Source organism: Artemia franciscana, chromosome 7 (assembly GCF_032884065.1).
Source record: "Artemia franciscana chromosome 7, ASM3288406v1, whole genome shotgun sequence".
NCBI lineage: Eukaryota > Metazoa > Arthropoda > Branchiopoda > Anostraca > Artemiidae > Artemia > Artemia franciscana.
The window spans coordinates 59,287,205-59,409,100 of record NC_088869.1 but is presented as its reverse complement, the minus strand read 5'-3'; the positions used below and the strand labels follow the sequence as shown (position 1 = coordinate 59,409,100).

General features: G+C 35.4%; 2 protein-coding genes across 4 annotated transcripts in view; one reads left to right on the top strand and one right to left on the bottom strand.

Annotated features, from left to right (window-relative positions):
• Positions 1 to 1,673: 1,673 nt before the first annotated feature.
• On the bottom strand, positions 1,674 to 79,438 carry LOC136029543 (neutral alpha-glucosidase AB-like). Of its 3 annotated transcripts, XM_065708013.1 has the most exons (17): positions 79,296 to 79,438; positions 61,389 to 61,625; positions 56,702 to 56,878; positions 53,231 to 53,326; positions 47,616 to 47,900; positions 45,673 to 45,774; positions 40,587 to 40,842; positions 32,707 to 32,846; positions 28,585 to 28,772; positions 27,029 to 27,124; positions 22,307 to 22,561; positions 20,246 to 20,391; positions 16,980 to 17,229; positions 15,356 to 15,516; positions 10,219 to 10,442; positions 5,790 to 5,890; positions 1,674 to 1,928 (listed from the first exon to the last, which is right to left on the bottom strand). In XM_065708013.1, the coding sequence occupies exons 1-17, from the start codon at positions 79,397 to 79,399 to the stop codon at positions 1,816 to 1,818; spliced, it is 2,931 nt and encodes a 976-aa protein (XP_065564085.1). In that variant the 5' UTR covers positions 79,400 to 79,438; the 3' UTR covers positions 1,674 to 1,815. The 3 variants fall into 3 exon arrangements, with proteins under 3 accessions (XP_065564085.1, XP_065564086.1, XP_065564087.1); XM_065708014.1 differs by lacking the exon at positions 53,231 to 53,326; XM_065708015.1 differs by lacking the exons at positions 1,674 to 1,928; positions 5,790 to 5,890 and adding an exon at positions 6,117 to 6,177.
• A 22,032-nt stretch (positions 79,439 to 101,470) lies between these two features.
• The window catches only part of LOC136029741 (protein O-mannosyl-transferase 2-like), a 98,596-nt gene continuing 78,170 nt past the window's right edge, over positions 101,471 to 121,896 (top strand). Inside the window, exons 1-4 of the mRNA XM_065708247.1 lie at positions 101,471 to 101,737; positions 108,380 to 108,478; positions 113,802 to 113,886; positions 119,866 to 119,970. Of these exons, the coding sequence (XP_065564319.1) occupies positions 101,598 to 101,737; positions 108,380 to 108,478; positions 113,802 to 113,886; positions 119,866 to 119,970 (429 nt within the window). The 5' untranslated portion in view covers positions 101,471 to 101,597. The remainder of the gene's footprint in view (positions 101,738 to 108,379; positions 108,479 to 113,801; positions 113,887 to 119,865; positions 119,971 to 121,896) is intronic.

The following is a 121,896-nucleotide window of genomic DNA, read 5'->3' as shown; positions in this document are numbered from 1 at the left end:
TTTATTTTTATGGCTATAGCTTTCTAACTATCGGAACTTTTATTTAGGTTTAAACTGTTTATGGGGACTTCTACTACGATAGAAAAAATTACATAGATAAAAATAGTTTGATAGAAATAGAGGCTTGATTTCTTATGGCTCCAACTTTCTAACTAATAGAACTTTCATTTCAGTTTTAAATTATTTGCAAGAATTTCTATTATGATAGGATAGATTACCTATAAAGAGAGTCGTTCATTTATCCTGTTATGAAATATTAGTGATTGTTATAGTTATGTTTTCATATAACTTAGTAATATAAGGTTAACCATGGTTGCACCGACAGCTGCATCCTAGTAAAGAACGAACCATGGCCCAAAGTAAAAAAAAATATTTGAAAACGTGTTTAAAAACTTCTGGTAAGGAAAATTACCATTTGTAGCTAGTTCTAGAATGGCGACTATTATTTCGATAAGTATTATTAATGAAATGTTGTTTTGAAAATAAATTTATGGGAATTTAAAAAAATAGCCTGAAACCCTAGACAGGTGTCAGATCGAAGCAGAAAGTACGCCATGGGGATTGCCATTGCCTAAAATCCTACACAGACAACTTACAGCCTCACCCCCCTTGAAAAACAAGGGAGGTCACGTTTTTTGCATGGGCAGCCCTGACGTGTCTTTTTCTTTCTGCTGTTTTTTTTTTCATACAGAGCTGTTTAAGGGCTTATTGAAAAAGAAATTGCTATATCTAGTGCCTTTCTATTAAAAACACACACATACAAACTGCATCTTCCCAAATAAGATGGTGTAACACACGTATCTTTTGACAAGATTTTCTTCTCACTATACAGTTTCTTGTTAAACACGTTTTTAAATTTTCCGTTATTATGGTCTGAAATCTATTCTTTACTAGGTAGCAGTTATCGCTGCAATCATGAAAATATAACGCATGTATCGTCTAAAGAGTAGTTTCTCTTGGATATGATGATAGTTGACTGAATCTGCTGCCTACATAGCCTACAGAATCTTTGTGTGATATGTATTTACTGACAGAATTTATTATTAGAAAAGGGACGACAAGGATGTTTTTCATGGTTGTCTCCGAAAAGGCAAAGGGTATTAAGGTGAAACTTCAAGAGATACTGAGAGGGCTGTCGAACTAAATCAAGATACTATTTGGATCCAAAATTATCAATATGATGTATATGCAATTCTTGAAAACTGCCAAGCGTATTGATTTATTCTAGAGGGGGTTTGAACTGAAACATCATTTACTAGGTTACATCTAGCATGGCTTCTTTTCTTAAAGTTCGTTTTTTCGCATACTGACCAATGGTCTGCGTTGCGCAGGTACCGATCTCGTGTTTCACTGCCTTTGGCCGGGAACGCAATGCGTGGTTGGGGGAACATTATCCAACGCTTCCTGTGTTTTCCCCCAGATTTCTCCAGGTAACCATTTAGAGCTAGATCGACTCTGGCTGAGGTTACCAGGTCGCACCATTGACCCCAGTTCCAAACCAAATAACCAGCAACACCAGGACTCGGACCCCTGACCTCAGGATTTCAAGTCCAGAGCGCTAACCACCCGGCCATGATTAATAACAAGAATACGCTTACTCTTTTCTAATTGGGTTCCAGGGATCATTTCGAATATACTACATAGGCCAAGTGTCTTTCTCTGAAATAACTGTACAAGTCTATCAAGAAATTTACTAACAGAAAAATTACATATCATTCTTGTATAAAACAGTTACGGGGATTATTTATCGCTAGCAAAAGAGCATATGTAATGTTTATAAATAAAAAAAATCACCCTTCACTTCACTTCACCCTTCTAATAAAACTGAAGATGCCATTCGTAGTTCATTGGTAATTTTGGCTTTCTTATAGTGAGGATATGCATTTTTGCTTCATATTTGAAGTCCAATTCAACGTGATCTTTTGTCCCTGAAAAAATATTTCAAATTATGAGAATACTATACATTATAAATAAATACACATCAACTAAATACTTTATATATTATAAAAAAATATATTTATATATTTAAGCCTAAGTTTATCACAGGCATAGATCCTGTCGGACAACAGACACAAAAAAATAAAATAGAAATATAACATACTAGCTTTTTACTGGGAAACAATATTATGTCCCTTCTCCAAACATAAAATTGCAAATATAATCTATGAAATGAAAATACAATTAATAAAATTAATTGTATCAATATGTATAGCGAGAGATGTGAAATAAAAGTAAAAGTAAGTAAGCAAGACGGAAGAAGACCCTTAAGATCCAAACCGGCGGTGCTGATCTCCGTTTCATGGCCCTTCAGCCAGGAAGTGCAATGGGGGGTTGGAGGCCAACCATCCTGTGCTTTCGCACACCCTTCCTGCTTACCTTCCCCAGATTTCTCCAGGTACCCATTTAGAGCTGGGTCGACTCTGGCTGAGCTTACAGAGTCACGCCACTGACCCCAGTCCCAAACTAAATAACTGGTCACAACTGGGATTGAACCCGTGCCCCTTGGACACATAATTCCCACGCCAGCGCGCCAATCACTCAGCCAGGACGGCTGTCCTGGCTGATAATAAAAGTAGTACATGAAAATAGTCTCTTGCAACATTCGGAAACCAGCTGACCCTGATTGCTGAAATACTCCAGAGAAAGACTGGCTTTTGACTATCCACTGCACAGCCTCACGTTGTTAGATTAGGCGTTAAGAAAACTTACTAATCAAATAAAGCACAAGGAAAGAAAATTACCTGATTGGATGAGTTTGGAGGTCCTCCCCCAGCGCTATAGTAAAATGTGGAATATTTCAAGTTTATATGATCGAGTGTTTGAAATGAAACTTTGACTCTATACACTCAATTACATAACCCATGGCTTTTCCTTGATGAAGAGCTCAAAACTGAAAATTTAAAGCCCCCATCCTATCTTTTGCGGCCATGAAAAAAAGTTATTCATAAATTTGAATATTACTGATAATGAAAGGTGATATGGGGCTGTTTTCGTTAAAGTCACGTAGGCCTATTTTGATGGTTAGATTTTGGTTGAAGCTAATTAGGAGTAATGATGATAGACTAGTAAACGCAGCATACTATCAGATGCTGAATTAAGGTTTGAAAACGTCGTAGCCCTCCCAAATTAAGTCATTACCAGAAAGAGTGGGGATACCTTAGTTATTGAATGATGGCCTTGGTTCCTGTGATTTACCAATAGATTTAAAAAGCCAGGTAAGATTTATCTTAGAGTTTGGTTTTAAATTCTACAACGTTGAAACATTATAATCAGGCTAAACCTAGTTTTGGAGAGGAAGTTTTTTTGAATTTAATTTACCGGCTATGATTTTATGTCGATGGATTCAGATCAGGGCGAATTGCCTTCCAATCCAGAGCAGACAAGAGGTGTTCGACAAAAAGATAGTTGATCCTGAAGGGCAGTATGTGTGTCCTCTTTGTAAAGATGAGGACGAAGATTTGGACCATTTTCTCCGTAAGTGCCCGGTGATCTCTGATCTAAGGGAGAAATACTTATATGGGATTGTTTCTGCTGCTTCCTGGTATTCCACAAAGTAGTGATCCAACCGCAATATTTCGTGTTGGTGTGTACATAGATAAAAGCTTAGAAAGAAGGAAAAGTTTGTACACTTTATCATATAGAATAACAATTATTTTCTCGCTGCGTTAGGTATTTTTCCGCTATTTGTTATATTTCTGTGTGCTTTGTAATTTGTTCTGTTGGTGACTTTAGTTTTTATAAATTTTTGTGCCCATGAAATACACACAATACCCTTGAAATACCCTTGGGCTTAGAAATACGCAATCTATCTATCTATCTATCGGTCTATTGCTCTTTTAATTTTGAAAAAAAAGGATTTGGTTCTCATAAACAAATTCTATGTTTTCCCTTTAACGGTTTGGTCCTTATAATGCTTGTTTGGATGGTTCTCATGTTTGTTTCTCATAATGATTTGGTTCTCATTAGCAAATTCTATGTTTTCCCCTTTAATGATTTGGTTTGGTTCCCACATTGATGGCTTGTTTGGTTCTCATATACAAATTCTATGTTTCCCTTTTGAAGGAGAAAGTAAAACAGTTCAAAATAGGAATGATACCTTTTTAATGACAGTGAATAGATATAAAATTATTTAACTGGATATTTCGAACACATATACAGTGTTCATCATCAGCAGTAAAACTCTGATGATGTTTTACTGCTGATGATGAACACTGTATATGTGTTTGAAATATCCAGTTAAATAATTTTATATCTAATCACTGTCATTAAAAAGGTATCATCCCTATTTTGAACTGTTTTACTTTCGTCATGGAAAGGCAGTGTGGTCTTCGAAGTTATCTTTTAAAGGAGCAAATGAGGATTTACGTGTTAGATTTTGGATATGTTTTTCTGTTCATTTTACCGACACATAAAAACAAAACGTGAAACCCTCAACTGATGCCGGAGCAGTTAGCCACGGTAATTGAGTCGCCAACCTTAAAAAAAAAGAAATAAATGTTCAACCGCCCCAAAAAGCAGCATACACAAAGGTACATGCTAATACTAAGCTTTCAAAATAATTTATTAATAAATTTCCATTAATAAAATTATATTAAATATAAATTTTGGATTATTGCCCTCTGAACATTTATATTGTTTTTTGTTACAAGGGAAGTCAGTGTTTTATCAATTACAAACTAAAAGGAAATCAAAATATTTTTTTTTGATGAGACAGTGAAAAAAAAAGCTATACAAAGGGAAAATAAACAAGAGAAACTCAAATCTAAATAAAGTTGAATATGGACGAAAGGATTCACTCAATTTTTAAAACGTAATAGTATTAAAAGTTTCTTGACCTGTATTTGATCTCAATTATTTCACCTAGAGCATAAGCAAGATTTTTAAATGTAACCAAACTGTTACATTTTCTTGGATTCAACTATCAGAAGATAGCTGAGGCCACAGACATCATTCCTTACCCTACCTTGTGCATTGGGAGATGTTAATCGACAAAGCATATGCTTATTAATACAAAAGTTATTAAATTCTTTACTGCCTTTCTAAAAATTGTTACCCATTTCGCAACATTTTCATTTCGTTTTAATTGTAAATGGAAAGCCAGTGATGTCTAACAAATTATTTAGCTTATATTTTTGATTGCCCATGTCAAAATGAGGTAGAGTGGTACAGTTGATACGTGTTTATTCGACCCAAAATTTTATACGACTTCAGACACTGTATATAAATTTAAAAATTTATAAAATTATAAATTTATATACAGTGACTTACCGAATAGATTCGCTTAACTAACGAGGAATAGGAATATCTACCAGCGTTAATGAACCCACAACAAAAAAATAGATACAGAGAGGAAAGAAAAATCGAAAGCAGAAATTTCAAAAAAAAGTTGTGCCTTGTAACTTACCAACAAAAATTGCTTTCGTTGGTTACCTTTCAAGCCTTAGAAGTATGAGTTTTCGACTGATTCTATCAATGTAGATTACAAGACGGGTAAAGAAATACATCCAAAATTGATCAAAAAATGGATTTCCTCGTCATGACTGACGACAAGATCCCGCTGACTTCTCCTATGATCAGCAGCGGAACTGCTGATCATCGGAACTATGATCAGCAGCGGATCAGCTGCTTACCAGGATGGTAAGCAGCGGAACTTGGCCATTTGCATTCTCCTAAGACCAGGAAAGAGTGCAAATCAGGTTGTGTTCTGAACTTAGTGCAACGAAGGCCGAAAAGACCTCTCTCATCAGAGAAAAATTAAGCACATATTTGTCGGTTTACAAAACATTTACCTTGAATTTGAGCAAAAATTTTATGTGGCTTCAAACGAAGACCTGCTACTATGATTCGTTCAACCCAAGAGGCATCGGAGTATCTCCCAGCGTCTAAAAATCTGAAAGAGAACATATATATACTTTTCTGAGGTTTATCTGACTTTTTTTTAGGGCCTGATTTTTAAAAAATTCTGTTTGTTAATCAATTTTATTATTCTTTTTTTTTTTACCAGGAATAAATGTTTGGCACTTGTGACAGTAACATTTCAGAAAAAAGTTTTCATTTTATATGAAGTTATGCCAGGGGGGGGGGGCTATATGAAGATATGGATGGGTGTCATATAACCCCTCCCAGAAAGATTAAAAACTAAAATTGTACGTTTTCCATTTGACAGCGTCTAAAAATCTGAAACAGTATATAATATATAATAAAATATATATATATATATATATATATATATATATATATATAAAGTACAAAACTTCTTCAGGTGGTAGGAAAAAAATTCTTTTTCTTCCAACGAATTATCTAGTCCAGGTTTTTGATTTTCAAAGGTATTGTAGGTACTGATGACCTTAGGCCTTATCCATGTCAAAATCCGAAATCCAATCATCATCGCTATCATTTTCAATTTCTTTAGTTCGTTTTACCTCGACTTGTCTTTCGTCATTATGAAATATATATCGCCAAACCTTTGTTTTTTAACAAAGGTATGGTAGGGATATTTGACCTTATCCAAGTCATAATCCCAAACTCAATCATTATCGCTATCATTTTCACTTTTGACACGTTTCGATTCTCCCTCTCCAGGTCGATTTTCATTGACTCGCTCACATGCTCGGTGTCGCATGTCTTCTAAACGCATGCGTCTTTGCTCTTCATTTTCATTTTTGACATGCCGCCGCTGTTCTTCTAGCAGCGTTGAGAAGGAGTGCACTTTTTAATTGGGCTTAACAAAGACCTCTCCCTAACCCGTCTAAGCAATTGGATCGGTTCCGACAGCCTTTGCTTGTACATCCCACACTCCGCACCTATACTAAGCACCAAATAAATGACCTTGTACGAATACCAATCTTGGAGGACCAGCACCATCCTCGGATCAACCCCTGTCTCTAATAATGCTGGCAAGGTTATGAAATGGATCACCAAGTCGAACGCGGCCAAGATTTCAACACTACCCTTTATATAAGCACTACTACGGTAAAAATTACTTTTAAAAATCCACTTCAGCAACCTCTGAGCAAAGCCACAGCCTAAGGTTCGTCAAAAACCAAGCTATTATAGCTCTAATAGCACTGTACGGCTTGCAACGTAAAGGACCCAAATCTTCTATCAAACACTTCGCTAAAACCAAGAAGACAGACAAGGAGACAAGGAGACATCCTGAAAGATTCTTGCCTTTTCACTAAATTAACTGTACGACCGTTATAAACGTTACCTGGGACTAATACTTGGGAAATGGACATTTCCAGGACCAGGGACAAATAATGAAACAACTTTGCACTCCATTTAATCAGGTGAGAGCCACTGATTCGATCAATACCCAGGCTTTATTGGACTTGAGACTCTCTACAGCTTTAAATACAATTTAGGACGACATGATTATAGGGTCATGATTATAGTCATTTCTCTCACTTTTATTTTCTACAAGAATCTCCAAAGCTTATTCAAGTTAGGTTGACAGTCGGTAAAACACTTTTCTAGACTTCGATATTGAGCGGAATCTGAAGCATTATAATATTATTTCTCCAAGTTGCGATAACACTTAAGAACTTCGCCTGTTCGTGACCTATCGCTGTCTTGCCGTATTTAATACCAATATTTAACTTTCTGCTTCAATGTTTTGACGAACTGCTCCAGGGAGGTTTTAGGGTGCCGTTTTTAATACTGGGCATAGGTAAACCGTTTGCTTCAGCATATTTAAGACAGTGTACAAATTCTTCTGTGAAGGTGTTCAGAGTAACAGGATTTTGATCTGGACTGTTGACTAGTAAGTAAAACAATACTGCGATTTTCATCAGTCTGCCATCAAACCCTTCATGGAATACATACTTGTTTAACTTTATCCAGTCTGCTTAATATACTGATTACGCAGAGTAGAGGTTCTTAGGTCCAAGTAAGGAATCAGAAGGCTTATTCCTAAATGATCACTACATGCCGATTCACAATCAACCATAACGAATAGGGAAATGGTAAAAGGAATGTTTGCAAGGAACCGATACAGACTTGAGGTTGGGCGTGTTGCACTGTGGATAAATATAAAGCTTTCTGACTAAGGCACAATTTGGGAAGAATCTGCGAAGCAGGTTGACAAGATGGCAAAGAAACCTACTCGTTACAATTCAAATCACCACAAACAGGCTTCGACCCTTCATTTGGTACCTATTAAGCAGCCTCCAAAATCTCGAGCACACAACAATAAGTGTCTTCTCATACACCTCATTCCTGTAGCTATTCGGCGGATAGACAGAGATTAAAAGGAGGCCACTCGGTCCGGGAATGTTAATGGCTAGATAACAATCGCACATTTCAACAAATTCCATTCGAAGTCTTTCATCTGCAACTTATCGTTATTCCCCCTCGGTCTCGCCAGCTAACCGTTCCATTTCGCATTTCTGACAAAATAATCATGACCACTTACACGAGGGAGCAACAGCACATTCGCTTCAGTGATCAAATGTTTTTGTAAACAAACCACGTCACACATGCCTAAGCATTCATTCACAAAGTCCAACTATGCTGTACTTTGGCACACGAGTCAACTTTGCCAACTGACAGGATCCTAATTATAACAGGGACTTTCTTTTTGGGCAGGGGTGAAGGAAGGGGGATAAATACTCGTGACAGGAGTCTAGGAATGACATTTTGGCGAAAGAACAAATTGGGCGCTGTATTTACAACAATATCACGCTTGGTATCTCTATTCTTCCAAGAAAGTTAAACATTAGGCAAAAAACATATTACAGGCGATTTTCACTCATTGGCAAACAGGAACTGACTGAAAAAAAAAATATATATGAAAGTTTGACAAAACTAACCTGTTGAAACGCAGCTAATAATAGGCAATAATAATTAGACAACACTGAATAGCGAAAGCACACCTCGCTATACGTGCTATGTTTTGGTGCCTGTTTGAGTTTCCAAGAATTGATATCATTCAAATACATCAAATATTCCATTTATTTTCATTAGTTCTTTCCTGTCTTCTTTGAATTTATTTTTTGTCGATGTTTTGAAAAACAAAAGTAGAGTGTTCAAGATACATATAGTTTATAATAGTCTTCTAGTTATTTTGAATTCAAAATTCTCTTTGAGCTTATTCAAAATATTCTTCTGGTCATTGAGAGATGGAACTAGGATCTTTTGAACGAAGTGTTAACTTTTGTCTCAAATCTTCTAGTAGAAATTACCACACCCGAGCACACATGACATCAACCGAGAAATCATGACTGAACAGTCGATATAAAAGGCAGAAGCAAGGACGTATCCAGGAAGGAGGGGTTAGGGTGTTACCCCCGAAGTATTTGTAAAAACGTAATAAAAACGAATATAAAACAATTTGCGATACTTTTTTTACAGTTTTTTTTTTAAGTTAATAATAGGCAATAATAATTGGGCAACACGGCTTTCCACATTGTTAACAACGATCACTACAGAATAATACGGAACGAAATGGTCAAGAATTTTAACCTCCTGGTTTTGTTTGAGGTATAAATCTCTATCAAAAATATTTGTTATAGTTGTAAAACTTACGAAAAATAAACTTGGTGAGCCTAGATTTGCGCTAGTTATTTTAATATTACAAAAATGATATGACAAAATCCATAAATTAAAGCCTTACTTGATGGTGAATCTAGTTGCATTTACTTGTATAAACGCAATTTACGAAGCCACGCCTAGAAGCTATGAGGATTCTGATTCAAACAAGTCTACCACTAAGCATTCCGTATCATGGATCGACGTTACTTGAGAGAAATTCAGCCAAGACACTGAAACAGCTTTTCGCTACAACAATTTATTTTCTCTTTTGTTTGGTTTTATAAATGTGTTTATTTATCAATAAAATCTAAAACAACTCCCCCCCCCCTAAAAAAAACTCCAGACAAAAATTTAGTTTTAAGCTTAGTTGGATATTTAAGAAGTTCAGACCCTAATTTTCCCCGGGATTATTTGATGAAGTCAAAGAGAAGGTATTACTTTATTCAACATATCAAAAATCAAGTATACGGGCATTCGTTCTCTGCATAGTTTTTTTTTTTTATATAACTATGAACAATGTATTTCTAAAACTTTTATGGTACAAACTGACCTTTGGGTTAATTGAATGCTTCAGTTTCATGTTTCTTACACACTTCTTTGGGCGATCAAATACTTCAAACATTTTTTTTTTTTTTTTTTACAAAAGCTGCTTTTGCAAACAAGAAAAACAAAAATTATAATACATACCTGAAACTCAGTTTTCCTCTTTGATAATCTAAGTGACCATAAACGTACTTCCCCTCTCGATAATCAAACGATTCGCCATCATCAATGTAAAGTGTACCACTAGCTTTACCCTCCTCATCCAAAGCTACTACTAAGGTGTACGGATCATGCTGCATCAAAACTGAGGAGCGGCGGGGACGTAGCTTTTTGGGTATGATTGAACCACCACGTTGAAACACTGGTATCTAGCGGGATGATAAAACATTTTATTTAACTGATGGTGATACAACATTTCTATATCTCATATGTTTCTGGTAGGTAATCTCATTATCATAATTCTTTCATTTAAGCTCTAATTCGAAACAACAAATATTATTATCTTCTATTTCTTATTTGTACTTATGGAGCACTAATCTGCAACGTAGGCCTCGAACAATTACCAAGTAAAAAAAAAGAAAAAAAAAAAAAGAAAAAAAAGCCAAGCACAAAAATAAGGAGCGACGGGGATTTTTACCACCATGTTGAAAAACTGATGTCTAACACAACCCAAAATATTATCAAATCGATTACGATAAGGCATTTCTATATATCATACGTTTTAGTGTATATAATCGCATTCGTCTCATAATATCATAACAAATCTCATGATTAATCTCATGTGGTACATAAATCTTTCATTCTTACTATAATTACAGGTTTTTGGGAATTCCTTTCGTATTTATTTGTAAAGCATTAATCTTAGATGTAGCTTCAGCACCCTTCGCCTCATATATATATATATATATATATATATATATATATATATATATATATATATATATATATATATATATATATATATATATATATATATATATATATATATATATATATATATATATATATATATATATATATATATATAAACAGTTCTCCACTATACCTCTTTAGATAACGAATGGTCCGTGGTCTCATCTATATCCTCAGAAAAGGATCTGATAATCCTCACGAGGGTATGGGGCTGGTATCTTGCGACAAATTACCACTTGCCAACCCCTGTCTAGCTGACTCAAGCCAATAACAGCATTATCTTAAATTTTTATTGAAATGCTGAATCCTGATGAAACCTTGATCCAAAGCCTATCTCATTAGTAAGCTTTGGGACTCGATTTTGTCTTTTCTAACATCAAAAGGATTCACGTAAGTAAAATTTACAAATAGTAGCTAAGAAGGAATTACCAAAATGCTTTAGTGTTATTAAATATGGAATTGAGCGCAATACATCCTAAATACTTGAACTTCTAGATTGTTTCTTAATCCTGGATATAAACAACCGGGTCAGTCAAACCAGCGGGTAGTTGACAGCAAAAATTTTTTTTATAAGAAAACATGCTTTTTTTATGATAACCTGTTTTTTTTTCGTTTTTTATTCAAATATAGTTTGCTGGGCCACAAAGTATACATTTATTGGTGTGTTTACATTAAATAAATAAAAAGAAAAGAAAACATGAACGATACTGAATATGTTTCTGCTGAGATGGTAACTGATTTAAAAAATTCAAATATAGTTTAACGGACCACAAAGCACAAACCTAAAATAGAGAAGCCGGGATAGGTATAAGCGGACACACAAGATGGTAAACAAAAAGATCCGAGCAGCCCTACATACGAGCAGAGACTACATACGGGAGAGATGCAAGTCCAGCGACAACGACTTTAAATCAGGAAATAGCCACAGGATGCACAAAACATTCAACGAACTTTCCACAAAAAAATCCACCGCTATGGCTAACTTCCTGGACAAGGACGGTGGTCTCCTGAATGACAGTGAGGCTATAAAAGACAGATGGAAAAGCCACTTTGAACAGAAATTGAATCCGCTACTTACCTGCAACTCTCCTGTGATATCAGGATTTCCCAAACTGGAAAGCGACCCTAGTCCTCCACCTTTACTAAGCAATATAAAGGGGCCATTCACAATCTCATGAACAAAAGAGTTCCAGACCCTGATGACAACCCCGCCGAGCTACTCCAAGTTGGATCCCTCTCCTAGAGGATATGCAACATAAAGTAGCCATTGCCTTGTTGTCGACAACCCATTTCCAAAAAATATGGGTGAAGACGATTATTGTACCGCTTCACAAGAAAGACCCTAAAAATAACGGCAAAAACTATGGGCCCATTAGCCTTACAAGTCACTCAGCTCAAATCATGACAAGGATTCTTCTAAACCGAATCAGAGCAATAGTATGCCTTCGATCTAGTACGGTGAGATGGATTGTGGCATATACTGGCCCACTACAGCGTTCCCTAAAATATTTAAAAAATGATCAAAAACATGTACAAAAATTATTGTAGTTGCGTTCAGACCTCTAAATACAAAACAGAAGAGTTTGTAACAACTTCAGGCGTGCTGCAAGGCTGCATTAATTCTCCACAACTTTTCAACCTTTTTTGCACGCCATAGCCTACTGACCATGCTTGAAAACCAAAAACCACGTTGGAGTAACCATTAAGAGAGTTCACATCGAGACACTAGCTTATGCCGACCAACTGGACAAGCTGCATCCATTCTGCGACCCAAGCCTCCGAACTTGAGTCTACATCAAATAATTTTGGCATGCGAATAAACCACAAGGAGACAGAAGTTATGCACAAACCCATCCACCGTTTATATCGAGTAAGTAGGGAAGAAATCAAATCAGTGGCTAAGTTGGTGCACCTATGGAGTCTACAAAGATCAGACAATAACTGTTCCGATGACATAACGAAGACTCGCCCTGGGTGCGAGCTTCAAGGGGATACTTCCTCTCTTCAAAATAAACATCTATCAAGGCAATTGAAGATCCTACTCGTTCATCCCTGTTGCTAGTACACCTGCGAAACGTGGACATTAAAAGTCAAGAACGAACGCAAAATTTTGGCCTTCGAGACTAAATGTCTAAGAGGTATAGCTTATGTAACATATCTAGACATATTCTCCAACGACCTTCGAAGGCAACTGAAGCAAAACTCTCTACAATCCTTCAGAAATTGTGATTAAAGCAACACAGGGGACTGGGTCACATACACAAAATGGAAAAATTACACCTGCCAAAGATCATTAGTTGAAAGTATATTTTGGAAAATTATAAATTTTAGATGTACGATTTTTGCGGTGATTAAATAAAAAAACAAGTTTTTTTAACTGCAAGTATGGAGCGACATTAAAACTTATAACGTAACGGAAATTTTTCCGCATACGAAGGGGGTTGTCCCCTCCTCAACGCCTCGCTCTTTACGCTAAAGTTTGACTCTTTCCCACAACTCTACTTTTTAAAACAATAAAAACTTTAGCGAGCGGAAGAAAATAATACGAGGACATTTTTCTCCCACGTACATATGTACGCAAAGATGTTTATTTTTTTTATTAAGATGAAGAAAACGTACGGAAATTCCATAAAAAAAGTAGGCAAGTTAAAAGCGGATAAAAATTAAGGGATGCACACTTACCATATACTGACAGAGGACTGCTTCCACCATCCAACCCCCCGTTAGGTTTACTAGGATATACCTTATGCTTTGCTTAAAATCAAAGACTAAAAAAAGATGAGCATAGGAGAGATTCAAAATATAAATTAAATGTGCACAAGTTTATTACGTGTTTATTCTAATAATGTAATTTATTGTAACATTTTTTCTTAATTTAATTACATATTGCATAAGTTTATTATAAGTTTATTGTTCAATTCTTTTCTATTTTGATTGAAGAGCGAATTATGTCTTAGTAAGGCGGATTTTATATCATTGTTATTATTGTTTGCTTTAAGTTAATTGTTCATTATTTGCAAAGGGAAAACTCTCTTCTCACTACGAGTGAAGGTGATTGCTGATTGCTTCCAAAAAAAAAAGAAAAAAAAGGAAAAGAAAAAAAAGAAAGCCAAACCAAAACTTTCCTTGGAAGGTTCAATAGTAATAAATTGAAAAAAATTGAGTTTTTAGGAAACAAATTGTTCAATTTTTCCAACATAAACAGTATTAAAACTTTAGATCAAAATATGATTCTGAATAATTTAAAAATATGATTAAATAAAGGTAAGATTTTAAAAATAAAAATAATCATGTGGCTGGAATCTCATCTCAGAAGACAACGCAGATATACACAACAGTATAATAGTCACCCTGCCTTATGGTTTGTTGCACGAATTGTCATGTTTGACCAATTGAAAAACAACAAGTATAGTCTATGAAACGTGAGTGTCTTTAGTTTTTCATTTTGCTTTATGTACAGCGTTTGTTTTTCTTATCTTTTTATACACGTGGTAATTTGTTTAAGCAATTTTTTCCCTTTTTCTTTCCTGTTGACAAAGGCTCCTGGATGTGAAGCCAAAATATACAGGCTTTTATTATCATTCGTACAAAGAAGGTTTTTTTTCTTGCTAAATTCAATGTCTTTGAAGTTTGAGCCATTTTTTAATATATCCATTTCGTCTTGATTAGAGACAGAAAGGCAGTGTTGTCCAACCAATCATCTACTAATACGAGAGTTTATGTTTAATTGTAAAAGTTTCAGTTTAAATTAAGTTTGATCGAAATTAAGCTGTTCAGATTAGGCGGTTTACCAGGGTACACATTATCATAACAAGCGAGTTTCTCATGCCCCTAGATTTTCGGGGGGTGACACAACTTCAAATAAAAATTCACGATGCACGGTTCCCAAGGGTCCAAAACTTTGGGCCTATGATGCCCATTACACTAATTCGTCAAGTAATCTGACGTGACAGCTGACTTCAAGTTAGTGATAACTGACTTCATGTAAGCTGAAACAGTGAGTTGATTTCAAGGAAACGCACTTAAAGTGGCGAGGACAGCGACCTTGAAACCCGGTTGTTTACAATGGTTAAGTGGAAAAATACCCCACCAGATATACCTTAAAAAATCAGGCAATATTGGAATTTTAATTTTTATTGAAAAAGACCTTCTTATGCATTCAGGTATGAACAGACTTAAGATGGCCCAGGAGTAAAAAAATGCTTCTTTTTTGGTACTGTAGGTGCTTTAAGGGATTCGCCAAAGGAATGTTTTTCACTGTCAATTGATGGTATTATGGACTAATATATTGAGCACCACTAATGAATTCTTAGAATGAATCGTATCATACTCGTCATAATCACTATGATATGTGAAAAAAAACATGTACCTTATACATGTCAACTTCTATTGACTTATAGCCTCTTCCAGTGAAAGTCTCGTAAGTCTCAACATCATACCATATGGTCATTGCACTTTCATCACTTGGAAAGTATACCTTGACCGATGTAGCTTTGCTTTCTGTAACTGGACGCACAAGTAGAGAATCACCTGAAGACAAAACAAAGTGGCTTATCCAAATTATTAGGAAAGAGTAGCCAATTACCCAAAGAGAGTAAAGTAGTAAAAACTACTAGTACCACAGCCAGTCCACAACTGCCACTTACCCCAACGGAATAGAAAATAAATAGGAGATACATCTTAGGCACTCTGACATGGGCTTAATAGGAATGAAAAAAAAAAAAAAACTGGTACTGCCACCGAGAGTACACACCTACAGATCTGCCACTAAAGACAGAGAATTCTGTTTTCCTAGAACTACATTAGCAGCAACTAATAAAAAGATTGACAAACTAAAAAATTATCAAAAGTTTGTCAAAATTACCTCCTCAGGTAAGATAAGATAAGACAATATTCATTTTCAAAAAACTATCACAAGCTCCATAGAGCCGAATTCGCTTTATATGTCAGTAAAAGCTAAGAAAAAAAATTCAAAACAGTACAAAGTCAAGCACTTAAAATTAAAAGGAATTAAAAAAGCAAAATCATCAAAGATAAAGGGCATATCAGTAAACTTAACAATTAAATTACAAAAACATTGCAGTAAATCAAAAAAGAATAAAAACGGCAATAGAGGAAAAGGGGAATTTGGCAAGTACATAATCACGAATTATTATTAAGGTGTTCCAGAATAAAGGGTATAAAACTTTTACGAAACCTTTCTGTAACAGCATGGATCGGAGAGTAAGTTGGGATTGCTAAGGAGGCTGACCGGGGGAGTCGGAGTCTAATGGGATTGTGAAAATCAGGGAGTAAGTCCTCAGTACGGGGATTGGAAATGACTAATTTAGCGAAAAGCAGGCAAATTGTTTCCCTTTTTTCTTTTAAGGTGGTAATGCGTGCAGCTTTAAGGAGGAAGGAGTATGGAATTTTGCCTTCTTTGTAAATGATCCTGAGCGAACGCTTTTGGACCGACTCGATTCTTTCACTAAGTTCATTTGAAAGTTGCGAATGCCAGACCGGACATGCATATTCCAATAACGACCTGATAAAGGATAAGTAAACACGGAGGGAATGTATCTTAGGACAATTAAATTTGTTTAGCAGCTTAAAAATGGATAGTGAAACATTTCCTTGTTTAACAATGTTGAAAACATGTGTGTCCCACTTAAGATCATTAGAAATTGTGACACCAAAGAAGCTTAACATGTTTCACTAGCATTTCGCTTGGGATTGGGTCGCAAAAAGCAGGAATAGATTTCAAGAAGTTGATCGTCATTATCTGTGATTTAATGGGATTTACTGTCATATTTAGATTCATCTAAGAATCTAAATATGATTCTTAGATGAATCTTATCCTATCTTACAGTGCAAATTTTTAGACGAAATTTAAATGAAAAGCTATATTTGGAAGAAAAATGCAAACACAATGTCACTGTCTCTACTTATACAGGTAAGAATGAAAAAAAAAACTTGATAATGGTTAAGGTGAAAATTAGAAGATGGGAAATTACCTAACAGATATACATCGTCCAGAGCAAACGTATCTGAGTCTTTGGGGTACTCCAGCCACAAAGGTCTCATGGGTGGGATACCGGTCTTTTCATTTTCATAAAATAGGGTATACCAGTACGGCAACAAGGCATATCGTTGCCTAATTGCTTGTCTAATAATATCCTTGGTTGTTTCATCATATAGGTATGGTTCTCGGCGCCTTGTTTGCTCGTGCGCATGGGCTCTGAAAAATGGTTGATATGCGCCAGCCTGAAAAAAGATATTCTATACCTTGGAATTATTACAACACAACCACTTTATAATTATGTCAACAACGAAACCAAAACAACAACAACAATACCCTACAAGTCTCCAGTTAAAGAGATTTTGAATGCATTTAACAAAACAAATAAAACATTAGGGATAAAAATCTCAACAATATTTTTGAACTCTTTTGGTTGTCTGTAATTTCGTTATGCACAAAATTTATGAAAACAATCTTCAAACATCTACCAGAAGCTTTCTTTTTTTCAATAATAAATTAACATTTCAAATAATTTAGATAGTTTAAAAAAAAGTGTTACTCAATTTTTTTTTTTACAAAATAAATTTTGCTCATAAAGCTGCCAAGAACCCGAGTTCTTTGGAAAACGTCAAGGAAAAGATTTTTCCAATTTTGCACCAATATTGACCAAATACCACTGTCCCGACTAACTAGTTTGAAAAGTAGACACGTTCAATATAAGACACCTATATCTGGCAATACTGTACCTCATTCAAAACTCAAGCGTCAAGTAGGCTCTTTTTTTTAAAAGAATGTTTCTGGATTACAGCTTGTTTCTGACGGCGCAATCGATATCGATATCAAGTAAAAGTACCTAACAGTTTGATTAGAAGCCAGACTAACAATTGTTTAGAAGTCAAGATTGGTTGTCCATAAATCTACAGCTGAGGAAATAGAAGAAGAAGAAATAAAATACGAATAAGCTTATTTTTCAAACAACATTTGATATTGATATTTTCTGCTCAAAGAAAGGTTTGTTTAGGTAAATATTGTTTAGCTGTTTAAACATTGTTATTTGAGAAAGGTGCGTTATATATTTTGACTGGTCAGTAATCAGGCCGTCGAAGGAATTTGATCGACTGGAAAATAAACAAGAATAATAGCCGGCGATTGATGGGTGATTGTTTCATTCAGAAAGGTATTGCTTCAACAAGGATTGAAGACAAGTGGCGTCAGTTTAGAATAAAGGAGGTCAGAGGCCTCTGCTCATGACCTTGTTAGATTTTGAAACCCCCCTCCGCCAGATTTTGAAAATGTCTTCTTTGGGGGATACTTTCATTGGAAAAAACACTTTTGGTGTTTTTATAATTAATTTGAAAAAAATGACAAATTTACCCCCTCCCTTAGATTAGGGAAAAATAAATTTGACGTCACTCTAAACAAGTAGCCAATTTACTTTGGGACTTAAAACCCCCAGAACTTGACAACATATCTTCGGTGTTCACAGTAAACAATAGAGAACAGTTTAGCAAGGTTCTTTCATCACAGGAATAAAATCCATTGCTTTCCAAGAGCTAGCTTGATCTCAATCTACCAGAGCCTTATCCATTGCTTTCCAAGAGCTAGCTTGATCTCAATCTACCAGAGCCTTATCTATAGGATCAAGTCCTAGCCATAGCTACAGGCATGTAGGCTAAAAAGTTACACTGCTTCTAACTACCAACAAAATCCTAAATCTGTAACGTACAACTAATATCAAGTCATGTCTTGCGTCCCATAAGGTTATTCAAATTGATTTTTTGTAATTTTGGGCGTTTAACAGGTAATTATGATTTTTGAATTGGGTTCAAGATCATTTATTGAAACACTGCGATTAATTATTTGTTTACAGCTTCACAAGCTGCATTTCATTCTTTTAAAGATAGAAGTCTTGTTATATTTATCTATTAGAACAATTTTTGGTTAGTTTCAAAGGCACTCTGGGCTTGAAACATTTTTTTTTCCTCAAGAAATTCATTTTGACGTTCAAACCCGTTCAAAAGTGTGCACAATTATGACGCTTATTCAACAAGTTATTGTAACTAATTGCAATAAGCACTATTTAATGCATGTATAGTAACTTACAGTAGCACTGCGTGTTTGATATGATTTTGTCTGTTAGGACCTCCGAGTTCTTTAGGGGCCAGATTGATCTTCCATAAAAAAGTAACTGAGAAAGTTTTTATTTTCATACCCGAAAGCTTCAGGGAAAGAAAGTTTTAGGCTTTCGATTAAAAGTATAAAGTTTATAAGAATTTAAATTAATTTTATTGAAATTGGCTTTAAATGAATTATCTCATATTTAATGACAAAACTGTGTTGTTTCCTTCATTTGTTTGGTTTTAACGTTATTTTATTATAACTGTTATAGTGTATTATTATAATTATAAAAGGGTAAGTTATACAGGGTATTATTTTACTACTATATTATTATAGGGTACTTAACATTATTCTTTAATGAATGTTATTTTGACTGTTTAAGGTTGAATCATAGAATTCTTTCAAACCTAAAAAAAATACGAAATGAACTTTCTCGGAATGATCCCTCGGCGACTAAGTTTTGGACTGTCTAAAAACAGTGCTTATACTATTTTTCAAGATACTGCATTTCGATATTCAAATAGTATTAGTAAATAAATAATGAGCAAAATACTCAAATAAAGCTTAAATAATTTTCAGTCTAAATAAACAGGCAACTATATATACTTATTGGAACAATTTTGCAACACTGGAAGAGAGATTGAGGCACAGCAACTTTTTCCTTTGTGGGGAGGGGAGAGTCAAGCAACCTAGATTCATACGTTTAAAGGAAGAATCTAAATGTTTTGTGGTACAAGTACTATGGTATAGGGGCCCTCTCTTCCCATGGGTAACATTTCCCAACCAAGTATATATTATATACCCTCTTGCTTATGCCTTAAGATATAACTTATTAAATATATAACTCACAGAAGTTATACTAGATAAACTTAAAACATAAGAAATAGCAGGTTCTTACTATTTATTACAAAAATAAGCCTACAATCTACTTACCTAATAGCCTAATACAACATATAGGCTGGCAACGTTAAAAAGAGGAGTCATGATTCACCATTAACGAGAGGATATTCTAACTATCTTGGCATTACATAAAGGGAAAATTATTACATAGAGGATCTTATTGTTTTATAGGGTAGAGTAACTAAAAGAGCAAAAAAAAACTTGAATTGGAAGACCTTGAATTTTAGTTCCAATAATCCTTACCTGATACCACCTAATAAGCAGATCTGTCTCAGGATTTTTGAAAAACCCACCTACATCACCGCCAGTGAACGCCATACCAGCAATACTCAGACTTAAAACCATTGGTATAGAAACTTGTAGATGACCCCATTCAGCTCCGTTATCACCTAAACAAAAAAAGAGTAAAGACAGAAAAAAACATTCTGAGACTAGTGCAAAGGCCGTATTATATTTGCATTTGCGGATAAAGTCAACGTTAAGCACAACTACAAAAGTGAATTGTGCATCCTGTAATAAACTTTCGAGTTGAATATTGTTCAACTTTCAAGCGCAAGACTGATTGACGAACCAGAATAAAGATTAAACGCATAATCCTTTTATATTACAAATAGGAGATTGGAATAGGAGTTTTCTTATATGTATGATAAATCATGCAAAAGATCCAAGGCACAGTATTCGTAGACAATAATTGGGAACAAGGTATTGTTGGTACAAGCTTTTTAATCCAATTTCTTGACACATATTGTATGATAGATAATATGCCATAGAGTTTAATAATTCTTATCTTAGAATAATTTAATGTTTTATTAAATGATAAAAATACAAGCTTTTTACAGGATAATAAAACTTAAAAAAAAATCAAACGAATTACGTTTTGAAATTCTCTTTTCTATGAACAACAACAGAAGCTACTATCACGGTAGGAGTTAAGGTTTATACTTCCTGTAAAACCAGCAAGTGTGCGACAAGCCTAAAGCTTTAACTTGTACTGAAAGGACAAGATATTTACATTACCGGATTCATTAGTTTCACATCTCCGAGCTAGATTTTCGATAGATTTTTTCTTTGAAAATGATCTAGACTTGCTTTAGAATTAGGAAATGTATACATAATATATATTATTTGTTTATATTTATATTATTATACTTGTGATAGTCATATTTCAGAAAAAAAGTTTTCATTTTATATGAAGTTATGTAAGGGGGGGGGGGGGATGAAGCTATGGATGGAGGTCATATAACCCCTCCCAGAAAGGTTAAAAACTAAAATTGCACGTTTTCCATTTGACAGTGTCTAAAAATCTGAGACAGAATATATATATATATATATATATATATATATATATATATATATATATATATATATATATATATATATATATATATCTACGAGCAATAATTGTATGTTTATTTATTTATGTGTGTATGGATAAATTTTTTCTTGAAAACAGTTTCATTTTTTTTTTTGGGGGGGGGGGGGGGTTGGAATCATGAGTTTTTCTGGCCTGACAAAAAACAGCTCAAAAAGGTCAAGAGATTGAGAAAAGTCGTTAAAAGCTTTATTTAAAAAAAAAAAAAATCATTTTTGACGTAATGCCTTAAATTAGGTATTTTATTTCCAAGACCACACTGTCTTTCTATGACACAAATAACGTTCAAATGGGAATAAGTCCATTTATTAGAACTGAAAATAGATAAAAAGTCTGGATGTTTCGATCAAATGTACAGCGGTCGTTGTAAACAGAAATACTAAAGCATTAAAATTAAAACTAACATATTTGTACAGAACACAATAATAGCTGCCGATCAACAAATAGTTTACGGTTCATTCACTAGATCTGTCTGAGAGAGCTCATTAAAAGGGTTCATCCAAAGTCTTGAGTTGTAAATTTTCTTCTTTAAAATTCCCTAATGTAAGTTGAATTTTTAATGAAGGTGGCAAAATCTGTCACTGTCTAATAAATGGACATATCCCCACTGTAGCGTTTATTTGTTCGTCATAGAAAGGCAGTATGGTCTCGAAAAAAAAAAGAAAAAGAAGAAAAAAAAAACAGATTGAAGGTATTACGTCGGAAATAAGTCGAATATACGGGGAAATGTGATTAATCAAGTACATAACTATAAATTCAACAGCATTTCTTTTGCAATTAGAAGAAGAGGAAGATTTTATCCCCTTCATTAGTAATTCAACTTAAATTTAGGCAATGATAAAGAAGACAATTTATAACTCAAGACTTTGGATACACTATCAAAAATATCCAGAAGAAAACGCGTGATTTTAAAGGAAACATCTAGATCTAACCTGTCCATATAGCTCCATATCTTTGAGATCCAGCAAAAAATGATCTTGAGAGAATAAACGGCCTCAGCTTGTTTTCTCCTCTGGCCATGAGTCCTTGGAAAGTACTATCAACTACGAGCATACCGTAAATATTGTGGACATCTCTATGCTCCCAACCTCCGTGATGCAGTTTATCCTTGTGCATTGTGACTTCAGGTCCATTAAACACGGAAGGTTCGTTCATATCGTTCCATATGTAAACATCCTTAGTTGTACCTGAAATAACCAGAAAACGTCGTTAAATTGGATTTGTGACTTTCAAATATGTAGAAAGACACCGAAAATTACGTTTTATATAAGAATTTCAATAAAACCCTTATGTCCAAATTAAAAAAAAAGAAAACTAGACGATAACTAACTACGAGATTTTCTTTTTCTCTAACCCGTATAGACAAAGTTGAATAAAAATTGTTAATTACGACCAGGGACTTGATTACGACGATGAGACTATGCGAGAGCGTTTCCATAACATTCCAAACAAGAAGAGTAAGTAATAAAAAAGAAAATAAAAAGGGCATAAGCTTTTAACGCCAATTTCGGGATCCTTGCCAATCACTAAGATAGATGCTATTGTGTAGAAGGGACTCGGGTACAAACGTACTTAAATAATATTGGTTTTGTGAGTTTAACAAGCAGAAAAGAACAATTTAATCTAGAATAACAGTTTTTTTTATTAGAAATGTACGCCAAATAGTAGGATTTGAACTCCTCAATTATAAAAAAGAAAATCTGAACTCAGATTGTTCTAAGGAAAATAATCTTCACTCCTGTTACAGTACCATCGATGCTTATATGATATAGACCCTATCTAATATTCTTCTAATATGTTCCTCTGACTATAATATGTTTCTATGTTTTTTCTAATGAAATATACCTGAGTATGATAAAAACATAACACTTTAGAAACAAATTTGGGCAACATGTTTGCAAATTAGGTGGAGAGGGAGGGTAAAGTATATCGGGTCTGTATGCCTAATGTGTTAGGTACAATTATTCTGTATATTATGAAGTAAGAATGATTTTCTAACTTCACACTGTCCAAGTACATTACCCCCTTACAAATATATGGCCCAAATTCTATATTTTTACGTCTCTTGTCTCATGCTAAGCTGAAAGAAACTAACGAAAAAAACTGCTTCTATAATGCGTCGATGAATGACCAACTTGAGCGGTAGGGGCTATATCATGCTTCACTTTCCCTTATCCGCCTGTGAATCCAAGCAAATTCAGTCCCAGATTTTGTATACAAGTACAGTGGACATTGCCCGTCACGCATCAACCCAAAATCAATCCAGTCTTTCATCCTTTAGTTCTATAGCTGTCTACCTTAGTTGTGCCCTAGGAATGACGCATGAAGTAACAAATAAACTTATCTATCCAAAAATGAATTGACATCATTTTAATACAATCCTAACTAGAGATTATGTCGGATTTGCCTATCACTCAATGGGACTATCTGTCTCGGACTCGGTCGATCAACGGACTCGGTCGATGATAGATTGACTTACCTATCAACAAATTAACTGACATCATTTTTATAGAATCCTAATAAGGGCTTATGTCAGATATGTCTATAACTCACTCGGACTATATGTCTTGGCTAATTGTAGAAAAAGCCAAGACAGAAAGTCCGAGTCAGTTAGAGACAAGTCCGGCATAAGCCCTTATTAGGATTGTATAAAAATGATGCCAGTTAATTTGTCGATAGATAAGTCTATCTATCATCCGTCCATGCGTCATTCCTAGGGCAGAACTAACGTAGATAGTCATAGAACTAAGGGATGAAAGAATTGGATTGATTTTGTGTTGATGCGAAGTACCATGCCGTCTTCTGTTTTGTATCGCCTACTGGCCAAGTCTCCAGCGTATTTTGCCAAACAATGGTCCGATCCATACTAAGTATTTAGTGTAAGTGCCCTTAAATGTCATAGCCTTAATTGTAAAAGTAACAAAAGCACAATAGTAGCAAGAGTTATATTTTCGTAGAATTAACAATCACTTTTTGGGCAATGTTTTGTTTATTAGTCAATCAAACTGCTACAGCAAGCCAAAAGAAAAGAACAGGAATGTGACTTGCACGTCCGTCAGTGTCTTTGCCTTTAATATCTACTGAAACAAGAAAAATTTTACCTCTAGCCACCTTTAACAAATGAAACAACTATTTAATTTAACATTAATTGACACAAATTGTAGTACTCACACAAAACTACAGCGCAAAAATGACGATTTTGATAATTCTGCAAAATGTTTACAGATAAATTTTAGCACGCGCACGATGTCAATATAATTTCTCCACTACGAACGAACTGTAAAACAATAAAATTCTTCGCTTTCAAAATTCATTGCAACAAAATGTTTTTGCATTATAATTCATGCCTTTTTGGCAAATACATAACGACATTCAAGAGGATTCTTTTTTGTTTTGTACTACATACTTGTATCTTTGTCTGAAACTCATTTTTACTATTGTCTGAGATGTGATTACGCCGTTTTGGCTGCCATAAAACCTATGTTACCTGTTCGAAGCGGTTGCAGTTGTGGTAGGATCCAGTCACACCCACAAAGCAACTGTTTTTCCTCAATATTTTAAGCATATATCTTGCACACTACCATGACCGTACCTATCTTGGAATCAATAAAATTGTTTAAAAACAAATCGAATCTATCTGATTTATGAAGCTTGGATTCAAATAAACGAATATATTTAAGTAAAGTCTAGATTTTAACCAATACAAATTAAGCTTTTTCCCAGATTTTTTTTTTCTTCTGGGGAGTGCTTAACTTTCAGTGGCACAATCAGTTCTAATTTCAACCAAAATCCATGTTGAAGTGAAAGAATTTTCCGTCGTATCAGTTTCTCATACTTTTTTAAACGGTCTCTGACATTTATTCCAAAAAAAAACCCTCGACTGCCTCTGCAGCACTCAAACATAGAAGCTATGTCGATTATAAAGTAATATTTATTTAGGCCTCTTTTTGAGGAGATCCTCAGCATGCTCTGAGCCTATCCAAACTTATTACCTTCACCAGGACACACGTAGGCAGAACCAAAGAATAGGGAGCAATGATAAGAGAGGAAGAACCAAAGAATAGGGAGAACTGATAAGAGAGGAGTCTTAGTCGCGCTAGCAGACACCTACTCTAGCACGTATTGGACAGAACACCGAGGGGTTGTAACAAGAGTTAAAAACAATGACAATCCCAGGAAAAATAGATCCATCCCCCTCCTAGCCATGCAGTTAAATAGGAATATTTTACTTTATTTGTATTATTATTCGTAATGCATCGGGTTAACCTTGAATACAACTTCCCATAAGTCCATTGAAATATTCATCAACTATTGATTATGAGGTGAAACATAGAATCCTAGAATGCGATTTTAACGGTGAGATTTTCTAATTTCTGCTCAAAATTTTTAATGAGGAAGAGCTGAAAGTGGGAGAAATTGAAGAAAAGATGAGAGCTTTAACATAGAATTCCATACAATTGAGGTGAGTGTTGGCAATCGGAAATTGCCTGACTGATTTTAATTTCACTTGAATATGTTTAACAAACGAGGAAAAAGAACATGAGAACTTGGCTGCCCCATTTGAAGGGCACATTGCTGATAAGTTGAAATGTCTGGAGAAGAGTTGGAAATTTAAAGGTAGCGGAAATTTTGATTGGAGAGAGGTAGCGGAAATTTTGATTGGAGAGACGAAAAATAGAACGCTCCCAAAAACAGCTGGGCTGGGAATATTTATAAAACATAAAAACGGCTAGGTAAAAGGTAAAGGATACGGCATTAGACTTTACAGTCCGTACCGGCGGTGCTGATCTCCGTTTCTTGGCCCTTCAGCCAGGAAGTGCAATGGGGGGTTGGGGGCCAGCCATCCTGTGCTTTCGCACACCCTTCCTGTTTACCTTCCCCAGATTTCTCTAGGTAGCCATTTAGAGCTGGGTCGACTCTGGCTAAGCTTACAGAGTCACATCACTGACCCCGTCCCAAACTGAAGAATTGGATACACTGGGACTCGAACCCGCGTCCTCTAAGACGAAGGATCCCGAATCCAGCGCACCAACCCACACGGCTAGGCTATTTTCTATTTACGAAATTGGACGAAGAATGAGACAAAATTAAATACGTCAAGTCCAAACTGCTCAAATTTAAAGATTTGCTTCTATTGTAAAGTTTTCTTCTTCTTTTTCTTTTTAATTGTAAGAGCTATACAAACATATTCATTAGTTTTGGAAAGCATATAAGTTAGGACCAATGTCCTAACGTTGCGAAACCATTTTGCGGGTTAAAGGGATGTGCTATTTAAACGAGGATTTGAATCATTCAAAGCCGCAAAAATTAGATAAACTGAACTAATATGACTGACTAACTGATAAACTTAATATGACTGACTAACTGATAAACTGACTAATATGAAGGTGGGGGGAGGGTGGTGCTCCACCAGCGTAGAAGCCTCTTGGACTATTTCAGTAGCCTTCTTTTAAAGAACCTGAGAGGAAAATGAATTAAGAAATAAAAAACAAAAAACAATGAATCATACTTTCATAATTACTTGCAACACAAAAAGTGACCGAGCCTCAACAAAAACTAGCAAACCAAGGTACCGGTGAGAACACCTAGATGAAGAAGAATCTAATAGACAACATGCAACAGAAGTAACTATTTTAAATAAACAAAAAAAGTACCATGATACTTATCGAAAGCGTATTGCTCCTTCCAATATTCTCGTACTGCAGGGTTGAAAAAGTCTGGATAACTAGAAGACCCTGGCCAACACCAACCTGAAAAACAACACCAAAATTCGCATTAAAATCCATTCTATATTATTTCAAGGGATCTTTCTGGTAAATAAGGATTAGGCCAAAACTAAGCATGATCTTAGTGCTGAAAGGATTATATTTTTGAATTTTGGGTCTGAGGACTTGGCTGTATTTCTTGTCTAACCGTTCAAACCATTCCAAGTCAGGTGCTTTTTTACTCAAACAGAAAGCATGTGGTTTCTCATAAATAATACTCACTGTCCTATGGATTTTTTCCTCCCCAAAGACACAACAGTGAGGCCTGTTCAACAGTACAGGCTTCAATGTCCATACACAAAAACACCTGGTGGAAAAGAATTGAATTAGGATCTAAATTTGGAATATAGGACGTTTAGAGTGCGCATTTGCTTAATTGTTGTAAATTTTATGACTGACATGTCTGTCGATGGCAATGGAGATGGGGATGGCATCCCCCCCGAGGTTCAAAACTGATCTCACCCCGTTTGGAGATTTTTAGGCTACCAACTAAGGATTTCTAACAATACTTATTAAGGTTTTTACTTGCTAATGTAAACACTATTATCCACAGAACGCATATGAAATTTCCACTACACCTAAATGATGAGAGCAAAAGAAGTCAAACGGAAAAACACAAGATCTTGTTTAAGATTAAAAGAAAATAACTACAGCCTCACCACTATATTGATGAGTTACTTGGCATACCTTTGAAAAAAAAAGAAAAGAAAATTCCTTACATATCATGGGAGATTTAAGGAAATAAAATTTGAAGAGAATCGACACAACTGACCATTCAGGTCATTCTAACTAGTTTCACAGACTTATTAGAAATTTTGATTTTGGAATAAAAACAATGATATTACTTTGTTTCCTTTTCAAAAAACAAAGTAATATCTTTTTTAAATGAAAAAAAGCCAAAGCAGAAAAATTAAAATAAATTAAAAAACACAAAAAAATAATGAATTAAATATAAAAAGATGATCCAAAAGTTCTCTTTTCTGCAAAATACTTCGAACAATCATTTATGTAGCAACAGAGCGATTATTTCACGAGGAGAACTAATTTTCCAGAAAAAAAGAATTTATGACTAAAAGCTAATAATCAAAAGAAAGGAAGGGGAAATCTCACCCTCAAAGTCCTATACTCTAATATCTTGTATTCATCCTGCCAGTGTTTGGTTTACTATAGCATGATCAATAAGGTTTGCTTAACCAGAACAATCTCAGAACAATTTTTTTAAATGGAAAAAGCCAAAGCAGAAAAATTAAAATAATTTAAAAAACACAAAAAATAATGAATTAAATATAAAAAAAGATGATCCAAAAGTTCTCTTTTCTGCAAAATAATTCGAACAATCATTTATGTAGCAACAGAGCGATTATTTCACGAGGAGAACTAATTTCCAAGAAAAAAAAATTATGAGTAAAAGCTAATAATCAAAAGAAATGGAGGGGAAATCTCACCCTCAAAGTCCTTTCCATTGGTATCTTTAATGTAAAAACCATTTGCCTCACAATCCTTATGAATGAAATAGTTCGAATCTCTTTTAATATGGGGATCCACTATTGTAACCAGTTTTCGCCCTTTATCACTTAGATTCTTCATCATTCCGAGAGAGTCAGAAAACTTGATTGGATCCCATGTGAAATACCTGGAAGATAATCGAACGATTTTGGTTTCAAATACACCAGTGATTCCTTTTTTTAATGCTAAACTGCTATTTTAAAGTAAGAAGTTAGCACATGAATCACTTAGATTCTTCATCATTCCGAGAGAGTCAGAAAACTTGATTGGATCCCATGTGAAATACCTGGAAGATAATCGAACGATTTTGGTTTCAAATACACCAGTGATTCCTTTTTTAAATGCTAAACTGCTATTTTAAAGTAAGAAGTTAGCACATGAATCACTTAGATTCTTCATCATTCTGAGAGAGTCAGAAAACTTGATTGGATCCCATGTGAAATACCTGGAAGATAATCGAACGATTTTAGTTTCAAATACACCAGTGATTCCTTTTTTAAATGCTAAACTGCTATTTTAAAGTAAGAAGTTAGCACATGAATCACTTAGATTCTTCATCATTCTGAGAGAGTCAGAAAACTTGATTGGATCCCATGTGAAATACCTGGAAGATAATCGAACGATTTTGGTTTCAAATACACCAGTGATTCCTTTTTTAAATGCTAAACTGCTATTTTAAAGTAAGAAGTTAGCATATGAATCACTTAGATTCTTCATCATTCTGAGAGAGTCAGAAAACTTGATTGGATCCCATGTGAAATACCTGGAAGATAATCGAACGATTTTGGTTTCAAATACACCAGTGATTCCTTTTTTAAATGCTAAACTGCTATTTTAAAGTAAGAAGTTAGCACATGAATCACTTAGATTCTTCATCATTCCGAGAGTCAGAAAACTTGATTGGATCCCATGTGAAATACCTGGAAGATAATCGAACGATTTTGGTTTCAAATACACCAGTGATTCCTTTTTTAAATGCTAAACTGCTATTTTAAAGTAAGAAGTTAGCACATGAATCACTTAGATTCTTCATCATTCCGAGAGAGTCAGAAAACTTGATTGGATCCCATGTGAAATACCTGGAAGATAATCGAACGATTTTGGTTTCAAATACACCAGTGATTCCTTTTTTTAATGCTAAACTGCTATTTTAAAGTAAGAAGTTAGCACATGAATCACTTAGATTCTTCATCATTCCGAGAGAGTCAGAAAACTTGATTGGATCCCATGTGAAATACCTGGAAGACAATCGAACGATTTTGGTTTCAAATACACAAGTGATGCCTTTTTTTAATGCTAAACTGCTATTTTAAAGTAAGAAGTTAGCACATGAATTAGGTCAGGAAAGCATTTACAAAAATAGTAGAGCTGGAAACTCATGATGCATGCTCATCGGACACTTTGAGAGGGATGACATATCATCCCTCCCGGAGCCAAGTGACATATCAGGCCAATTTTTTTATTTTTCCTACGAGACATCCACACAGATATTTAACATCAGTGCAAGATATACCTATATACATCCATAGCGAGGGATAACCGAGCATTGGCTATTTTATCCCCTTGAACACAAAAATATACAATTTGTCAAAAATTCTGACGGTCGATCGTGTAAAATGACGATTTCCGTAAGTTAAAATTAACGTCTTGATGTAAATTTCCTTCTTTGACCATTTAGGCAAGTTAAAAGAAGAAAATTTACATCAAGACTTTGAATGAACTTTGTCATTGAACTCTGTGAAAATAATCTAGTGAATAACCCGTAAGTTCATTATTTTGTGAATGACCCAAAAGTTAATTATTTTGTTTTGTATAAATATGTTAGGTCTAATGTTAATACTTGAGTACTTTTACTGATGACGGTCACTGAATATGTGATCGAAATGTCTAGACTTAGTACTTGTTTTCACTGTCGAAATAAATGGATTTATTTCCATTTAACCGTTTATTTGTTCGTCATAGCATGGCGGTGTCGCCTGAGAAAAGGATATTAAAACTCAGAGACTTGAAAGGCCCAACGTCTAGCTTACGGAAAGTCAAGCAAGAGAGAGAGAGAGAGAGAAAGAGGGTGTAATTATTAAGCCCAGTTTCCTAAAATCGCATCAACTATTTCTATTTCATGCCCCAATGGTTGAAAGAAATAAGGCAAGGTAAAGGATGCGGCATCGATTTCTAGTTCAACTTGGTATGTTTACTATTCGGGAATTTTTTCCAAAATTAATTTTTTTGTGCAGTCACATTATTCTCGGTTACTTTCTAAAATTCTACCACCTTCGCTTCATCAGGGCCATATTATTCCAGTATCAATAACTGCTGTTGAAAATGCAATTAAGCAACTGAAATCTTCATCCATTGATATTGATGGTATTAGTATAAATCCAAAGTGTGTTGTGCTTTTATTTCATTTGCAGTTGTTGTTCCAAATGTGTTTAACATCTTCTCTGGTTCCGGATAGCTTTCTTTGTGGAAATGTCACCTCAATTCTAAAGCGGGGAAAACTCCCTTCTCAATGTTCATCTTATCGCCCTATAACCACTACGTGTAACTTGAGTAAAATCCTTGAATATATTTTAATTCCTCATTTAAATGAAAATATAAATTTCGGATCGAATCAATTCGGGTTTCAAGCTGGTATTGGTTGTCAACATGCACACCGTGTTCTTTCTTCAGCCCTTAAGAATAGCATGGCTGATGGGTCGCCACTTTATATGTGTACTTTGGACCTTTCTAAAGCTTTTGACAATGTAGTTCACAGTCAAGCTTTTTTTCCCCTTTTTAATAATGGTGTAAATCTTTCAGTCATTTTTCTTCTTCGTTTTTGGTATGAGAATTCTTTTCTCCGAATTAATAAATCTGGATCTCCGTTTGTCCGTTTATGTCGAGGTGTCAAGCAGGGAGGGGTTTTATCACCTAGTATATTCAAAATGTGCATTTCTGGTATTTTAGATGAAATTAGATGAAATTATTTTATTGGACTCTCAGATGTTTCTTATCTTGCTTATGCAGATGACCTTTTACTTTTGTGTAAAAATAAGCAAGGTCTCTCGTTTATGGTCTCAAAGTTTCACGTCTATTTTCTAATATTGGTCTTTCTCTTAATGTTGAGAAATGTGAATTTCTAGTTTTTAATGGTCCGACTTCCTCTAATGCTCCCTTAGCTTGTCGCGGTTTTTCAATACCCTTTGTTTCCACCATTCGGTGGTTGGGTATTACTGTTACGAATTCAATTTCTTGCCTAAGGCAGTGCACTGTTCGTGATGTTCAAAAGGAAATTCAAACGGGCTATTCTAAGATAGTTGCTAATCGAGGGAAGTATAATAGACATGCACTCGGTAGACTATATGCTACATTTTGTGATCATTCTGTCCTTTATCTTTCTGGTCTTTATCCCCTTCTAAAGAAAAAAGATGTTAATCAGATTCGGATTTTTTATTTCAGATATTATAAATTTTTACTTTATCTCCCCCTTGGTATAGCAATAGGAAAATAATTCGTAAGTTTGATGTCCCTGATATAAGTGCAAAATTGGCCCTCATGTATGGAAGGTTGTCGGAATCAGCTTTTTATCGTTTATCGCCTCGTCATCCTTTGGTCCGTCTGTTCGGTTAATCTCATTGTAGCGTAATGTTTTTTCTATTTGTAGTGTATTTTACTTGTAGTGTATTTCATTTTTTTTTCTTTTTGTTACTCCACAAGTGCCATAACTTGTTATGATGTGGGTTAAAAATAAATCATTATTATTATTATTATTAGACTTTACAGTCCCTACCGGCGGTGCTGATCTCCGTTTCTTGGCCCTTCAGCCAGAAAGTGCAATGGGGGGTTGGGGGCCAGGCATCCTGTGCTTTCCCACACCCTTCCTGTTTATCTTCCCCAGATTTCTCCAGGTACCCATTTAGAGCTGGGTCGACTCTGGCTAACCTTACAGAGTCACGCCACTGACCCCCGTCCCAAACTGAAGAATTGGGTACACTGGGACTCGAACCCGCGTCCTCTCAGACAAAGGAAAGAGTTGAAAGAAATAAAAAAAAAAGTAACAAAAGGAGTAAAGAAACTCGTACTTTTTGTTATCAGTATGTTCGATATCCAGCCAGATAACATCTAGTGGCATATCTTCTTTGTCAAAATTTTCATGCACAAACTGAACATCCTCTTGGTCGTTGTAGTTCCAACGGCATTGATGATAAGCAATTGCAAACATCTGAAAATTAAGTAGCTGTTCTATTTTCGGGTTTAAGATTACGAAACATTATAAAACAAAACAGTGGGTTTTGTAATGAATTTAGACTACCACTAAATGCATTTTTAAATATATTTAGTACATACATATACTCAAATGCAGTACATATACTCAAACGTTCCCCAGTACATATACTCACATACATACTCAGTACATATCTATTAAACATACTTAAACATTCTCTAGCGCATATACTCATGCATATATACTCAGTACACACATAGACTCAAATACAATACATAACTAGTACCTAGACACAAACCTTCTCTAGTGCATATACTCATGGATATATGCTTAGTATATACTTATACTCAAATACAGTGCATATCTAGTACATATACTCCAACGTTCTCTAATGAGTATACTCATATGCATATGCTCAAACATTCTGTAGTGCATATACTCCTGTATATATACTTAGTACATACATACAGTATCTAGTACATATACACAAACGTTCTCTACTGCATACACTCGTATCCTTCTTATAATCTGTCAATTTTTTTGAATATTCAGCAATTCTTTCAGTCTATTGGAAGGCTTGTGCTAATTATTAATCTCAGTTTTGTTGATCAATCTTTCAACAAAGAAATATCAGCCTCTTCTCCTCCTCCTACCAACAAAATTACGACATACCATCTACCTAGTCACAAAATATGCGAGAGCATCGATTTCACGGAAAATAACTCCTTACTGACTCTACAAAGTTTCGGTCAAAACCCTGGGGAAAATTAGAAGCTTCCGATGTGGATGTGCTAAAATAAAAACATCAGATTTTAGTCTCTCTTTTAGCTGCTAGCCAAGTTCATCGTCTCTTACGACTGATAAATACGGAAAAGGAAAAGGTGAAAATTCTATTCTAGAAATTTTTCCGTGTTATATACACTTTATATAGTATATCAAATAACATGAAGACATTTTCCTTTAACAGCTTAATACTGTAACTGCGCATTACCACCTTGTTTAAAGTGAGATACAAGATGGCACTGACATTTCTTGACATAGAATTTCCTCCAGCTTCATTCCATGCTAGAATCATTTTTTGTGTGACTTACGGTATGCATAACCATGATTAGAAGAACGAAAGATAGCAAAGGTCCTTATCCCTGGGAATAGTGGTGGTCCTAGGCCTGGGGAGGGGAGCTCTCCCTCCCCAGTATTTCTGAAATCTGACATTAAATTCTTTCTATTTTATACTTTTACATTCTTGTGGTATAGCTTGTCCCCCCCGCCAATGATGAGGCTTAAAACCACTACTTCTGGGAACTCTCGACGCAAACCTTCTATGTTTTCCTTATTCTTTATAATACAATTTGCTGTAGCAGGCCTATTAACTATGTCCGATGTACCATAAACCACTTTCTTAATTCCCACTCACATATGTTTTACGAGTATGTTGAGTCTTCGTTAAAAAGAATTAATAAATGCTTTGAAGTGATGACCCCCTATGGAATTGTTCTAAAGACATATGCAGCCAAAGACAAGGGGGCAATCCCCCCTAGATATTCGGAAATTCCTTTTTCGGTACTTCGCTGAAAAAAATTGAAAACTGCCCCCCCCCTTCTTGGACTTCCACTGGTATCATTTTTTTATCTTTATTTTAAAAAGCGGGGCATAATCCTTGCACCCCCCCCCCCCATCTATCTATGAATTGATTCACCTATATGCACCTTCAAGTAATGGAGGAATCAATCTAGAGCCTAGACAAAAATTTTGGGAAGTTTTCCTAGGCACTATAGAAAAATATTATCTCAGGAAGTTAAACCTAGAAGAATAATGCACCAAAATAAAGAATTTTCATATTTTGACATCCCCCCCCCCCCTCTTAACACAATTTTCATTCTATTAGAGGCACTCAAATTATTTAACGCAAATATCCAAGCAGCATAGAAATATTATTGATTTGTAAGCACTTTCATAAAAAGTAAATGGTAAACTGATAAAAGAGAAAGCTTTGGTGCTTTAAAACGAGTTCAAGGACAATTTAATGCTGCCAGGGCCAGTGATAGAGCCCCGAGCCACTGACGTTACCTGACAGAGCCATTGATGTTAACCAGCACGGTTGGGAAAATTAAAACAAGTGTAATTTTAATTATTTAGAATCTGGATTTCAATTAAAGTCTAAGCTGATTTGGATCCACGCGATTTGTTGATTTGGTTTTTAGAGGCTGCATTTTCTGATCTACAGTTTAAAATATATTATAGAGTTTAGACGCAATGTTTATGTTGCGCGAATTATATTTGAGTCCTTTTCTGGCAAATCCTGCAAATCTCTGACTTTTTGTAAGTTTAATTAATTGGTTTACCATTTTTTGTAAAATAAAGAAATTTACGGGTCATTGTCAGACACAACCTTCAACAAAATTTCAATGGAATAGTCACCAAGTGAGACCTAGAGGATTGGTATTTTTTGTATCAATTTTTTTCTTTTCTTTGATTCGTTTTTGGCTGGCTGGGTTTTCTGATCAACAACTTGAAATAAAATAAACAGTTTGGACGTAAATTTTATCCTGTACTATAGACTTGATTGTATTTAAAAATTATAACTATCATGTTTTTGAATTCCTATATTATATTAAATTTGAATCCGTAATTTATATTTGGATAACTTTCCCGTGTTGCATGTCATTGACTTTTTGCCAATTCAATTTATCTGTTTATCATTTTTATGATATAAATACGTGTCTGTATCATTGTCAGACAAGGCATTCAATCAAATCTCAAATGAACAAGAGAAACTTTGAGAGTTTGAAGTGGAACAACTTCGCATTTTCATATTTCATTTGTATCATTGCAGCTGAGTCCGTACTTTCGTTGTGACAATAAACACAAAAATTTACGTTTAAAAACTGTGTGCAGTAAACACAAAACTCTAGACACTAATTTTGTTTTACGGCAACAGTGAGTCATATTGACTTGACAATTTCTTTATCCATTGTTCTCATTTTGCCTGATAATTACCAGCCAATTGCTACACAATTTAACGTTTATAGTCATGACAAAAAGTCTTGTTTTATTTAATCTTTGACTTGGAAACACACCGTGATCTTCTTCTGGGTTTTGTGACACACCAAACTCAACATTCCACTAGGCTCAGAGAGAGAACATAAAACGATGGAAAGCTGGAACAACCGCCGATCCACTCACCCGAGCGGTACCTGAAGTCATTTGGTCCGTACTTCGTAAAACATTATAATGCTGACTTGGAAAATAATTGTTAATAAACCATGTGTGAATAATTCAATTTTGTAGGTGTTTTAAATTGTTTGTGACCTCCACTGCTATTTTTGTAATTTGAAATTGCAAGAAACAAGTTTTATTCTATTCAAACAATTTAAAGTTTGCTTTTGGTTCATAACACCAGTGAGCCACAAAGAACCAAACCGGTAAAAAGTCAAAACCCTAACATAAAGATTGGGAGTAGAGGAGGAGTGTCATCACACTCATATAAGAAAGTTTCTACATCGTTTTTTGACCTCACTATATAAAAACTGGTTTCTTATGAGGTTTTAGTTTTTTTTTTAGTATACTTAGAGCCGTCCCAAACAAGAAGAAATTCAAATTCCCACCCTCCTCACTTTTACACTCCTATAGCTTCGATTTTTTACACGTTGTTTTCCTCTAAAACTACCCTTTAAAAAAAGACATGTCACAGCAAGCTTAAGTTTTGAGTTTTTAAGATTGATTTTTGTTTTAAGTTTGTCACAGTAAGCCACGTTTGTTCATAAATTTACAATTTATTCATATGTTCACAGTAAAAAGTCAGTGGTTCAATTTTTGCTCATTTAACTTTGGAAGCTAAAGTTAACAGCGTTGTCAAAGCATATTCTTCAAGCACTTCAATTAGAGGCTGAATAATGACTAAATACATTCCACTAAAGAAGGATGTTTAGAATTTGTGCACCATATTTGGCCACGATAATCCAAAAAGCGGTATTTGCCCTTTTTGTAAAAATTGGGGTGAGGTCTAAAATTTAGGATCCACATACGGCTTTTTAAATCTCCACCACCCGCCACGTAGTCCAGTACTGTGTGATTATTCTAATACTACTACTACTACTAACAACTCACCGCAGCGCAAAACCACCTGAGGTCAACAGAGCTACGCATGTTCCTCCTCCATCCTAATCTATTCAAAGCCTCCCTGTTTACACCCTCCCGAGAAGTTCCCCTTTCCTTTAAATTTTTCTTTATAACATCCTCCTATCCTAGACGAGGGCAACCTGCTTTCCGTCAAGCCCAAGACGGTTGGCCGAAAAAGACAATCTTTGGCCACCTGAAATCCTTAATCCGCGGAATGTGCCCTAGGCATCTCAACATTTTTGTAATTATAGCCCTAGAAAGCGGGATTTAACCACATTTTTCGTACACTCTACTGTTTAAATACGGTCAGTCAGCCGGGTACCCAGAACAATTCATAGACATTTTCTCTGGAGAATATTAAGTAAATCTTCATCCAATTTTCGGAGCACCCATAATTCAGAGCAAAATTTGACTATTGTCATTTTCCAATATTCTAATCTTGGTGTGCAGACTTATCTCCTATTCTTCCAAACTTTTTTTTAACTCTGAAAAAAACACCCTAAGCCTTGGCTATTCTACTTTTAACATATTTACTACTCCCACCGTCTTTACAAATAATGCTATCAAGGTAAGTGAAGCTACCAACCTGATCCATCTTTTCGTTACCCAAAGTCAGGTTTTCATTTTCGCTTATTCCTAGCCTTAGTGACTTAGTCTTCTTAACATTAATTTTCAAACCTATTCTAGGACCCTGAACTCGCAAAACCTCTAAAAGTTCATTCATTTCGCAACAACTTTCATCTAGGATGCTTGAGAGTTCTTCTTCCCCATTTGATTCCTTGGTTTCCAATTGCCTTTCCTGAGCTCCTTAAACAAAGTCCATCGAGATGATCCATATAGAGGAGGATAGAACAAAGCCCTGCTTAACACCTGATTTAATACAAAACCAGCTACAGCTACTAACCTTATTTTCTAACTTAAACGCAACAGTGTTATTCTCGTACATAGAACAAATCACTATAATGTATTTGTCAGGTATACCATACAAAGATAAAACCTTTGCTAAAGCTCTTCTATCAGCAGAATCGAACGCTTGCTCATAATCTATAAAACTGAGGACAAAAGGTGTTTTACAACTACGACACTTCTCAATTAGTAACCTAAGAGTGAAAACTTTGTCGACACATCCTCTACCTTTTCTATAACTGCAACTGTTCTTCACTTAAAACTTTGTCTACAGCATCTCTCAGTCTAAAAAGCATCATATTACTAACAAATTTCCTACCTACAGAGACCAGACTAATGCCTCGATAATACGACACTCACTCTTATCAACTTTTCTTATACAGTGGTTTAATTAAGGTTTGCCTCAAATCGTAAGGTACTTCTTCTTTCTCAAAAGCCATATTCATAATCTTCAGTAGCTTATTTCTGACCTCGAAGCAACCATATTTAAGAAACTCACCAACCACACTATCAGCACCCACAGCCTTATTATTTTTCAATCCTTTTAGTACTGTCACTAATTCTTCCTCACAAAACAAATCTTCCTTCACATACAAGGTATCAAAAACTTTGCAGTTTCCTCTATATCTTTTCCTGCAACTGTGTTTCGGTTTAGCACATTTTCAAAATTTTCCACCTATCTCTCTTTAACTCTATCCTTATCATTTGCTGTTGCCCCGTTCCTATCTTTAACCGGGACAAGTCCAGATTGACTACTCCCTCTTAATTTATTAACATGTCAGCACAATATTTTACTATTATGCCGCCTATCTGCATCTTCCAGATCCTCGGCAATTTTATCCATGACAAATTTTATACAACTTTTAATGCTTTCTCCACTTTCTTTACATTCCTTTTGTTTTCATATGATCTATCACTAAGATGATTCTTGAACAAACCCCGTCTCGTCTCTATTAAACATAAAGCTTTTTCACTAATATTCCTAGTTGCGGTCTTAACTTTCTTCCCTAAGACCCCATCAGCAACTTCACAAATTGTTTTTCTAAAAATATTTCCAACCATCTTCCATATTGTCCAATGTTAAACTCTCAATGCTATACTCTAGTATCTTGTATTCATCCTGCCAGTGTTTGGTTTACTATAGCATGATCAATAAGGTTTGCTGTCTTACCATCACGTGAATACCATGTCAACTTATGGGCCATTTTATGACCCAACAACGCAGGGTTATAACTAGATTTTTACATCTACAAAAATGCAAAAGTCTTTAGCCATTACTGTTTTCTTTTCCTACACCAAACTTACCTAGGCTAGGAAACCATCTATCCCCATTTCTACCGACCTGAAATCTTAAAAACACCATATTTCTATGTAGGACCCTGTCTATTTGCTCTTGTAACTGTAAGTAAAATTCATCTGAGTCACTAGCATCTCCGTCAGTTGGTCCAACAGGGGCATATACTACTATAACTGATACCTTGAACTTTTTAGTCGTAAAATGAGCAATTAGTATTCTATCATTAACACCTTCCCAGCCTAAACAAGACTTAGCAGCTTCCTTAATCATCATGAGCCCCACTCCCTGTCTATGTACACAATCCTTCCTGCCTGAGTAAACAAATTCTATGTTTACAATTTGTCCGACCAAGGACAGATTGTTCGTTGATAATATGTCTGGTCTTACATGTAATTATCTTATTTGTATTTTTTTCTTTTTTTCGGCTTTGCCTGTCAGTTCTTCTTTGTTTTGGTTTTGTTCGTATTTGTTAAAATGTATTTGTTTATTTCAATTTTCTTTCTTTATGCTCCATCAGTGCTGCATTTTAAATTTATGATGGGCAATAAATTTATAAATATATACATATCATCTAAGTTCATGCTTCCTACCCCTGGGATACGAGTTTCTGAAATTCCTAAAAAGTCCAGTTCGAACTGTCTGAATTCATCAGTCGAAATGTCAATACGATAGTCATTTTTTTAACGTCGTAACATTCCAAGTTCCAATTTTCATCTTCTTTAAATAACTGAAATTATTAAGGACTCAGGAAAAACAATGATCCCGGATACCAGTGCAGGACGGGGTCCAGCATATCTTCTCAAGTCTACACCGAGGCGCTTAAGCCGGCTTAGAACTGGAGAGCAAGGAGTCCCTCGGACCTCCAGTATGAATGGGAGCTTTGTGCGATCCTGGGCCCATCTTGGTCACAACATGGTTTTCAGCACTCGGCGATGCTCTTCTATCAACAAGAGTCGAAATTCTGCACAGACAGTCCCAAGCCTATTACCTCTGACTCATTATATATTCATGCCTATGTATATTATGCTACTACGAGGAGTTAACCTGTAGTAGATAAATTAGATAGGAAGAAGTTTTTCAGCCCGAAAATGCCCATCAAAACAGACCGAGCCCAGAACAATAATTCATTAATCAGAATCCCGTGCGAATGTTGTGGCGTTTACTAGGCTATAATTTCCTCGAGAGGAGCCACACCTCAAGTGGGAATATAGTTGACGACAAGATCCCCAGTCTTGCAGGTAACCCAAAAGGGTCGAGGCAGCCCTTTGCAGAGGCCGTTGTCCATAGATCTGGATCTTACGCCCTACCACAGTTGTCCTCCTATAGAGGATCCTCCCACGGTGGTGTTCTGCGTCACCATGCAATTTAACCCATTACTGGGAAATTTGTTATTCTAATAAATTTCAAGCATTCACCTGAGGTAAAGGAGTAACACCCGTAAGTCCTGTGTATTGTTGTAGTACATCTTTAGGACCTGGGCCAAGTAAAAAGAAAACATCCATTAAACCGCTCTCTGATATGAAATGCACTTCTTTGTGAGGTCCGGGTTCTGAGGCACCACCTGATACAAGTTTCATCAGTGAAGAGACGACACCCCCACCAGGAACATCACGCACATCAACCCAAGTTTCTGCCGCATTTTGCCAGTATACACCAACAGCACCTTCTTTTCTAGAAAAAAACAACAAAATAATCAATTTTTTTAGATAAAAGTAAAGAGCGAAATTAAAACTAAAAGAAAAAACATAAATTGTTCTATATATAGGCTAACGACTAGCTTTCATATCCCAAAGCCCCATTCTTTAAAATAAAGTTTAACTGCAAACAACAAACCCAACAAGTTCAAAATTACAATAATTTTTTTTACCGATTATTAATGAAAATGTTTGAGCTTAAAGTTTTACTGCTTAACGCAAACACGCCTATACGAGCCCTTTTAGTCTCTAACCATTTTTTCACATACATCTAACATTTTATCATGAGCATTCACACTTAGGACATAGAGATGAGGTTTGAAGCATTTGAGAATGAAAGGCTTCGTTTATATATATTTGCTTCGAGCAGCAAAAACTTATCCGAATAAAAAATGTGAAAACGTGGAAAATACTCTCAAAATGTCAAGCGATCTTTCTGAAAATCATTAAGTCTGATTCAGCACACCAGTGAACCATTTTGTAGAGGTTTCAAGCTTCTATATACAAAAGTGTGGAAATTTGAACTTTTTGTCACAAAAAAGATCAAGGAAAGATGTTTGTTTTTTCCAGGGGTGATCGTATCGAAAGGGCGATCCTAGAAGATCGGAAGAGGGCTCATTTCATCTGAAATCAAAAGCATATCCCATATCCCTTTTATCCCCAAAGTCATCCGATCAAAATTTTTACATAGCCACTTGATTCAATATAGTTGAAAGGTCCAATAACTATGCCTTTGGAACGACACGACCTCCCATAGTCCCAGGGGAAAGGGCTGTAAGTTACACAACTCACATATGATATTTATAATGGGGGATATACGGATTTTTTTGTGTGGGGAGAGGGGTATTTTCTGCGGAGAGGGGTATTTTTCAATTTTCCACGGAAAAAATTTTCTGTGAAGAGGAAAGTTTCCGGGGAAATTTTCAACAGTAAATTTTAAACGGGGGGAGGGGATTTCCTGGCATGATTAAAATAACGGTCAGAAATCACATAAAAGCAAGTTATTTTTTCACTGAAAGTAAAGAACAGCATTTAAACTTAAAACGAGCGGAGATTATACTGAATTTGATGGGGACTGCCCCTTCCTCAACTCGCTCTTTACGCTAAAGCTTGGCTTCTTACCGCATTTTTTTAACAGCTTTTTCAAGACTCTCAAACACAAGAGTCGTTGAATTTGATGCATTTTAATGAACTTTCAGACTTCAGCAAAAAATGAGGCTTGAGGAAGGAGGCAGCCCCCCTCATATTGGAATAATTTCTGTTCGTTTTGAGTTTTAATGTTGCTCCTTACTTTTAATTGAAAAAACTTGTTTTTTTTTATCTAATTGCCAACGAGAACCATTTTGATCGAACTCTGCTTACACAGCTATACAACGCTTATGCTACAAGCTGTAATAATTCTTCATCTACGAGCTGCAGCTCCTTTCTGGAGGATTTTGGCGGCAACTGAGAAAAACTGACATGTAAAGGCTGTTTTATAGACATGCTCAGTTTCCTTTTCGTCTTCGATTGTGGTGAAGCAGTAGATGAAGTGCAAGATTGCAAAGTTTTGCTCAGCTGTTGAAAAGAGAACTTTCTCAGCTGTTGAAAGGAGACAAGAAGAACTGTCAGAGAGGGGTGAAGTCGAAGATAGATCCTTAGTTCAGCTCAATGTGTGAAGATAGGGAGGATGACTTAATTCATTTTGGGGTTTCTGTAAGGAATTAAATCGTCTAAGAGAGGAAATTATTCCAAGGGGAGACATATAAGGGAGGAATTGGTGGATATTATATTAAGTGACAGAGGTCTTACAGGGATAAAGAAGCTGGGAGAGTTTGTGGGTACAGGTATGTTAAGGGAGCATCTCTTTTATAGTCTTTATGTTGTTATATTTTGTATTAACCATGGCCATAGTTTTTTTAAATTTACAGGCAATAATTCAAAAATAATAGTAACTACTTATTACCAGGTCAAGTGGCTCTGTTAAAGAAATAAAGTTAAACTGATAAAGCTGAAATAATAAAATTAATAAATTAACAAATTCAAGTAAAATTAATAAAGTTAGACTAATAATTAACTTTATTAAACAAACAAAAAAAAAAAAAAAATACAAATTTTTTTTAAAAAAGTCGCATCGATTTGTAAGGTTTCCAATCATACAAGGCGGAAATTTTAATAATACAGAGATTTAGCTAGCACTAATTTGAGCCAATCAGATTTTTCATAAAATTTTCTTATTGGATGAAAAATTATATCGAAATTCTGATTGCCTTAAATTAGTGCTAGATAAATCTCGGTATTAATTGAATCTCATTGTAAAGGGACTTTGAACAAAATAAAAAAGTTGCATCAATCTGCGAGGTTTTCATTCATACAAGACAAAAAATTATACAAGCTTGATAAAGCTATACACGATTATCAAAAGGCAGGCACAAATCCTATTAATGCAGCTGTCATTATAGTTTAGCCAAGTTTTCATTTGACAGCTTACCGAAAAAACACCAAATGAATCAGCTAATTGAGAGCCTTGCTGTCCTATTTCATAGGAAGAAAAAAAATATTGCAATTTCAAATTTTGCATTTTGCAATTCAGCTTTAGATACTATTCAAAAAACCTCTCCTTTATAAAATTAATTGTGGTCTTTTTGTTATTATTTGGAGTAAAAATTTTAAATAAGAGAACACGGGAAACTAAGGTTTACGGAGTTGTTAGGTGATCGTAGGTTCAGAAACTGGTAAAACAGTCTTTGAGCCTATAGAAGCGGTTATAGAAAAACGGTGGAGTATTTAGACAATAGTTATATATCAGATAGTTAGTTAGAATCAGAAAAGAAACTATGATAGAAGCAGGCTGACTACTTTTTAATATAAATTACATTTTTTATGGTCGTAAATAAAAGAAAAATAATGTAATTTTCGAGTATTTCTATTATGAAATAAAAAATACACAAAATTTTACTAAAATTTAGTTAAAAAATTTAAAAGTTTTTCTTTTTTAATCTAAAACTTATCATCGTTAATTACAATAAAAAGCTTAATGTACATAAATTAAAATACAGAGAAATAGATCAGGAACTACAAGTGCCAAAGTAGTATCACCAACATAATGCTAGAAATAATTGAACAAAAAGCTTATATTAAGGGAAACTTATTAAAGCATTATTACAAAGCTCTAGGTCTTTTAAAAGTGTAATCATTTCAAATCAAAACAACTCCTTAGCTCAGGCCGTCTAGCTGTTGTTGCGGCTAGAAAGTATGATATATCACTCCTTTATCAAAAGAAACTGGGATATTTTTTGGGAATATGACGGCTATTTTCGAAGACTATTTTGACTACACTAGTGAGATCTGAGAACATAGAAGGTCTTGTTAACTGTAAAAATATTTTTTTTTTCTTGTTTAGGATGAGTGGCAGTGTGTTTGTGAGAAGACTTTTTTTCTTGCACTATTTGGTGTCTGAAGCCGGGCAAGTCTTTTTGCGTTCTTCTTCTTTCGGGCTCTTTTTGCCTTCTTCTTCTTTCGGGCTCTTTTCGCCTTCTTCTTCTATCTCTTTCTTTTCATTGTCTTCCTCTTCTTCTTCTTTCGGGCTCTTTTTGCCTTCTTCTTCTTTCGGGCTCTTTTTACCTTCTTCTTCTTTCGGGCTCTTTTTGCCTTCTTCTTCTTTTTCTATCTCTTTCTATTCATTGTCTTCCCCTTCTTCTTCTTTCAGGCTCTTTTTGCCTTCTTTTTTTTTCTCTTGCTTTTCATTTTGCCTTTATTTCAACTGAACTGTTTTAGCTACTCCTTTTAAAATGTTTAGTCCTTTAAAAGCTAAACCTCTGGATACTGTCATGGGTGTATGTTTTTGTTTATATATATAAAATCCACATTATAATAGTAAAGAATGCCTTACCATTACTGATACCGCAATTAATTAAGTAGAATTCATTTTTAGTATTAGCGTTTATTCCAAAATAGAACGCATCTCAAAGCAGGTTATACAGCATCTATTGGCTCCTGACAGTGTAGGATATATTTTTGAATTGGCATTCCTTCCAAAATTGGATTAATTTACTTCAAAGGATTTAGCTATTATGTCAATTAATAATATGGAATATATATTAAGCATATCCATTCTTTCGACAGTAGAGCTAAGTCATTTAAAGAATTTAAACTTTGATTTTATGGACTATTCAACGATATAATTTAGTACAACAAGGATTCCTGTCAGGGTTGAGGCGAAAGGGATAACTCATTGTCACCATAATGTATATTATAATGTTATTTGTATGTTCAAATGTATATTATATAATGTTATAAAAATAACATTATTGTCACTATAATGTCAGCATAATGGGTAACATCTGATGTACGTTTTATTCTTTCAAATATGCTTCTATTCGATGAATTATGTTTTTGATCAGCACTGAACATTTGTTCAAGTTAACCAGACAGGGGTCTTTGGGTCTGATTTCTTGAAGGTTTTACATGTTTATATTACTATAAAAAATTAGCGCCTATGTTTTAGATCCCCTTTTTGGATAATTTAAGACGCGAACTTAAAATAAAGAGAGTTTAGTTGGGAAGATGCGAAAGAATTAATAACATTTTATAACATTATAATGCCATAATGTTATTTTTCAAGGGTTACTCATTGATATATCAGGACTGACGACAATAGATGGTATATCTACTTTCGTTTTTGGATATCAGTATTATCAACAATACCTATTTTCTGGCCTTAGCGAATAACATTGTTGTTGTATGATATCAAAGAACAATACTGATGTTAAACGAGCAAGAAATTTTTTTTTTAGAAACTTTAGTGGCGGAAGCAAGAATACCTTACCCTTTAGCCATAACAAATGGGATCGCTCCGTATAGTGCCATAGGACTCCAAAGTTCATACTCGAAAACATCAAGATTGTACAGCCGGTATGGGTCTCCATTCCTAAAAAATGAATTATGAAAAAAAAAAAAAAAAAAAACTAAGATGCATGATTAAATCATACAGTATTGTTTTATACACGAAACTAGCCAAAGGGCCTTTCAGGTGACACGCATTAAAAAAAGAAAAGGCCATAATGCACTCTTTCGTGCGGATCAGGAAAATATTTAACCTCCCTTCTCCTAAATATAAAGTTGTAAGTTTCCTTACGCATCCCCCCCCCCATGAAAATTTTTCCTAAGCGGAAAAAAGTTTTAAGCGGATCCCTCGGCTGTGACACAACACAGGCTAGACACAACTCTCGTGACTCAGAAATCGACTGGACTCTGATTGGACTGGCTGGACAGACTCTGACTGGCAGTCTGACTGGACTCTGATTGGAAAGGTATTCCGGAGAATTATTGGCCTCGACTGTCCATCGTATAACCTGAAGTGATAAACTAAATGTTACGGAAATTTACCCATTATATAGAGCAAGATTAAATGATAATGCTTAAAAATACATGCATAGCATAAAATGGAAAAAAAGGAAATCAATAGAGATAGCAAGTTTTAACGGTAAAAAGGAAAGAATAGATTAATATATAATTCTCTTGCACAGTTTTGGAGTGTCTATAAATAAAGCAAAGGAAAGCAAAAAAAAAAAAAAAAAAAAAAAAAAAAAAAAAAAAAAAAAAAAAAAAAAAAAAAAAAACATGATAAGTGAGTCTTACGGTGTAGATTGTAAGAGCTATGTAGGGCACACAAGGGCAGAAATTTAGATTTTAGATTTCTTGGAATTTACAAGAGGGTTTGTTTTATCCCAACGAAGGATCATTTTTTCACAGGGAATTTGTCTATATTTGTTATTCTTTTCTTTTATTAAGACCTTTTTTTATTCGCTGGGGTTTTAAATTAGTTGTTGCAGGGGCATGGGTAGTGGAGCGGAAAAGTAGAATGTTTGCTGCTAGGTAGTTGCTTTCAAGAGCTAAGTAACATTTTATGTTTTTTTATTTCGTTTGCGGGTATTTGTATTTATCATTCAATACTTTATAAAAACATTTATTAAATGTTACTGTTGAAAAGAACCATTGTAAAACAAAGAAGCTTTTGGAGAACAATTTGATTACTTCCATATAAATGCAGCCATTACGTGCCAAATTCCAAGACAAGCTATGATCTTTTTTGGCAATTGGTGTAAATAATTAACAAAATAAGTACAAAATTTATTTTACCAAAATACATGCTGTAATTCGTAGTTTAAATTTATTTTCTTATCCTAGTCTTAAACAACCAAACTCGCCTTTTTTTTTTAGTATAATAGAGTGTATTTTTTTTAATCGTGCAACTTTTCCTGTATTTTTTCCTTTCACTTTGCCTGACGTTTATCGTTATACCCTTAAAAAGAGGAGCGTTAAAACGATGTATATAATTATAGTCTATTTTCAGTAAAGGATAAATTGCTTTAAACCATAAGGGGGTTCGAGAAGACGGTTTTCTGTGAAAATTTCAGTTGTTTTTAATTGGCCCATTATTCATGATACAATTTCTGTTCGTTTTATTTAGATTTTTAATCCATATTAATTTTAGTTGGTTTCAATATACGTGTTAACTTCTTGTTGTCTAAGTTTTATTGCTAAACTTACGCTTATCTTTTTTTTATAATAAATCTTTTAGAATTTTAATAAATGGCGCTTTTATAATTTAATATAATTTAAATAATAATTTTAATAAATCTTTATCTTATAATTTTTATAATAGTTTTTTATATTCAATTTATTATTATAATAATTTATTATTATATTATTATATAAGTAAGAAAATTTAGAAGCAACGAAAAGTGATAAAACCCTTCCTGGACTTACAGCGTGTCTCTCAAAGCCAATGAATCAGCATGTTCAGGAATTCCATACACATGGTTAGAGCCAGGAAAGCTCAAATCGACGCCAAACGAAGACGGTCCATATGGCTTAGAGTCATGATGGCTTTTATAATCTTCTTCCCACATTCCTGGCTCTGTTTCTTCTGCATCGTTGTTGACAGGAACCTCTGCTGGAGGTTCTTCTGATGTCTGCTGTACTTCTTCAGCATCCAGAGGTTCAATTTGAGAGTCTGTTTCTGGGTTATGTTCCATGGGGATTTCCTCAGGACTGAAATAGATTCTTAAATTAGTGGAAATAATAAAAGTGTTAGATATGGTAAAAGGAAAACTCTGTACTTGTTATTTTGCAACCTATAAGTTACTTAATGTTTTCCTCTTAAGACTAACAAATGAACCACTTAGTTAAGCAAAGTAGTAGTTAACGTGTTGTCCTCGGCATAAGGCACGGTTTTGAACCTCTCTCTCTCTCTCTCTCTTTGAATCTCGTCTTCTCTATTCAGCAATAAATCAGATTAGTTTTTTTTTCATTCCAGGGCTAAAAACTAGTCCCAAAAAGTATACATTTCTAAAAATTCAGAGCTATTGTTGCAAGAAGGAGACGAAGATTTTCAAGAAGAAAAAAAGTAGCTATCTTAGTTTTGATACAAGCACACAAATAATTTGGTTAAGAGAATGTTATGTAAAACAGAATTTCAGGAATTATCTAAAAAAAGAAAAATAATCTCACTTTTTATTTAATTTCACAGCTATTCTTGATTTTGCGTCTAATATTATAATATTTTTGCCTCTTTTGATTAAACGTTGAATCTGTAGGGCAAAAATCAATACTAGACAAAAAAAAAAAAAAAAAAAAACATGAGGACGAACAGAGATATCAACCAGACCTACGTTGCCTGAGCAACGTGAAGTTTTGCCGCAACCTTTGTCCGGCTTCACCGAATACAGTGTTGCGAGAGCAACACTTTGGTTTAGTTTCTTTGCTATCGGTTAAACGCTGAAGTTGTCAGCCTATCGAAGCTTTTAAAACGTTATGTTCAAAGAAGAACGCGATCAGTAATCACATGATCAAAGGCTATTCCTCAGCGTTGAAAAACAACAATAACAAAAGAATATCGAAAGAAGGGACTAAATTGACTTTGCAGCCATGTGAACTTTATCTTTTTCAATCGTAGACATCATGACGGATCAACACTTGGAACAATATCTTATATAATCTAGTTGGTATTATAAAGCTATCCGTAACTTTTCAGGATCAAAATACCATAGATGACACTCTATTAATTATTACGAAACTGCCTCGTTGTTTTACGTTATCGTTTGTACCCGTTGCGTAAACACTTAATTCTAGGTTACAGTGAGTATGGGTAGGCTACACCAACTAGCAAAAGTTACAAACCCCTCTTCACTAAAGATGATTGTAGCCTAACAGACGATTATTACTTACAAGTTCCCTACATGTCTCACCACTGGAACCAACTCGGTCTTATCATCAAATACACTGAAAATAAATAATAGGTATACCAAATAGCAAAATTTGCAAACCCCTCACTGCCGAAAATGATTATGAGCTAACAGCCGACCTTTCCTTACAAGTTCCCTACATGTCTCACAATTGGTATCGGCTTATTTTTTGTTTCAGTGTGTACCCTACTACTGAAGTTGTCAATCCCTTGAAACTTTTAAACTAGTATATCTCATGAAGGAATTTTTGTATCAAAAAATGGATGACATATTCTTTAATCAGCTCATCAAGAGCTATCGACTGCCGTCGAAAATTTTTTTTATCTGTCTTAGTTCAAAATTTGATTTTTTTTTTGCCGTAGGCCAACATTCTAACGTCACCACTTATAAAGGAGCAAAGAATAAGCTCCAATTTCTTTAGCAATGACAGAACTTCTAAAGTTTAAGATGTACATCTGATAAAATTTCTCTACCTCAATCCCAAGTCCGAAAAAAACAAATGATAAACCCAGCCAAAAATCACGGCAGCACTTTCGGACCCGTGGGAAAATGCCGCTTTTTTGCTTCTGTAATTTTTTCTATTTATCATTCAAAGAAGATATATTGGCTGTGGGGCCGGGTAACTGCCGCATATATTTAACACTTATAGATTTTAGTCCATCTTCAATTTGAAACTGGTGCCTGCCTGCTTGCCTGCTAGAACGGAGCTTTCCACTCGAAAGCAGAAACATGGTTTGATGAAACGAAAGCTTGGCTGCACAACTTCAGATACTCCTCTCTGACATAGGCTACATAACTCCACTTCACTTCCAACACCATAGGCTCTGGCTCGTGGACAAGCAAAAACCATCCTTTTTGGCCCCAGGCAAGAGTTCTGCAGAGCTTTCCAAAATGTAATGCCATATTCATTAATCCGGCCTGAGGTCCACACTTTCCGTAAAAACCGCACAGGTTAGACCCTTACCAGTTTCCAGGAATAAGCCAACATCGGTGGCATAGAAAAAAAAAAAGACAAAAGACAAAACCAAAGTGTTGCTCTCGCAACACAACTAGATGCGAGGAAAAGAGGTGCTATCATTTCTCTTCGTAAATGTGTATTTCCAAAGTTACAGTTTTGGTATGTTCATTCTATTTTGTCTCATCTCCGGCGGATCGAGTTGTAACTTTCAAGTGTATGTTTTTTAGGGGGGGGGGGTCAGACAGCCCCAAACCGATCGTTACAAAATAGCACAAGCTATGGTTTTTTTTATCATTGCATGCCAGTCGTCCAACAGGCTTTGATTCTAATAAAAAATAAGATTTAGTCTAAGAATAATCCCCACAGCTAGTCACACACAGAAAATACAGAAGACCAGACATATTTATATACGTGACTAATAAATGACATTCAAAATCATAAAATTTACTGAAATTTCTGAAAAGCTGCATCGACATTACATCAAATGCCCAACTTACTTGCAACAATACAGATATATCCGGATACAACCAAATGAGCACCACGCTATCTCTTAGGGGAGGAGAGGTCCTCTTCCAACTTGCGGGCAGATAATTACAAAGTAATTGAACTTATTTGATTTTATCTAGAGAGACCTGCATTCAAAGTAAGATCATATTCAAATTTGAAATATTTTGAATTTCGTAATCTTAGGTAAACATATTTCTGACCTTTAAAGGGAGGAAGCTATCGGAAACTTCTTTCTATGGGAGGATAGAGAAACAGTACACTTTTCGGTCCCAATTTTCAATCAAATAGCTCGTGGTAACGAATTGTAAGTAAGGAGCGATGCAGCTCAATAATAAACAAAACAGTAAGAAACAGAGTCTTGATAGCAATGGATGCATCAAAATAATCAAATTTTGATGCTTATTCAAAGTACATTAAATTCATCAAGTTTATTGTTACCCATCAAGAGTGACGGGCCTGAGAATATTTGTTTGATTTTTGAGTAAAGGGGGAGACACCCCAAAAATATCAAGTTATTTTGATGTACATTACACCATCAGATTCAGCATATTAAAGGACCTTACACTAGCTCCTATACACAAAAAAGTGGAATTTAGCATTGTTTTACAGAAACAAGATCAGGATACGTGTTTATTTGTTTATTATTTTATCTTTGTTTGTTTTTCCCCGGGGTGATTGTATTAAACAAGTGAACGTTGAAAATCGGGAGAGTGCTCATTTGATGGGAAATCAAAGAGTCCTAGTGCCCTTTTTAAGTGACCAAAAATATTGGAGGGCAGCTAGCCCCCCTTCCACGCCATTTTTTTCCAAAGTCGTCTAATAAAAATTTTTAGATAGCCATTTTGTTCAGCATAGTCGAAAGATTTAATAGATATGTCTTTGAGGATGATTTGAACCCTCAAAGCCCTCAAGTGAGTGGCTGCAAGCTCTGAACTTTGCCCGTTGTTTAAATATAGTATTAGCTAGTGGAAAGGAAACAAATACATTTCAGAGGGGTTACGTGGAAGGATCTTTCCATGGAGGGGAAGCTGGATTTCACGGCACAATTCAAAAAACGATCAGATATTAAATTAAAACAGAAAACCTTTTTTTTTTACTGAAAGTAAGGAGCAACATTAAAACTTAAAAAGAACAGAGAATATTGCTTATATGATGTCAATACCTCGCTCTTTAAGCTAAAGTTTTTTTTAACTTTAAAACAAGATTATTATTCTAATGGAACGGCCCTTGTGTTTCAGGGGTCGTTCTTAAATAATTGGAACAAAAAGTCAAATTTTAGCGTAAAAAGCGATGTATCGAGGAGTGGGCAACTCCCCTCATATACCTAAAGATTTCTTATCGTTTAAAGTTATAATGTTGCTCCTTATTTTCAGTTCAAAAAACTTTTTTTTGTTTAATTTCATTTTCCAAAGAGTCCCTTTGCTCTATCCCACTGAGCGCAGTCATCATAATTATGATAATGCCAGTGATGTGGTGAGAAGATTTCAAACACATTACAATTTAATTATGAAGTAACCTACCAAGAAATAAAATCGTTTGGGGTATGCACATTTCCAAAACCTACCACAAGATAATAGCTTACAGAACAAAACTACTTTTGCCTATCTTTTTCTCAGTTCTGTTTTACCTTACTGGATGTAAACAGAAAACAAAATAAAACGCGTTTATTCTACTCCTGGCAGCAGAAACACTACACTGTTTCAGCAAAACGCTTCGTTCTAAGCACATCAATCATGTGCAAGAGAGAAAATTCACGTTTTGTGTGCGCTACATCTGAAAAACAGCCTGCACGAATATTTACATATACATTGAATAAATATTACATCAACAAATTCACGAACAAATAATGTTAAATAAAAAATATATTCAAAGAACGGAGGGACGGGGTTTTTAAATCTGATTTTCAGTAGTATTCTTCAGATCAGTTTTGGTACCCGCTATGTTTGCCATGAAAACCTGTGAACACAAGACAAGTCAATGGGGGATACACCCTTGAGGAATTTTTATAGCTTCAGGAATGTTCTTGCATAATAGCCAAGTCTTAATTCGTAGATACTCATTCCTTTGACTGATTAATTTATTTCGTTTTTAGTAAAAGTTGCCCTCCCAAAAAGAATTAACATTAAATTATAGCAATTTTTCATCGTTCTTTGAAGAAAAGCTTCCTCGACTCCATTCTAAATATAGTAGACAAATTACAATATATTTCAAAAACTTATCTTTTGTTATTTTCAAAATTTTTGAGTTTTTTAAAATTAAAATATTTAAGTTGCGAACCAGGCACGTATGTAGAGGGAGGAAGGTTTTAAACCCAAACCATCCGGTCTTAAAAATCCAAGGATGCTTACGATTTCACATACACTATCTTGGATTTTCAATATAATTTGCTCCTTGGCATTTTTTTTTACAGAAAATTTGACTCCCCCTCCCAAAGAAAATATTCTTCATATGTGCCTACTTTTAATGCTCAATATTGGTCTAAAAAAGGGTCGAAAAAGAGAACCAAATTTTTTCTCTGAAGAAGGAATATTTTTAGAATTTTATCTGGGTGTTATTCCACATAGACACACGGCAAACATTACATATACTACCATAACTATTTGAAAGCTTTAAAAGGGCAAAAAAAAGCACACAAGGACTCAAAGGGTTAATAAGTCATTAAGACATCGTACCTCGAAAGTAAGTTTCCTATCCATGAAGCCAAACGGTGAGTAAGGGAGCCCGAGCTGCCTACAACCTCCGCCACCTTGCTTATAGCTTTCCCTAACCTGTCAAAAATAAACCCCATCACATCCTCTTTAGTAGCGAGATAAAAAAAAAACAGGGCAAATGTAGACTATGCAAAAGTTCACATGATTAAAAAAAAACTGAAGAAGCTTTTTTCCCTCAGTCAACAGATCTTTTTCTTAGTGTTTATGAACATTTACATGTTGGAACTAGCTCTGAAAAATATAAACCTCTTTCTGGACCTTTATCCTAATTAATTAAATAAAAAAACAAGTTTTTTAACTGCTAGTAAGAAGCGACATTAAAACTTAAAACGACCAGAAATTGTTCCGTATATGAAAGGGGTTGTCCCCTCCTCAACGCCTCGCTCTTAACAATAAAGTTTGACTCTTTCTCACACCTTTACTTTTTAAAACAATAAAAAACTTTAGAGAAAAGAGCGAGGAGTTGAGGAGGGGACAATTTCTTTCATATATGGATTAATTTCTGTTCGTTTTAAGTTTTAATGTCGCTCCTTACTGGCAGTTAAAAAACTTGTTTTTTTTATTTAATTTCTGAACGTCTTTTAATTAATGCATGTTTTGATTTTGGCTCACCGCATATTAATAATTAAAATTTAAATAATTTCTAGACCAAACTGCTTTTCCATTTACGAAAAATTGAGCAAAGAAAAAACGGGTTTAATTGCGACAAAGCAGTGAACAAAAATAAAATCTAAAAACTACATTTTAACAAGAAAAGAAAATAAAAATACTCCGAATATTTCGGCCCTACGTCCGAGAGCCTTTCTCAACGAAAAAAAAAAATTACAACCAACAATTTAAGACTTTTTAAAGACATCACAAAAAAACGACGACAACTAAAACACATACACATAATATATACATATATATATATATATATATATATATATATATATATATATATATATATATATATATATATATATATATATATATATATATAAATATACGTATATATATAAATAATAAAATAAATAAGAAACTCAACATTATTTATTTTATACATAATATATATATATATATATATATATATATATATATATATATATATATATATATATAAATAATAAAATAAATAACAAACTCAGCATTATTTATTTTATTATTTATATATATATATATTTTTTTTGCTGTGTTTTAATTGTCGTGTTTTTTTTTGTGATGTCTTAAAAAAGTCTTAAATTGTCGGTTGTAAATTTTTTTTTCCGTTAAGAAAGGCTCCCGGACATGGGGCCGAAATATTCGGAGTATTTGTATTTTTTTTTTAGTTAAAGTTTAGTTTTTATATTTTATTTTTGTTCACTGCTTTGTCGAAATTAAACCCGTTTTTTCTTAGCTCAATTTTTCGTAAATAATTAAAACGAAATTTGCATATAAATTTTTTTTTTAGCTAAATGGCTTTCTCATAGTTTTGATCGGACGATTTTGACAAAAAAAGGAGTGGGGGAGGAGCCCTAGTCGCACTCTAATTTGTGGTTACTTAAAAAGGCAACTAGAACTTTTTATTTTTTTATGAACGTTTATATTAGTAATAAATATACGTAACTTACGAATCAACTTACGTAACGAACTTCTATATTTATATATTTTTATTACGTATATAAGGGGGTTCTCTCCCTCTTAAATACCTTGCTCTTTATACTAAAGCTTGAATTTAGTTCCAATTCTTTAAAAATTGAGACCCCTGAATCACAAAGGCCGTAGAATAAATAGTTAAAATTACTAAAAATACTTTAGCGTAAAGAGTGAGGCATTGTGGAGGAGACGAACCCCTTTTTATACGTAATAATTTTTGCTCGTTCTAGGTTCTAACGCTGCTCCTTACTTCCAGCTGTAAAAACTTTCTTCTTATTTATTTTCTCATTGTTTTTTTTTTTAAATAATGCTAGAAAATCCTGCGCCCATGATAAATTCCTCCATAGAAAGATCCTCCCACGTTACCGTCTCCCCCCGACCCCCTTTAACGTGAAAAATTCCCCCTGAAAACATCTGTATACGTCCCAATAACCATTACTATATGTAAACAATGGTCAAAGCTTGTAACTTACAGCCCCTCCCCAGGAGACCGTGGGGGATTAAGTCGTCTCGAAAGACATAATTATTAGGTTTTTCGACAATTCTGAACAAAATGGCCATCTCAAAATTTTGATCCAGTGACTTTGGGAAAAAAAGAGCGTGAGAGCGTCCAATTGTTTTGGTCACTTAAAAAGGGCACTACAACTTTTAATTTTCGTTAGAACGAGCCTTCTCGCAACATTTTGGGACCACTGGGTCGATACTATCACCCCTGGAAAAAAAAACACACAGAAAAAAACAAATAAACACGCATCTATGATCTAAATTCTGGGACAAAATACAAAATTCCACATTTTTGAAGATAGGAGCTTGAAACTTCAACAGCAGGGTTCTCCGATCCGCTGAATCTGATGGTGTGAATTTCGCTAAATTCTGCGACTTTTAGGGAGTGTTTCCCCCTGTTTTCTAAAATGAGGCGCATTTTCTCAGGCTCATAACTTTGATGGGTAAAACCACACTTGATGAAACTTACATATTTAGAATTAATATAAAATACGATTCTTTTGATGTAACTATTGGTGACAGAATTCCATTTTTTAGATTTTATGTTACTATTGAGCCGGGGTCGCTCCTTTCTACAGTTCGTTACCACGAACTGTTTGAAAGGTACTTCTCAATACCTAGGTACTTCTCAAGAGTTGATATGACTTGACTTGTGTTGTATTTTTTTTTCCAAGTTATAATTTACAGACCTTGTTTTTTCTGTATTTTGATTTTTTTTTCTTTTAGTTACAGAAGAATTTTCTTTGTCCACGAAAGCTCAGGCTTAAATTATTAATGCTCTAGTTGCATAATCAATCAACAATAAAAAAAAAAAAAAATAAAAAATGAAGATACAGTTTGGTTTGATTATAATGTATAATACATATGATCGAAAATTGTTGGAACTCATTTTAGTATGAAATTGACAAAATTAAATTCAAAAAATATTTCAGGTTTTTAAAATAGCTTTTAAACTGTTCTAAATAGTAACACTCAATTGCTGGTACTTTCTTTCATTTTGGGGTATAAAGTTTTAAAATTTCGTTAAAAACATCTAAAGCTATAACTTAATACACTGCTTATATAGTAAGAGCCTTTAGAATTTTACAAAAGTAGTATTTATTGGCTCATCAGTGGCCCGAACCTAAAAAAAAAAGAAAATTTTTTAAGCTGAATATCAATGGAAGTAGAGAAAAGTGCATCTTTATCTGCTACATAATAATTTTTCGAGGGGATAGGGCATATAGTAGTTTCAAGGAGCCCCCAGCTCAATATTCTACATTTCCTGTTTCCTATTAGTAAAATAAAATAAACAATGGAGAAAACGAAACTCACAGTGTTTTTCGTGTTCTGTAATGTTCAAATTTAAACATGCCTCTTCCGTTCATTGTGATAACATGGCCATTTTTGTTGAACAAATCGAGACGGAATGGGTTCCCTTGAATAACCATACGGTTTACAGCGTCTAGTCCAAGAACTATGTGGTCGTCTTTCTTTTCAAGCAATATGATACTGAAAAATTAGATATACAGAAATTCGTTATTGTCAAAGGTTGGTCCACAAACCTCCTATCCCCTCTTCTTGCACATATTACCCCAATAAATACCATATAATATAGAAAGACATCAGAGTACACGAATAGGTAAACAGCCACCATAGAATTAGCAAGTTTAGAGATAATAATTAGTAATCAAGCATTTTAAATAAAGAAGTTTAAACAACTGGTTTTTCTTAGCATCAAACATCTTACGAAACCTTCGCTAGTGACATGGGAGTAAAAGCACAAGGAACTTGCGAAAGAATATCAGGTTTGTAATCTATAACAGATTGCTTTTTATGGTTCCAATCCTCTCCCCCTGCATGCTTTAGCTTAAAATATGCATAAAAGGGGAAGTAAAAATTATGCATAAAAAGAAGCAAGTAAAAAATTATTTAACAGGAATAAATTTAGGGAAGCATGTTTTCATTTTTGCCTCAAGCAGATTTTCAAATGGCTGAAGTTTGTGCACATTAGAAGCAACTAGAGACATTTCTAGTCTTGTAGTCTATAATAATTATCCTGCCAAATACACAAAGAACTAGACTTACATTGCCTAGGCATCGTTAAGTATTGCAGCCATCCTTTGTTGGCAAGGAATAACCGCTAGGAGAGGGTAAATAAATGTATTTTAGTTATAATCGCTGCATAGCCACATGGAGACGAATTTTTCCCCCTAGATATATCGGAAACACATAATTATGTAGAAAAATTATTGTTCTGTCTTAGTGTTGAAAAATTACCGTACATTAAAAACTCGGTAAGTAGAATAGGTAAAATAAGGTAAAATACGGTGAAATTGGCAAATACGGCAATCCCTAGGAAGTATAGGATAAAATTGGTGCTTTAAAGTTGCCCTGTAGCTACAAGACCAGTTGAGCATTTCTTTTTAAGCGTTACTTTAAGTTTTTAATGATTCAGGTTTTTCTGCGCTTAAAAAAGGCAATACCCTTTCATCTAGAGTTTCATCAATTTAATTAACAGTCTAGTTTTGTCCATTTAGTAATCTTGTGCCTAGGGTAATACCTCAGCACTTGGATAGTGCCTTATTTCAGACATCCATTTTGTAAAAAAAAATTACCATTATTTGGGAGTAATATCACATTACCATTATTTTTTACTTTTAAACCTAAGAAGTGTTAAACTGACAGCCTTGCATATTTGCCACATTTTCAAATCATATCCATCTCATTTTTCATTTATTTATTAAAGCACCGAATAAAAGTAAAAAGGGATTTGTAACAGTTGGATCATAATAGCAGAACATTCAGTCACTTTCACAGTCATTAAGACCATTTTGAACAGGATCTGCTGGCAAATCTCTCTCTTCAGATACTGATTCAGGTGACTGTGCCTGTTCCGAACCACAGGTTTTTTGAAAGTTATGAAGAAAGTTATGTCAGAAGAAGTACATAGCCCATCATCTCTAAATGCGACCGTGGTCTAACAACCAATTTGTATTTACAACTCGCTTACTTTTCTCTGAATTATGTTTGTCCAATTCTTCTTAATTCTCAATTCAAGCTCCACCCCTTGTCTCTGAGTTGTGTTTCCTCAATTCTTTTGATCAAATGTTTAGCTAAACTAATAGTCCGAAGTTACCAGCCCCATAACAAAGAAGATGACCGTGCTCTAACAACCAATCTTTTACTTGCACGTCTTACTGTAGCGGGCACGATACAGAATTCATTTTACCCCCAAACACATTGGAAATACAACAGGTATGTCAACTAGCAACAGATGTCAACCTTTCACTGTAAAGATAATTAATAATTAGATAATTAAGGTATAACAATCTATTTTCACTTACAAGTCCCTCTCTTGTTTTAATTTTATTTTAATTGCAAGGCAACCATAGAGCTGTCAACCCCTCCATGTCTTTAAAATAGCGCGTCGCCTTAGGAGATTTCGTACAAAAAAAAAACTGATGTCAAATACTTTTATCAGCTCATCAAGGACTGATCAATGTTGAAGTAACCTTTTTGTTCTAGCTGAGTTCTCATAGTAGCTGGAACAACAGAAAAGTATCTTTGAATTTATTTTTTAGTAACTTTTTCTAAAGATAGTTAACGAGTATCTTTGCTGAAACAACTATGCATCATTATCATCATTGCTATTAACATCGGTCTAAAAAATACAGAAAATATCATTAGACTAAATTATACTGAAAGAGCAATGAATTGAAATCCATGAAGATTATACCCTTACACGCCTAATAAGGCAGTGGTCACTTCACAAACGTTCCCAAAGGAGGTCACTTTAAGTAATTTCTATAGCTTAGTTAAAGTAAAGGTACTACGGTTTACAACCTAGAATAGAGCCATAGCTTTTATAATCTAAATTCCATTAAGGGTCATAAACAATTCATAGGCGATTAACTTATTCTTTACTGAGGTGTTGGTGCTTTGCATTACTCCATTCTTGTGCAGCTATTTCTTAAATTGCCTATGAACCTTCTTGATCTTTTGGCACTTCATTAGAAGAAAACAAGACAGTTATTTCGTTTGCAATTAGATGATAAGAAGATTGTGCCACTTTCATTAAAAATTCAACTTAAATTTAAGAAATATTAAAGAACTCGTGACAGTTAATAAACCTAAGTCAATGGACCAAAAACTTACTGTGATCCGGAAATTATTATTTTGTTCTATATAAACATATTTCATTTTAATTTGAATACTTTAGTTTTTAAATTTATGGTAATAACGGACTATTTCATCGAAATATCTAGAGCTTTTGTATATATTGTTCACTGTCTAATTAAAGGACCTAACCCAATTGGAACTCTTATTGGTTTCTTGATCTTTTTATGCTTTTGGAAGTACCCAGCAAAAACTTCCTTCGAGACTTAACTGTCAAGAGTCAATTTTACAAAATTCTATTACAAGGGTTAAGTTACGAGGGACAGATTAATAAAAAAAAGCTGATGTGGTTTCACGAACCACTGATCTTATTGCTGCTACCAACTGCTTGGAATCAGACAGAATAACTTCTTATGATGCAGAAGGTGTTTAAAAGGTACACAGCCTCCGAACGTTCACTGAGAGAGACATTTGTGGTTCTTTTTTGACTTGGTGTATCTAAAAACCAATAATCTTCTCAAAAAGTAATATTTTCAAAGCAACATATACATTTTAGTAAAAAAAATAAATAAAAAGTGATAGAAATAAAACTCCCCTCATATACCTAAAAATTTCTTATCGTTATAAGTTTTAATGTTGCTCCTTATTTTCAGTTCAAAAAACTTGTTTTTTTTAAATTAAATTTTCCAAAGAGTCCCTTTGCTCTATCCCACTGAGCGCAGTCATCATAATCATGATAATGCCAGTGATAAGGTAAGACAGAATAGCTTCTTATGATGCAGAAGGTGTTTAAAAGGTACACAGCCTCTGAACGTTCACTGAGAGAGATACTTGTGGTTCTTTTTGAACTTGGTGTATCTAAAAAGCTTTAATCTTCTCAAAAAGTAATGTTTTCAAAGCAACATATACATTTTAGTAAAAAAATAAAAAAATAAAAAGTGATAAAAATAAAAATCCCCTCATATAAAAAAATAAAAATAAAAAGCGAAGTGGGTAATTAATCATACCTGTTGCCCTTTCCCGATTGTGAACGAAATAAAAATCTTAGGAGTAACTTTCACTAGTGACTTTCCCTTTCAGTGCCCATATTAATTTAACTGTCCACAAGGCTAATGCAAGCCTTCAGGCACTTACCAAAATGAGGCGTTTTGGGTGTGATACTGAAAGTCTTCTCCATGCCTACATGTGTTATGTTCGCCCGTTGCTTGAGTACGCGTGCCCGGTGTGGGGTCCATCTCCTATCAGCACAGCGTACCTATTAAGCGACATAGTCCGTCCAGAAAAGAGCTACAAGGATTATACTCCGAAACCATGACATACCCTATGATCAAGCCCTCACTAAATTAAATTTATCTCCACTTAAAGCCCGGCTTGAAGACCTTATTCAGCAATTTGGAAAATCCGTCCTCGCCAATAAGAGCCACCGATCAATACTACCCCGACCCAGCCCCTCCCAATAGCCGAACTCGGTTACAAAATAAACTTGTACCCCCTAAAGTACGAACTAATCGTTACTCCAACTCATTTGTGCCTTTCTTCACATCCATTTTTAATGCTGAGTCGTAGTGTGTGATTTTTGTTTAAATGTATGATTTTTGTGAAAAAACTGAATTTAGCTATGCTACGATAGTTTTTAAATATATATATATATATATATATATATATATATATATATATATATATATATATATATATATATATATATATATATATCTCTCTCTCTCTCTCTCTCTCTCTCTCTCTCTCTCTCTCTCTCTCTCTCTCTCTCTCTCTCTCTCCTCTCTCCTCTCTCTCTCTCTCTCTGTTAATTGAAAAAAAATTTAGAGGTGTGGGTTGTTACATTGGGTAGCTGAAAATTAAAAGTAGTTGAAAACAAGAAGAATACGTAATTGTTTCTACTTACGGTGCTGTCTCGGGCTCACGAACAAGGGCATTTTCAACTTGGTATCGCTTCCGAAGACCATTTTTTTCTTGAATCTTTATTCTGAATGCATAGTTGTGTAATGCAATTATCTCTAATGTGAGGGGTATATTTGCTTCAACATTAATTACATCTATAAAAGCTCGCTCTTTATGCAAGGATAGAGACTTTAAATCTGCTATATATGCTGATGGAGTTTCTCTTGTTGCTCTATGTCTCCTATAAGAACAAAATATAAATATATAAATTTCCATTAATCTTAAAAAATTAGTGCATAGGTTCGGCAAGTTTTTGGATCTGCTCTAAACTTATCAGGATAAAGCAAAAGAAGGGACAGATTTCCTTATCCATTTGCAACGTTTAACCCCAACGATTGTCTTGATGAAGATGCAGGAGAAGATCCAGAATATTCTTGAGGGAGGGAGGGGGGCGCATAACATGTTACTTCGACAAACTTGTGAACAAAGAAATACCTGCAATTTAAAGGGAGCATCGACAATCGTGTCGTAAGTAGGTAGTGGAAATGGTCGTAAATTTAATCTAAAATCTGGTGAGGTTTAAAGTTCTAATAAATCTTTTGAAATTAAAATGGTGTATATTGATACAAAAAATAGTAAGTTATAAAAACCACCGCCATACAAAATAAAATAAAAAGCTGTTCACCATCTATAAAGAAATGATATATTTTCTGCATATTTTTTTGCCATTGTATTTCTGACCGATATAGAGAGTGAGATTGCTTTTTATTGTCGGGAAAAGATTGGTCTTAAACCATCTTTTGGGGTCATGCACTCTTTGTGACAATATGTACAGGTTAACCATTTAGCATGTCGCTTAGCTTCATTGCATCGCTTAGTAACTATGATAGTAATGAAGAGTAGGAAATGAAGATAAAGATATGACTTGTATATTTGCAAAATATATATTATACATTAAGTACTAGTTCTTTTAGGGTTATAACAAGAAAGACAGAACGAAGAGATAGAAATGCATAGAAGAAATAAAAAAAAAGAGTCTCAAGTATAGGCAATAAAGCATCAACTAATAACTCTTTTATTTTAAAAATAGTGTTTTAATAAATAACGTCAACTTTGACAAAATCTCAAAAATTAACTAATCAAAATTTTACTTTTCATAACAAAGTAGCGTATATTTCCACTTTAAAGTTCTGTATGTTTCATTTAAGTTACAGAATTCGCAATTTTATAAAAAAACAGTCTATTTATGTACTTCCACAACCACCATGTCTATTTATTACATGGGCAATGTCAATCTCAATATTCTAACGTATATTTACAATGTCTAGTCCTGTCAGTTTAGAGCTCTTCGTTAGTATTTCCACTTCTATTCATTCTAAAATATTCGAATAAATACCAAAATCGTCAGAAATATATTAATTCTAATATAGATGCATGTAGGTATGTGCTTTAAACTAAGTATACGAGACGAATTAGTCCTTAAAAAAATAATTATGTGTTTGTTATTTTTGTATTTAATAGGTATAGATTGGTGATTTAAATTCTCAGGGTTTCAAGCTTTGCCAGATTTCTAATTATTTTTTTTTAATCTTGAGATTTTGATATATTCAATTCAAAGTTTAAATCTTGATATGTCTGTTGAGCACAAAAATGAAAATTTGAAATTTAGCTCAGATTTAGCATTAGGTAAGAGAATGTAAAAATTTTGATTTATAAGTAGCTAGTTGTGGAAATATGATTGAAGTATACAAATCCTCAGTGGTATATATAGCAATTTAGACAATTTTTATGGACAAATATATGCTATCTCTATACAAAAACATAACAATATTTGTGACTGGTTGGTGTTGAGAAGGTGAGAAATTCTGAAGTAATATTGTAGTTGCATTCCATTTCTGTGGTTAACTCAAGTTGTGTGAACTTCCACTTTTTACCAAAATTTTATAAGTAAATCCATCTAAGAAAGCTAGATATAAAATAAACAAATAATTATTTGCCTTCTTTTATAAACAATTTTTCGAAAACCTATCCTTCTCAAATGATTACTCCAGCCTTTGAAGGAGTTTATCGACTAATGTACTAGTTTTAAGTATATACTTATAAAAACCTTTATTAGAGTTCTAAAGAGTTTAGCCTTTATTTTAATGTTTTAGGATGAACAGAGGAGATGATATGTCATATAATAATGAGTTTTAATTAGATTAAAAAAGGCAGTAAAGTGGCCATCATTTGCTCACCAAAATACAAAACTTATAATAATTTTTGTACTTCTCGTACATTTACTTTCTATTATACGAATCTTAAAAACAACGATGTTGAAAAGCCATACTGCTTTGCAAAAAAGCAAGCCAAAAAAAAAAACAGAAACAAAAAAAACAAAACAGAAAGCCAAAAAAAAGGTAATGATATTAATTTATTCACCTCAGTGCCATAGCAAGACTCGAAAACAAGTTTTTGACAGTAAAAAGAAGTGAATATTTTGCTTTTCCATCCTGTTGTGACAGAACAATCTTGAAATATCATTTCGACAGCCTAAAGAGGTTAGGATTTTAAATTTCCCCTCCTTATTATTACAAAATGAAGATTTTTGCCTCCCAGTTGGCGTTTGTGGTAATGCAGACAGATTCCCTTGATAAACCTAAATTTAATTAAATACTTTTTGCCGATATACATCATTAGTAAAATATAACAGAGACCACATAAAGTAACTAAAACCTAGTTTCAAACTTATTTACAAAAAGAAACAGTCTTAACAATTAAACAATCAGCTATTAAAACTAATTACGAAAAATTAACCCAAACCAGAGCAAGCGGTCCCAACCATAATTCCACCACTACGTCAGGGGGGGGGGGTGCCCCCTGGATCCACCATTGGATCCATTCAAGTCTGAATTCAAGTCTGAATTATAAAATTTACAGAGAGACAGTATTCCAGAGTTAGTGACCAAAAATATTGGAAAGCACCCTGAAAGGACAGTCAAACTTTAGAATCAAATACAAGGTATTGAGGAGGGGCCAACCCAGTTATATATGTAATAATTTCTGTTTGTTTTAAGTTTTAATGTTGCTCTTGATTTTTAGTAGAAAAAAATTGTTTTCTATGTTTAGTAAAGAAAAAAATCCAACATCTTACTGAACCAAGTCATGTTGAAAACCTCAAATCAGCTTCCGCTCCCCATTACATTATTTTTCTTACTGGCTCCAATGGGAAGATTCTTGGAAAGCCTAATGTCTGGCTAAATTTACTTTCCATCAATCTTCAAAAGGCTTTATATGAATACACTGGAGCACATGAAATTAACCCTTGTTTCTGTCAAAAGATATTCCCTTAAAGCATACAATGTCAAATTTACTGTACAGTTCATTGATGGTCAGGTCCTTCTTTTTTATCCCAATAATATTATTTCTTTGTTGCAATTCCATCCACATTGCAACAAAGAAATAGTCTGCCAAGGAGCTTTAAAACCACAAAAAACAAACAAAAAAACAAACAGAATTTTCACTACAAAAAAATCAAAGAAAACTCTCATTTTCTTTGGTCAACACTCCATCCAAGGATCCCCAAAACCTCCTTTGCATTGCTGATGTTCCTCAAACTGAGTGGTGTTCTTTCAATGAGACTGAATTCTCTCCACCCGACCCCCAGCTTGAACACACAAGCTTTATGAACTACTGCTTATAAAAGAGCTTGAAGAAAAATGCTGCATGCCTCCACATCAATTTGGCTTTCAACACAGTATTGAATGTATAGGTGCCCTTGCCGTTGTTGCTAATGCTCTGATTGATGCTTCTTGTAAAGGTAATTCACTTGCCTTAGCGAGTCATGATGTTCGCCATGCCTTTGACTCCCTGATCCCTTATACTTTTAAGGGCTGTTAAAAGAGGAGTAAATCAAGCTATAATTAGATCTCAAAGGGATATGTCTGCTAAGCTACGAGCTCGTCTTAAAATCCCTCTTAAGCAAAATGAAATGGTAGGGCCACTGGACAGAACTATACCAGTTAGGAGAGGAGCAAGACAAGGTGCAATTGCCTCATCTTGTTATTTCAATAATTTTGTCCTTGAAGATGAAGACCAGTATGAGATGTCTTGCATTCTCTCTAGCCTTAATATCTCCTTAGTCACTTATGCTGATGACATTTTTAACATTAGCCAAACTTTGGACAAAAATTTCTGAAACTTTTCAAATCTGCAAGCAGAATATTTAAAATCTGGTCTTGAATTTAATGCTATTAAGTCTGATGTTGTGCTTTTTACTGGAAAGACCCTATTTCTTCATGAATCTGTGCTTGGGAATTCAAAGATCTCCCCATCTGACCAAATCGTTTATCTTGGTATTCCCATTGGAAATAACATTTCTCACACTCATCATCTCCTAATAAAAGTCATCAAACACTGCATATTGGCTGCCTATGCTTCCATAGTCTCTACTAGGCTTTGTTTCAATCACCATTATCTTGCAACACTGTACAACACTGCTGCTTTCCCCCACATCCTCTGCATTGTACCATTCCAGAAGATTCTTACAAATGTTGATAAATTGAAAATCTGCTCCACTTTTTCCGTTTTACAAAATACCTACAGAGATATCCAATTTGGACACCCAATTCAAAACTCATCAACAATCTTCACATAGCAGATTTTACAATAATTGTTGCTAAACTTACAGAAAAACACAACTACAAGATTTCAAAATATGCTTGGAGCCAACTTCTTGAACTATAGTTACGTTGTCATAGTTGCATAGTGATATTTTGCTTTTTTACTCTTTGCAGTGTCCATCATTTTCTTTTTTGCACAAAGATGGGTTTTCAATAAATAATAATAATAATTAAAAGACATGACTGATACTTTTACAAAAATTAATAAGTTTTTGGCAACTTGCGACTTATTATTACTTTCAATTTAGGGTATGTGAGGCTATATAAAACATGATTGCCCCCATAGTTTAGACACTTAGGTCACAAATTGCAAGGTAAGTCTGCAACATTAGGCACCAGCACCTTGCACACATTTGGTGTTACACTGGAACAATAATTGCCTTGAAATCATGAACACTTTGTTGTTTTTTTTATCCTACTTTGAGACCATATCTGAATGCTTTGGCTATTGATGTTGCTTCAGAAAATTTAAGGTTTACTTCACTTGATTTCTCTAGCCTATAGGTACCAGATACACTAGAGCAGGAATTCAGGTGAGATAATTCAAAAATCATTTGGAATTCTGTTCAAGAGTCTGTAAAGCTTCTTGTCTTGGACTTTTGCAGAGGAGCCGGTTATTGTACAGTGGCGCCATTTCAGAAAACCTTAGGAGGGCTGAACATCGATTTTGTGCCATCATCCAGCCTTAAAAATTTTAAGATTTTCAGAGATACCTTTAGGTACTGTAATACCTTTGGAGTTTGCATTTTGCAGCTTATTTAGGGACCAAAAACAGTACCAAAATGGAATATTAACTGTACAAATCAGAAACTTGCGTCCAGTTACTTCAGCAATGGATATCTCCTTTGCTTCATTTTTGCGAAGTCGTCGACAAGCTTCTCAAAATCGAGCTCCTTCACTGCAGCCTTCTCAAAGAATGTAAGCAGCAAATGCGAGAATTACTTGTTTTCCATCGTTGTCCAGAGTTAGTCCTTCGCAAACATCAACAAAGAGAAAAAACGTTCATTTGAGCACGTTGTGAGCAGGAGTGTGAGGACTACCCTGACGACCTTAAGAAGCTCAGAATAAGCTTCTTTCAATCTTTCGAGACTTTTGAAGACACCTAAAGCGTTTGCCGGTTTCTGTGGAAGCTGCAAAAAATGCATAAGCTATTAAAGCATGACACTTCAGCTGCATAGTATTGATTCCCACCTGATTGAAGTATGTCATGATCACAAGAAGTAAATCCAAGTCCATAAAATCTTCGGATTTGGGGTTAAGGCAACGTGTGGCTTCTAGCACTGGTAACTAGATAGAAAAACACTCTTCAAACTCATTCAACACTCTGTCCAAAACCTTGTAGAACTCTCTCCACATTTTGTCTTCTGTTGTTGTGCTTTCCAAATGTTGTTGTCATCAAGTAGTCTCTTAGTCTTCCGGATATCTTCTTAACTCCTTTTGATTTAACAGGTATGGCTGAAGAGAGCACTTTTTTCGACAGATCAGATCCAAAATTAATGGCCATCTCTTTAGACTAGCTGTATAGGACATGAAAATACTTGTCAACACGCATTTTTCTCTCTTCGTTCTTTTTTGCACTGATTAAAGTGAAAGCTTCTGATATGACCAGATCTGCTGCCTGTAGTTATTCAGAAAGAGGGTTTATCACTGCAAAAACTTCGTGAATAACATGCAAACTGAATATGAAGGGAAACAACTGTAGCTGGTTCTAGCCCATAGCCTCTGCTGCTGCCTCCCTGTCAGAAGATTCTTAAACTAATGACATAACTGCGAGTATGCAGTCATTTCTAACAAGGATCTTAGCTACTGATCTATACCAGTAAGACTAATGTGTCACTACTGTCCTTTCAAGCGTTAGCACATGCACATTGGCAGTTTTCTGGGCTTTGACAAACAACTGGTATCAAGTATTTCTGTTAGAGACGAAACTGTAAACTGTTTGCAAAACTGAAAATACTGATGAAATTCTTTGTATTTTCTGCATAAAATCACCAATGACAAGGTTAAGTCTATGGGAATGACAGTGTGTGTACACTACTTGTGGTGCTTTTTCCTGGAAACGGGCCTGTACTCCAGAAAAATATCCACTCATTACACTGGCCCTGTCATAGCACTGTCCAACACACTTTGACTAGTCAAGGCTGATACCCTTTAGTTTGGTGTAAATGAAGTCGACCAAACTCTCAGCCTCAACCTTGCACATGTGGTAGAAACCTATGGCCCTATCTTTGATTTTCAGGTCATGAACATAGCGCACTGAGATTGCAAGTTGCTCTTTTTTCGAGAGGTGTTTTGTCTTGTCAGCAAGAATGGCAAAATATTTTGCTTCTCAAACTTCTTTCACGATAGAACTTTTGATTTCATTTCCTATGACCTCAATGCAGTCGTTTTGGTACTTGTATGACATGTAACGGCCATAGGCCTTGCAAGAGTTTTTCATCATGTCCAGGTTGATTTCTGTTAAAAGATGTAATGTCTCTATGAAATTCCCTTGATTGGCGCTAGTACGTTTTAGTGGAGCTTTTATGTACTGTCTATTCTTTAGTATTTCCTTTTCGCGTTCTCTGGAGAGGCATGACACAACAGATTTGGCCACCTCCATCTCAATAGCTTTAAACTGGGTCAAAGAAATGGTATATGCCTTGTGTTGGTTGCTGTTTTTGTGCTGCCATATCAGTTCAGAAATGTCTTTTCACTTTATAATCGTACGTCAATGAATGCTCTAGCTCCATACCTTTCACCTGATCTTAATGAAGATCCACTGAAATGTCAGCAATTGAAACAGAACACCGATTCCTGTTCTATCAAATATTCAAGCCATGGGTATGCCAAGAAATAGGAGCTGCTAAATTTTCATTTGCAATTCCTGATGGTGGTGGATGGATAGTCAGTCAAAACTTGTTGGCAGGGTTATTATATGGGTTCATGCACAAATCGGTACTTATAGTTGGCACATAAATGTGCCAACTGACAGGGTTAATTAATTACTGGAGACATGTCAATGTCTTCAAGCCCAGAAAGGACTTTACAAACTGCTGCCAACAGGGTGACCATAAATTAATTAGGGAGAACAGCAAAAACAGGATACTTTCTTGAAATGTAATAATTGTCGAGTATCCTGAATTTGCTATTTAGTAATAATTCACAGTAGAAATACAATAAAATAGGAGAAAAAAGTAGAACAAGGACAAATAAACAAAGAATTACATGGTTGAAATTGAGCACCTCCAGAAATCAGGGGAGGGCCATGGCCCCCATCTACCCTCTCCAAATGGCGCCACTGTTATTGTAGCAGTTACCAAAAAATTTAAATCTTTAGCAACTGACTTATCTATATTGATAATCAGTTTGTAATATACAGGACAAACACTAGTGACTGATTCATGACCATTTACCTGATCTAACACAACTTTTTGTTTTATTGGGTCTAAGAGAGTAGAGGTTCAACACAACAATAGTAGCATGCAGGTTGGGAATTGTGGGTTTTGGCATTCATAAGCACTAGCTTAGTGGTAAAAACCATGAGTAGTTTCAACCACTTTAGGAAGCCTAGAATAAGCAAAAGCAAGCAGAATGGGAACCCTCGTAGGAGAGTTAATAACATAAATCAGATTTGATACCTTCTTTGAGTCCAATTTTTTAATACAATCAAGAATATCTTCCAGATTATTTGTAGAAGCTTTTGTGCTGATCAACAGGGGACAACTATCATCAGGTGCCAACTTTGCCCAAAATTAGTTTTTTGCATTAGCAGTAACACTGCATTCAAAAAAATATGTTGCATGTTGAATAATTTCCTCTTTAATTCCATCTTCCCGGTTATTTTTACACAGTGTTCATTACTGCACAGTGTGCATACTAGCAATTATGCATTAGCCTAACCTTGACATGTTTCTTAAAATCAAAATACTGATTTGTACTATTTAAAGATAGGAATTGGCCTTAATTAGTGATAAAGAGAAATGTGTAGAATCACTTTACAAAAGGTAAAAAGAGTGAGTAAAGTAATTACACAGGTGTTACACTTATTAGACTAAGAAATTCCATAGATGAAATTTAAGAGAATAAAAGTGAGATTTTAGGAACAGGAACATGGTTTTTTAAGTGATAGTCAGTTTGGATTCAGGAAAGGCCACTCTACTGTTCATGCTATGCAACATTTTCTTGATTTTCTGAATGCATCAATGGAAAGTGGTGAAATGGTTTTATCAGTTTTTATAGATTTAAAAAAAGCATTTGACATGGTTAATTCTGAAAGTTTAATTGATAAGCTAAGGTCACTTGGAGTCACAGGTAGTATTTTAAAGTGATTTGAATCTTATTTGATCAGGGAGGTTGATACGTGTATGTTTTGATGATGTTATATCTAATAAATTTTTTGTAAATTGTGGCGTTCTGTAAGGTTCTGTTTTGGGTCCTTTGTTATATCTTGTATATGTAGTTACTATACAGTTTTATGTTCCTGGTGTTGTTAATACTCTTTTGCTGATGACATGGTATTGTCAGCTGCTGCAAGAAATGCCGATGATCTTTTGGAGAAAATTAATCAAGCTTTAAGTTGTCTTTTAAATTTTTACAAGGATTAGCTGTTTATCAGTGAATGTTTTGAAACTCATTTTATGTTGTTTAGTCAGAACAACATTTGAGTCCTATTGAGTCTTTTCTTAGTAGGGGGCCTCCCCCAGGCCACTCAGCGCGTCCCCAGGTAGCGGATAGGGGAACACTTTACCAATATGTAGGATACCTTCACAGAAGGCCCGGACCAAGGGGGGACCTAGTTCCTGGGGGTCCATAATTGAAAGTGGGACACCCTCGCCTGGGGGTCAGAAATACAGGCGGAGGAGGAGGAAGGCCCCTCTGATGTACACCATGCAGGGCCTACTGGCGTGTGGACATGTCCTGGCGGTTACACACCTTCCCCCAGCAATGGGAAAAATTGCTCGGCGTCGCAGACCACCGAACGGGAGGATCCCTTCCTAGAGGGGCAACTGTGAAGGGCAGACGATCCAGCTTCATGGAAAATGGCCTCTGCTAAGGGTAGAGAGGAGGGGCTTACCGCTACCCCGACAAATTAGCCAAGAAACCCCTTCTCTTAAATACAAATTATGAAAATGGTGAATAAGAAAGTAAGAACTCGTGCTACCGCATCCGGGGTAACCGACGGTATGAGACCAAGAATTGCAAATTGCAACAATGAAAATGATGATAATGATGATAATGTTGATAATGCTGATAATGATGAAAATGAAAATTATTTTGTTACCGCGTCCGGGGCAACTGACGATCATTTATCCGATCTGACGACTCTCCAGTCGGAGAAGACTTCGTTTATCCGAACCCCAAAAACATATCTCTCACTAGGAACGCTAAACGTGCACACATTAGCCAAACCAGGAAAAAGGGAATTAGTCCTAAGTGAGATGAACACCGTCCATCCTGTCTCTGAACGTATTATCACTATTTGTCTGAAAGGAACCATTGCCAATATGACCATAATCCAAGTTTACACCCCAGGCTGTCCCAGAATGACCAAGAAGCTGAAGAATTCTACAGCCAACTCCAACACTGTTGACACGGCTCAGAAGAAAGATGTTCTGTTCGTGATTGGGGACTTCAACGCCATTATCGGACACTCAAATGATGGACTTGAAGACGTCATGGGCAAGTTCGGGCATGGGCGGCAAAAACCACAGGGGTGAAATGCTCATTGAATTTTGTCAGGATAACAAACTTTTCATAATGAACACCATGTTCCATCATAGAGAACAAAGGAAAGTTATTTGGAGATCCCCTGACGGCCGCACTGCAAACATGATTGACTACATACCTGTTGGCAAGCAATGGAAATCATCAGTACTGAATACAGTCTCCATAGCCGGTGGTGACTTCAACTCGGACCACGTTCTAGTCATGTCTGAGCTTGGTTTGTGTATTTGGAAGCCCCAACAGCTTAAGAAAAGCTTACCAAGATATTGTGTCGATCTGCTGAAAAACATAGAAACAAGGAACAGGTATAGAACAACACTCTCAAGTAAGTTGTCAAGAATCCAACCCATGGAAGCTCCAACAGCAGAAGAAATTGACCGATTGGTCGACGAAAGCGCATCCATTATCAGAGAAACTGCTAGTGAAATCCTGGGAATTCAGACCCATTCAGATAAACCCTGGATCACCCCCGAAATTATTGATCTATGTTGGCAGAAGCGCGTCCATGCTAACAAGGTAGATTGACAAAGCAAGGACGAGTACAAGAGGCTGAAGCGCCTAGTAGAAAAGAAAATCCGGCAAGCTCTACGACACTACGTCAATGATAAATGTCGTGAGTGTGAAGAAGCCTTTCAAAAAGGTAATAGCCACTTCATGTACAAGAAAGTCCATGAACTGTCAAAAAAGAAGTCATCAGCCGCTCCTACACTGTTAGAAAAACACGGGCTCCAAATCACAGACTCCAAGGCAAGACGAGAACGTTGGAAGGATCACTTCAGAGAAAAACTGAACCCCACAATAACGCTCGACCCGAACATCTTACTATCTTTCCCACTACCGCAGTACCCAGTAGACCCAAGCCCTCCCCCACTAAGAATTGAAGTACTCTCAGCAATAAAATCTCTAAAAATTAATAAAGCCCCAGGCCCGGATGGTATTCAGTCAGAACTATTAAAAGCAGGCCCAGAAGAACTGGTCGATATCTATCACAAAGTCATAACAAGTGTCTGGGAAACGGGCCACTTCCCCAGATCTTGGGCGAAAGCCACCATCATCCCCCTTTTTAAAAAGGGGGAAAAGGGCGACTGTAACAACTACAGACCAATAAGTTTAACTAGTCAACAGGCAAAGATTCTTACAAAAATACTCCTTGACTGTATGAAATCTCTGACAAACCATATCTTAGGGGAATACCAAGCAGGCTTTTGATAAGACCACTCCACCATAGACCCGATTTTCTCCATTTGGCAAATGATGGAGAAGTATATCGAGTTTGCAAAAGAGCTGCTACTACTCTTCATTGATTTCAAGCAGGCTTTTGACTTGATATGGCGAGATGGATTATGGCACACCCTGCTACACTATGGAGTCCCTGAAAACATAGTAATCCTGACAAGAGACATGTATTCACATTTCATCAGCCAAGTCCAAACGCCCGAGGGATTGACAGAAGGGTTTCTGACATTAGCAGGCGTTCTTCAAGGTTGTCTCTTGTCACCCCACCTCTTTACCTTTTCCTCAATGCAGCGCTGTCATTTGCCGAGACTGTTGATGGTGCAGAAATTGGAGGGAAGCTTATCAATAAATTGGCATATGCAGATGATATCCAAAAATTCAACAGTCAAGAGCATCTACTCCAAGCTGACACCAACAAACTAGTGTTGGCAACCGAGGCCTTTGGGATGGTTGCTAACATAGCCAAAACCAAGGTTAAGCGGGTGTCTGGAGACCCTACTCTAAGAAACATGCAGCTAACAATAAAAGGGGAGCCAGTAGAAAATGTTGACTCCTTTGTCTACCTAGAGAGCCTCCTAACTTCTGATAATGACTGCTCGAGATCGATCAAACAAAGACTTGGCCTGGCAGGCACCAGCTTCAAGAATCTCTTACCACTCTGGAAAAACAAGACTCTGTCAACTTCTCTGAAGGTGTGACTCTTCAACTCCCTCATAATCCCAATTGCTTTATACTCAAGCAAAACTTGGTCAATAAAGGCTGACGATGAGCAAAGAATCTCCGCATTTGAAACTAAATGCCTTAGACGTATTGCAGGGATCACCTACATTGACCGAGTCTCAAATGAAGACCTCCAAAAACTACTCCGTTGTCCCCGCACCATCATGGACTGGGTCAGAAACCAGCAACTCCGCTGGCTTGGCCATATCCAGTGAATGTCGACCAACCAGCTCCAAAAAATCACATTCAAAGGACGGGTTCATGGCACACGCCCCAGAGGCCGACCTCGTAGGAGATGGACCGACAACTTCCAGGCCAATAGCCTCCCCCAGCTACTTTGTATAGCACCAGATAGATCAAACTACCGTCACCACATCCATCATTTGTTAAGAAGAGAAGAAGCTCCAATACAGCCACAAAGGCCAGACAGTACTTAAGTCAAGTAAGTCAAGTCAGAAAGAAAGTCCAGTTGATTTAGGTCGAAAAATATTTCTTTGTAATATGCCATTGAAACAAGTAGCTGTGTTGAGATACCTTGGTTTTCAGCTTGATCAAAATCTGAGTTGGAAAGCATGTAGTGATCAAGTGGCAGCTAAGGTATCTAGAGGGCTTAGTCTGATTTGGCGTCTGAAGAATCAGTTACCTTGTTCTGCCCTTTTAACTCTTCATCATTATACTGTCATGCCTTATTTTTCTTATGGTTGTGTGATATGGACTAATGGATTTTATACAAATTTTAAATGTGTTCAGGTTTTACAAAATGAAGGTATAATGAAGTTGAAATAAAGTTACAAATAAAGTTAGACTACTAGGAAATTATGTCCATGGTGAAAATGATACAGTTAATTGTTATAAGAAACTCACGATTCTTAAGATTAGCCAACTTCATGATTATCAACTTGCTATTTTTGTATTTCATAGTATTTATGGTTTGTCCCCTGAAATTTTTTGTCAAATGTTTACAAGGAATTCTTTGTATCACAATTATAAGACTAGAAATACAAATGATTTGGTATACAAGTGTTGCAGCTCTCAGAGGGCAAGTTTTAGTCCCAGGTTTGCTGGACCAATAGCATGGATTTCTTTACCAATGAGTATAAGGGTATCAGAAAATGTTAGTACGTTTAAGAGTAGACTGAAGAACCACCTTCTGGGAAGAGACTAAGTAAATAGTTTAAATAGAATGGCTTATTGTCTTATTTTTTAAGTGGGATATTTTTTCTTTTCTCTATCTCTCTCTTCTTTATTTTCTTTTCCCACTTTTTTGTCTTATTTTTTTTTGTTAATGTTGTCAGTATTGTTGTTCATTTAATGTTCATCAGCCACTACTAACAAGTCTTTGACTTTATAAAGTGGCTGATGTGGTTCTTTTGTATATTCATGATATGTATAATAAAAGTGTCTCTCTCTCTGAAAAAAAAAAAAACTTTTCAGTTAGATTAATAATTGAGAAGTATCTGTGTCATCTGAACCCTTTATTCCTGAATTTTGTAGATTATAGGCAGGTATTTAATTCTGATGATAGAAAAGTTTTAGTGAAGGTCCTGTCTTTGCATGGTATACCAGATTAGTACATTACAGTAATCAGAGCTATGTGCAAGAATAATATTACGTGGATAGCTTCAATTACCTGGGCAAATTCAAGAAGAAAGACAGAAGATGCAGCAAGAGGAAAAAAGTAAAAGTAAAAGCAAGAGGACGCAGGGTCTTTTTACGTATAGTCAAGGAAATTTGGAAGAATAGGAAAATAATTGCTAGCTTCTTTGCTTATTTATACATATACATAAACATATATATATGTATATATATATATATATATATATATATATATATAAAATTCAATCAAAATAGACCTTGTATTTCAAATTATCTGCTTCTGGTATTAATTTACTGTAATGCACTGGTTAATAGTTTCCTCTCTAATGACAAAGCAGAATGTTTGGTTATTTAAGATAGTTGGCCAGCTAATCTACTCAGATGAAGCCACATTAATGACCAGAGTAGCACATGGAAGCGTACTAGGTCTAACCCCTTTCTGTATTTACATCAATGGCAATTTCAACCATGTGCATAATAATATATACTTTTTTGCTGATGATCATAAACTTTTCAGCTGTGAAAATTCACAGAATAGCCAATACCAACTCAATTTACAATCCAATCACAAAAAGGAGAACATCTAGTCAAAAGAGAAGAAGAAAAGGACATTGAGGTCATCATTGACAACAAGTTGTCAACAAAGAAGACTGGCAGAATAACTCCCAGTCTTGGTCAAAAAGACCAAGACTAAAATTAGCATAGACAACTACATGCTGAACATGGCATTGGAACTTCGACTTGTTGTCAATGATGACTTCAATGTCCTTTTCTTCTTTTCTTTTCACTAGATGCTCTCTTTTTTAGTGATGGGATTGGAAACTGAAAGTGATTATTATATACAGAAAGAGCATAATAAAAGGGCATCCAATATTAAATACCTGTTTTTATGCTTTTCACATATAATAATCACTTCCAGGGGACAAGTAATTGTTGTCACAAAAACTGATCATCACTAACACTGAGTTTAAAAAATGGGAAAAATGGCAGTCATTTATTAGTCAATTAGCCTATTCAAAAGTAATATATTCCAAAGGCACTCTTTTATAACAATGTAACTCCACAGCAACTTGAATATTTATCTAAAATGATAAACGTTTTACAGATGTCTCTAAAACAGATATATTTTCTGTGCAATAAATGTTGTAGTAACCTAACAATAGCAAACAGAAAAAGTAGACAAACATTCTAGATCATTTTCTTTATGCAAAATAACAGGTTATTGATTTTATAGGCCAATAGTTTTATTATTTTCTCAATTGAAGCATTGTATAATTTAGTTTCTTTCTCACCATTTTTGTAAAGGAAGGCAATCAACTATTTTTTCTCAATTTTCTCCTTTGCTACTGTTATGGCAGATTACTTCACAGAAAACATGCCCTTAAATATAGAAATCAGGAAAACATTTGGGCTTTTGCAAATTCAATTGCCTATTAAATTAGATTATATGCATTTAGAATGCATCAATGCCTTTGGGATATATTACTTTAAAGTAATGGATTTAATAGTTGAACAGAGTTTTTAGCTAATTTTTAAACTTTGCATTACAGTCTTAAAACTATAGAAAATGTAATAAGTTACATTTTAGGGCTTGATTAAGGGCTCTAAATTAAATTTCTGCTAGAATTTATTATCAGCTTAGATTCCAAAAGAACATAAAAAAGGCATCATATGATGTAATCACTTTCTTCCAAGCTAAATTATATGCAAAAGGACAAATTTACCACTGAAATTATATAGGCTGTAGGAATTTCTCTGCTGTTTGTTTATTGATTAATTAATTTGAAGAAAAGAGTCACATATAGAAATTCAGGGATCCTGTGTCTGGTAAATCTGTTTATGATAATAGGAGAAAGGCAGCTATTTTTAATGAAACTTTTTAATCCTTCTTTGAAAATCCTGCTGCTCATGTGCAAGCACCTTTACTTTTTTGGCATCTTTACTGCAAAATGAGTTGCAGTTTGATGATTCAGATTTTGTACCTGAACATGCTGAAAAGATTATTCAGAATATTTCTGGTGATAAAACCCCTGATATTGATGACATTTCAAATGTTGTTATGCATGAATTGGCTTCTTGCTTCTCTGTTTAATCTTTGTTTAAACCCTAGTAAATGCCCTGTTGCATGAAAAAAAAAAAAAAAAAAAAAAAAAAAAAAAAAAAAAAAGTGATAGAACCTCTTCATAATGGGGGATTAAGGTCAGATTTCAGTAATTATAGTCCTATTTTAAATGCTTCAATTTTTCTTGGATTATCCTTAAATTACCTTAAATTGCATTTGCCAGCAAGATAAGGTGGTAGATCCTCCTGTATGGAAAAGTAATTATGGAAAAGGTAGGTGTTGATTGGTTCCAAAATTATCTTGAAAAAAAAAATACCTTTTGGTATGTACCACAACATGGATTTAGGAAAAATAGGTCTTGTAATACTCAGTTAATGGAAGTAATCAATGATTTTCAAATGATGGCTGACTTAGCCCAAAGTTTTGATGTGTTTATGTTGATTTTTGTAAGGCATTTAACAAAGTTTCAATACCTCTACTGATACAAAAATGCCACAATTATGGGATTTGAATTGAGAACTATGGCTTGGATTACAGATTTCCTCATAGAATGTTAGGATTGGTGTGGTTTTATCTAACCAGTGCAGTGTTTTGAATAGAGCCCCTCAGGGTAATTGCATGGGACCATTCTAATGCAAATTCAAATTTAAGCACTTTTTGACCTAACCCAACCTAACTTAACTTAACTATAAATAATTTTGGTGCTGAGAAAATGTAGTATTATTTCATTGAAAATGATCAAAAATACATGCTTTAATTAAAAATTTGGCATCAAGGAAGAAGAAAATGGCAAAATAATTTTTTTTTTTATCCAACTTAGGCATGGAAAATAATTGCATGTGGATTATATATCATTAAAAGAAATGGACATGTAATAAAACAGTAAATTCAAGACCAATGTTTTAAAGTTTAAGACCAATGTTTTAAGCCTAGTTTACACCCCATATTTTGGTCATTTTTAAGAGCTCAAAAAGTGCTTAAAATTGAATTTGCAATAGAAGTGATTATTATATTTGTAACAAACATACAAAAAGGCATCAAGCAGTATGTTCACTTTATTGAAAAGACAATTATAAGAACTGTAAAAAATTTACCCATACTTTAGTCTGTATATCCATTCCTGAAAGTTTCATTTTCCTAGCCTAACCTCTTTCCAAGATAGCCCAAGAAAAGTAGTGGTAAAATTCTAGTTTAGTGACTTTTGGCTGTCTTGGAAAGGGGTTAGGTTAGGAAAAAGAAACTTTCAGGGATGGGTCTATAGGCTAAAGTATATCCTGGGAAGGTATTTCAAAGTACCTACCTCCACTCCTTCTCCCTCTAGAGGGCCCTGAAATTTGCCTATATACCTATTGAAATTTTGACAAAACAACATTTTACCTTAATTTTCAGTTAGGCTACCAGCAGCTTTTTCTCTGCCTTTATTTCTCAAAATGTAATTCCTGTTAGGCTATTTGAGTGGAATTCTGAGCCATATCAATTTTTTTTCAAAATTTAGGAAATGTATTTGCATAGGCCTATCTTTAAACCCTTATTAGCCTAATTGGGATTGAGCAAAGTTGTGAAACTGAAAACAATTTTGTTGTTCTTCATTCAAGCAGAAGATCTATTTTACAAGGTTTCACTTTTATAACACACATATTTTTAGAGGTCATCAAAGGTCAGGACCCTCTAGAGGGTGAGGAAGTGGAGGTAGGTACTTCAAATTACCTTCCTGTGACAAACTTTAGCCTTTAGACCCATCCCTGAAAGTTTCATTTTCCTAACCTAACCCCTTTCCGAGATAGCCAAAAGTCATTAAACTAGAATTTTACCCTAACAAAACCCAATAAACAGATGTGTAAACTCTTAAATTAGGCTAACGACATTCAAAGTAGACCTAAAACATGGCTAATGAAATTTATGAAGGATAAAAAGGGAAAAAATCAATTACTTGCAAAAACTGCTTTGTTCACAAGATTTGAAATTGCCTTTATCTACTCCTTTTACATAACAAAAAGACAAAATAAAGAACAGACAATTCCTATTTAAGCGCATCTTGAAGATATTTAAACGACTTCTTCACTTAGACGTCTAGTTACGTTATTAGTCTGCGTTCTCATTTGGTATTTTAGTCTCAGACCAGAAGCAAATTTTACCTAACGCTGACATCCCGTCTAGAGTTCCTTTTCGGTCCGAATGTTGTCGAAGGTCTTTTTTTCTCTCAAAAAGCCTGATTAAGTTTAGGTTGTGCATGAATAACAGACAAATTTTGAACTTGGTTGTCTATTTAAGATCCTGAAAAGGGCGAATAGGCAACTACTGGTCTCTAATAAAGTAAAAATGTATGATATTTCAAATAATTATGATACTGAACAGAGGCGCCATTTGGGCCAAATCTTGGGGTGGGCATGGGGCATTTGACGGAAATTGAGACTTTTATTATGAATCTAACCTACTTTCAAAGTTTACAATGATTAATAGCAAATAGTGTAATTACCCCAAGGGTCGTCAGGTAATTACGCTCTTTGGCTAATAGGCGTGCAGTTAGTTCAAATCATTTGAACAGAATGGATTATGTTGGACATAATGAATAATTATGGCCAGAAAAGGGCCCTTTGTGGTGGAAGCTTGGGCCCCCTGGAAAATCTGGGGCGGGCATTTGCCCACCCCTGACCCCCTCCCCCCCCCCAAATGGCGCCTCTGATACTGAAGTGATTCTTGATCGTTCGAATAAAGAAAGAAATGAATTTCGAAATGCTTCAAAAATTCTCTTTATCACTGATCATGACTTTTAGCCCACTCTTTGCAAAATATAATTGAAAGAGTTTTTTTTGTTGGGCTTTAACTCATTTTAGGTAAAAGATTGTTTTGAAGAGGCAGTCGCATTTTACAATTTTAGTAAATTCCTGTGGACAGGGAATAATTTGCATCAACCCCCATCAGGAATCGTATAAGAGACCATATATTTTTTTCTTTGTCTTCTGGCGACTTCATGACCCAAATGGAAGGCTTTGGAATCTCGAGATTCTCAACTACCCTTACTTCTGAGATGCCTTTCCCCTTCACTTCCTGAAAGGCTACCTCTGGTGCAACCAGGACCTGGTTGAACTTCGTTGAAATAAGGATGCTAGGGCTGTTTTTTAAAAAAGTTAAAAAAAACATTATTAGTTTTAATTCTCATATTTTAATGTAAGTTTATTTATATATACATATTTTCTCTCTCGTTCTCGTATTTTGCTGAAGACGGCCCTTGGACATAGGGCCGAAATATACACACAATTGATTTCCACTGTCTTGAAAAGACTTTCCTTATTGTTTTTACTTTATATTTGTTTGTTATGGAAAGGCAGCGTGGTCTTCGTCGCTATTTTCGTCTAAATTTTATGTCACCTAATTTCATGCTTCCTACCCCTGGGATATGAGTTTCTGAAACTCCTAATAAAACCAGTTGAAACCGTCTGAATTCGTCAGTCAAAATGTCGATGCGTTAGTCATTTGTTAACGTCGTAACATTCCAAGTTGCAATTTTCATGTTCTTCAAATCTTTGAAATTATTTTGGCCTCAGGAAAAGCAATGATCCCGGATACCAGTACAGGATGGGGACCAACATATCTTCTCAAGTCTACACCGAAGCGCTTAAGTCGGCTTGGAACCGGACAGCAAGAAGCCCCTGGGACCTCCAGTAAGTTGGAGGCTTTGTGCAATCCTGGGCCCGTCTTGGTCACAACATGGGTTTCAGCACTTGGCGATGCTCCTCTATCAACAAGAGTCGAAATCCTGCATAGACAGTCCCAAGCCTATTACCTCCTACTCATTATATATTCATGCCTACAAATATTATGCTACTACGGAGAGGCAACCTATAGTAGATAAATTAGCTAGGAAGAGGTTTTCAGCCCGAAAATGCCCATTAAAACAAACCAAGTCCAGAAAAATATCCAATAATCAAAATCCCGTGCGAGTGCTGTGTTGTTTGATAATGGCAAAATTCAGTATTCATGATCTATCCCTAGCAAATTCCTAGGATTTCCCGATTAGCCAGTTTGTATTATTTGGGTTTTGGATCCAAAGACTGCGAACTCAAAGTCAAGAGTATTTAAGTATTTGTTTTTTTTGCTACGAGTCACATGACACAGTTTCTTTTCGAGTCACAGCTTATGCAGTTTGAGGCAAATAAAGCTTAAGCTATGAAATTTACTAGCAAGGGTGTAATGGGAGCATTTGAGGAGTATATACATTAACCAAACATTTATATAGAGCTTTTCAAAGATAAGCTAAAAACGCAAATTGCAATTACTGAGCAACAAACTATAGCGGGATCGTTGGCGATTATTGCTCGCATTTCCACAACCGAACAGGAAATCCAAAGTGTGATGGAAAATCTTGCTACAAAAATAGACGAGAAGCTGGATAAAAAAAACTAATGGCTACTCCTGCTGGTAGGCAGTCTCTATCCAGTGACACTTTGAATGCCATAAAAGCTCAAAGTTCAACTGTGGTCAGTGAGGTTTACATAGCATTGATTGTTGACTTTGAAGCGACATTTTTAGCCCTCAGTAATGAGCTGAAATTTCTTAGAAATCAAATCAAATTTCTTGAGGAGAAAATTAAGACTGCAGAGTAAAAACTAAATATGTACGATCAGGGTAGAACAGGGTATAATCAGGGTATAAGGGTAGACAGTCTTCTTGTAAACGGTATCAAACAGCCTCCAAGTAGTAACCTAATGTCAGTAATCGGGGCTGTGATTCGCAATAAAACGGAAATATCTGTATTATCTGATGGTGATATTGTGGAAGTGAGAATATTTAAACTAAACAGTTCTACAACTCGTCAAGTTGCCATAGCTCCCGTCCTAGTCAAATTCAGGTCGAAAGGAATAGTCTAGAAAGTTTTTAATCTTAAGTCAAAGTTGGCGCACACTAGTATATTTGTGTCAGATAACATAACAAAGCAGAGACGGGACATTCTAAACCTAGCACATGAGAAATACGGAAATAAACAAGTGTGGTCTGATCAAGGTCACATTTATGTACCTCTTGCGAGTTATGCTTTCCCCCTTCACCTATGATCTTTGTAAGATGTCGCTTAGATTGTTTTTATTTATTTTATTTTTTTATTATTATTATTTTTTTTTTGCAAAAGGAATCAGTACAGTTTATGTTGTTTTTATTTCTTAGTAATTAGTTTTGCCGTTATACCAGAAGGATCGGTTGGATAAGTTAGAAAATAAAGCTTTAGATGTTAATGAAATTTTAGAGTGTAAAATTGCTCAAGATAGTGTTGAAAAATGCCCTGAGCCAGTAAAAAAAGTCAGTGTGCTACGTTTGATTTTCCAATACGGAAAGAAAATAAGAGTTTTTCTGTGTTTGAATGGAATTGCCATGTTACTTCATCGTCTGAGGATACTGAACATTTTTTGTCTGCCATGAATAGTAGTATTGATGTATTAGATATATGCGAAACGTTTTTGTCTACGGACAGCTGTCTCTCGTGTTATATTTTTCCAGGATACAAAATTATTCGAAGGTGAGAAATCGGGTGAGACAAGGAGGTTTTTTTTGCTGAAAAATAGAATAAAATTTGAATAAATTATTTTTAGTAAAGTTGTCGAATCCCTGTTGAATCCTAGTATTAGCAGCAGTAGTACCGGTAGCATTAGTCCCAGTAGCATGTACATTTGGCCTGTCAATATCAAAACGAAAACAAAAACACCAAAAAAAAGAGAAAAACAAGGATAATAACTTCAAAAGAATCTCTTGTAAATTTCAGCTTAACAGTAAAAAAAAAACACAAAAAAAAAGAGAAAAACAAGGATAATAACTTCAAAAGAATCTCTTGTAAATTTCAGCTTAACAGTTTAAATGGCTCCTAATGGGGTGGTACGTCCTTTTTACATCCTACTTATACATAGTGCGCTTTGATTTACTTCAAATTCTTTCTCAATGTTCCTTTAAGTTTTCACATAAATACCCTTAGCATTAGTAGTAGTAGCAGCAGTGGGAGCATCATTTGTAGGAGTAGTTATAGTAGTAGTAGCGGTAGTAGTAGTGGTAGAAGTAACAGCATGTGCACATTAACCTTTGGGAAAATAATCACCATCCTCATCATTCCGCGAAAGTTACAACTAAATACCCTGAGCCGTTCCTCAGATACACCCTTTTGACAACCAGCATGCAAGTAGTGTGTTTTCATTTTGTTCAAGACTTCCCTCCACACCCCATGAAAGCTTCATTTTAATATCATTTGCCTTTTTGGACACCAAGGGCTAATCACGCACCTTTTCCCAATAACAGAGGAAATGTGGTGTCTTCAAAACCCTGGACACAACTCAGATAAGCCTATATAATTCAAGCATCCACAGAAACGGGTTAGTTTTCTGTAGTATAACTTTGTCTTTATGGTACTATATGACTTATTTTTCAATTTTCTTTGTTTTCTTCGACTTGACTTGAAAAATTATCTACAATTTTTACTGTACATACGCTCCTCTAGATCACCGAAATTCATTAATCGTGTTGACCAAATCAATAACTATTAATAACTAAAACTACCTCTTTAAATACTTGCTTATGATTCAAGTTTGTTCTCCTACCTTGCTTTCTTTCGAGTCTCTCAGCTGAAACATCTTGTATGCCTAAAAAAAGTTTCTTATCAGGTGCAAATATGCAGTGACATGTTTTGTAATATAGAACGTCTACTGAATGCAAGTACACATTCGTTGCTAGTGTTAACCAGGGAAGTTTCTCGGACCAGTGATCGATTCACTTTTGACGAAGTGCTGTTAGTTTCCCATCAAATCCTATTTTACGAACGCGAAAACTCTTTTCCTTCCGATGAGTCTTTGGGAAAACCATTCTGTTAAAACGGAACAAGAAATTGGTTTTTGAAGTTGAATTGTTCAGTCATGCGACTTGGACTCATCCCCTGACTCGTTTTTGCTTGGCTAAGCATCGCAGCTTCTGGTCAATGCTCTCTGTATTTATGTAGGACTTACTTTTATAAGTAAGTAAAAATGTTACTTTTATAAACAATCTCAGACAACAACCGTCACATCATTTTGGTTTCACTGTTTACTTGATTGAGCCATTCTTTTCAATCCTACTTCAATTACACAAGCTTTCTCTTCAACTTGGTTTTCTTGTGTTTTTTTTTAACAAAATAAACAATTAACTATATTAGACTGGAATTGCTCATCTGAAAATAGAAAAAGTTGAATTTACATTGGTTGGAAAAATCCTTAAAGAAAAGGGGTGAAAAAACAAAATTAAGCATTTGAAACGCAAAATCTTATTGTACATTAAGATAATGGTAATTTTAGGTAAAATCAAACTATCGGGCCTCAAATTTACCTCTTTGTCTGCTGCAACCTCTCACAGGATCATTCAGAAAGGAGAATCTTTAGAACAATGACCGCAGACGTGAAAATTCTTCGAAACTTGTGGACAATCACTTTTTAAAAAAAGCATAGCTTTTATACACCTCAAATTAGTGCAAAGACTAACTCATCTTCTCCAGCATCAAGCTGCTATAATCTTCTGAAGTATGTCCGGATCTTAAATCAAAACCCCAAATTACTTCCTTAATTAGAAATTTTCTTTTTAATGTGGCATTCCTGACATTAAGAAACCTGCTCTTCAATCTTTACAAAAAAAATGTGAAGCAGCTAGACTCGTAGAATTTTCTATGAATCAGCACATTTTTTTGAGTTAGTAACTAAATCCAAGCAAAAATGGAAAAAATTGTATATGGTCGAGCTCCAACAAAACTGCTTCGGAAAAACACTTTTTCTTACTTGTCATATTGGGCAAAAAATTTCAAACACAAAACATTCGTAAAAGTGTCATTCTACTACCAGTAGCCTAAATGATTCAGCAGTAGCTTAATTTCCTCCAGATTTGACATTTGACATATTTCATATTAATTTGAAGTCAAAATAAATTGAGAAACGATGTAACCTACTGTGGTATATTTCAACAGATAGGCAGTGACAAAATTTGTTGAATCTTTTGTTAAATTGTTCAGGTAAGATGGGAAGTATTGTATTTATGCTGCATTAACAAATTCATCTATAAAAAATATAAATGATAAAACTTTGGCTATGTTGAGCTACCCTAAGTAGAGAATAAAACTCTTGTATAGCTTCTCTTTATTTAGAATTGCCACATATGGCTATGGATAAATTTTTAAGGTCAAATTCTAGTTTAGAAACTTTTTGCTATTTTGGAAAGGGGTTAGGCTAGGAGTCTGTAATGAATTCATGGCTAAAAAACATACTGTGGGAAGGTATTGCCAAGCTTCTGTGTTAACCCTCTTCTGATTCCTAAGTCTAAAAATAAACTGAAAGTTTTTGTAGCTGTTGAGGCTGTCTGCAGTCTTTGGTAGAGGAGGCTTATCTCCCCTAGATCAGTGATTATTAGAAATTATATTAAAATATAAGTCCTCGACTGAAAGTAAGGAGTGACATTAAAACTTAAAATGAAATGAAATTATTACATAAAATTAAAAAGATCATAGTGGCATTGTTTCTACATTAAAATCTAATAAAAAAACGAGCAAAGATTCATATAAAAAACAAATTTTTTGGGTGGGAAGTAAAGAGCAAAGGTGAGCAAAGAGTGAAACTTGAGACAGTCAAAAGTTATTACTTCAAAGCCTATCAAATATGTGTCAATCAAACTAGTACAAATAAACCAACTAATTAAGTTTCCCTATGTTTCTATCATTATAGAAAACTAGCACTTTACTGAAAACACAAAATAATATAGGAATCTTGGTACATAAAAAGCAATCCATTTAAGAAGTTAACAGAATAAAAATAAATCATTTTAGGATTGTTGCTTTAGTTAATGTTTTTTGTTTAATTTGGTATCACTTCTGCACAATGGCTCAGTTCAGTCACTGGCTCTTGTTTTGGTTCTGAAAAGGACATGTCATGATTAGTTTGCAGACAAGTTTGAAGTAAAGCCATCTTGATAGTTTTAGGACTATAGACTAGCTTTGGAATTTGTATCATAACTTGATATTCACTGTTGTATAGAGAGAAATAACTGGATTCACAGAGTTCATATTGTCTCTAATTTGATTGTCCTTTCCAGTAATACTACAACGTATTTCCTACAATTTAAGATTGTAAATTAGTCACTATTGGTATTATAGCTGGCAAGACCAAAATACTACCTCATAAATCAATCCAATTTTTATATATGGTGTTCAGTGACTTAGCGGCTATTAAAAAGTTTAATTTTATGCTTATGTTTTCAAGATAATTTTAATTGTGTACTGCAAGTCACTAATGTCACAGCTGGTGTAGGACTATGAAAAGCTTTATAGATTAGTTTTATGCTGTCAGGCTATGTATTGACTTTTGACTCCCATACCAATATTCCTGTTTTTTATACCTGGATTTTTTGTTTTCAGTAAAGTGCTAGTTTTCTATGATTCTAGAAACATAGGAAAACTTAATTAATTGGTTTATTTGTGCTAGTTTTTTTTTATACATAAATTAGATAGGATTTGAAGTAGTAATTTTTGTCCATTTTAAGTTTCGACTTTGCTCTTTACATCCCTCAGAAAAATTTAGTTTTTTAAAATTAATTTTTAATAGGAAGCAATTGACATTAACATAATCAAACAATACAAAAATTCATGGAGAATAAATAATATCAGCCATATATTTAACCGATAGGGAAATGGCATAAAAAATAACATTACTAAGTATTTTATCAGGCCTACCTAAAAGGAAACTCTATGAAATTCTGAAAACAACATTACAAATACTAAAATACTTTCCTATAACATGCCTAAAAATACTTTACTTTACCCTCCTTTTTATCAAACATTTCACCATCTTAATCTGGCCTCCAGGTCGACATTTTCCAATTTTCAAGCAGCTGTGCTTTAATAGCAGACTTCGGAATGTCTTGGTGGTCTTCACAGCGTAGACAGTTGCCCAGGCACACAAGCCATTGTCTTTATAATTTCCAAGACTGGGTACTGTTGTTTACAGCACTCATGAATCTCCTAGTTGGACACTCGTTCATGGCACTGGATACGTAGATTACAAAAAAGACAGTCGTAATCAAAGACATTCAGCTTACTACTATTTTGAGATATGACAGCCCATGTTTTGCACCCATTTATGAGATTCCTTCTGACAATCACCTCGTAGACTCTTTTCATAGACACTTTTCGTAGAGATGCTTCTACTTGGACGCTTCCATAGTAATATGTTGAGCTGAGGAAAACCAGCAGAGGCTAGACAAATACGCCTTTCAATTTCTTCATCAGATCCCCCCTCCAAATCCACAAGGGATCCGAGTCAGACAAATTCTATAACTTGCTAAATGATGTTGTCATCTAGGCATATAGAAGGGGGCTCTGGGAATAGGCACACATCATTTTGGTCTTTATTGGCTTTATTCTTAATCCGACAATTGCAGAGCAATCATCAGCTTTCTCAAGTCAGTGACTTGAACACCTTTCCCAACCACTACTCCTTCGTGGGTGCTGACAACTCTCCAGTCAATTTACTTAATTGAAAATGATGGAGGATAGAAAGTCGTCTTGTTTTAGTCCTAAGTATACAGCAAAATTTTCAGACTCCTCATCATAAGCCTGTGCCCTCATAGCATGCTCCTAAAAGTGTGAAAAAATGTGAAGATTTCACATTTTCACAAAATGTGAAGGCATTCAATCCTCTTCTAGGAATACGCCAGAGAACGTCTCGCTCAACTGAATCGAACACTGCTGCAAAATCGATGAAGATAGGGATTAGCAGCAAACAATATCTATGACACTGCTCTAACAGCAGCACAAGAATAAAAATTTGACTAGTCCAAGACCCCCCCCCCCCCGGTTCGAAAGCCAGCTTGTTTATTTTCTCACTCTCTCTTCTCGGGCCTATTCAAATCTATTGAGGAGAAAAATTGCGAACAACTTTGCCACAATATCAGTGAGAGTGATTCCATGGAAATCATTACATTCTGACTTGTTACCCTTTTTGAAGAGAGGAAGAAGGAATGAAACTTTTCAGTCCTTCAGGAATTTCTTTTTGGTCCAAATTTGGCCATGCAGTGGTTTGAGTTTAGCAGCGACGATCTCATCAGCAGCTTTATATAGTTCTTGAGACACACAGTTTTTACCAGGAGTCTTGCGGTTCTTCAGTGAACGAATGGCTATTTTTATTTTCATTGATATCAGGGGTTCGAGACAAACTTCTTAAGGTAATCGAAGCACCACTAGAGGAAGACTTGGGATCGTTTGTGGATGATGTGACAAATTCAAGAGGTCTCGAAAATATTCCTTCCATCTTGACACTCTCACAGAAAGGTCCGTTAGGATCTGCCCGTCCTTGAGGGGAATAATTTCAGAGACTTGTTGCTTCCTTCCAGTGGCCTGTTCCAGCAATTGATAGTACCTACGGGTGTCGTGTGCCTCAGACGCGGCTTGTATGGAGTCTGCAATTTCCTTCCAGTAATTTTGCCTATCTATACTGGAAGATTTCTTAACTTCTGCTCTATGCTTCTTATGCTCTGTTTTAGAACAAGACGCTCGTCATTTGTCGGCTAAATTAATGGTTTCTTGGCTGATTCAGCATTTCCTTTTTGGTTTTGATGTACTAAGGACTTCTTTAGCTGACTCCTACATCACTGCAACAAACTGCTTCCATTTCCTCTCTACAGAACTATAGGGAAACTTCTCGACGATTTCTTCATCATCCACGGTGGACAGGGCGCTGAACCGGTTTGACAAGGCCAGGCAGAACATAGCCTTGGCTCCTGGGCTATTCAAAACCGCGACATTTATGCTCGGGGTATACGGCTTCTATGCTTGGTGGATAACCGAAGCTGAATTTTAGTGATTATCAGGTGTAATAAGTACCGGACTTGGAGCCTGTGTTAGCACCAAGATATGAGCAGGAGTCCAGCAGAGAACTTTTAAATGTGGTGTTGACAAGTAAATAGTCTATCTGTGCTTTGGTAACTCTGTCATTGGAGTGCCATGTGATCAAATGACTTATCTTGTGCTGGAACATTGTATTGCAGATGACCAAGTTCTTATCCACAACGAGATCAATAAGCCTTTCACCGTTATCAGAATGGGTTCCTTTTACGAAAGGATCAACTTCAAATTGAGTTGAGTCATCCTTTGATTCAACTCTGGCATTCCAATGTCCAGCAAGAACAAGAAAGTCTCAGGACGGAACTTGCACCAGAATTCGTTTCAAGTCGTTATAAAATGCAGACTTTACCTCATACGTCACATTTAAGATCAGGGTGTACACAGAGATAACTGTAAGATTAACCTACCGCCCTCTAAACTTTGCTCTAAAAAGTCTTAAAAATACTTAATACCACACAATAAGGACGCGATTTGCAGCATCTGAAAGGAGAAAACCAACTCGATGAAGACGAGAGTTTTCATCTAAACCTGAATAATACAGATAATACGGCTCATTTGATGTGTTATAATAATAGTCGATAAACCACAATTGCAGATCTGAGTTTCAGACAAACAGAGACTGTAGAGTAGGAAGTCGAAAGATAATTAAAAAAATAACGCTTCCATTAATGCTAATATCCAAGATGGTTCACTTTCACTTTCGAGTTTAAATTAGTCAACTGTTTCTGAACAATTGCAATATTAGCTGTTGTGACATGGCCTGTGGCGAAATTTGAACCGGCGAATCAGAGCGATTAGTTAAATAATACGAAAGGCAGACAGTGCAACGTCCGATTTTGCTTACAGGTAACATTACCTATAGAGCGAAGCGTATTAGTCCATGAGCCATGCGGGCAGCGGAGCGAGGTCTGCATTCTATATTTATTAAATAATTTATTGAATTTATTAAATAAATATAGAATACAGACCTCGCCCCACTGCTCGCGGGGATAATGGACTAATACGCTTCGCTCTATAGGCAATGTTACCTGTTAGAAAGCCCACTTCATGCATTTTTAGTTTGCCCCATGGAGGGGGAGGGTCAACCAGAAGTACATGCAATTCTAGAATTAGCATTTCTAAGTGCTATAGTGTGGAAACTATGCTGCTTTGCAGCATAGTTTCCAGTTTAGACAGCTTGTGACGAAACTAAATAATTTCCAAAATATCCCCCGGACAATTACTCTTAACCACTTCGCGCGTAAAATTGAGACGGCTAAGAGAAAGCAAGACATATAAAAAGAATTCTGGCAAATTCCCGAAGTGTATAATTTTCCCTGAAATGTTGACTCCCTGGAAACTTCCTTTCTCATGGAAAATTATTTCGTGGAAAAATCCCAGCAGAAGATCCCCCCCCCCACCTGAAAATGTATTCACGCATCCAAATAATAAATACTATGCATAAACAGTGGGCAAACTTTTTACCTTAAAGACCTTTCCCCTGGGGCTGTGGGGGGTCATGTTATATCCAAATGCATAATTATTGGGCCTTTCAACTATGATGAACCAAATGGCTATCTTTTGATAGTTTTTGAATATTTTGATCAGACGATTTTGGGAAAAAAGTGGTGGGGAGGTGGCCTAGTTGCCTTCTAATATTTTGGCCTCTTAAAAAGGGCATTAGAAATTTTAATTTTCGTTCGAATTAGCCCTCTTTGGATATTCTAGGACCACCAGGTCGATACGATCACCCCTGGAAAAAAAACAAACAAATAAATACGCATCCGTGATCTTTCTTCTGGCAAAAAATACAAAATTCCGCATTTTTAAAGATAGAACCTTGAAACCTCTTCAGTAGGGTTTTCTGATACGCTGAATCTGATGCTGTGATTTTCATTAAGATTCTATGACTTTTAGAGGGAGTTCCCCCTTTTTTCGAAAATATGGCAAATTTTCTCAGGCTCGTAACTTTTGATGGGTAGGATTAAACTTGATGAAACTTATATATTTAAAATCAGCATAAAAATACAATTCTTTTGATGAATCTATTCCTATCAAAATTCAGTTTTTAGAAGTTACCATTGACCCGGGCCGCTCCTTACTTACAAAACATACGCCTTAAGACAAAGTCCACCAAAATAGTTCATATAAATGGGGATAGGACACTGCTCATTATATTTGGAGAGAACATCGAATGGGATATCGAATGGAATATCTCTTTACCAAGAATTGGGGCTACTGTGAAGGAAACAAGTTAAGAAAACAAGTCTTACTTCATTTTATACAAAAACATTGTGGTTAACGAATTTTGAAAGTGACTCCACTATGCTTTACCCCCCCCCCCCCTAATTTGCAAACATATAGGCCAAATCACATATTTCCCATGTGTTGTTTCTTGTTTCAAACCGTGTACCAATAAATTGGATCAACGTTGACGAAATAAAGAAACGGAAACAACACATAGTAAGTATAAAATTTGGGCATAGGGAGAAGGGGTTACCATAAACCAGGGGCATATCACCCACTTCCTGTTACTGAAATTCCTCCTCCCTTTTACCCAACATCGGCACCCAATATCTCTACTTTCTGATGTACTTTTGTTCAGTTTGGATCAGGACTCTGTTTGTGACGCTAAAAAGATTGTTTTTTGAAGGTAAAGTAAAAATTTTGTTTTTCACTGGCTGTTTACTTTTCCGAGGAATAATTTGTTAGATCCTGCGGATTATCGGATATCTAATGAATTGATATCTTGGCTTTAAGACTGTGGCTGGTGATTTACGTTCTATTTAATGCTTTTTTAGCTAGCCTTTTTTTAAGAATTATTATACCATGGGGGATCGATGAACCACTTGCCATGGGGAAAATGAACCAGTGGTTGATCTTGCCCCATGACCTACTTAGTACTTTGATAGGCCTACCTTTTACTTATAGGCCTACCTTTTACTTATATGCTTATAAGCTTGCCTTTTACTTACTCTTCTTAATTATCTTTTTTTTAGATGATTGAAGAATGTGTGTCATATTTTCAATTGTTGACTATACAATGAGAAATCCTACAAGGAAAACCACTAAAGGCTTGACTCCTGTAAATGTGATGAAGAATGCTGTCCTAAAAGTTGTTGAAGGGGCGAAACTATGAGAAACAGCTCGCACATACGGCATAAGTCATTCTACTCTCTTATGGTAATTTGAGAAGCACAGCAAGGATGAAGACAATTTCTGCCCAGACTATAAAAAACACAGGATACTCACCAGAGAACAAGAAGGCTTGCTCAGCAAGTACCTAGTAACAGCATCCAAGATGCATCAGGGTATGACAAAAGACAAGCAAGGAGGCTAGCTTTTGAGTATGCTTCCTCTATTGTCGCAACAGTGTCCGAAAAATGGAAGGAAAACGAGCTTGCTGGAGTTGACTGGGTGGAAGGCTTGAGAAAACGAAACAATGAGATTATCCTTTAAAAAGCTTGAGGCTACCAGCCTAGCAAGGGCTACCAGTTTTAATAAGCAGACTGTGATGGAGTTTTTCCATAACTTGAGATCAGTTTACCTGAAAAACACCTTTGAGCCACACGAAATTCGGAACATGGATGAGACCGGTGTTACAACAGTTCACGTTCCTCCCAAAGTTTTTGCATGTAAGGGAGCTAAGCAGGTAGGACAGACTACCTCAGTTGAAAGTAAGCCTCTGGCTAGAGTCATTTCTGCAGTCAATGCACTCGGGACTTTCATCCCCCCTATGCTGGTTTTTCCGCGGGTTAATTTCAGGCCAATCAGGCTCACTGGAGCCCCAATTGGGTCTATTGTTGTAGCAAATCCCAATGGCTGGACCTCTTCAGAAATATTCGTTACATTTCTGGCCCACATCAAGAAGTTCTCAGGTTGTAGCAAAGAGAAGAAGATTTTATTAGTTATGGACAACCATGACTCCCATATTTTGGTTTCTTCCCTTCAGTTTGCCAAAAACAATGGCATAGTTTTACTCACTACCCCCCCCCCCCCACACAAGCAACAAACTTCAACCATTAGATGTTTCCTTTTATTCATTCAAAGCAGCTTATAACAGGGCCTTGCGACTGTTGGATGATAAACAATCATGGAAAAGTAATTGATATTTACACCATTGCTCATATTGCAGGAACTGCTTTCCCAAAAGCGTTTCAACGCATAAACATCAAGAGTAGTTTCCAGAAGACGGGGACCGGGTTTTTCAACACGAAAGTGTTCTCCGAAGATTCCATTTTGGCAACCCACTTGACAGACAGAGATGACCCTTTTCTGCTGATCCTGTGCAGGAAGAAGGAATTTCTGAATCCTACGCACAAGATGCTTCAACGTCCTCTGTGAAAAAAGTCCCAGGGAAGGGTTGCAAAAGAGTTGAGTCGATTGTGTTAACTGATACTCTTACCAAAAATCAGCTTATGGCAGACATGATTGAAAGGGAAAAGAAAAAGAAAAAGAGCGAAATAAACAAGAAGCAAACAGAAAATGTGAAAAATCTGGGAAAAGTGAATGCAGGAAGTAAGAAAATGAGCACATGTAGTGATCCTGCTGATTGCCCACTTAGAGCTTTAGCAAAAGCACGAACAGTTCTCTCTTACATTTCCAACAGCAGTTCAGAGGAAGGGGATAAACCGGAATATTGTGAAAGCGAAGATAGTCTTACAATGGATGTCGAAGAAGAAGGCATTGGCAGCATGCAAAATGCTGAGATATTGGTGGAAGACTATCTGCTTGTTGCACTTCAGAAAAAGTCACTGTTGGTACACTTTGTTGCTGAGGTACTGCTCGTCGACAGTTTTGACGTTGAAGTGAAGTTTTGGAAGCATTGGGGCAATGAGAAATCTATTCCTACGGATGAGGTGTCATTTGTTATGAAGCCTGACTGGTGCTTCGCCTCCCTAAACCAGTTCCTGTCAGTGGAACACCCCACAAATCATTGAATTCTGCTTTGGTATAAATCTTGCACCATTTTCACTTAAATAAGATGTTTTTTACTTTTTATAGCTGATTTTTTGTAAATTTGTACTTTTATATAGCTAAAATCAATCAATAAAAAGATAAATCATACTGGTTCATCATGTCCCATGGGGTGGTTCATGGTACCCAGGGGGCGGGGTAGCTTGAACCAAAAAACAAAAGTCTCATAAAATCGATGGTGCGGTATTTAGTATTAACCAACGAAACAGGAAAATTTTCTCAGAGGTAACCCGATAAATAAGCCAGAAGACGGGGACCGGGTTTTTCAACACGGAAGTGTTCTCCGAAGATTCCATTTTGGCAACCCACTTGACAGACAGAGATGACCCTTTTCTGCTGATCCTACGCTAAAGATGCTTCAACGTCCTCTGTCGATGTTAGTAGCGGAAGAGCTACTCTGTTGACTTCTGAAGATATTCGTCCCCATCCCAAAGCTCCTCCTAGGAAAAATTTCCCAGGGAAGGGTCGCAAAAGAGTTAAGTCGATTGTGTTAACTGATACTCTTACCAAAAATCAGCTTATGGCAAACATGATTGAAAGAGAAAAGAAAATGAAAAGGAGCGAAATAAACAAGAAGCAAAAAGCAAATGTGAAAAATCTGGGAAAAGTGAATGCAGGAAGTAAGAAAATGAGCACATGTAGTGATCCTGCTGATTGCCCACTTAGAGCTTTAGCAAAAGCACGAACAGTTCTCTCTTACATTTCCAACAGCAGTTCAGAGGAAGGGGATAAACCGGAATATTGTGAAAGCGAAGATAGTCTTACAATGGATGTCGAAGAAGAAGGCATTGGCAGCATGCAAAATGCTGAGATATTGGTGGAAGACTATCTGCTTGTTGCACTTCAGAAAAAGTCACTGTTGGTACACTTTGTTGCTGAGGTACTGCTCATCGACAGTTTTGACGTTGAAGTGAAGTTTTGGAAGCATTGGGGCAATGAGAAATCTATTCCTACGGATGAGGTGTCATTTGTTATGAAGCCTGACTGGTGCTTCGCCTCCCTAAACCAGTTCCTGTCAGTGGAACACCCCACAAATCATTGAATTCTGCTTTGGTATAAATCTTGCACCATTTTCACTTAAATAAGATGTTTTTTACTTTTTATAGCTGATTTTTTGTAAATTTGTACTTTTATATAGCTAAAATCAATCAATAAAAAGATAAATCATACTGGTTCATCATGTCCCATGGGGTGGTTCATGGTACCCAGGGGGCGGGGTAGCTTGAACCAAAAAACAAAAGTCTCATAAAATCGATGGTGCGGTATTTAGTATTAACCAACGAAACAGGAAAATTTTCTCAGAGGTAACCCGATAAATAAGCCAGAAGACGGGGACCGGGTTTTTCAACACGGAAGTGTTCTCCGAAGATTCCATTTTGGCAACCCACTTGACAGACAGAGATGACCCTTTTCTGCTGATCCTACGCTCAAGATGCTTCAACGTCCTCTATCGATGTTAGTAGCGGAAGAGCTACTCTGTTGACTCCTGAAGACATTCGTCCCCATCCCAAAGCTCTTCCTAGGAAAAAAGTCCCAGGGAAGGGTCGCAAAAGAGTTGAGTCGATTGTGTTAACTGATACTCTTACCAAAAATCAGCATATGGCAAATATGATTGAAAGAGAAAAGAAAATGAAAAGGAGCGAAATGAACAAGAAGCAAAAAGCAAATGTGAAAAATCTGAGAAAAGTGAATGCAGGAAGTAAGAAAATGAGCACATCTAGTGATCCTGCTGATTGCCCACTTAGAGCTTTAGCAAAAGCACGAAAAGTTCTCTCTTACATGTCCAACAGCAGTTCAGAGGAAGGGGATAAACCGGAATATTGTGAAAGCGAAGATAGTCTTACAATGGATGTCGAAGAAGAACGCATTGGCAGCATGCAAAATGCTGAGATATTGGTGGAAGACTATCTCCTTGTTGCACTTCAGAAAAAGTCACTGTTGGTACACTTTGTTGCTGAGGTACTGCTCATCGACAGTTTGGACGTTGAAGTGAAGTTTTGGAAGCATTGGGGCAATGAGAAATCTATTCCTACGGATGAGGTGTCATTTGTTATGAAGCCTGACTGGTGCTTCGCCTACCTAAACCAGTTCCTGTCAGTGGAACACCCCACAAATCATTGAATTTTGCTTTGGTATAAATCTTGCACCATTTTCACTTAAATAAGATGTTTTTTTTGTGTTTTTTACTTTTTATAGCTGATTTTTTGTAAATTTGTACTTTTATATAGCTAAAATCAATCAATAAAAAGAAAAATCATACTGGTTCGTCATGTCCCATGGGGTGGTTCATGGTACCCAGGGGGCGGGGTAGCTTGAACCAAAAAACATAAGTCTCATAAAATCGATGGTGCGGTATTTAGTATTAACCAACGAAACAGGAAAATTTTCTCAGAGGTAACCCGATAAATAAGCTATCTTTTGATGTAAAAAAGTTGCTGAAAGGTCTTTTGGTTTGCCTTAAAAAAAAATCAAAACTGAAATTTGGTTCAAGGTGCCCCACTCTCCCCTATATTTGCACATTAGGGGGAAGGGGTAAACTATATTGGAATCGCTTTCAAAATTCGTTATCCCCGACTTTTCTTCATATTATGTAAGAATTGTTTTCTTAACATATTCTTTTCTTAACAACATTTAGGTCTAGTTTTGAACAGAGATTCAGGTGATTTAAGAATAAATGAGTCTTATTTCAGTTTTCTCAAAAGAGAAGCTTATACATTTTGTAATCTCTGAAATAAATGTTGAACCACTTCTCCAATCACATAGTCAAATACATATCGACCCCTTAGGTCTCAAATGGTATCCACAAAAAATGCAACTGTTAAAATCAGAAATCAGGTGATTTAGTTCTCCAATCTATTCAATTGCTGCCTCGTTTGTTTGAGTAAATGGAAAAAAAAGTTCTTTTATTTCTTAGTTTTTCGTTAGTATCCTTCGTTTGCAGTTCACTTTTGTTTGGATTTTATGCAAATCGTGGGTATTGGCGAATAACTTTATTGTTTGTTAGGTATTTGATTTTAATTCTTTTAATTTTTTGTCTTTTATTGAATTTTCTTTAATTTTTTTTGGCGGTTTTATGGCACTTGGTATTAATCAAGTGACATATAGCGATCTTTGGGGGTGTGGGGGAGGGAGGGTTAATTCTGAAAAATTAGAAAAATGAGGTATTTTTAACTTACGAAGGAGTTATTGGATATTAATGAAATTTCATATTTAGAAAGACCTCGAAACTCAGATCTCTTGTTTTTATCCCGACCGGATCCAATGTCATTAGGGGGAGGGGGAACCGAAAATCGTGGAAAACGCTTAAAGCGGAGAGATTAGGATGAAGCTTGGTGGAAAGAATAAGCACAAGTCCAAGATAGGTGACTGACATAACCGGATCGGGTCCGCTCTCTTTGGTGGAGTTTGGGGGGGAGGGAGTAATTCGGAAAAATTAGAAAAAAATGAGGTATTTGTAACTTACGAACGGGTTATCAGATCTTAATGAAATTTGATATTTAGAAGGATCTTGCGCTTTAAAACTCTCATTTGAATCCCGACCAGATCCGGTGACATTGAAGGGAGTTGGAGGGGGAAGCCGGAATTCTTGGAAAACGTGAAATCGTGGTATCTTACAAATGGGTAAACGCTTAAAGCGGAGAGATCAGGATGAGGCTTGGTGGAAAGAATAAGCACAAGTCCAAGATAGGTGACTGACATAACCGGATCGGGTCCGCTCTCTTTGGTGGAGTTTGGGGGGGAGGGAGTAATTCGGAAAAATTAGAAAAAAATGAGGTATTTGTAACTTACGAACGGGTTATCAGATCTTAATGAAATTTGATATTTAGAAGGATCTTGCGCTTTAAAACTCTCATTTGAATCCCGACCAGATCCGGTGACATTGAAGGGAGTTGGAGGGGGAAGCCGGAATTCTTGGAAAACGTGAAATCGTGGTATCTTACAAATGGGTAATCGGATCTCAATGAAACTTAATATATAGAAGAATCTTATGTCTTATATGATCTATTTTCAATTGGAATCGGATCTGGGGACATGAGGGCTGGAGGGGGGAAACAGAAAGCTTGAAAACCGGAAATCTTGGAAAACGCTTAGAGTGGAGACATCGGGATGAAACTTGATGGGAAGAATAACACAAGTTATAGATACGAGATTGACATGATTGGTACGGATCCGTTCTCTTTGGGGGAGCTGAGGGTTGTTAATTTGGAAAAGTTAGAAAAATTGTGGTATTTTTAACTTAAGAAAAGGTGACCGGATCCTACTGAAATTTGATATTTAGAAGGAACTCATGTCTCTGAGTTCTTGTTTCAAATCTGTACCAGATCGGTTTACATTGGGGGGAGCTGGAGGGGGAAACCAGAAATCTTGGAAAATGCCTATATATGTCGTAGATGCGTGACTGACGTAACCGGACTGGATCCGCTTCCTTTGGGGGACTTAAATGTTGGGTTTCAGTGCTTTGGCGGATTTGGTGCTTCTTGACGTGCTAGGACGATGAAAATTGGTAGGCGTGTCAGGGAGTTGTACAAATTGACTTAATAAAGTCGTTTTCCCCAATTCGAACATCTGGAGGAAAACAGTCTTCCTTTTCTCCTTCTGTCCTCCTTTTTTTGTTTTTTTTTGTTTGTGCTGTTGCATTGGTGATTTCTCTTTTCGTTACATATATATATATATATATATATATATATATATATATATATATATATATATATATATATATATATATATATATATATATATATATATATATATATATATATATATATATATATATATATGTAGATAAATACTGTTTTAGCTGATAATTTTGTTTTTATTGCACTTGGTAAATATCAAGTGCCATATAGCGATTGCGAATTTTGTCGGTCTGTCTGTCGGTCCCGGTTTTGCTAGTTTAGGCACTTCCAGATAAGCTAGGACGATGAAATTCGGCAGGTGTATCAGGGACCAGACCAGATTAAATTAGAAATAGTTGTTTCCCCGATTTGACCATCAGTGGGGGAGTTGGGGGACGGTTAATTCGGAAAAATTAGAAAAATGAGGTATTTTTAATTTACGAACGAGTGATCGGATCTTAATAAAGTTTTATATTTAGAAAGATATCGGGTCTAAGAGCTCTTATTTTAAATTCTGAGTGGAGGGGAGAACCTAAAATCTTGGAAAACACTTAGAGTGGAGGAATCGGGATGAAACTTGATGAAGAAAATGGACACAAGTCCTAGATACGTAATTGACATAAGCGGAACGGATTCGCTCCCTTAGGGAGAGTTGGGGGGGGGTTGATTCTGAAAAATTAGAAAAAAGAAGGTATTTTTATCTTACGAAGGAATGATCGGATCTTAATGAAATTTCATATTTATAAGGAACTCATTACTTAGATCTCTTATTTAAATCCTGACCGAATCCATTGTCATTGGGGGGGCGGAAATCTTGGAAAACGCTTAGAGTGGAGAGATCAGGATGAAACTTGGTAAGAAGAATAAGCAGAAGTCCTAGATACATGATTGACATAACCGAACTGAATCCACTCTCTTTGGGGGAGTTTGAGGGGGTGTTAATTATGAAAAATTAGAAAAATGTAATTTTAACTTGAGAACGTGTGACCGTTCGTGAGGTATTTTTAAATTTGATATTTAGAAGGAACTTATGTCTCATAGCTCTTATTTTGAATCCCGACCAAATCCGGTGACATTGGGAGTTTGAGGGGGGAACCTTGAATCTTGGAAAACGCTTAGAGTGCAGGGATTGGGATGAAACCTGGTGGGAAAAACAAGCGCAAGTCCTAGATAGGTGATTGACATAACCGGAACGGATTCGATCTCTTTGGGGAGTTGGGGGAGGGTTAATTCTGAAAATTAGAAAAAATAAGATATTTCTAACTTACGAAGGAGTGATCAGATCATAATGAAATTTCATATTTAGAAGGACCTCATAACTAAGATCTCTTATTTTAAATCCAGACCGGATCCAGTGTCATTGCGGAGAGTTTGGGGGAACCGGAAATAATGGAAAACGCCTAGAGTAGAGATATCAGGATGAAACTTGGTGAGAAGAATAAGCACAAGTCTTAGATACGTGATTGACATAACGGGACTGAATCCGCTCTCTTTGGGGTAGTTGGAGGGGATGTTAATTCGGACAAATTGAAAAAAATGAGGTAATTTGAACTTGAAAACGGGCGACCGTTCGTGAGGTATTTTTAAATTTGATATTTAGAAGGAACTTATGTCTCATAGCTCTTATTTTGAATCCCGACCGAATGCGGTAACATTTGGGGGGGGGGGAAGTTGAAGGGGAAACCGGAAAGCATGGAAAACACTTAAAGTGGAGAGATCGGGACGAAACTTGGTTGGTAGAATAAGCAAATGTCGTAGATACATGATTGAGGTAACAGGACTGGATCCACTCTCTTCGGGGGAGTTAGGGGGAGTCCTGTGCTTCTGGACGTGCTAGGACGATGAAAATTTGTAAACGTGTCAAGGACCTGCATAAATTGACTTGGCAAAGTCGTTTTCCCCGATTCGACCATCTGGGAGGGGGCTGAAGGGAGAGGAAAAAAAAAAAAATGAGGTACTTAACTTTCCCGTGGGTGATCGGATCTTAATGAATTTTGATATTTAGAAGGACCTCGTGTCTCAGTGCTCTTATTTTAAATCCCGACCGGCATTAAGCATCTGATTTTAATTTTAAATTGATCTATTGATTTTTAGAATTTTGCTGGAGCTCATGCCATATGAGCTCTTGGCTCCTCCGACCTCGTCACAAGTGCCATATGAACTCTTAACTCTTGTTTATATAGGTTGTTCTCATACGCTAATCTGATTGCTATTTGAAGCCCTATCAATTTATAAGGCCTCTGAGTCCCTTTGGCTCAAACTAGAACGTAACACCCACGTGGGTGCAAGCATTGGCGATAGATTTTTCAGATGACATTTAGAATTTGCGCGGGAAAAGTTGAAAGATTCTTGTGACGAGAGACGTATGATTGATTTTCAAATAACTTGCCTTTGAAGTTGATATTCTCGATAATTTTTACTAGCTCATCGTATACGAGCCAGATTCGCTTGCCTTTAGAAATTCGGAACTGCCACTTATTTGCCGGACACAGTTTATTGCTTCGCCAATAAGCCCTTTAGGTTGAATGAACTATTCATCTACTCAACTACAGGTCGTCATATTTACTTGTTACTTTATTTGCATATATAGGCAATGGATACTATCTTGAGGAGCTGATCCTCCGGGTAACAAAGTACCGTTGGGTATATCACAACCAGTTTTAGTTTGGAAGTTAAAAGTTTTACCAAACTCTTAATGAAACAAAGGTAGTAAAGAAAATAGGGGACAAGTTAATGGACTTTTAATTCCTTCTAGTGCTGATCATTTCTAGTCGATATGGCGAAAGGCAAAAAAGTGACGGAGGATGAGAAAATAGTTACTAGTGAAAAGGAATCGACAAGTGAAGATGAAGAAAGTACATTAGAGGATAAGTCAGTGGATAGAAAGGAAAATATTGATGCTTTTCCTGAATTTCGGTAAGGTGTACAATAGCGATTTCCATTACTCGCCGAATAGACCGTCTGGTAAAATTCTAATTAATTGACTTAATTGACTTGCTATCTCAGAAAGGTTTTAGGTTAGTAAAAATAAAACTTTCAGGGATGAATCTACAGACTAAAGTATGTCCCGGAAAGGTATTTTGAAGCAACTGTCTCCGCTCTTTCTCCCTCTGTGAACCTTGCAAAATAGATCTTCTGCTTAATTGAAGCACAACAAAATTGTTTTCAGCTTCATAACTTTGCTCAGTTCCATTTCATAAGGTTTTAAAGATATGCAAGTACATTTCCTAAACTTCGGGGCCCTCTAGAGGGAGAAGGAGTGGAGGTGGGTACTTTAAAATACCTTCCCGGGACATACTTTAGCATGTAGACCCATCCCTGAAAGATTCATTTTCCTAACCTAAACCCTTTCCGAGATAGCAAGAAGTCAATGGACTAGAATTTTACCCAAAATATGATGAAAATATAATATTTTAGTTATAAAATTATGGAAAACACAACAGAGAATTATGGGCAGCATCCTGCCCAGCACGTATTATATTAGTTGCCTAACATAACCAACTCTTCATATTAAATATTTAATTAAAATATACCTGTTTGTAGGTTTTCTCACTGAGACTAAATTAATTATCTTTGAATGCAGACAGAGAAACCGGTTTTGCTTAGATCAAGAACTTGAGTGTAATGGCTATAACACGTAAGTACATAGGTTTGGATTAAATTGAATAATACTAAAATAAATTAATCGTTTTTTATGAACAACAGTCAAGTTATAGAATATCAGGTAGTCTTATATTATTTTTAGATTTCAGAACAAAGCGAAAAATGCTTTTTAAAGATTAACCTAAATGTCGATGACACTCAAGAATTTGTTGAAAGGTCTATAAAGACAGAAAATGCTTGTATAGTTCTCTGAAACAGTAATAATTCATCATAGCGCGGAAATCAGCTAGCAAAAAAGGAAAGGTATAAGCCGAGAAAAAATGGGGCTTTTGATAAAAAATATGTTAAGAAAACAATTCTTACATAATCTGAAGAAAAGTCGTGGATAAGAAATTTTGAAAAGAGATTCCACTGTAGTTTACCCCTCCCCCTAAACTACAAATATATGCACAAATTTTATACCTCTTATGCATTGCTTTTGTTTCTTGATTTCATCAGCGTTGATCCGATTTACTGGTACACGAGTTGAAACAAGAGTGACACATAGGAAATGTGTAATTTGCGCTATAAGTTTGGACATCAGGGGTGGGGGGCAAAGTATAGTAGAATCACTTTCAAAATTTGTTAACCACAATGTTTTTATAGGCCACAATGCCTATATTATGAAGTAAAAGTTGTTTTCTTAACTTGTTTCCTTCACAGTGGCCCCAATCCTTGGTTAAGAGATATTCCATTCGATATCCCATTCAATGTTCTATCCAAATATTATGAGCAGTGTCCTATCCTCGTTTATATGAACTTTTCTGATGGACTGATGTCCTAAGGTGTGATAATGTCTTAAGGATGATTTCTGATGTCTTAAAGTGTATGTTTTGTAAGTAAGGAGCGACCCATCTCAATAGTAACCAAAACTCTAAAAATGATACAAATAGATACATCAAAAGAATCGTTTTTTAGGCTGATTTTAAATATATAAGTTTTATCAAGTTTAATGCTACCCATCACAAGTTACGAGCTTAAGAAAATTCCTCGCATTTTCGAAGAAAGGGGGAAACTCCCCCTAAAAGTCATAGAATCTTAATGAAAACTATCAGATTCAGCGTATCAGAAAACCCTACCGAAGAGGTATCAAGGTCTTTTCTTTCAAAATGTGGACTTTGTATTTTTTGCCAGAAGAAAGATCACGGATGGGTGTTAATTTGTTTTTTTTCCCAGGGGTGATCGTATCGACCCAGTGCTCATAGAATATACAAAGAGGGCTCGTTCAAATGAAAACTAAAAATCCTAATGCCCTTTTCAAGTGATCAAAATATTAAAGGGTAACTAGGCCACCTTCTCTGACAGTTTTTTCCCAAAATCGTCTGATCAAAATATTGAGATAGCAATTTTGTCCATCATAGTCGAAATGCCCAAGAATAATGCATTTGGGTATAACATGACCCCCCCCCCACAGCCCAAGGGGAAGGGTTTTTAAGGTATAAAATCTGCCCATTGTTTACGCATAGTATTTGCTATTTGGATGCATGCATACATTTTCGGGTGTGGGGGAAAATTTTCTGCTGGGGTTTTTCACGGAAGAATTTTCCATGGGGAGAGAAGTCTCCAGGGAGTCAAGTTTTCACAGGAGCTGCAGTTTATGTGGAGTCACGTAAACTACGGGAAAATGCCAGAATTCTTATACAAAATTCTTTTATGTCTTGCTTTTTCTTGTCCGTCTCAATTTTACGCGCGGAGTGGCTAAGAGTAATTGTCCAGGGGATATTTTGGTAATTGTTTAATTTCGTCACAAGCTGTCTAAACTGGAAACTATGCTGTGAAGCACCACTAGTTTCGAAGCAACACTTAGAAATGCTAATTCTAGAAGCGTATCCATTTCTGGTTGACCTTCCCCCTCCTTGGGGCAAACTAAAAATGCGTGAAGTGGGCTTGCTTACAGGTAACATAATAAATATAGAATACAAACCTCGTCCCGCTGCCCATGGGGCTCATGGACTAATACGCTTCGCTCTATGTAGGTAGTGTTATCTGTAAGCGAAATCGGACGTTGCCATGTCTACCTTTCGTAATATTTAACTAATCGCTCTGATTCGCCAGTTCAAATTTATTCACAAGCCAACGTCACAACAGCTAGCATTGCAATTGTTCAGAAACAATTGACTAATTTAACTCGAAAGTGAAAGTGAACCATCTCGGATATTAGCATTAATGGAAGCGTAAGTCATTTAATTATCTTTCGACTTCCCACTTTACAGAAATTACCAGCGATGACTGGAATTAGTATTTAAAATATAATTTCATTCATATTTTACAACCTCATCTTTTCCCTCGGCTTCAAAACCCTTCCCACTATATATATTTTTAGTTAGCCCAATGGAGGAGGAGGGTGAACCAGAAATGAATGCGCTTCTAGGATTAGCATTTCAAAGTGCTATAATATGGAAGCTATGCTGCTTCGCAGCATAGTTTCCAGTTCAGACAGCTTGTGACGAAACTAAACAATTACCGAAATTTTTTACCGGGATTGAATTATCTAGAGGATATTTCCATGGTGAGGGGGTTTCTCCGTGGAAGTGGGGTTAGCTTTGCTGGCATTATTTAAAAAACGATCAGAAACTAAATAAAACAAAATAATTTTCAAATGAAAGTAAGGAGCAACATTAAAACTTAAAACGAACAGAAATTATTACGTATATGAAGGGAGTAAGCCCTTCAACACGTAGCTCTTTTCGCTAAAGCTTGAATTTTGTCCTGTTTCTTTAAGAAAGACTCATGAAAGACAAGGTCCGTTTAATTAGAACAATATGACGCTTTTTTAAAAGTGCTTAAAAAACTTTAGCTTAAAGAGCGAGGTGTAGAGGTAGGGCTACCCTCTTCATATATGTATAACTATAACTTGCACCAAAAGGATAGTTTCAGATCTAGTCAATCACCAAACCAGAATTATTTACTTGGACTTTTGCTTTGAGAGTGTCCAAACTTAGTCGATCAATAGGAAAGTCGTCATAAAAACAACAAAAAACAACCAATACTCTACGTATCAATCAGTTCGTGGTAACGAACTGTAAGTAAGGACCGACCCGGCTCAATAGTAACAGGAACTCTAAAAGACGGAATTTTTATACCAATAGATACATCAAAAGTAATAGAATCTTAATGAAAATCACACCATCAGATTCAGCTTATCAGAGAACCCTACTGTAGAAGTTTCAAAGCTTCTATCCTGAAAAATGTGAAATTTTGTATTTTTTGCCAGAAGAAACATCACGAATGCGTGTTTATTTGTGTATTTGGTTTTTTTCTCAGGGGCGATCGTTTCGACTCAGTGGTCCTAGAATGTCGTAAGAGGGCTCATTCGAACGGAAATTAAAAGTTCTAGTGTCTTTTTTAAGTGACCAAAGGCAACTGGAGGGCAATGAGGCCCCCTCACAAGCTCATTTTTTCTTAAAGTCATCGGATTAAAATTTTGAGATAGCCATATTGTTCAAGTGACTTCACTAAAAAAAATCTAGTGACTATTTCTTTGAGGACGACCTAATCCTTCACAGTCCCCGGGGGAAGGGCTGCAAATTCTGAACTTTACCCATTCTTTATATGTAATATTGGTTATTGGGAAGTATGAATCAAAGAGAAATTATTACGCATATGAGGGGTTCTGCCCCCTCTTCTATACCTCGCTCTTAATACTAAAGTATTTGAAGTAATTTCAAAAGAGCTATTTGTTCTTATTAAACGGCCTTTGTGATTCAAGGGTCATTCTTAAAGAATTGGAACGAAATTCTAACTTTAGCGTAAAGATCAAGGTATTGACGTGGGGGCGAAACCGCTCATGTACGTAATAATTTCTGTTCGTTTTAAGCTTTAATCTAGCTTTTTACTTTCAGTTGAAAAAACTTGGTTGTTTATATTGAATTTTCCATTTGAAAAACTAGTGTTCATTTCAAAAATATGACTCAGTATACAGAGACGTTGCGTGGCATTCGACTCCACAAAATATATGCTAGCTCTTTATTTTCTTTTCAAGGTATGTAGAGTTCTGACTACCTGATATTGTGTATGTCCTGACGGTATAAATTGATAGGCCCTATTCCTCCCTCTTGGAGTAGATAAATAACTTTTGGGTAATTAAAAGCCCCAATATTTCGTAATTCTCAGAAAGTTTGGTCGAGGTCTGGCCAAAATCAGACGTGTTTTACGTACAAATGACAAAATTCCAAAAACGTCCCCTCCCTCCTTAATGCATCTGAAAAGTAGTTTATTTAGCAGCAGAATCCATAGATTCATAGCAATTTAATTGATAACATGCTAATAAAAACTGGACTAGGAGTAAAAGTCAGCAAATTATTAGTTTTGCAGAGTCCTGACTTGTTTTCAAATCTTTTTCATTGTGGCCATGCTCAGGGTGTAACTGATGACTTGCGCAGCAGCTAGGTAAAATAGACTATAGGGACTTTTTTTTTTTTTTTTTTTTTTTTTTTGTTCAACTTCAACTTTGGTAACATATTGTTTTGGAGATCATAAGACAATATACAATTTTACGGACTCGTCGTAAAATAGACTATAGGGACGTCTTTTTTTTATTTATTTATTTATTTTTTTGTTCAACTTCAACTTTGGTAACATATTGTTTTGGAGATCATAAGACAATATACAATTTTACGGACTCGTCGTAAAATAGACTATAGGGACGTCTTTTTTTTAATTTTTTTTTTATTTGTTTATTTTTTTTTTGTTCAACTTCAACTTTGGTAACATATTGTTTTGGAGATCATAAGACAATATACAATTTTACGGACTCGTCGTAAAATAGACTATAGGGACGTCTTTTTTTTTATTTTATTTTTTTTTTTTGTTCAACTTCAACTTTGGTAACATATTGTTTTGGGGATCATAAACCAATATACAATTTTACGGACTCGTCGTAAAATAGACTATAGGGACGTCTTTTTTTTATTTTTTATTTATTTTATTTTGTTCAACTTCAACTTTGGTAACATATTGTTTTGGAGATCATAAGACAATATACAATTTTACGGACTCGTCGTAAAATAGACTATAGGGACGTCTTTTTTCATTTTATTTTATTTTATTTTATTTATTTTTTTTTTATTCAACTTCAACTTTGGTAACATATTGTTTTGGAGATCATAAGACAATATACAATTTTACGGACTCGTCGTAAAATAGACTATAGGGACGTCTTTTTTTTTTATTTATTTTTTTTTTTTTTCAACTTCAACTTTGGTAACATATTGTTTTGGATATCATAAGACAATATACAATTTTACGGACTCGTCGTAAAATAGACTATAGGGACGTCTTTTTTTTATTTATTTATTTTTTTATTTTTTTTGTTCAACTTCAACTTTGGTAACATATTGTTTTGGAGATCATAAGACAATATACAATTTTACGGACTCGTCGTAAAATAGACTATAGGGACGTTTTTTTTTTTTTTTTTTTTTTTTTTTTTTTTTTTTTTTTTTTTTTTTTTTTTTTTTTTTTTTTTTTTTTTTTTTTTTTTTTTGTTCAACTTCAACTTTGGTGACATATTGTTTTGGCTATTATAAGACAATATACAATTTTACGGACTCGTCGTAAAATAGACTATAGGGACGTCTTTTTTTATTTTGTATTTTATTTTATTTATTTATTTATTTTTTTTGTTCAACTTCAACTTTGGTAACATACTGTTTTGGAGATCATAAGACAATATACAATTTTACGGACTCGTCGTAAAATAGACTATAGGGCCGTCTTTATTTTGTTCAACTTCAACTGTGGTAATATACTATTTTATAGATAATAAGAGAATACCCAATTTTACGGGCTTGTCGTAAATCTCAATAAATGTTGAATTATTGACGAAAAATAAACTCCTAGTGATTAATGTCAAAAAAATTCCAGCTATTGGCAGTTAACTTCAATTATTTGAACTTTTTTCTCTTTTTTTTTTAGCGGAAATGATTTGCGTTTGTGGTGGTACATATTTGGAATCTTAGTCTCATTAGCAATTGCAACGAGGTTTTATCAACTCAGTCAGCCTGATCACGTTTGGTGAGACATTTTTAACCCTTTACCTTACCCTTAGCTGTAGATTGTTCTAAATGTTATTTTTGTCACAATTAGATTCCTTTTAATTATTTAGAAAGGCACTGTTTCTGAGAATATAATTTTTTATTGAATGAAAGAGAAAACAAAATTATTTCTTTCTATAATATATTAGAAAGTCCAAAAGAACTTCATGAATGAACCTAAACTTGAAAAATTAAAACAGAAATCCCGATATAATCCAGTCTACAAGACATCATTGAAGGAAGAAAAGCCTATGGCTGTTATAAGATCATTTTGAATTCTTTTTTTATTGTAGAATGAGTTTCATTATGAACTTGTTTGTATCTTTTGTCGAATGTCGTACACTCAAGATTTCAGCTGTTCTGGTTTGCTTTCTTCTTGATGAAAATTTCACTATATTTTTGTCCTCCGATATTATTGGATGGGCCGTATCCTGTATTTGATTGAGAGGAAGGGTTCAACCATGAATACGTCCCTTAAACCATTACATAATCGAAAAGTATGTTTTAACGGAATTATCAGCTTTTATTTGGGAGGGATTAAACGTGGTGTAGCCTTGCTGAAAGATTCTTTTAAATACTGTTTTATGCCGTTATTATGTATATGTATATATATTAATGCTTGTAGTGTCCCATCAACTGTCTAAAAATCGCTGCCTCTTAAATATCCTTTTTCTAAATACCGTTTTTTCCAAAAACCTAAGGCTTTACGTTATAGTATAGAACATTAGGGAGTAGATTTTGTGTGTGACGTTCGAAGTTGAGTCGAGCTTTGCATAAAAATGTTATATTAGAAAAGTTTATGTTATGTTAAGTAAAGGTCAACATGGTTGCAATGATAATCATTGGGAAAATAAATTGAAAGAAATTGAATAAAAGAAATTGAGTGAAAGAAATTGAAGAAAAAGAAATAATAAATTGAAAGAAAATAAATTGAAAGAAACATTTTTTAAGTATTTGTTTTATGATGACTGTAATGAATCCAGATGATGATTATGATGATGTTGTGGATTTTTACGTTAGCCTAATATAACAGGACTTGGTTAAGTTTTGAAAGTTGTGCTTGATGTAACGTAACTTAATCACTTAGCATAGAAAATTACACTTGCAGTATGAAAACTACTGAAAAGGATTGGATACCCTAAAAATCATTTTGTGAACCTTAACATCGGCGGACCGTCTTAATGACATAGAGTCCATTAAAGAATTCTGTCAGGGGACTAGCTGTCACTAATAGGTATTGAAGGGTTGAAACGAACTTGTGGTTCGAAAATAAAATTTAACTGGAAAGACAGAAAAATTGTGTTCGTAAGGTTGTCAATCAAAGCGGAAAGGAACTCCCAAAGTGGCAAAACTCATCAAATGGCATTCCTCTTGAACTAATTGTTGGCGTTTTCCTCCTAAGTAGCCTGTGCTATAACACTGATCGGACTGTTCGGGATTGCCCTTTCCTGAACTTTAAAAAGAAAACTCTGCTCCCTCTAAACGAAAAAGCAAAATTCTGACTTTCTAATGATGTAAGTCTCATCAAAGCTAAATTTCTCCTCTCCAGCACAAAACGAGATTTTTCTAAGATTTCTAGGAAACTAGGTGTCTAGTTTTAATTCTCTGTCGTTCATTTGGATCTCTTATCCAAGCTCTACAAGTTATGGTAAAACCGCCCATTCAATTCTAAGTAATTTGGCCGCAAAGACTATAAACAAGAACATTTTGTGATTGGGTGATTCTCTAAGGTGTCGAGTCCCTTAAGGACGTTCGTGTCACATCTTCCTAGAAATTGTTCTTTCACTAAGTGGCAGGACTCTTTTCATGCTACATTTTTTAAAAATCCTGCTTACACTTATTAGTATTATTTCTCTGTCCCAACACTAATATTAGGAATTTAATAACCTGTTGTGAAGGAATATGTTTTAATATACGTTTATGTGAGAATTCCCTTTTTTGCCGTTGAATATCTCTGCTGTTGTATTCTACCGTTTAACTAAAAGGGCGCAGTTTGGGATCCCTTAATACTTATCAAGGCTTCGATGTCAAATTTTAATTTACCATAGTATGTTGTCACCGTCTAGGCTGTTTTACAAATAGGCAATGGTACAGCTGATTCAGCCAAAACTGTAGCTACGCTACTGGTAGACTCATGTCTGATTAAATAAAAAAAAAACGAGTTTTTTTAACTGAAAGTAAGGAGCGACATTAAAACTTAAAACGCACAGAAATTACTTCGTATATGAAAGAAGCTGCTTCCTCATCAACGCCCCGCTCTTTACGCTAAAGTTTTTTACTGTTTTAAAAAGAAGAATTGAGAGAAAGAGTCAAACTTTAGCGTAAAGAGCGGGGCGTTGATGAGGAAGCAGCCTCTTTCATATACGAAGTAATTTCTGTGCGTTTTAAGTTTTAATGTCGCTCCTTACTTTCAGTTAAAAAAACTCGTTTTTTTATTTAATTTCTGAACGTTTTTGAATCAATGCATGTTTTGATTTTGGCTCTCCGCAGAGGAATAATCAAAACGAAATTTTGCATATTTTTTTTTTTGGGGGGGGGCTAAATGGCTTTCTCATAATTTTGATCGAATGATTTTGAGAAAAAAGAGCGGGGGCGAAGCCTAGTTGCCCTCCGATTTTTTGGTTAATTAAAAAGGCAACTAGAACTTTTAATTTTTTACGAATCTTTTTATTGGTAAAAGATTTACGTAACTTATAAATTAGCTTACGTAAAGAACTTTTGTATTCTCATGTTTTTATTACATATATGAGGGGATTCGCCCCATCGTCAGTACCTCGCTCTTTACACTAAAGCTTAAATTTTATCCCAATTCATTAAGAATGGCCCCTGAATCACAAAAGCCGTAGAATAAATAGTTGAAATTACTAAAAATACTTTAGCGTAAAGAGCTAGGTATCATAAGGAGGTGAGTCCATTATATGGGTAATAATTTCTGTTTGTTTTAAGTTTTATTGCTGTTCCTTACTTCCAGGTGAAAAAGCTTTTTCACATTTATTTTTTAATTTTTTTTTTAAATAATGCTAGTAAATCCTGCTCTCCCTTCATGGAAGTTTTCTTCTCCCATGACAAATTCTCGATGGAAAGTTCCCCCAGTATATCCCCCTCTTCTAACCCCTCCCCCCAACCAAAAAAATCCTCCTGAAAACGCCTGTATACTTCCCAATAACCATTACTATATGTAAGCACAGGTCAAAGTTTGTAACTTGTTGCCCCTCCCACGGGGACTGTGGGGGAGTAAGTCGTCCCCAAAGACATAGTTATAAGGTTTTTCGACTACGCTGAATAAAATGGCTATCTCAGAATTTTGATCCGTTGACTTTGGGAAAATAATTAGCGTGGGAGGGGGCCTAGGTGCCCTCCAATTTTTTGGTCACTTAAAAAGGGCACTAGAACTTTTCATTTCCGTTAGAATGAGCCCTCTTGCAACATTCTAGGACAACTGGGTCGATACGATCACCCCTGGGGAAAAAAAAACAAAAAAACAAAACAAATAAACACGCATCCATGATCTGCCTTCTGGCAAAAAATGCAAAATTCCACATTTTTGTAGATAGGAGCTCGAAACTTCTACAATAGGGTTCTCTGATACGCTGAATCTGATGGTGTGATTTTAGTTAAGATTCTATGACGTTTAGGGGGTGGTTCCTCCTATTTTCTAAAATAACGCAAATTTTCTCAGGCTCGTAACTTTTGATGGGTAAGACTAAACTTGATGAAACTTATATATTTAAAACCAGCATTAAAATGCGATTCTTTTGATATAGCTATTTGTATCAAAATTCTATTTTTTAGAGTTTTGGTTACTTTTGAGCCGGGTCGCTCCTTACTACAGTTCGTTACCACGAACTGTTTGACAAACTGTCAGCAAAAACTGTGTCCTAATTGATGGTTCGATTAAGTGTGCTTGACTTTAGAAAGGAAGGAAACAAATTTACATTGATCTATATCATTTTTTGTAGGTTGATTGTAATAAAGATAAATTTGTAAATCTGAATTTTATCCAACCTGATTGAATATCCTGTTAACTTCAATGTCAAAACTGAAGGATTTGATACTAAAATGAAAACACCTTTAAAAAAAGTAGCTTTTGGGCTAACATGCACACAGGGGGACAGGGGAGCATTCTGGCCCGTGTCTCCTCCCCAATTAGGCAATTTCTTGTACTTTAAATTTTTGTGTTATTTACTTCACTAATTTTTTTTTGGATTCTTTGGAACCTCTGAAACGAAATTTTGTTGTGGGGAAAAATATAGCTGTGTCAATACTTAACCCTTCAAGTACTTCTGTAACTTAAATAACTCTTCGTCTCAAAGTACTTGTGCTATTGCGAGATTTCACAAAAAGAACGCAAATGAAATTTTTAGCATTTCTAAACAAACAAACAGTCCATAAGTCTCTAAATTAAACCTGATAAGTTGAATTTATTACGAATAAGAAAAAATCCAATGAAAAACTTACAATTAAAGGAAAGCGTAACGGAATAAACCCAATAGCGAAAAGGGGTTGCAAAATGTTTTATTCCAAAGTCGAAAAAAATATTTATTCCAAAATCTTTCATTTTTTTTAGATTATTGTATTCATCATGACTGTTCTATTTCGTCTTGAAAGACATCTTCGTCAAAACAAATGAGATTCCACTAATTTCACATTTATACCTACTACTTCAGCTTTTTTATGTAAGCAATACTTTAGCTTTTTTAGGTAAAGTATTTTTTCTACGATCTTAAATTTTTTTAAATCAATTGAAGTTTGATTTGTATTGTTAAATATAGGTTGTGTGTGTTTGTGAGGGAAATTTGCTTTTGGTTTAACCTTAAGGGCTTTGATGCTTCAAAGTTTATCTGAGCAACTCAAACCTTGGCAAGTTGAATTACTTGATTAGTGTGCTCGGGTTATCGTACTTAACCCCAAGGTTTGATTTCTAGGCTCTATTATATTAAAAAAGAAGCACTCAGAATAAAATAAAATAAAGTGCATTGTAAAAAAAGCCCTAGGTTAGTTCCATAGAATATATGAGAAAATCGTACAAATGTCGGTTTTTCATTTGGTAGTAAGGGGGGGGGGTACATAACTAAAGACCTTTCCTTCTCTGAGTACATGCCTACCTGATGTATTTTTGTTCCTACGAATTAATTTCTGGTTAGAGAGGTGGGTTAATTCAGCAGACTAATGGAGACGAAATTTTGTAGTATCTCTTGTAAATAAAGGAAACATTCGGGTATTATTAGAACTGGACTCTGAGGCTCCTTTTAAGTATGTGCCTGGATTTTGGCCATCATATTATATATCCTATCTACTTTCAGCTGGGATGAGACTCATTTTGGAAAATTTGCTGGGTATTATATCAATCGAACATTTTTCTTCGATGTACACCCACCACTTGGAAAGGTAAATTCTTGTTTATTTTTATATTTATACTTTTTAAATTTATCTTATCTTTATCTCTTTTCTATTCTTGCGGTTTCATGTAGTGTATTTTTTCCCCTTTTTCTTAGTGAATTCAGTCAATTTCCTAAATATTTTAAAATAAAAATTTTAAGGAAACATAATTTTTTCTTAAATATATAAAAAAGGAAAAGGCACTTCGAGCTATTAGTATTTCTATATATGTAAAAACGCTTTTTAGTCTAAGGCTGTTGCTAAAAGCTCAATCAAAATATCTTACACGAAAAGAAAATCTTTTAATGCAAGACCCTTGGGCTCTAGGGTTCTAGGATCTAGGCTTCTAGGGTCCCTTGAAATAGCTTTCTATGTTTAAACAATGTATCAGTGGCAGATCCAGGAGGGGAGCGCCCCCCCCCCTTTACGTAGTGATGGATTTGGGGTTGGAACTGCTTCCAAGGGCTCTCCACTGCTGCTGCGTTCCAACCCCAAATCCATCGCTACGTTATGGAGGGGGGAGGTCCCCACCTGGATTTGCCACTGATATACTGTTTAGACATAGAAAGCTATTAAATAAAAAAAAACTAATTTTTTAGCTGAAAGTAAGGAGCGACATTAAAACTTAAAACGAACAGAAATTACTCCTTATATAAAATGGTTTGTCCCCTCCGCAATGCCTCGCTCTTTACGCTAAAGTTTTTAATTGTTTTAAAAAGCAGAATTGTGGCAAAGAGTCAAGTTTTAATTGTTTTAAAAAGTAGAATTGTGACAAAAAATCAAACTTTAGCGTAAAGAGCGAGGGATTGCGGAGGGGACAAACCATTTTATATACGGAGTAATTTCTGTTCGTTTTAAGTTTTAATGTCGCTCCTTACTTTCAGCTAAAAAAATTAGTTTTTTTTATTTAATTTCTGAACGTTTTTGAATTAATGCATGTTTGGTTTTGGCTCTCCGCACATAAATTATTAAAATGAAATTTGTATATTAATTGTTTTTTTGGCTAAATGGCTTTCTCTTAGTTTTGATCAGACGATTTTGAGAAATAAGGGGTGGAGAAGGAGGCCATGTTGCCCTCCAATTTTTCGGTTGCTTAAAAAGGCAACTAGAACTTTTAATTTTTAACGAACGTTTTCATTAGTAAAAATTATACGTAACTTATAAATTAGCAACTTACGTAACAAACTTTCATAATCTTATATTTTTATTATGTATACAAGGGGGTTTGTGTCCTCGTTAATACTTCGCTCTTTACACTAAATCTTAAGTTTTGTCCCAATTCTTTAAGAATGACCCCTGAATCAGAAAGGCCGTAGAATAAATAGTTGAAATTACTAAAAATACTTTAGCATAAAGAGCGAGGTATTTATCTCCTCCTAAATACCTCGCTCTTTATGCTAAAGTATTTTTAGAACCCCTCATATGCGTTATAATCACTGTTCGTTTTAAGTTTCAATGCTACTCCTTCCTTTCATTTGAAAACACGTTTTCATGTTTATTTTTCATTGTTTTTTTTTTATATTAATGCTAGAAAATCATGCGCCCTTTTCCTTGAATTTTTCTTCCCCCATGACAGATTCCTCCAAGGAAAGATCCTCCAACATAGCCCCCTCCCCTCAGCCCCACCCCCCAAACAAAATAAAATCCCCTGAAAACGTCTGTACACTTCCCAATAACCATTACTATATGTAAACACTGGTCAAAGTTTGTAACTTGCAGCCCCTCCCTAAGGGATTGTGGGGGTGTATATCATCCCCAAATACATAGTTATTATGGTTTTCGATTATGCTGAACAAAATGGCTATCTCAAAATTTTGATCCGTTGACATTGGGAAAAAAATGAGCGTGGGAGGGGGCCTAGATGCCCTCCAATTTTTTTGGTCACTTAAAAAGGGAACTAGAACTTTTCATTTCCGTTAGAATGAGCCCTCTTGCGACATTCTAGGACCACTTGGTCGATACGATGACCCCTGGAAAAAAAAGAAACAAACAAATAAACACGCACCCGTGATTTGTCTTCTGGCAAAAAATACAAAATTCCACATTTTTGTAGATAGGAGCTTGAAACTTCTACAGTAGGGTTCTCTGATACGCTGAATCTGATGGTGTGATTTTCGTTAACATTATGACTTTTACGGGGCGTTTTCCCCTATTTTCTTAAATAAGGCAAATTTTCTCAGGCTCGTAACTTTTGATGGGTAAGACTAAACTTGATGAAACTTATATATTTAAAATCAGCATTAAAGTGCGATTCCTTTGGTGTAGCTATTGATATCAAAATTCAATTTTTTAGAGTGTTGGTTACTATTGAGCCGGGTCGCTCCTTACTACAGTTCGTTACCACGACCTGTTTGATTTCAAGGAACCCTAGAAGCTCATCTGAAATGATAAGATTCTAGAGGAATTGTTGCCCCCAACTTGTGCCCTTTGTAGGCACCTTTCATAAGCCCAATAAGAGTAGCGTTGTCTTTTGTCAACTTACATGTTCAGTCTATATATTGTTTAGACATAGAAAGCTATTTCAAGAACCCCAGAACCTCATGTGAAATGATAAGATCCTGGAGCAATTTCGGCTCCCAACTTGTGCCCTTTGTAAGCACGTGTCTTTACCCAATAAGAGTAGCGTTGCCTTTTGTCAACTTATATGTCCAGTCTTCCAAGAAGCTATGTATCTTCTAGGCATAGAAAGCCATTTGAAGAAACCCTAGAATCTCAGATCCTGATGAATGTTGGCTTTCAACTTGTGCCCTTTGTAGGCAAGTGTCTTATACCCAATAAGAGTAGCGTTGCCTTTTATCAACTTATATGTCCAGTCTTCCAAGAGGTTATATATTTTTTATTCATAGAAAGCTATTTCAAGTAACCCCACAATCTCATATGAAATGATAAGATCCTGGAGGAATTTCGGCTCCCAACTTGTGCCCTTTGCAAGCACGTGTGTTATACCCAATAAGAGTAGCGTTGCCTTTTGTCAACTTATATGTCCGGTCTTCCAAGAAGCTATATATTCTAGGCATAGAAAGTCATTTGAAGAAACCCTAGAATCACAGTTCCTGATGAATGTTGGCTTTCAACTTGTGCCCTTTGTAGGCAAGTGTCTTATACCCAATAAGAGTAGCGTTGCCTTTTGTCAACTTATATGTCCAGTCTTCCAAGAGGTTATATATTTTTTAGACATAGAAAGCTATTTCAAGTAATCCCACAATCTCATATGAAACTAGATATACGTTGCATGGGCAACGTGAGGTGTTGCGGCAACCTTTGCTCGGCTTCGCCTAGTAAAGCGTTGCGAGAGCAACACTTTGGTTTTGTTTCCTCGCTTTGACTAAACGCTGAAGTTGTTAATCTGTAAGGATGCTAAAATACATACTAGGTACACCAACTCGCAAAAGTTGCAAACTCCTCATTGCTAAAGATGATTGTAGCTTTACAGCCGATTATTACTTACAAGTCCCCTACATGTCTTACCACCGGAACCAAATTGGTCTTACCATCAAATACAACGGAAACAAAAAATAGGTACACCGACTAGTAAGAGTTGCGAACCCCTCATTGCCGAGGATGATTATGAGCTAACAGCCGACTGTTGCTTACAACTCCCCTATATGTCTCACAATTGGTATCGGCCTATTTTTGGTTTCAGTGTGTACCTTACTAGTGAAGTTGTCAACCCCTTTAAACTTCCAAACTGGTATATCTCATGAAGGAATTTTTGCACAAAAAAATGGATGACATATACTTTGATCAGCTCATCAAAAGCTATCGACTGCCGTCGAAAAAAAAAATCTATCTGTCTTAGTTTAAAAGTTGACTTTTTTGCCGTAGGCCAACTTTCTAACGTCATCACTTAGAAAGGAGCAAAGGATAACCTCTAATTTCTTTAGCAATGAGAGAACTTTTAAAGTTTAAGAGGCACATCTGATACCATTTCTTTACCGCAATCCCAAGTGCGAAAAACCGAATGATAAACTCAGCTGAAATCACGAACAGAAATGGGTAGAAACAATAGATGGCAGCACTTTCGGACCCGTGGGAAAATGCCGCTTTTTTGCTTCTCTAAATTTTTCTATTTATCACTCAAAGAAGATATATTGGCTGTGGGGCAGGGAACTGTCGCATATATTTAACACTTATAGATTTTAGTCCATCTTCAATTTGAAACTGCTGCCTGCCTGCTTGCCTGCTAGAACGGAGCTTTCCACTCGAAAGCAGAAACATGGTTTGATGAAACGAAAGCTTGGCTGCATAACTTCAGATAGTACTCTCTGACATAGGCTATACAACTCCTCTTCACTTCACACACTATAGGCTCTGGCTCAAGGACAAGCAAAAACCATCCTTTTTGGCCCCAGGCAAGAGTTCTACGAAGCTTTCCAAAATGTAAAGTCATATTCATCAATCCGGCCTAAGGTCCACACTTTCCGTAAAAACCGCAGAGGTTAGACCCTTACCACTTTCTAGGAATAAGCTGAAATCGGGGTGCTAGGAACAAAAAAAAAAACCCACGACAAAACCAAAGTGTTGCTCTCGCAACATAATGATAAGATCCTGGAGGAATTTCGGCTCCCAACGTGTGCCCTTTGCAAGCACGTGTCTTATACCCAATAAGAGTAGCGTTGCCTTTTGTCAACTTATATGTCCAGTCTTCCAAGAAGCTATGTGTCTTCTAGGCATAGAAAGCCATTTGAAGAAACCCTAGAATCTCAGATCCTGAGGAATGTTGGCCTTCAACTTGTGCCCTTTGTAGGCACCTGTCTTATACCCAATAAAAGTAGTGTTGCGTTTTGTCAACTTACATGTTTAGTTTTCCAAGAAGCTATATATTGTTTAGACATAGAAAGCTATTTCAAGAAACCCCGGAATCTCATGTGAAATCATATGACCCTAGAGGAATTTTTGCCCCAACTTGTGCCCTTTGTAGGCACCTGTCTTATACCCAATAAAAGTAGTGTTGCGTTTTGTCAACTTACATGTTTAGTTTTCCAAGAAGCTATATATTGTTTAGACATAGAAAGCTATTTCAAGAAACCCCAGAATCTCATGTGAAATCATATGACCCTAGAGGAATTTTTGCCCCCACTTGTGCCCTTTGTATGCACCTGTCTTGCAAACGCTACCTTCCAACAAGCTATCTCTTTTAGGCAAAGCTATTTTAAGGAACCTTAATTTTACTCCATGAACCTTTTAATCAAGATATCTAATGTAACAGCTTAGAATATGGCTTATTTTTATGGTCCCAGATACAGCCCTAAATAATATATTTCTTCGTCATTTTTATCTCGTGATTCGATATATTTTTTTTTATAAATCTGTTCCTCACACTCTTGACCCGGTGACTCGATGGAAAATATTTTCTCTAAGGGATGGTTTCAGAATTACTAGATAAAAGTATTATTTATAAATATAAATAACTTATGATAATCTGATAAATAGAAACATGCTGCATATTATAAAATAAGAATTTTTTCTTTTCTTTTACTTTTATATATATGATGACTATATCTTTGACCATCAGGGGGTGGGGGTTTATCAGAAAAGTGACCATGATATTTGTAAAGAACAAAATAAGGAATCTAACTGTACTATTTTAGCATATATTTAGAAATGGTCAATCATAATAAATTTGCCAAAAAATTTCTTGTGAAGCAAAGTGTTTTTCTTCACAGCTTTATGAAGCAAAAGTATTGTTTATCATTTATTAACATTTATTGTTTATAATTGTATTTCGTTTGACAGTATGGTGTAGTAATCAGGCACACAAGCTGTATCTTATTTGAAGGATCTACAATCAATTGCAAGAGACAACCCCATTATGCGAAAAATATGCAAAATTATTGGAATCACCGCATTTTGGGATTTCAGGAAGGGAGAGGGTCTAATCATCCCTCTATACTTTGTGCCCGTGTATTGTATTCCGGATTGTTTGTATTTTATTTTCAACATAATGACTGCAGATGTTATTAACAATTTTTTATTTATATATTTTAGATGCTGATTGGTCTATATGGGTATCTCAGTGGATATGACGCCACTTTTCCTTTTGAAAAGCCTGGGGACCGCTACAATGACACTCATTATATGGGGATGAGAGTGGTAAGTGAGCTCAAACATTTAAATAAAAACAGAATCAATTACGCCGTTGCCGTTAGACTCTAAAAATGTGATGAACAAACTGACTTCATCGGTGAAAACCCGTTTGTAATGATTTGAAGTCTCAATGGAAATAATTTATCAGCCTAATAAATTGGTTTTGTTTTTTTGGTCGCACAAAATGCAAAACATTTATTTAGAGCGAAAAATTACTAAACCAGAAGTACTGAACTTTTTAAGGGAGATTGGAAGGACAAGTATTTTTTTTTTTGAAGATATACACACAAATGTATTTTTTTTTAAATATGGGAGGGTAGGGGAATTTATTTGGCGAGGGGCAAAAAGTCAAAGGGGCAAAGTTATCCCCTCCTCGAACGGCTACCTGCGCAAAGGTTTGATGTTGTGGGTACAGGCACCCTTAAAATCTCTAGTTTTTTACGGTTCTTTCCTTAGTTTCTTTAACTCGCCCCTTCCTTAAACAAAGTCATGTGTGTGTGCATGACAAAAACATTTACTTTATCAAATAATTGCGTAGGAAGTATTAAACATAATAACCTATATGTGCCTCTTGAGGTTTTTTGTTCCCTGTGTGATTTTTTGTATGTTGTTTTTCCATTCTCTTGCGGTTTTAGCATATCGCCGAAAGAAAACAATTTTGCCATCATGCCATAGCTGAGATTCATTTCTACCTATCTATCGGATTAAATTTAGAAATTAGGTTTACATGTTCTTTTAGATTAAAAATAAAGTGAGGTTCAATATCATTGAAAAGGGGGCAGTTTATCTTTTTTTCTTTTTTTTTGCTAGTTTAGAATTTTCCCTAAGAAAAACTCTGAGCAATTTCAAAAGTGTCACTCACTGAATTGATAGATCTGAGACTGATAAATCCAATGATATACGCATTTTGTCTTTTTGGTTCAAGTTACAGCTGCAGGCTGGTCGCAAAATTACTAGTTTCAGAGGGAACATTAAAGGGGACCCTTCGAAGTGCAATCATTTATTTATTGATAGCCGTGACGAGCCGGGTTCACTGGTATGATTGAAGTACGGAGAAGGCCGTTCTTTTTGTGCTATGTATTTTTTTTTATGCCGATGTTAACTTTTAAGTAATAGAACTTTGAAGGCTATACGATTGTGATTCCCACCTTACCCTGTTTTCCAGCATTTTATGTCGGAGTATGTAGATTTCTTGAGTATGTTTTCACACTACAGTTTGGATACCTCTTTCATTTTGTACTTGTTGGGTTACTTGGAATTTGATTAGAATAATGACAAAATTTAATCCAGCCCCTTTAACATCGCCTTTAATTAACCTGTAACTCTTTAATCCCTGAATAATTTAATCATGACTCCGCTTTGTGGATAGAGATTGATAGTTGACATAGGGTTATTTCAATTCTACTGGATATTATGTTGCATAAATTAACACGATTTTTTCGGATAGTTCAGGGATACCGCAGAAGGTGGTGCTTTGATAGAAGTACTGATAAAAATTGTTTCACAGAAGATATTCAACTGAGTACCTTTTCATTATGTTTTTGTGACCATCACCTCTTCCCATCGATCATCCTACATTTTATGTTGGGAAATTTAGGTATTTCATAGATTTCTTGCATGACTCCTCATGTGGGGCTTTGGGTTCGCCTATGTATGACTGATGTTAATCCTCTCCATTCAGTGCAAAGCTAGGAGAAGTAGGAAGTTGTCCAGCCTCTCCCCTGTTTAAAGAAAACCTCTTGATTTTCTAAGCAACTAACTAACAATAACTTGCTACAGCACCGAGCCGCCTGAGGCTAACACAGCTACGCACGTTCTCCTCCCTTCCAATCTGTTCAAAGCCTTCCTCTTTACACCCCTCCGCCAGCAAGTTCTAATTTTCCTTAGATGTTTATATACGACATGCTCCCACCCCTTGTCCAAATTTGATAA

What these genes read in the sequence shown, in the direction of transcription:
- LOC136029543 (XM_065708013.1), bottom strand. Translation starts at nt 79,399, where the DNA reads ATGCGCTTAAATAGGAATTGTCTGTTCTTTATTTTGTCTTTTTGTTAT. An exon ending in CGCTTTCGATAAGTATCATG is followed by an intron (nt 22,562 to 27,028) that starts GTACTTTTTTTG and finishes TGGTTATTTCAG; the next exon opens with GTACAACTAAGGATGTTTAC. An exon ending in ATATGGAGCTATATGGACAG is followed by an intron (nt 20,392 to 22,306) that starts GTTAGATCTAGA and finishes TTTTTTGTTTAG; the next exon opens with GTGATAACGGAGCTGAATGG.